The 131,742-nt window shown below is 34.1% G+C and overlaps 5 protein-coding genes across 5 annotated transcripts in view; 3 read left to right on the top strand and 2 right to left on the bottom strand.

Annotated features, from left to right (window-relative positions):
* Positions 1–10,078: 10,078 nt before the first annotated feature.
* On the bottom strand, positions 10,079–49,975 carry LOC111059637. Its single transcript, XM_039439467.1, has 5 exons — positions 49,861–49,975; positions 28,041–28,335; positions 24,933–24,986; positions 23,995–24,187; positions 10,079–10,369 (listed from the first exon to the last, which is right to left on the bottom strand). The coding sequence occupies exons 1-5, from the start codon at positions 49,869–49,871 to the stop codon at positions 10,356–10,358; spliced, it is 567 nt and encodes a 188-aa protein (XP_039295401.1). The 5' UTR covers positions 49,872–49,975; the 3' UTR covers positions 10,079–10,355.
* LOC120353842 lies at positions 45,192–47,756 on the top strand. The gene is made up of 2 exons (XM_039439038.1): positions 45,192–45,373; positions 45,411–47,756. Exon 2 carries the CDS (start codon positions 45,466–45,468, stop codon positions 46,516–46,518), a length of 1,053 nt encoding a protein of 350 aa, XP_039294972.1. The 5' UTR covers positions 45,192–45,373; positions 45,411–45,465; the 3' UTR covers positions 46,519–47,756.
* A 766-nt stretch (positions 49,976–50,741) lies between the features above and the next one.
* Positions 50,742–52,249, bottom strand: LOC111059549 (MICOS complex subunit MIC19). Its single transcript, XM_022347187.2, has 2 exons — positions 51,980–52,249; positions 50,742–51,376 (listed from the first exon to the last, which is right to left on the bottom strand). Exon 2 carries the CDS (start codon positions 51,335–51,337, stop codon positions 50,765–50,767), a length of 573 nt encoding a protein of 190 aa, XP_022202879.2. The 5' UTR covers positions 51,338–51,376; positions 51,980–52,249; the 3' UTR covers positions 50,742–50,764.
* Positions 52,250–66,533: 14,284 nt separating this feature from the next.
* Positions 66,534–95,876, top strand: LOC111049916 (regulator of telomere elongation helicase 1 homolog). The gene is made up of 12 exons (XM_022336101.2): positions 66,534–66,786; positions 67,618–67,816; positions 70,938–71,137; positions 73,021–73,248; positions 75,276–75,931; positions 77,522–77,722; positions 78,423–78,585; positions 81,067–81,330; positions 84,603–84,845; positions 88,434–89,063; positions 89,703–89,850; positions 95,688–95,876. The coding sequence occupies exons 1-12, from the start codon at positions 66,685–66,687 to the stop codon at positions 95,759–95,761; spliced, it is 3,108 nt and encodes a 1,035-aa protein (XP_022191793.1). The 5' UTR covers positions 66,534–66,684; the 3' UTR covers positions 95,762–95,876.
* Positions 95,877–102,054: 6,178 nt separating this feature from the next.
* LOC111049917 (cathepsin O) overlaps positions 102,055–131,742 on the top strand; it is a 37,419-nt gene continuing 7,731 nt past the window's right edge. The window contains exons 1-6 of the mRNA XM_022336102.2: positions 102,055–102,284; positions 113,010–113,251; positions 114,638–114,773; positions 128,719–128,867; positions 130,279–130,320; positions 131,572–131,742. The exon at positions 131,572–131,742 is cut by the window's right edge and continues 98 nt beyond it. Coding sequence (XP_022191794.1) covers positions 102,099–102,284; positions 113,010–113,251; positions 114,638–114,773; positions 128,719–128,867; positions 130,279–130,320; positions 131,572–131,742 — 926 coding nt within the window. The 5' untranslated portion in view covers positions 102,055–102,098. The remainder of the gene's footprint in view (positions 102,285–113,009; positions 113,252–114,637; positions 114,774–128,718; positions 128,868–130,278; positions 130,321–131,571) is intronic.

The following is a 131,742-nucleotide window of genomic DNA, read 5'->3' as shown; positions in this document are numbered from 1 at the left end:
ACTAATAAACAATGGTGTAGCACATTTATTTGATGAAATTAGATATGAACTGGGTGGGGTTGAAGTTGATCGTACACGTAATGTAGAATTACAACCACAATGAAAAATCTTCTATCTCAATCTGCACTCAATGAAAAAGTAATGGAAAATGCTGGATGGAAATTACAAGGATGGAAAAATTTAGAAAAATTCAGTTTTCGTATACCATTAGAAATGTGGTTGGGTATAATGGAAGATTATAAAAAAGTTATATTGAATGTTTGGCAGGAGTTAGTTCTTCTAAGATCATCATCAGATAAAAATAGTATTCAATCAACAACAGCAGGTAAAGTAAAAATTGATATAACAAAGATACAATGGCATGTACCCTATATACATGTTTCAGACTCAATTCGCATTGATTTATTAAATCTATCTCACAATGATAAGGGTATTGTCATACCATTCAGATCATGGCAGCTTCATGAATTTCCATCATTACCTGAAGCCACCACGCAACAATGGACAGTGAAAACAGCATCACAAATGGAAAAGCCTAGATTCATTATTCTTGGATTTCAAAGAGATAAGAAAAATAGTATAGCTGAAAATATGTCAAACTTTGATTTTTGTAAACTCAACAATATTCGCTTGTATTTGAATGCACAATACTTCCCCTATGATAGTATAATGGGTAATAAACACTTGTTGTATCATATGTTTTCGGATTTTCAACATTCATACTATCCTCATAGACAACATGATAGCTATACATCAATAGACTATGATACATTTGATAAATACACACCATTAATTGTTATAGACCGCAGCAGACAAAATGAATTATTAAAATCTGGAGCAATAGATGTGAAATTAACATTTGATTCAACAGAAAATTTCAAACCAAAAACAACTGCCTATTGCCTAATTCTCTATGATAATATCTATGAATACACACCATTGAGTGCCATGGTTAGGAAAGTAATGTAAAGTTAAAATTCTAGATAGAGATTAGAATAAATCTCAATAATAAAATTATCTACTCTTAAAATCATTATAGAATATATTTCAGTATTCCAGATATGTACACAAATACAAACTATACAACTATAATAAATTCATTGATTCTAATTATTAGATTATTCAAGAAAAAAATCATACAATGTTTTTATATATCTTGATATTATAAACAAGCTCAAATTTAATAATATATACAAATTATACAACAATATTCACTGATAAAAATCAAAAGTTGAAGTAAAAAAATCTTATATTCTAAAATAGCAAAGAATCTTAGAGCTAAAAAAAAATTGTATTAATATAGAATCTAGAAAATCATTTTTTTTTCATATATACTTTCTCAATGATCATCATCAACATGTTTCCTCTTCCTACTCTCTATATCTTTATGTCCAAAAGCCAAGGTACTTATCCCATCATTTTCCAAAAATCTTTTATTATCATGTTGTGATAAAGCTAACTTCTCTCTTTTCACAGTAGTTACTGTGTGAAGATTACTTTCAATTGAATAAAACTTTACAACTTTTGTCTTTCCTGAAATAAGCAATCTTTATATAATTTGAAACTTAATTGCTTTTCCTGAGCACTTTTTGTTATACCCTTCGCTACCTTCTTTTCTTCTGTATTATCGGATAATATGAATGAATACATTTTCGGTTTCAAACCTACAAATTCAGATATTATTAGGCCTCCTAGTTCATCTTTAAATTTCCCTATAATTTTATCATTTTTATCACTATAACACATATGATTTCTTTTATAGTTTGATGTGTCAAATATATCTCCATGTATCTTAATCTTTTCATAAATGTCATCACACTCTATTGAATACATGAAACTATCTGTATCTGACATTAAAACTTTAGATTGGTTTGGAAATATTTTTTTAATATAGTTATAATGGAAATCAAACATGACTGCTTTACTTTCCTCTAGAATTACCATTCCAACATAAATTGGTTTATTTAACACTATCTCAACTTTATTTAAGGTTACTCCAACAACATTTTCTCCAAATAAATGCCAGTTTTTGGTTCTTGGTTTTGAAATGAGTTTGTGTAGTCTTTTTTCATTAGTTAAAATTTCAAAATCAGAATGTTTTTTCACATTCATTAAAGTTCGTCCATATATACTATTATTCACTAGTTTATAAAGATTGTGTTCAAAGTCATTGCGTGCATTTCTTCTTAATTGAGTATTTAAGTTTATAAATGGTTCCAACCATTTAGATTGTAGGAATTTAATCCCTCTATGAATTTTCTTGAGCTTCATGCCAAGTCTTAGGTATAGTTTCAAATTATTAATATGTATTATATATTTCTCTTTATCTTCCAAAGTAGTCAACAACTTTTCAGTTTTTCCATTTGGTGGTTTTTCTTTCACCGGTGCTAAAGGATAGTCATTATGACTGTTATGAAGATGTCTTGGGTATTCAAGATCTACTTCCAATACATATCCTACATTACTTTGATCTTGTTCTACATTGAATTCTTGAATTTCTGCTTCTGTCATCCATTCAAAATTTGAATGTGGTAGATTACAAGACATTCCCACAGCATAAAGATTATTACAGTCCCAATAGATAATATATGTTTCTGGCTCATTTATCTTGAAATCATTCATATACCTATTATTGGCTTTTGCATAGCGGTGTGGAATAATACTAATTCCGCCCCTAATTCCTTTTTCAAAGAATAAATACTGATCAGGATCAGAAATTAATTGCAACTCTACTTTTGTGTATTTCAACATAGCAGACCAGGAAAAGTGAGGGAGAGAGTAGCAATGTGCTACATCCATGTTGTATGTATTCATGAACGTTTTCCTAAAGTTTTCAAAAACATCAGCAAGGAGAAGAATATCTATTTTCAAATAAAAATCATGGAATTGTGCAAGATTCTCTATTTTGAAAACTTCCCATACTGTTTTTGCATGCTCATACTCTTCTACAGTTGCATTTTTGTCACCTATAGAACTATAGAACTTATCAATAGTTGGCAATTTAGTTTCAGTGAATTTTTGAAAATTGTTCATATATTCATATGGATACAATTGTTTTTTTCTTAGTAGATCAATTTTATTTGGAGGGTAATGTTGTTGAAGTAGCTTGAACTCAGGATTTATAGCAACTAATTTATCAAGAGAAGAATGTAGAAAATTCAATGAGTCTATAAATCTTAATGTGTTATTCAATGTCATTGTCATTATTTTCTCACTACTTTTTGCAATAGTGCTAATTTTTTTTATATAATTTCCAAGAGATTTCAAAATGAAATGCATATCATATCCAGTTAGATTGTGGAAAATTACTGGTATGAATTTTACTTTTTTTGTATTTAAATTACAAGTATTATGTGCAGCACCAATAAACTTTCCTGTTGAGTGAGAGTGATGTCTGACCCTATCAATGAAATCTATTGGTTTTGTACATAAACAACAAGATTTTTTTTGTAAATATGTCTTTTCATCTTCTGTAGTGAAATTCATATCAATAATAGTTTGCAATTTCTTTTTCAATATAACACTATGTGTTTCTAATTCATCTATGAAATTATCAATCAATTTCTCAGATTCCTCCAAGCTATTGGCCCTAACAATTTTTGGACCATAATATATCTCTCCCTCTTCATCTATTATCAAATAACCATAACCACAAGGTTTGTGAATATTATCAATAATCATACATTCAAAATCTGCATATATAATGTATGGAACTTTGAGAGTGTAACTATAATTCGAGAATTTCAAAATCTCCCCCTCTTGTGGCATTCTAACTCTTTGACATTTATTCAATGAACATAATTCTAGATGTTTTTCTAAATTAGCAAGAGCATTTGTCTTTGTGAATCTATGTAAACAATAGGGACATATCTCAACTTTTCCGCGATGTTCTGTTTGATCAGACAACAATCTTGATAAATTCTTCACTAGAATATAATGTTGTTTTTTTAGGAAAAGAAGAGTTATTGTATGCTTCTTTCCCCTATTCTTAGATGTAAATATGGGATATATAATATCCTTCTCATCCTCATAACTCAACACATTAATACAAATATCTTCATTGAAACTCTCAAATTTTGGAATTTTTTCTATTTTTACAGGGAATTCCAAATTCTCAACATTGACTAGATGTGGATATTTTTGTAGATTTGAAACTTTATTGTACATTGGATTTTCATTAAAGTATGCTAGTAAGAACGATTTCTGATCCTCATTTTTTATATTAATAGTTGATTTCTTATTAGCAAGTTTTTTGGGGGTTGGAATGTACGAACTAGCTGCATTTGCAAGAGTGAGTCTTGAAAGATTCCTTATATAAATGAAATGTTTATCCTGTAGCAAGATTAAATTTATTTTATGCAATCTACTTTGATATTTAGATACATGGATTGGGGAGATAGTGTCACTCTCTTCTACATAATCAAAAACATTTATACAAATATCTACATTGAAACTCTCAAATTTTTGTATGTCTTCTATTTTTACAGGGAATTCCAAATTCTCAACATTGACTAGATGTGAGTATTTTTGTAGATTTGAAACTTTATTGTACATTGGATTTTCATTGAAGAATGATAGTACTGACCATAAGAATGATTTCTGATCCTCATTTTTTATATTAATAGTTGATTTCTTATTAGCAAGTTTTTTGGGGTTGGAATGTACAAACTAGCTGCATTTGCAAGAGTTAGGCTTGAAAGATTCCTTATATAAAGGAAATGTTTATCCTCTAGCAAGATTAAATTCATTTTATGCAATCTACTTTGATATTTAGATACATGGATTGGGGAGATAGTGTCACTCTCTTCTACATAATCATAAATATTTATACAAATATCTTCATTGAAACTCTCAAATTTTTGTATGTCTTCTATTTTTATAGGGAATTCCAAATTCTCAACATTGACTAGATGTGAGTATTTTTGTAGGTCTGTTACTCTATTGTGTTTTTGATCTTCATTGAAGAATGATAGTACTGACCATAAGAATGATTTCTGATCCTCATTTTTTATATTAATAGTTGATTTCTTATTAGCAAGTTTTTTGGGGGTTGGAATGTATGAACTAGCTGCATTTGCAAGAGTGAGTCTTGAAAGATTCCTTATATAAATGAAATGTTTATCCTCTAGCAAGATTAAATTTATTTTATGCAATCTACTTTGATATTTAGATACATGGATTGGGGAGATAGTGTCACACTCTTCTATATAATCATAGACATTTATACAAATATCTACATTCAAACTCTCAAATTTTGGAATGTCTTCTATTTTTAGAGGGAATTCCAAATCCCCAACATTAACTAAATGTGAGTATTTTTGTAGGTCTGTTACTCTATTGTTCTTTTGGTCTTGATTGAAGTAAGCTAGTACTGACCATAAGAAACACCTTTGATCCTCATTTTTTATATTAATAGTTGATCTCTTATTATCAAGCTTTTTGGGAGTTGGCACATATGTTCCTGAATATATTGGTTTATAGCAAACAATATTCAAATCAAAACATTCAATTGAATTAATCACCCAACCACTACCATATTGTATGAATTCATCTATTTTATTCCATATAATACCTTCTGCTTCATCCCATTGAACACTAAACTCATTTATGTTATCTTGAATTTGTAGAATTGTTCGTGCTATCCCATGAAATGTTGGTGTAGTATCCATTTCATGATCTGCAACTAATTTCTTTAGCTTTAATTTGAGAGCAACATACCATTTTATATTATAATTAAATTTTTCAGCTTCTCTTAAACATATATCAAGTACAATTGGTTTCAAGTTTTGAAATATCAATATAGGATCAATAATTTCAAACTTATCCCATCTAAAACGCAAACAGTTTCCATTTATACCTCTCTCTGTAATGGGCCTATACATTTTTGTATGTTTTTTAATATACATAAAAAACTAAACTAAACTTAATATCAATTAGTCTTATTGAAATACCTTTCTACCATGATATGATAATGTATGGAGATGAGTGTGGTATTCCAAGAATTTTTGTCTTGGTGATATCCTGGTAGTAAAGGATTGAACTGACAATCTCCTGGCCTCCTAAAATCAATAAAAAATTCTATGTTCTTTCAAAAGTTTCAATTATGAATGAATAGTAGGAGTGAGTGAGAGGGAGTAGGTAGAAGAGAGCATAATAGTAGGAGTGAGTGAGAGGTAGTAAGTAGAAGAGAGTATGATAGTAGGAGTGAGTGAGAGGGATGCTTTTTGGTTGAGAAACTGAAAGCTGTTTGACTTGTGCACATTCCAGGCACAAGCACCGCCCGCTCGCACCCTCTAACCTCTCAGCTTCAATCTGGAATTCCTCTCTTTATCAAGTTGCACTGTGCATGCCAACCGGTTTCAGGTGTGTGAAAGAGAGCGATAGTAGGAGTGAGTGAGAGGGATGCTTTTTGGTTGAAGGTTGTGTCACTCAACTCTTGTGGCTATGTGTATGATAGAAAGAGAGCAAGAGTATGAACTAAAACTATAGTATCATAAAACTGTAATAGAAAAGTAGTCTACTCACAATTATTATTGAACTCCTCCATTTTCATGTCCTGGTTCAGAATAGCTTCCCATTGGGGTGACTTCTCTCCATTTTGTTTTCTTCAACTACAGATTCCTGAAAAGATGAAAGTGAACTTAATCAATAATCCATCTTCTATACCTAATATTTTAATAATATGTGCTAGAATTCCTTAATTTATTCGAATCAAATCATATTCAAAATTAATAACCTTAGTTGCTTGAAGCAGCCTTGCAGACAATGGAATTAAACTCATAATCAAGTATACATGGTTCCCAGAAAAGATGAAAGTGAACTTAATCAATAATCCATTTTCTATACCTAATATTTTAAGAATATGTGCCAGAGTTCCTCAATTTATTCAGAATCATAATCAAGAATTAATAACCTTAGTTGCTTGAAGCAGCCTTGCAGACAATGAAATTAAACTCATAATGAAGGTTCTAACCTTATTCATAAGCTCAGTAGCATAAAGTCTCATACTACCTAATGAACTTATAATAAAATTAACTCATGATCAAAATTCTACTTATAATATTAATTAAGGTTGAGAGACATTGCCTAATGAACTCACAATGAAATCTCTAAAAAACAATCAAAATTATAACCAATCTTCATTAACTCATCCTACCTTCTGTGACAGAAACAATAAACTTTGAAATGAATCTTGTACAGTACATGTAAATTTGAGTTTGATTTATGCCAATCATAGTAGAGATAGGGAAGAAACAGAGAGAGTGAGTAAGAAGGGGGACTGCTACACTCATAAGAATTATTACCACATTAGAATAGATTATAAACTCAAGAAATTATAATAGATAACACTCACCTCCATGTTTTCCAACTTGGAAGTTAGAATAATATGCACAGATGTTTTCTATATGTACACCTCCAACTGATTCCTTGAATACAGAGTGGATAATTCCAGACTAGAAATCAGCTTTTATAGTCTGGAACTGGAATCTGTTTACTTCACTCTCACCGGAGAAACTGAAAGCTGTTTGACCCACTTTCACTTTACTCTAACCGAAGAAACTGTTCACATGTTGTGGAGGCCAAACAACTTTCTGTCTCAACACAAAAATGTCTAGCCTACAGCAAAAAGTGAAATCATGATCTGATCCTTATTCTTTGTTCAATCTTGACAAATGAGGTGTCAATGGATTCGTTATTAGATTTACTGGAAAAAGTTATTCTTGTATTTTTTTGTAAAATTAACGGTTTCTTAGTTATTCAAGAAATTGGATCTAGTTTTTCCAAAAAAGTGGGAAATCTTCATTTGAGGTTTATTGTGAGATTAGGGGTATGGCTAGCTTAAGTTAGTTCAGATTACATTGGATTAGAACCAAGAATCAGCTTTGGGGGGCAGATTTGGGGGGGCAGCTTTGGGCCCCTCATCTGAATGTGGACTGATCCTTATTTTTTGTTCAATCTTGACAAATGAGGTGTCAATGGATTCGTTATTAGATTTACTGGAAAAAGTTACTCTTGTAGATTTTTTGTAAAATTAACGGTTTCTTAGTTATTCAAGAAATAAAAAAAGCTGGATCTAGTTTTCCCATGAGATCCTTATTTTTTGTTCAATCTTGACAAATGGGGTGTCAATGGATTCGTTATTAGATTTACTAGAAAAAGTTATTCTTGTAGATTTTTTGTAAAATTAACGGTTTCTTAGTTATTCAAGAAATAAAAAAAAGCTGGATCTAGTTTTTTTTTTCAAAAAAGTGGGAAATCTTCATTTGAGGTTTATTGTGAGATTAGGGGTATGGCTAGGTTAGGTTAGATCAGATTACATTGGATTGGGCAAGGTTAGAACCAAGAATCAGATTTGAGCCAGGTTTGAGCCAGCTTTGGGGCAGCTTTTCTCCAGCTTTTCTCCAACTTTTCTTCAGCTTTTCTTCAGAAGTCTCACTTTACCCCTACTTATATATAGATAATACAGTAGTCTGATCGTAGCTTCAAATATGTTACCGCCAATCGTCATTATGTTATTCCCCTAAATTATTCTCGTTTGAGAATGAGGCTTACAGTTCAATGAGCAAGGAAAGTTGTGTGAGTGTACCACACCAGATTTTCTACGAAATTTTCTGTGAAGTGTTCTGTTATTTTTGTAACTTTTTTGTATTGAGAATGGTGTAAATGGATTAATATAAACAAAAGACCATCTTTCAAATAATATATAGGGAGTGCAACTACATCAAAATATATTTCCTCGCAATTGCAAATTGAAACAATTTATTTGAATAAAAGCCCGTCCATGAAATAACATAGGGAGTAAAGCTTCTTCAAAATGTTTCTCTCAAAACAGTAGATTGAAGCAATAATTTATTTTTCAACTTATCAACGGTTTGAGATGAAATGTGGAAGATATCTAATGCGAAAGAATCGTTTTATTTTTCAGAGAAGTATTTTTATTATCTCCGTGATGTGATAAAGACGGGTGTGAGTAGATTTCATTTTCAAGTTAGGATGGAAAAGCCCACATTTCTAAATGATAGTGATGAATAATTGAAGCGATAACAATATATATTAATTTTCTGTTGCTATTTTCGTTTACCTCTATTTCCTCTATCGACTGTCTCGAGTGTGAATGTTGGTATATATTTAGTAATGTGCATTACATTATCAGCTTTTTATTGTTACAAAATCCAATATCATGCTAAAATAGCTTATTCATCCTTTAAATTGCTATGAAATTTTGTTGCTCTTAAGTCACTATATGACAATAGCATGGTCGCACAATGTGACTGTATTTTAAATCTAAGCACTATATTATTATTCTATTCTCTAATTTATAATTCTACATCAGTAGAATTTTCTACATTCTTTCACTTAAATTCAGTTCTTTTTTTCTCTTTCAGTTTTTCGTTGTTGAAATATTATATTAACTCATATTTTTCCCAAACACATTTAAATAACTGTTCTAATTCGCAGATATTCATTCATTATTAAATAGAATCTCTTCTATCCTTATAGTTGATGCAGGAATAACTAAATATCAATAAAAGTAAAAGTAGTTTATCTTGAAAACATAAAATGGTATTGCTTGATGACTTTGGAGGATTATTTGAGGATGGATGCTATGACACAATAGAATATAATGATGTGTTGAATTTTCAGCAATCATTGAAATTGAGCAATGCTTGTAAGGCGTCTATTAACATCTTACATATGAATATACGTAGCATGGATAAAATTTTTGATGAGTTCTCCACTGTCCTTAAACTGTAAAACCACATACCATTTAATAATTCCATCTGAAACATGGATTTCGGAAGATCACGAGTTTTCTTTCAGCCTGAACTAGTGATAAATTCACCTGCTAATAAATTCAATAAATGTGATGGAGTGTGTGTATCAAAGATAATCTAAGTTCTGAAATTCTAAAAACTTATATTGCTTCTGCAAATTCTATTATCCTCGATATTCATGTACCACATATGAGAGAAAACATCACACTTATAGCCGTGTATAGACCTCCATCCTTATCAGCAGAACAATTATTGAAGATATTGGCGTTTGCCTGGAGGAGTTAAAAAATAGAAAAGACATAATTCTCACAGGTGACATAACCATTTATCTCGATCAAAACACAAATATTGTGAATGAGTACTGTGGTCTGTTACATATGAATATGGTTCAAAATCGTTTATAAATGAACCAACAAGAGTACAGAATGACTCAATATCAACCCTTGATCACATATTCCATAAAGATGAAACATCCAATTATGAGGATGTAGTAGGTGTAATTTTCAAGACTAGCATTACAGATCATTTTGCAACTGGTTTATTCTTGGGCACATCAGATCGCAAACAAGTCTCCACAAATTACAGAGACTTCACTGAAAAAATAGATCACAACTAATTACAAACCTACAGACCGAGTCTTGGCAGGATGTATTGAATAGCAATAACAGAGAAAGCATAACACCAAAATTTATCGACAAATTGAATAACCATATCACTAATTCAAAAATAAAAATAAAATTGAATCGCAGTCAAAAACCCTTGAAGAACTGGATTAGTGCAGGCTTAGTTAACTGTATAAGAACTAGAGATAAAATGTATAAACAATTGAAAAAACAACCTCTCAATCTTTACTTGAAATTGACATATTTGGATATAGAAACGTTTTGAGAAACCTGATAAAGCAAGCCAAGCAGGATTATTTCAAAAACAAGATATCACAATGTAAAACAAACAGCAAAAAACTTTGGAACTGTATAGATGAGCTACTGGACAAAAAAAAGAAAGCCACTGATATAAACATCGATCTAAGTGCCTTGAATAAATATTTTGCAGAAGTTGGCAAATCGTATGCCGAAAGAATAGAAAGAATATTGAAAATTGGCCTCACTTTCCAGATACAGTTGTCAATTCACCACATTCATTTTTATGGTTGCCGACAAATGAGTGTGAAGTAATAGAAACAATTTTTACGCTAAAAAATAATTCTTCCCCAGGTATTGATAATATTAGTAATATCTGTTTGAAAAATATATCCAATTACATTGCTAAACCCTTGTCTTTCATAATAAATAAATGTTTTGAGCAGGGATACTTTCCAAAGGAGTTCAGAATTGCTAGTGTTGTCCCACTCCACAAGGGCGGAAATGTAGGTGATCCATCCAACTACAGACCAATAAGCCTGCTCAGTAGCCTTTCCAAGATAATGGAGAAGATAATAAAGACAAGATTTGTGAATTAACTGAATAAATTTTATATTATTCATAAAAATCAATATGGCTTCCAAGCCGGAAAGAGTACCCAGGATGCCATATTGCACCTTGTAGACATAGTGACTGATAATTTTGCTAAAAATAAGAAAACTTTAACTGTCCTACTCAACCTGGCAAAAGCCTTTGACACTATTCCACACATGACACTGCTAAAAAAAACTAGAGAATACAGGGATACGTGGCAAGGCATTGGATTTGGTCAAACATTATCTTAAAGACAGAATGCAAATCATTTCAATAGGAAATAAGTATGATCAAATAAACTTATCAGAATATGGCATACCACAGGGAACTGTATTTTCTCCAGTGTTATTTCTTGTGTACATGAACGATATACTTAAACTCAACACACAAGATAGAAGGATAATTTCATTCGCAGATGATACTATCATGACATTCACAGGCTCTACGTGGGAAGAAGTGAGAGATCTTGCATTAGAAGGGTTGAAGTCTGTTAAGTCATGGTTAGATATGCACAAGCTTACTTTGAATCATAAGAAGAGTTCATTTATTGCTTTTTCCCCAAATCCTGGATCCAGACCAATAAATTTAAGTTTGAAAATTCATAATTTGTCATGTCGTTTGCCTGCGCTGGCCCCTTGCCAGTGCCCTATGTACTTGAGGAGGTGGATCATGCCAGGTATTTAGGTGTTATAATTGATTCCCATCTAAGGTGGAACTACCATATTGATGAAAAATGTAAAAATTGAAGTACCTAATTTTCAGATTTTATAAGATGAATTTATTAAATGACATAGATATAGCTAAATTGATCTATGTGGCATATGCGTCTGTCTTGCAGTATGGGATACTGGCCTGGGGGGGGAGCGGCCAGCTGTCATATGAACAAAATTTTTTTGTGGTGGAGAAACACATAATAAGAGCATCCCTGGGTAAACCTAGACACTATCCAAGTAATGAGCTTTTTAGAGAATTGCGGGGGGTGCTCACTGTTGAAGAATTGTATTTTGAAAATTTAATTCAATATATAAATAAATGTAATTTGAGGCTCAACATGAGAGACACTCCATACAACATAAGAACAATGACCATAAACCAGGTTCTAAATGTATGCAGGCAACAATTCAAATACAAAATTGATAAAGTTATGCTCCTGATTCCAGCGAGGATTGTAGAAATCAGCTGCAAAAAATCTTATTCTAAAGAAATATATCACTGGTTGAGGGAAAATGGTGATATACTGGAATCTTTTTGATGATCTTAAGAAATAGTTGTTTGCCCCAAAACAGAAATAATCATACAAAAAACCATAATAATAATAATAAAAATAGTAATAAAAAATAACAAATTGAAATAGTAATAAATCTAACTAAATGGTAATAATAAAACATAAAAAAACTAATAGTAGTAATCAAAACAGAAAAAATCACACAAAATAAAACATAAATAATAGTGATAAAAATTGCTGTATCAGGAGAAATTTTTCAATAGGTTTCTTTTGTTATTCATGTTTAGTTATATGTCTGTTATAAGTAATTTTTAATAATATTGTATTTTTTTGTTTTTGTTTTTGTTTTTAGAATAGAATTATAATTATATTTCTTTTTAGTTTTATGAAATAGCACAACTCGCATCCGCGCTCAGATTCTTTCTTTGCGGATGAATCACATTTTTCCATAAAATGTAAAAAAAAATCTTTCCATAAAATGTTCTTATAGACCTTTAAATCTTCCTTCAATTTTGTATTGAAAGGTTTCCTTTTTAGTTGTTTGTACATTTTATCTTTTTATTAATGACATTAATTAACCCTGGAGTAATCCATGGTTTTATGGGGGTTTTCTTGTGTGGTATATGTATCTCATTGGAGGAAATATTAATAAATCGATTTAGTGTATCAACAAAGCAAGTTACTATCTGGTTTACGTCAATATTTCCATTCTTGAAGTCGGTGAATAAGTTGTCCTAAGATAGGTAGCAATTCTTTAAGTTTATCGTGGTTTATTTTTTTAGAAGTAATTTTGTGATTTTTGTGTTTGTTTATGTTACCTACATATCCTAGATTGAGTGAAACTGAGAAGTGGTCAGTAATATTAGTTTTATATTCCCTGTCTTATATTTGATGTTTTTATCTGTACTTTTGAGGAAAATGTGATCTAGGCAGGTCTCAAACTTATCAGTTAGGTACTCTAGTGTAGCCAGTTATATAAGGTTTATATCCATTACTATTCATTATATCTAAATATTCATAAGCTATCTTATTATTTATGCATATATTTATATCTCCTGCAAAAAACATCAACATCGTTTGGAATATTGGTTAGCTGAATACTTTTCAACACTTTCTAAAAAGTTGGACACATTTCCATTTGGAGATGTATGAACACCTATGATTTTTAAAAATTTACCGCTGAGAGTTTCAACTTCAATACAAATAGAATTACCCTCCCTTATATCACAATCAACTACATCATAGCTCAGAGATTCATTTATATATATATATATATATATATATATATATATATATATATGTGCATAAGCCATCACACTTATTCATACTAACCTCTCTTATCCACAACTTTATATCCTGGTATATTGTACATAAAGGGTGTGTTTACATTACACCAAGTTTCAGTAAGTAATATTATGTCGTGTTTAGTTTTATAATTTTCAAGAGTGCATAGGAATTCATCGAAATTTTCACTTAAACTACGAATAATGATTTAGTATATATTCAAAAAGTGTACCTCATCATCCTCATCATTCGGTATGTAGTTGATATAATCATCTATCTCATTTGTTTTATTATTTTATTTTTCATACAATGAAAACAGGTCTTCTACTATGTTAGTGATATAAAAAGAAGAGTTTTCAAGTAAATAAAAATTCAGTCTCCTTTGTGACGTTCCTATGCGTTGTGGTCCATGGGTACTGAGTGTTAATTGATTTCCATCCTTTCCCTTCAACTCCAAGTAGTCCAGGTCCGCTTTCGTTGAGATGCGCTCGGGTCTTGTATCTTCATTTCTCCTGATGAAAATTCTTCCGTTTCTGAACCATGTGAACTTGAAGTTGTGCTTTTTAGCGAAATTTTTCGTGTTGTACAAGAGCTCTTTAAAATATGGAGAGAGATTATTTCATTTATATACACTTGACCATCTTTCAAGTTTCTGTTGATATGAGTAGTTTTAAACTGGGTTTGCACAATGCCCTCTGTTTGTACACTTTCTCTATCATTTTTTGCTTTCTCTCTCAAATCCTGTAACGTTCAAAAATCCGAATGGATGAATAAAAATTCCTATTTGAAGAAATTTATAGGTCTAAGTGAAATAATAGGCTAATATTGCCAAAGATGATAACGTTAAAGATTAGATAATATCAGGCATCATGGCCAAATTGTACAACAACCGAATAGGAATGAAAATAATTTTTGCTACCTGTATAATATTATATAAAATATTGAAAATTTGAGGTTAGGCGTAAAACATCTACTGATCGGCGACCTAATGATCAACCGAGTCGCATAACATAGAATCTGACCAAACACCTTGGCAGAAACTTATTGTAGCGAAACAGTATTCAACTTGAGGAACCAAAGGTTACACGTGGCTAATTGTTGTAATATAAGAATCAATCTATAACCTCTATAAAATTACTTTGCATGTAAAAAGCATATTGAAAAACCCAAACAAAAATAATTAAATGTATTAAGGAAGTAGGAGGTTACTAGGCACATGAATACTATAATAATTTGCATGCACCAATCAAATGGTAGCAATTGATTGGCGGCAATAGTGAGCCGATTCAAATATATTTGTATATATTTCTACAAATGATGAGAATTTATGAATTATTATTGTGCAGTTTATGTTTTGGATACGGCCCGAAGGCAAATAAATTATTAAAGATGTAACATAAGTAATAATTAAATAGTTTGGTACGGTCTATTTGAGCCATGAATGGCGGAGGAAAAGATTATTTCAATTTTATGTAAATTTGGAAATCGGAAATGAAAATTGTGAATTAGAAAAGAGAATTTCGACACTTGCCTGCCAACGACCACCATTAGATGTCACCAAAAATTATAGAGCGTAATATCTTACTATACCTTTAATAGCTTAAAGTTAAATCGAATTTCTAAATTTTTCATAAGACTTTGTGATGCTAATGTAAAGCAGAAGTCATTTTTAAATAATTTTTTAACCCCTTGGAAGAGACGACTCCAGCTACAAATAATCCAGGACCACCAGGAGTTTGGATCGACATCAGCAGCTCATAGAAAATTCCAGCATGTGAGTGAAAAATATTCGAAATAGTGATAGGGCGCCCTCAGTGCTTCGAAATGAAATAAGAATCAAAGGTAGCTCGTCGAAAGGGTTCTTTATAAATAGAGAATTTGGTAAAAATACTTGCGCAAGATAGTATAAAAGGTATTTTATTAGATAGTAACGAATCAATCCATATATCAAAAGATCCATCAATCAAAGAATACTAAGTTCTAGGCTGTTAATACAATATTCATATGATCATTAATTTCTGCAATATAATTTGTGATAATATAATGTAGCTCTGATTCACTAGATGAATTGATCTATCTATTCCGTCAGGTGCCGAATCTCGCACCCTGAGATAAAAAATATTTATTATAAAGAAATCTATTGGAAACCATAGAATTTAATATATATATAATGATCTTACTTCGCACATATTACTTGAAATGAATAATTGACGAAAGATTTTCATTTACTTTAGAAAATCGATTTTGATGTCAATTATAATATAAACCTCAATAAATCTTAAACTGTACAAATATGAACATTCAATCATTCTCTCATCAGCTCTGCTATTAGTTTGATAAACAACATTAGTAAATTATTAACAAGTCATATGGTTCATAAGATTAGAAAGAAGAAGCGTGAATGTAGAGCAACCAGCTTCTTACATCTCCCCCCCTTGAACGAGAAACTTCCTCGAAGGTGTCAATTTGCTTGAGTGACAGATGATTGGTTCACTCCCATTGATTCCGCAGGCCACTTCATACATTGAGTTTGATATTCTTCTTATAATGGGGAACGGTCCACTTCTAACTTCATCTAATTTATTTCTATTCAACTTGTTCCCTTTTTCTATATACACTAGTTCTTTTTCCTTGAATCCATATATTCTTCTGTTCTTATCACATCTTAGTTTGTTCCGTTTGTGGTTTAAATTGGAATTTTTTATTGCTTCTTCTCTGTCTATTTGTAAGTTTCGTTTTTTCCTCAGTTGTGATGGTATTATTTCCAAATCCTCTCCCAATAGCAGATATCTTGGTGTAAATTTAGTAGTGCTATGGATTGTCTTGTTGTATTCTGATGTGCAACTTTCCGCTATCTTCGACCACGTCTGCGTTCTTCCTTCTGGACTATTCACTTTGCATCTAATACGATTCACCAATGTCTGGTTTAGCCGCTCATTAAGACCATTTGATTGTGGGCAATCTACCGATGTGAACACCATTGTAACACCTTTTTCGAGTAGGTAATCTCTAAACTTTTTTTGATTTGATAGACGCATATTGATCAGCTAATAGGATCTTGACAGAATGGTTTTGTAAGATAGGATCTAGCAAACGAATGTATTCTTTAGTAGTTTGACCGCTAGAGCTTGAAGTGAATGCATATCTAGAGAAGTGATCGACCAATATGTGTAGGTATCGTTTTGTTGAGTTGTTTCCACCAAACCCTCCAACAGTATCTATCGACATGATCTCATACGGTTCACTAGCTGGACCCAATTGTGAAAGTAATCCTATTGAGCGACCTCTTCTTGTTTTATTCTTCTTACATATATGACACGAATCACAATAGCGCTTGACCATTTCATCCATGTTGGAAAAGTAGTAATGTGGACGTATGTGTAATAGTGTGTGGTGAGTTCCGATATGTCCTAGTTGAAAATGAATTTTCTCAATCAATTCTTTACCCTTTTCTTGAGAAAGGAAGATTCTTTTGTTTCCTTTCATACATTTGTAGAATATTTCCTCTTTATATTCAACATTCCTATTATTCATTATTGCTTCTTTGTTTTTTTCTTGATCGTCTTTTATTTCTTGTATAGATATCAAATTCACAACTGTTAAAATGTCTTCATTTCCTTCAAAGTGCTCTAAAACTGGATTTCTTGATAAAGTATCTGCTTCAACATTTCCTTTTCCTGGGCTATATATCAATGTGAAATCATATTGCGATAGGTAGTATACAAGATCTCCCAATTCTTCATCGGTTCGTGCTTTCACTCTGAGATTCTCCAATGGTTTGTGGTCTGTGATCACTGTAAACTTCCGTCCTATCAACCAATATTGCCAATACATAATTGTCTCTTTTATAGGACTAGAACATAAGTATTTCTTCACGTTTTGGAAAGCTTTATCACATGTCTCTGACCAGATAAAAGGTATGTCCTTCCTCAGTAGATTGTGTAAAGGTTCTAGAACTTTCACTGCATTCTCTATGTATTTATAATAGAAATTTATTTTCCCCAAAAACTGGCGTACATTCTTCTTGGTTTTTGGTTGTGGGAAATTTTCAATTGCTTTGAGATTGTCAGTGAGTGGACTGACTGAGTTATTTTCAATTATGTGTCCCAAATATTTAATTGAACTCCTTGCAAAGTTACATTTTTCCAATTTCAGCTTGAACCCTTCTTTATAAACCGCATCAAGTACGAGGTTTATATGTTTCAAGTGTTCCTCAAATGTCTTTGAAAATATTAAAATATCATCAATGCAGCAAGTACAAAAATCAGTCAACTTATTTTTTTGTAAAGTGTTACCCAATATTCTTTGAAAAATTGCAGGCGCGGTCTTCAAACCAAATGGTATCCGTAACCATTGATAATGGCCTTCGTGGGTCACAAATGCAGTTTTCATTCTGTCTTCTTTTTTATTGGTATTGTCCAGAATGCTGAATTAACATCAAGTACTGTGTACCATTTACAATTACCAGCCTTCACTGTTATATCTTCTATTCTTGGGAATGGTTGTGGCTCTGGTATTACAATTTTGTTCAGTTCCCGGAAGTCAATACATAGCCGTGATTTTTTTTCTTCTCGTTTGAAGGCAAGTGTAACAGGAGATGCAAATGGTGAAGTTGAATATTCAATCAATCCTGCCTCTAAAAGTTTTGAAATTTGTTGTTCTATTTCTTTTTTATCTGGGATACACGTTCTGTATGGCTTCTTAATAATATATCTATCTTCTGAAAGTTTGATTTCTGCCTCTGCATGTTTTACCTCACCTACATCATATTTGTGTTTTGCAAATAGTGATTCATAACCTTCAATCAGCCTTGTTATTGTTTGTCTCTTTTCAGTATCAAGATAATTCAGATTGCTTTCCATATTTACAGAGAAGACAGATGACTCATAATTCAATCTTTCAACATCTGTTTTGTCATCAACCTTCTGTAAAATTTCTAAATTTTCATTCTGTATCAATTTGAACTTTTTTATTGCATCCAATCCAAGAAGTAAGTCATAAGAGAAATTATTGTTCTTCACAACATATACATCTAATATTTCTTCAATTTTATTAATTTTCATTGGAATTTTGGCCCGGCGATTTGTAAAATTCACACCACTAATAGTTCGAAAAAGGTTATGGTCGTTCATAAGTTTTGTCTTCAGCTCATCAACAATTTTATGATTTATTAGAGTGATATTTGAGCCACTGTCATAAACCCCTTTTACAATCTTCTTTTTATCAACTAGTACATCAACTGTAATCAATGGAATGAACTTACACGCCGGCTTATTCAGTTTTTTGAGTTATCAACATCGAGTGTATTTTCCTCACAGGTTGTGAAATTCACTGTTTCATTTTTATTCCTACAGATCTCTGCAGGATGAAAGCGATTTGGTTTTCCCAAGGCTGTACATACAGAACAAGGAGTCTTCTTTCTTCTTATCTCTTCCATCTTGGTTGAGTCTTTTTTCTGGCTATTTATATGACTATGTCCGTTTGAGTTTGTGAATGAATCATATTTTTGAATCTCATTCATCAGATCTTCTGTGGTCTCGATATTTTCCTTATCTAATCTATTCTGAATATGAACTGGTAGTCCCACAACAATATGTGAGATTCTAGATTCATCTGTCATAGTTCTCTCACATTCAAGCAATAATCGTTCCTTCTTCAAAGCATAATCAAGCATAGATCCAAAATTTTCAATGTATTTGAATGAATATGCATATCTCACATTTGACCAGCCTTTATTAGAAAAAGTTTGGAGAAATGTTTTTGACCACAAATTCCAATTTTTCAATCCTAATTTATATTTGTTGGAAGTATACCAATCTTCAGAACTCCCTTCTAAAAATAGTCTTAAACATGTTATTTTTTCTTCATCGTTGTGGATATTGTAACGGATACATTCTTTCTCAAAATCTTCCAGCCAGAATTTTGCATTTTGTCCAATTTTCCCCGAGAATTTTTCCAAAACAAATTTCCTATCAATATCAATTGAAAATTCACTCTTACCTTTTTTCGGCATGTTGAACAAAAAAATCGATTTATAATAATCTTACTTCGCACATATTACTTGAAATGAATAATTGACGAAAGATTTTCATTTACTTTAGAAAATCGATTTTAATGTCAATTATAATATAAACCTCAATAAATCTTGAACTGTACAAATATGAACATTCAATCATTCTCTCATCAGCTCTGCTATTAGTTTGATAAACAACATTAGTAAATTATTAACAAGTCATATGGTTCATATGATTAGAAAGAAGAAGCATGTAGAGCAACCAGCTTCTTACATATATTTGGATTATTATTTGTCAATTTATCATGCTGATTTAAAAAACTAATATACGAAATAGAATCGTCCAAGTTGACAAGTATCAGCAAGTTGATATCGAAGCTACATGAATATAGATGCATATGATCATGAAATGAAAGCACATGGTAACATTTCGTGCTATAGAACCTAAAAAATAGTATTAACCTGTGATATTTTATTGATTTCATTTCTTGTTATATTATATATATTTCTGTCGCTCTATATACTTTTGTTTTGACTTATTTTTTGAGATATTTGTTAATATATGTATCAAATTTTTTATGGTGTACAATTCATTTTATTCCTCAGTACTATAGGATATAAGTTTTATATATATATATTTTTTTTATAAATTATCAGTATTATTGTGGAAGCTCATATCTGGGCCTATAAAGATTTTTATGAGACTATATCCTAGTAAAACCACGATCAATTTTATAATTATTGAAATATTTCTCATGCTCTACCAATTGATGCCAAGCAGGAGGCTAATCGTTAACTATAAAAAAAACGTGACAATCCTTAAGAAAATTTCTGTAGCGTAATAATCATTGGTTTTTTGTGGTTCTGTTTATAGATCTGACAATTATTGGTTGTTCTTTCCCTTTCTTTTGCCGGTAGTCTATGGGCGATATCAATCTCCGCATAATTGTACCCATGATTGTATCTGAAGACTTTTGGCCACATCATGGAGAATCACATTTACATTTTCTTCCTTAGTAACAGGAATTCCATGAGTTTCCAAATTTTTTGATCTTGTGTACTCTTGCAATTCGTACAATTGTGCCTCTGAATCAACTAATTTCTCTTCCATGAAAGCATTTACCTTAGATATTTTCAAATTATCAGCCTTATATTTCTCTATTGATAGATTGTATTCATCTATCTTGGAAGAAAAAAATCCACCGACTCACGAACATACGACTCTAATCAATTCATATCTGAATATAATCGATAAGCTATAGTTTGTGTAAAATAAGTTGAGACTTGGCCCTCCATCCGAAGAAATTACAGGGTTGCCAAATCGTGTAAAATTGCAACTGTCTAAAATTCCAATTCTACGTCAGAATTGGATGTAGAATATCATCCCCGATATCCTAGTAGCACTAGAAAAGCTTCAGAATTGAAGGATTAAAAGGAAATTCAACTTTTATGATAAAATTGGAAACATCGCGAAGATTTATTTTTCTTTTGAATATCACTTCTCTCAGAATCATGGGGCGTCGTAATGCATAATAATTTTATAAGAAATTAACGGGAAGAGCGTGCCCTTTATATCGACCATTTTTATCCGACTTATAGTTATTTTTTAATTAATGATTATTTTCATCAATGTCCAGACATTTTGAGCAGAAAATATGAAATTTTCAACATGCTAGAAACTTTTTTGTTTCAAAAGATAAGTAGGTGGTGTAAGCGAGAAAGTTTCTCAGAAATATTTGAAATTATTTTTTCAATTGTCAAAAGTAGTCGGAAGATCGTACTTTGGTCTCCAAGGAATTTTAAAGTTAGGAGAGCGGCTGCATGGTATGCATTGTGTACCAAATTATATGCTGAAGGCTGGTAATTTACAAGATATTTGACTGAATTATTTTAAACGCAAGCAGTTGATTGCCTCTAGAAAGGCTGTAATGGAACACCGCTTGGATTATTCGAGGCGAGGTTGTCATTTTCACTATTTATCATCATCTGGCTTACAGTTGCTGAATTATTTTCGAATCGTTCTTTATTTTGTTCTTGTTGATCCCAGCTATTGATATAGCATGAGGTAGCACACCATTCAGCCGCTATCCTTGACTTTGAAACTCCTGAGAGGCTAAAATACGTTCTTTGGAGTACGTTTGACATTTGGAAAAATAATTCCAATTATTTCTGAGAAACTTTCTCGCTTTCACTACCTATTCATCGTTTGAAACAAAAAAGTTTCTAGCATGTCGAAAATTTCATATTTTCTGCTCGAAATGTCTTGAAATTGACGAACATGATTGTTAATTAAAAATAACTACCGACTAAGTAATAATTCGGTTACTTAATAACTACTTATTAAGTAATAAGTCGGATAAAAATGATCCAGACACAAATATAAAGGACACATTCTCCCCGTTAATTTTATATAAAATTATTATGCATTACGACGCCCCATGATTCTGAGAGAAGTGATATTCAAAAGAAAAACAAATCTTCGCGATGTTTCCAGTTTTATCATAAAAGTTGAATTTCCTTTTAATCCTTCAACCCTAAAGCTTTTTTAGTACTACTGGGATATCGGGGATGATATTCTACATCCAATTCTGACGTAGAATTGGAAATTTGATAAAGTTGCAATTTTACACGATTTGGCAACCCTGTAATTTCTTCAGATGGAGGGCCAAGTCTTAACTTATTTTACACAAAATATAGCTGTAACATCGGTTTCACAATCAGAGACCTTCGCATTTTTGCATCCAGGACATTTCCACTTCTCTCGACTTGCCTTGGAAAACTTTTTGTAATTTTTCACGGTAAATCCTACACACTCGTAGTAGAAAGATAAGGCGCAGTCATTGCAAGTAATTACATCAATATCTGAATGATTTTTCCGCAATTGCATTTCAACATTGCTTATTTGTATGAATAGCTTTAATGCATCTAATTATTATTCGAAATAGTTTTTGGGCTGAGACTAATGAATTCCGTGAGGATTGGTAAGAAAGGATTAATGAGTTGCCAAGAGAGCTATCGAGCCAGAAAAATAGAACTTATTATTCAGAACAGCTTTTTATGCTGAGGAAAAAAGCTTTCTGAACACAATGATACTAACTTCTAAACACAAAACCTTAAAAAAACCGCTTCAAAATCCGTTTTAAAGTAGATGAAATCGAGAAGTACGTCTTCACTCTACGACTTTCAACTAGCAACTCGACAATATTTCTCTGTTTCACTATACCTTCGATTTTTCATCATGTTTTTAATTTGACAACAAATCATGACAACGAGATTTGACATGGATGAGAGTGCTAAAAATTAATATGCAAGTACTCAAATGATGCAGAACATAGTGGAGTAACTATATGGACTGGTGGCATAGATGGTAGCTGTGAGTGTTGGGATGTGATAGCCCATAGCCCTATATTCATAGACCATAATATGTCTCTGTTCCACTCTACATTCGATTTTCCATCTTATTTTTTATACATTCAACTACTTTCCTACTCTCTCAGGCATGAGCAGCTACGGCAGGAAGGAACTTGGAGACTGTCCTTCCTGTCATACCAGCGATCACTTATCTCTAGCGCTGTCATATTTCACTCAATATTAGTTTAATCTTGAAACGTGAGGTGTCAATCGATTTCCAATTAGGTTCACTAGAAAAAGTTATCCTTGGAATTCCTTTGTAAAATCAATTATTTTTTCGTGATCCAAAAGATAAAATTTTAAATTGCCAAATGTTTTATGAATTTGAAAAATTGTCATAATAATTTTTATAGCTCTGTCCAGTTGTCATATTTTTTTGTAAAAATTTGAACTTATGTATGCTCAGTAATAAATGAGAAAAAATAAATGGTTGCTGTGTGAGTAACTAAGGGCTTTCAGACAGTTTTAAAATAGATAATAATAATAATATCTGTATGGCTTTTATAGGTAGGGAGTTCCTGACGGAAGTTCCACCTCACCTGTATATATCATTTAAGCCGTCAATAAGACTCACAACTGTCATACTTTAGGCAGGACCGACAATTTAGCCTGCTCATCTAATAACACGGGAGTGACTTGTTCAAAAACTTTTGAAGAAGGGCGGGTTTGAACAGGGGATCACTAGGCTACTATGCAAGCACCCTATCCAATACAGTTCATAAACTCTCTGTATAACAATGATTCCCCAATAAAATAAATCATAAAATATTAGATAGATTGATTGATGTGGCTGTTCTTTGCAATAAGAATGAGATAGATGCGAGAGCTTACCCAAAATTCCAAGCCGGAATCTGACGAAGACAAAGAGCATGTAGTTGCAGCAGAAGTACTCAGTCATCTGATAATGGTTCATGGGTATGTCATACATGAATGTGCCAGGGTGCAGAAACACCAACACATCGGCGTAGGTATTAGCTCCAATTATATCCTGCTCCAGTCTGTGTTTGTGCTCTATTTCGAGATCCTGCGAATGAATAAAATCAAAATAATCCTTCAAATGAATCCAGTTGATCATACTAATCCTCACTCGTGGCGAATGAATAGTTTTGTTTGAAACCTGTTTTCTGCCGAACATTGATTTCATTTTTTGCATGTTTCAATGAATAAAATGAGATTTTCACAGTATAGTCTTGGTCTACAATAATTCAGAAACCGTACAGTAGGCTATATCAGAAACCACTAGAATTATTAAAATCTTCTCCTAGTTCCCAATACTGCAAACAAAATACAAAAAGAATAGATCCCCTAACTAAATAAATGCAAAATTTCTTCACTAGCAATACCCTACAAGAGAAATGACATTTTAACGGTTAAACAATAAGGAATTCTGTTCAACCTCGTAATAATGTGAAATACAATAAGAGTCAAGTGTTTGTTAATCTTCAACAGAAGAGTGTTTCCTCTAGATTTCATATTGTTCTGTAAACATTGTTTCAAATTTGCGAGTTCCAGCCCAATATCCTGCATCACAAAATATTATACAAAAAATAAATACTTCATGAGGGTGATTTTCATTTTTCGAACTGAACGTTTGAGAATTCTATTTCCATCAAGCCTTGGCTTCTGCACTTGAGATTTGGGAGCCAGGCTCTCTGTATTATACCTGAATACTATATAAAACTTACCGATATATCGTTATATACGCAGGATATAGGCGCAATCTCTATACTAGATGGTACCTATGTACCTAAAGAAAATAATATACTAACCACAGGCCTGATGATATCCAGATGAAGTGTTAGCATGCATGGAATCACAAAAAACTTCCAGCATTAATTAAATGGGTGGCATTGATAGGCATACTAAATGCGGATCATTTGAAAAGAAGATTGTTAGAGCAGTAACTTAGAAGATTCACTTCAAACAGTCAGCATCAGCATTGAATGTGAAGCATTGAAATCATTTTACAAGGAATGTTAATACAGTTTGAAGTTTTGACATCATTATAGGTTTATTGAAATTTGTTTTTAACAAACACCTCGATGTAGTAGGTGTTATTGACTGAGGAAGTGAGGTCTAAGATTCAAGTTGACCCGGTTTGGCATTTCTCCTAATGTTAAATGTTTAAATGTTTATATGTTTATATGTTTATATGTTTATATGTTTATATGTATATGTTTATATGTTTATATGTTTATATGTTTATATGTTTATATTTTATATGTTTATATGTTTATATGTTTATATGTTTATATGTTTATATGTTTTATGTTATATGTTTATATGTTTATATGTTTATATGTTTATATGTTTATATGTTTATATGTTTATATGTTTATATGTTGCACAGTTATGGTGAAATGCAGTAATAGATTTGCATGAAATTTGACAGGTATGTTCCTTTTTAAATTGCACTTCGATGTATATACAAGGCTTTTGGACATTTTGCATTTCAATAATAATATAGACTCCAGCTGTGTTCATAGTTCAATTTCCGTCTATATCGATGTATCAAACGGTCGACATCAAAACAATCGTTTTCAAACTTTGATGCTTATTAAAATTTGAAGATTTCAAATAAATCAGTTGGTTTGTGGCTTGTGTAGCACTTGGCTTGTTCTTAACCTACAACTCGGTTTTGCGGTTTGCTTTGGTTTACTCAACAATAATGAAACCAAATCCTTTTTCAATTTTGGAATTTTATCTTTGATTTGTCGAACTTTTAGCATAATTTCTTATTTTTTAATACTCATACAATGGATGAGTGTAATGATCTGGTGAAGTATTTGCTTCAAACTCCAATTTCTTCTTTGTCTTTTGAATAAAAAAGTGCTTTGAGAGACAAGCGGTAAGCTTTAGGGCTGGTTTCTGAGCTCGGGATCTATATAAGTTCTGGACTTACAGCAGGCACGGCCCTAGGGACTTTGCCGCCCTGGGCGAAATCGGCAAAAACCCCCTCCCCCAAAGGAATCCCGTCTAATTGTTAACTTAAAAATTTGCCCGAAGGTTACCAGCTGTTTAAGTTAAAAATTACATTTAAACAAAAATATTTTGACAAATATAAATATTGGGGAACAGTAACACAAAATATCTGATTAAACTATTTTTATGTTTGGAACAGATACGGTACACAATTAGAAAACATAATTAAGACGGTAGTTTTAAATCAAGAGACTGCAAGAAAGTATTAGGCCTACTTAACTTGCTGAGTAATTAAAACTCCAATTGCTACAACACGAGTTTGTTTAACACACCTGTTTGATTAAGTTAGAACTCATCTGAACTTTATATAGAAAAATTACATCTCCAATTCTTCAAGATCTAGGGACTGAGTTATTTTATGTTCACTAGACCACTCAGATGTTCCTGGTACATTGTTGATCTTATTTATATGTCTTCATTAGCTTGAATTTGGAAAAGCTTCTTATATAATTCTACTATTCACATCTAATATTTTGAATTTATTATTTGTTTGTATTTTAAAATTTTCCGTTCCTTAAAATTTGCTGCCCCCAACATCTGCCGCCCTGGGCGGCCACCCGGTCCGCCCACCCCTGAGGCCGGGCCTGACTTACAGAGTCCAGGGCTGGAATAAGCTCTCAGGTTTAAATCAACTTTATGAGTCACGGGTTTATGTCCTAAACTCTGGGGTCTATTAAGTTCTCGACTTATTTGAGTCCAGGACTTTAAGGCAGTAAACATGAGGGAAATTCTCAATATTTTGCTGTTGTATTGTTGGCATGAGGCCTGTAGCAAAACAGCTGATAATTCAAATGCTCTCCAAACTGTTTTGTGACAATTATTTTGTGGAAATACGTTTTGATTTCTTTGTATTATGTAGATCTATAAATTCAAAGCAAAACCTAACCTTTTGAAATATGAATAAAAATAAGTATTCCATTTTACATTATGCTATTATTTATCATTGATCCTTGCCATTGATTTCGGAATAAAAAATTTAGTATGTTTTGAAAAAAAAAACTGGAATAATAATTTATTATTGTTATATTATTATGTTGGATATGCCATTGATTAATAATATTCACATTGAGAGATGTGATGATGGCCATTCCAAGGCAATCCTTGTATTATTTCCCTTGAACATTTCTAGGTTATGTCATACAGTTGTAAAATAAGGTTAGTTTTTTACGCATGATATTATGAATAACTTTATACTAAAATAAACTTGCAAACTATAAATTATGAATTTAGATGGACTGATTCAAATAATTTAGGTATTCCATGACATTCATTTGTCCATTCATCTACTCCAAAACAATAACTGAATTGTGTTTGCTCAGTTATTTCTAGAACTCAAATTTAAACCCTACCACAGTCGAGGGTTTAAAATCATGCTGTTCTAAGTTCTGGACTTAATGATTCTTGATAAATCCTCGACTCGGAAAGAGAGGCAAGAATCTAATTCAAGTCCTGGACTTATAAGCCCTTTACTCAGAAAGCAAAACTATGAACTCCAGGGTCTAATGTGATCTCTAAACTCCAGGGTCTATTCGAATCCTTGTCTACGTTAACGCTCTGACTTGGAAAGCCAATTTTCTGACTCCAGAGTTGAAAGCCGGTAAAAGTCTAAAACAGCTAAATCCCGAACTCGAAAACCAGCCCTTAGAGTTCTTAGACTCCCCTTTTGGTTATAGTTAGCTTCGCAACTGGGTGGAACAAAAGCCTGTTGAATTTAACCGTGATGAAAAGCCATGATAACCAACCAGAGAAGTCTTCTTCCCAAAAATGCCTTCTCATATCAGCTGTCGTGACATCTAATCATGATAACAATTCAACAGGTACTTGTGCAACCAAATTCTGTGCAAAATCTTTTAACAGGTACCTATTTTTGCAATAGAAATTATTATTAGGCTTACCTCCCACCGGAGCCAATCTAAAGGTGGTTTAGCATAGGGAACATTGGCGAATGACTGGTAGTATTCGTCGTTTTCGCCTCTGTAGATCTTGCCCAGGTACTTGGCGGTCGGTGCGTGCACATATGTGGAGACTGCATTCACGACTGCTTTGAACTCTTCCTCTTCCTCCAGTGTTCTCTCACGAACCGGTTTACGCTTGCGTGTATAGCTGCACTCCACAAACGCCTGACTCAGCACAATCATCACAAGGCACCACCAAACAAAGCAGCTATGGTGCTGATTCCACATTTTTCTCCTAGGTTACAGCATAAAGGAAAGTTAGCATAAGAAAAAAAGATGCTATAGCACGTTTATCTTGGTATGGGGCGTTCCTGTCTCAAATGTCACTGTTTGTACAAGCAAATTATTGCCAAGCCACAAGATGCATTTTTTCAGGCGTTTACAGAGTCGGCAGGGCAAGAAGCTCTCCGATTGGCTGATTGGATTGGCGCCTGAAAAAACCGCTTCATGTGGCTTGGCCCTTACTGTCGAATGGTGTAGCCTGTATTATTATTGTCTTCGAAGGATGAGAGTGTATGGACAGAACAGTATGAGAGGTTATTAGCATCACATAGCCTCATGAAAAATAACTACTTGGACAGTCGGCTAGAACAAACAGTGATATTTGAAACAGGAAAGCTCCATACCATGCTAACATGCGATATCATGTCTTATTCTCGTCCTATACAAAGGATATCTATCTATTCCTTACATTTACAGTCACCAAACACTGCTAGGAAGTACTTTGCAGTACTGCAGAGGGTGCTGAAAATTACTGGTAAGAACTAGAAAATACTGGGAAAGTACTGGAAAGAATAACAAAATAGGTACTATAAAGGTTATGGAATGAACAAGGAAAGACTACAAAAGTACTGAGAAGTAGTTCTAGTATTAAGGGGTTCTCACCCCAGCAAGATATGGTGGTAGAGGAGGAGGAGGAGGAGAAAGACAAGAAGGCAAAGAAGAGGAAGAAGATTATGATTATGATTGTGAGTAGGGGTAAAGTGAGAGTTCTGAAGAAAATCTGCCCCAAAGCTGTCCCAAAGCTGCCCCCAAACCTGCACCAAAGCTGATTCTTGGTTCAATCAATTCTAGCTTTGTAGGCTCAAACTGTGAGGAGAAGACTTGGATAACAATCCCATATTTAGGCCTTGTATCTGATAAAATAGGTATGGAATTGAAGAGGAATGGATTTCATGTTGCTTTCAAGACCAAACCGATCTCAAATAGTCTATTTAGCTGGAGTAAAGACAAAATTGATATTTGAGATAAAACCGGGGTGTACAAACTTAAATGTGATGATTATAATGCTTGTTATGTGGGTCAGACTGGTAGTAGTTTCAAAAGTAGAATTAAAGAACACATTAGAGATTGGAATAAACAAAATGGAGAATCCAACTTTGCAGAACATTTGATAACAAATAATCACAAGTTTACAGTGAAGGAGAATGTTGAGTTTCTGCATGTTAATAACAAAGGCAGATCTTTGAATATTCTATAGGCTTTAGAAATAACAAGAGTAATTAAGGAAAATTCCCAGTATAGTTTAAATGACCAGATTCATTTCAACCAGTACAACACTACGAATTTAGTTTTATCATAAAATTGTAAGCATACATTAGTCAATAGTTTTTTCCATTTACATATTTGTTTTATTATCTTTCAAACTTGTTTTCTTGGTTCTTATTTTGTACTAAAAGTAAATTTCATTATCATGGCAATTCTGTTGCTTAAGCCGCCATTTTGTCACACCGTTGAGGGGGAGGAGACTGTCTAGCTAGGCCAATGGCAGGCATTCATGCCCTCGACCAATAGCAGTATTCGCCTACTAGTATAAATTCTGCTGTTCTTGTATTTAGTTTTAGTTTATCAGAGATTGACAATGGTGTAATAACTGAAACCGGTCTTTTTAATTATCAATAAATCAGTGGTTTTTTGACAATTTCTTAGTCTTTTTCATTCAATATGAATAATTACCACAATATCAACTTCTCAACTACACAAAAAGTGACCCTCTTCAAGATTCCTTCATCTTCCACAATTGAATTCCATTGTACCCAGAGGGTTTTAACATGTGGTGACAATGGAGATACTTCTTGCCAGCTGGGTCTTCCTTGAGTAGAACGTTTCCAAGACCACAGATGCTTTAGATCAGGATCTTCCTCTTGGTCCTCCAGCATTTCATCTCCTCCCCAGTAATCTGTAGCTACAGTTGTCCTGTAACAGTTGGTTCCCCCCCTCCTGGCATTAGCAGTGCTTGCTGTCCTTGTCACAGGGTCTCCGGGAGAGAGTATCAGCATTTTGATTACTTTTTCCAGCTCAGTGAACAGATTTGAAGTCATATCCTTGGAGGTGTTGAATCCATCTGGCAACTTGTCCTTCAGGAGATTTGAACCATAGAAGCCATGTGAGGGATCAGTTCTTCCAGGGAGTTCCTTTAGAGGAATGTCTATATAGGTACTTATTGAAATGGCTAATTGACTTCACTACTGTCAACAGTTCTCTTCTGGTGACACAGTAGTTGTGCTCTGGTTTTGAAAGCACTTTACTAAAATATGTGATGACTTTTTCTACCCCATCTTGTTCCTGTGAAGGTATTCTACCAATATCTGTGTTACTGGCATTAGTATCTAGAATAAACTTGCCTTAGAATTGAGGATAAACAAGTGGTATAGGTGCATGGCTGAGTGCATCCTCAAGTGTGTCAAAAGCCTGCTGAGAGTCTTCATCCCAGACAAAACTACACTTCTCTGTTGAATTTGGTAATGTCTTAGAAGTCATCACAAATCGCCGGTAATATGCACAAAGGCCAAGGAAACTCCATACTTCTGATTTGTCTTTGGGTACAGGCCAGTTTTCAATAGCTGATTATTTTTCAGGATCCATGGATACTCCTTCATCAGAAACCACATGTCCCAGATAATTAATTCACTTGTCTCTTGAACAGGTTATACTTCTTTGGGTTCAGTTTCAAGTTTGCTTGTCTCAGTCTCTGAAATACTTCCTCCAGATTTTTCATTTAATTTTGGGAAGACTTGCCTAAGACTAATAATGTCATCCAAGTAAACCAAACATGTTTCTCATGATAGTCCCTTTAACACACTCTCCATAAGTCTTTCAAAAGTGGCTGGAGTATTACACGACCCAAAAGGCATCACAGTAAACTGCCAAAGTCCTTCCCCAATTAAAAATGCAGTTTCCTCCTTTGCTTTGTCTTCAAGTCCAACTTGCCAGTACCCACTTTTCAAATCCAGAGTTGAAAACAACTTGCAACCTTCCAGGCTATCCAGTGTGACATCAATCCTAGGAAGAGGGTGCTGTCCTTCTTGGAGATGTCCAGAAGACGGTAGTCCATGCAGAACCGGAGTGTATCATCCTTCTTCCTCACGAGCACCACTGGTGATGTCCAGGGGCTATTTGATGGTTCAATAATTCCTTCACTCTCTATCTCCTTGATGATTTTCTTGGCTTCCTCTCGTTTAGCAAATGGAAGTCTTCTGGGGTTCTGGCGAATGGGTTTGGCATCTCCTGTGTCTATTGTAGGCTGGATGATGTTAGTTCTTCCTCCTGCTCCTTCTCCAATGTCTAAATATCCTGGTAGGAGGTTATTAAATAATAATAATAATAATACTTTCTTTCATTTTTCCTTCGCCCTGGTACCCCCAGAAGAAAAGAGTTTATTATAGAAAATATAACAAACAAAAATGAAAAATACACTTATAAAAAGAAATCTTGCAAACAAAACAAATGAAGAATAATAAAAAAAGCAAGAATGACAAAAGATAAGAAAATTCCTTTTCGGTGGAAAATTTCAAATATTATAAACCAGACAAAATATAAATTCTCCAAAATCTTCTAAAGAAGGTTTGACTGGAGGAGTCAAGTTTTACATTTTATTTAAAAAAAAAAACATAGAAATAGTGCATTGATACAATCATAATCAATCAGTGATCCCAAAATAATAATTATCAATTCAAATCATATCAAAAGAAAAATAGTTGTCAATCTTGAGTAGGAATGAAATTGATTGATACATTGATAATAATTCATTCAATTGTATTGTGTAGCAATATGTAGGCCCTAGCAATAAAATAATAAAACAACGGGATTTCAGTTGTGTAGCAACTGTATGGATTGTATTGTGTAGCAATAAAATAATAAAACAATGGGATTTCAGTTGTTGCTTATCACAAGAAATAATACACAAGAAAAAAAATATAAAGAAAAGAAAGAATTTATGAAGATCATTCAAATTCACTCAAATTATTTAACAGAAAGTGTTTCATCTTATTTTTAACAATTGGAATTCTATCCAGACCAATTGTGATAATAATAATAATAATAATATTATTAATGATAATAATAATACTTTCCTTTCCTTTTTCCTTTGTCCTGGTACCCCCAGAAGAAGGGAGTTCATTACAGAAAATATAACAAACAAAAATTAAAAATACACTTATAAAAAGAAATCTTACAAACAAAACAAATGAAGAATAATAAAAAAAGCAAGAATGACAAAAGATAAGAAGATTCTCTTTCAGTGGGAAGTTTCAAATATTATAAACAAGATGAAATATAAATTCTCCAAAACCTTCTAAAGAATAATAATAATAGTAATAGTTATAATAATAATAATGATGATAATGATAGAATAATGTTAATTTATTTGACCAAAACAAATATTGTACAAACAAATTGAAATAAAATAACATAACTGGTGTAGCAAACACCCACACATGCACAATACATGTTTATCATTATAGTCTAAATGAAGCCCCAAAGGTAATCCTGTGTGGGGCCCTTCTCCGTATATTCAATCACAATAGAAAATGATCAAACAAAAGATAGAAAAAAATGAAAGAAGGAATATAGAGAGTCCTACATTAATAGTATACAAAATCTTAAAAAACTACAAAATTTCAAAAAAGAATCAAGAGAAAAAAATTTAAACTAAAATAATAAATCATATTGCAATTTAAACAGTTCTCCATGCAGGCAGCACATTCCAAATGATAATTATCAATTGTTCAGTCAACAGATGAAGCCATGCGAAATATAAGTGCTATGACACAATATGATTACATAAATAATTCAAATTCCCAACCATACAAAAACTAAATCAAACATGAAAAACAAAATATCAACTTTCAAGCATGATAACGTTCATAAAAACAACTGGGTATCATCAATTGCAACAATGAATTTTTTCAATCTGGCCTTTACTATTTGGCTATATTGACACTCCTGTAAGTCAGGTTGCAAGGCATTGTAAAGCTTACCATCTACATATCTGAAAAATCTTCTGTTATGCTCAAGCCTAGGTCTATGTAATTGAACTCTATTTCTAAAGCAAACATTATAATCCGCCATATGGGTTTGTGTTGTCAATTGACTTTTATTTTTGGAAATATCCAAAACTGCTTTAAACAAAAAGGAATATGTGACTGGTAATACATTAAGGGATCTGAACAGGGGTAGCGAGTGTTCGATCCTTGGCTTGCCACAAATCAATCTTATGAAATGCTTTTGTGCTACAATAATAGGTTTCAAATTTGTTGTATATGCACTTCCATAACATATGAGTCCATAATTAATTCCTGATTCAACCAGAGTATGATACAAATGTACCATACTAGAAAATATCTTGGACACATATTCCTTAAAAAGTAGAAGTTCCTCATGGAATCACTTTTGAACAATTAATTACGACAAAGCATTAATTACAACATAATTTTCTTATGAGAATTGACATTTCTGATTTTATTTCATGTATATGATCATACCATGAAAGTTTATTATCTATTAGCAAACCAAGGTATTTGACACAATCTGTTCTTTTTATCAAATTGCAATGGCAATCAAGCAAGGTATCCTCACAATTGAACTTATGGTATTTTAGTGATGGCAAGGTATTATTCAATTTGTTATTTTTGAGCCTGAAATGAACTAGATTTGACTTATTTGCATTGAAAAGTAATTTATTCCTACAAAACCACCAGTGAATACACTTAATATCTTCTTGCATTTTAGCATGTATTGCTAATTCATTCTGGTCATTGTAGAAAATAGCTGTGTCATCCGCAAAGGATACGATTTCACCCAAAAGCTTTCGATTGCATAGGTCATTCACATAAACTAGGAAAAGAACTGCTGACAAAACCGACCCCTGCGGTATGCCATACTTAACTAACCCCAAGTCGCTCAACTCACTATTTAGCCTTACTTGTTGGAATCTATTTCTAAGGTAGCTCCGAACCATTCATTTGCCTCTCCTCTTATGCCTATTTTCTCTAGCTTCTCCAAAAGCAAATCGTGTTCAATGGAGTCATATGCTTTCGAAATATCCAGGAATATTGCCGAGCAGTTCAAGCCTTCATTGAAACTGTTATTTACCTTGGATAGCAAAGTTTTCATTGCATCCTCAGTACCTCTACCTTGAAGGAATCCAAATTAGTTCTTGCTAAAGAATTTTCTATAATTCAAGTATGGTAGTTCAGAATCCTGTTTTTCATCACCCTCTCAACTATTTTAGCGAATATTGATGAGAGTGTTTTTGGTCTGAAGCTGCGTTTACACCGGAGTTAATAACACACGTTTTTAACATTTTTTTTATCAACTGATGCTAATTACAAAAGTCAATAACATCATGTTGAGTTGCGTTTACACCGGAGTTGATAGCATGAGTTATTAGTAAAAAGTTGTCAACTTGACTGAATTGACAAAAAATTATCTTGAAAAAAATTGATACTGTAACTTGTGTTTTCAACAGAAAATTCCTTGTTAACAAGATTTATGTTATCCATCGAGAGTCGGTAAAGATGAAAGGAAATGTGTTATGTTAATAACAAAAGCCTCTTTTATCGCATTAACTTTTGTTAATAACAGATCTTCCCCGCAACCCCCTTGCCCAGCATCCTTACCCTATAACTACAGCTGTTCCCTAATAACTACAGCTGCAGACAAAACACGTGACAAAGTTATCAACTTTTGTTGATAACAAAACTAGTAGCCAAAAGAAAATGTTATTAACTCATGTTGAAAACTTTTGTTTTAAACTCTGGTGTAAACACATTATAATTTATTTACATTAGATCAGATTAAGATAATTAGGTATGTTTATGATCACACAAATGTTTCAATTCAAATTTGAAGACAATTTTTTGCTTTTTATTCTGGCTGTTATATCATTTATGGATACTCTCATTAAAAGGAATCATATAGAAGTCAATTATATTTATTTATTTATTTGTTGTATAAAATACTATAATCATAATATGGCTATGACATTGGAGGAAAAACTAGGCTGAGCCTGTACTATTTCTCTCCATAAATTTTGATAAAATGTTAATGTTGTCCAAAAGATAAGGTTATATTGATAACAAGATCTTACAAGGATAATAACAAGCAATTTTCTTCTACAAAACATGAGTTATTAACTTCTGTCAAGAGAAATTTTTGATGATTTAGTCAAGTTAATAACTTGTGTTATTAACTCGAGTGTAAACACAGCTCAAAGTTATCAATGTTTATGTTTCTGCTACTTTTGGGAATTGGGATTACAACAGATTTTTTTAATATTTCGGGGAAAACACCTTTTAGTAAGCTCAGATTGCAGAGCTCAACTAAAACGTCCAGGATGTGATCTAGAATTTCTTTAATTGTTTGAGTTGAGATATCATTCACTCCCGGCGCAGTATTCATCTTGAGATGTTTTCACTATAAACTTTTATAAAACTTTAAAGTGAAAAAGCACTCACATTATTTGATGTGGCGACGTCCGTTTCGTGCTGGTATTGCACATTTTCAAGCCAAACAGGAACTGAAGTGTTTAAGGTTATGATGGTGAAATTTGGTGGGGGTGGAGGGGAGTTTTGGTGGTTAATGGAGGAGTATTTAAATGAGTTTGTCAAACAGGGTGTGGGAGGAAAAGTTGATTTGGTCATTTAGAATATTGTTTGGCTGTTGTTTGGTGTGTTTGTATATTTCAAACTGTTCTAGTACATTTAATTTTCTGTTTTTGTGGGAATAGTGGAGTATTTCGAGGTTGTTGTCTATGTCAGGGTGTGTGTGGTCAGTGGAGATAATGTGTTCTGCAAAGGTGGAATGGGAGGACAGATGGGTAATGGCTCTTGTGTGTTCTTTGAATCTTATATTGAAATTTCTAGCTGTTTTACCTATGTAGAATTTGCTGCAATCTCTACAATTTAGCTTATAATTCCTGGTCTATTGTATTGATTTTGAGAGGTGTTGTGTGGGGACAAAAGTTTTTTCAGTGAGTTTTTTGTTCTGTATGCAACCTTGTATTTTATTTTCTTGAATGATGCTGCTATTTTGTAAGTTTTATTGTTGTGGTATGTGAGGGTGACGAATGCTGTATGATTATGTGTTGTATTTGTCAGAGTTTTGCGGATTGTTCTTGTTGTTTTTAATTTTTTGTAGTAGTTTGTCAATCATGAGGGTTTGTATCCATTTTGTTGTGCAATATATTTTATTGTGTGCAGTTCAGTGTTGTAATCTGTGGTTGTCATTGGGATATTTATTAATCTGGATAGCATGTGGTTGTAGGCTGCAAGTTTGTGTTGGATAGGGTGATTTGAAGTGCAATGGATTGTGGTGTCGGTTGTTGTGGGCTTTCTGTATATTTTGAATGTTTTGAATGATTGGTTCTGTTTTGTGATGGTGATATCCAGTAAATTTATGCTGTTGTTGGTTTCTAATTCAAGTGTGAACGTCAAATTTGGGTGTATGCGGTTGAGGTGGGTGTGTAGTGTTTCAAGTTGTCGTTTGTTCCCCCTGTATAGTATTAATATGTCTTTTTTTTAAGATTACTTCCTAAAGACTCCAGTCATGGAGTATAAGACAAGTCATGTTATTACATAATAATTCTAACACTAAGTAGTTCAACCTAGTTTAGGTTTGAAAGGAATTCTTGTACACTATAAAAAGCTCTATCAACTAAATATTTTTTAATTTGTTTTTTGAAAATCTTCAAATCATCATTACTTTTCAAGATTTGAGGTAGCTTGTTATAAAATTTCCTACCAATATAATCTGGTTTTTGTTCAAATAACCTTCTATTGTGACCCATTATATGATAATCTGCTCTGTTTCGCGTATTATACTCATGAACATCTGAATTCTGGATCACACCACTCATTTTCACATGCATTACAACTTCATATACATACAAAGATGGCACAGTTAATAGACCAAGCTTTTTAAATAAAGGCCTACAAGAGTCTAACCTATTCACTTTCTCTATACATCTGAGTGCCTTCTTTTGAATCTTAAACACCCTGTCCATATTTTGTTGAGATGAATTACCCCATACTAAAATAGCATACCTAATATGAGATAATATAAGTCCATGGTAAGCAGTTAACAGTAGTTTTTTTATCATTCAGCCTAGCAAGCTGCCGCAGGACAAATACCCCAGATGATATCTTATTACATATCCTCTCAATGTAAGGATGCCATGTTAATTTCCTGTCCAATAAAATTCCCAAGAATGCTACTTTCTCTTCTTGGTCTAATTCATTTTCCTCTACAAACACATTTATTTCTCTATCCTCTACTGAATTATATTTACTTTTGAATTGTAGGAATTGACATTTCTTACTATTTATTGTTAATTGCCTTTGCTTCAAGAATTGGACAATTGACTGTACTCCAGTAAAAGCATTTATTTCTAGACCATCTAATAAATAATTGTTAAAGATAAGTGATGTGTCATCAGCAAACAACAGAGCTCTGTGATCTTTTAACTCTTTTGGTAATTGGTTCACATACAACAGAAACAGTAAGGGACCCAGAATTGAGCCTTGAGGTACTCCAGCCTGGACCTCCAGTTTTTGAGATTTAATTTTTACTATTTCATTCCCATCCACCTTGGTAAGCTCAACACACTGGTTTCTACCTATGAGATATGATTCAAACCATTTTAGTTCTATACCATTCACACCTACAGTTTTTAGTATTTCCAATAATATTCTATGGTTCACACAATCAAAAGCTTTGGATAAATCAAGGAATATTGCGGCTGCCTTCTCACCTGAATCTATTATATCTATTAGTCTTTCAACAAGGGATACTATTGCAGTCTTAGTAGATTTCCCTTTCTGGAACCCATGCTGTTCATCACATATGAAATTAAATTCTTCCAGGTGCATCAATAGCCTATTTAAAACTACTCTTTCAAAAATTTTACTTATTACATTTAGAATACTAATGGGTCTATAATTTTCAACCCTTTCAGAATCACCGCTCTTGAAAATTGGCAAAATTTTTCCTTGTTTCATATCATCAGAGAAAATACCCTGCTCTAGTGAAGTATTAAGGAGATGCAATAAAGGGTCCAGTAATTCATTTTCACATTCTTTTAAAATTTTGCTTGAGACCCCATCCAATCCTACTGTTTTTTTGTTATTCAAATTTTTTATTATTCTTGACAACTCATCTCTTGATAATGGATGAAATTTAAATACCTTTTCAATTGGCTCAGCATTTAATGTAGTTGTATTATAAGTATTAGTGTTCAGTGACTTTTGGAGATTATATGCAACCTGTTGATAATACTTATTGAAAAAGTTACAAATGTCTATACTATCATCCATATAATTTCCATGTTCATCGATTATCCTAGGGACATTAGTAACTGCATCTTTTTGAGCTGCTCTCGTATTTCTATTAATTACCTCCCAAACAGCAGAGTTAAAATTGGTACTAGTTGTTAATATTTCAGCTGTTTTCTTACACTTAGCTTTCCTCACTTCTTTTGCATAGTTTTTCTTTAGACATTTGTATTTGACTTCACTCGGAACATCCCTCACTAATTTAAATTCCTCATAAGCTTCCCTAACAATATTTCTTTGAGTAAGAATATCTTCAGTTATCCATTCATCTACTTTGTTTAATTTACTTTTTACTTTGACTTTTTTTATTGGACAGCATACACTAATGTGAAATCTTAGAGTATCAATGAATTGCTTATATTTGTAATTTAGGTTACAACTGTTATAAACACTACTCCAATTTTCTTGAAGCAGTTCCTGCTTCAAACAATTTATATTTCCTAGCTCATATTGCTGAATTTCTTTCACAAAAGTTTTTTTTCTGCTTGGATTCTGGCCCTGCAACTTAACATCTAAGATTTGATAGTTATGATCTGATAGATCTGAGCTACCTAACCTGACATTACAACCTTCTATATTTGTGAGGATATTGTCAATAATTGTTTGTGAAGTTCGAGTTACTCTTGTATATTCGTGGACCTTAATTTCTAAATTATTCATATTAATAATATCTCTAATATCCTCTGTCATTTTATCCTGCCTGGCAAAATCGGTATTGAAATCTCCTACTACTATAACATTTGTGAAACGAGCGGTTGTGATTTCCAAAAGTGTATGGAGCAGCTCACAAAATTTTTGCCAGTCTCCATTTGGTGACCTATAGATACCTAACACTGCTACCTCAAATTGATCATCAATTTTTAACCTTAGTCCCATCACCTCTAAATCCATCTCAACAGAAAATCTCTTAACAAAATCCAGTTCATAAGTTTGGGTATGTTTAGCATTGCTAGTGAATATACATACACCACCACTTCTATGAGCTATTCTACAAAATTCTGATCTCAGTGAATAGCCTGGAATCCTAACTTGATTTATTTCCTTTATTTTTAAGCCATGCTCTGTGAAGATAACAATGTCAGGATCCTCCTGTTTAAGAAATACTTCTAATCTGTCAATTTTGTTGTGAAGATACTGAATATTTTGATGATAAATACTAAAAACCTTACCATCTTGTGTTACTCTATCTCTAGCATTTGTAGCTATTTCCCTTTCCCTGTTTTGAGCCAATTTACTAAAAAATCGTTATTTGTTTTTTTGACTGTTTTTAAACCAGAGGATTGCAAACGGCTTTCAATCAGCTCTGCCAATCTATTACAAAAGATTACTTTGCCAGATCGATTTAGATGCAACCCATGATTAGTGAAGTTATGTCTTTTCAGCCTTCCATTTAGAAAACAAATCCCCAGTTGTTTAGAATTCTTATTTTTTAGGCTGTTGATTGTATTATGGATTGATTTGTTTGTCAAATTGATTGCTTCATTTAATTCTGGCCTATCAAATCTATTAGGAATAGTACTTATTATTAAGTTTGTTTTTTGCTGAGTGGCACAATCTCCTTGATTTTTTCTGTTACTTGAGGAAGATGATTCAAGTTAGGTTCATTTATATCATTTGAGCCACCCAGTACAATTAGATAGTCATTTTCATCAAAGTCTTTAGTTTGTTCCCTAGCTGACTCTACAACTGCATTAATTGATGCACTTGGCTTGAAAAAACATTGGACATCAAATTTATTTTTCAATCTTTTATCAAGGAGATCACTGCAATCACGTCCATGACTGGACGTCAGTAGCAGAACTCTCCCTTTCCTATCTTTATTTCCCTCAGCTATATTTTTGGTTGCTGTCTTCAAAACCTCACTGTACGTTTTATTTCGACCATTTTCAGAGCATTTCCCATCATTTAGGTTAGATTCTATTTTTTTGCATTTGGACGGAGGTTCTATCATACATTTAGTATTATCAAATTTAGATTTTAGTTTCTTTATTTCCTCCGACATTAGACTACATTGATTTTTTAGATTTAGTATTTCTTTTTTATGGTCTTCATCTTGTAATTTTATAATCAGTTCCAAAGATTTAATTTCTTCTACCATCCCTAACCTTTCTTCCTCAGACGTTTTTAGAGTTACTTCTAATTGGTTTTTTAAATTAGTTTGGCTACTTTGTAGTTGAGCAACTTTTTCGGCTAAAGTAGTTTGAGGAACTGGGGTTTTTGGTTTTGGCGTTTTTGAATTTTGGTTTTAGGAACGCGTAAGTACTCCCGCTATGTGTACATTTCTATTAATAACCTTCGGTGTTCTACTTATCGATGACTATATGTCATCTACGTATCGGAACCAAGTGAGTATTCTATTGGATTGGATGTGTGATTTGGGATCATGGTTGTGGAGGATGTGTTTTTGTTCTATAGTGTGAATGAAAATCTCTGCTAGAATGCAAGATATGGGTGATCCCATAGGGAGGCCATGGGGTTGGAAATAAAATTTACTATTGAATTCAAAATAGTTTTGTGAGGTTACAAGTTTGGTTAGAGTTATTATTCCTTGCATAATGTCCTGTGGGGTGTTGTTTGATTGTAGCATATCTTCTAGGTATTTTATTGTCTCCTGTATAGGTACATTGGTGTACAGATTGGAGATGTCAAATGAAGCCAATGTTGAATTATGTGGAATCTGGATTTTTTGAAGTTTGTTTGTTAGTTCTATGTTGTTTTTTACAGCAGTGTGTTCATGGAATGTTATATGTTGTCTTATTGTTTTATCTAGATGTTTTGCTAGGTTGTGGGCCGGGGCTTGTGTGTGGTTAATTAGAGGTCGAATGGGTACATCAGGTTTGTGGATCTTGGGTAGGGCGTTCAATTTGGGGGCTGATGGGTTTATGTTTTTGAGGTGTTTTTTGTTGGTATGTGGTATAATATGTTGGGTCTGGTTGATGGCATTCTTTATTTGAGCCTGGTATTTGAGAGTGGGGTCATGTTCTAGTTCAATAATGTTGTTGTTTGTGATGAATTGCTCTACTTTTGAGTTTAGATCATCTTGTTTCATTATCACAGTGATTTGTCCTTTGTCAGCTGTAGTTATGACTAGGTTATGTTATTGGTGTTTTTTGTTGATATTTTTCATGATTTTGTAGTCAGCATTTGAGTGATTTTGTGTTTTGAAAGTGTTCTGGTTTCGGGCTATGTCTTGTCTCAAGTATTCTTGATTCTGGTATTGTGTGTTTTGTATGGCTGTTTCGGTATCAATGACTGTGTGTTTCAAGTGTGTAAATGTATTTTCAGGTATGTTTATGTTATGTTTTAATCCCTTGTTGAGTAGGTTAATCTCTAATTGATTGAAACTAACTTGTGTGGTGTTGATGGTGCGACTATGGAAAGGTTGGGAAGATTCAAGTGTTGGAGTTTGTGTATTGGATAGTTTTTCAAATTTTCGGTTGTGTTTTGTTTTGAGCTTCTGTGACATTTGATATATTAAGTTGTTAGTATGTTCAATTACTTCCTGGAGTTCAATATAATGAAGGCTTGCACTTAATTTCAAGTGTAGTTGATAGGCAACTCGGTTCAGTTTGTCTTTAGTTCTATAGAGATGTTGTACTGTATTTTTGATGAATAACTGTTGTGCTTGCTTTTGAGTTTTTTGTGCTGGTGTGTTCTTGTTTTTTATAGTTATTTTTGCATAAGTAGGAGTTATCTGATTGTGTAAGCATTTAAGGTTGTAGGATATGGCTGAAGATGTTTTCATAACCTTATTTCTTGTAGTTCTGTAGGTGTGGATGAGTTTTGTCCTTTCGGCAAAAATTTGTTGTTGGTTATCCATCTTGTTTCCACTATTATTATCACTATAAACTTTTATAAAACTTTAAAGTGAAAAAGCACTCACATTATTTGATGTGGCGACGTCCGTTTCGTGCTGGTATTGCACATTTTCAAGCCAAACAGGAACTGAAGTGTTTAAGGTTATGATGGTGAAATTTGGTGGGGGTGGAGGGGAGTTTTGGTGGTTAATGGAGGAGTATTTAAATGAGTTTGTCAAACAGGGTGTGGGAGGAAAAGTTGATTTGGTCATTTAGAATATTGTTTGGCTGTTGTTTGGTGTGTTTGTATATTTCAAACTGTTCTAGTACATTTAATTTTCTGTTTTTGTGGGAATAGTGGAGTATTTCGAGGTTGTTGTCTATGTCAGGGTGTGTGTGGTCAGTGGAGATAATGTGTTCTGCAAAGGTGGAATGGGAGGACAGATGGGTAATGGCTCTTGTGTGTTCTTTGAATCTTATATTGAAATTTCTAGCTGTTTTACCTATGTAGAATTTGCTGCAATCTCTACAATTTAGCTTATAAATTCCTGGTCTATTGTATTGATTTTGAGAGGTGTTGTGTGGGGACAAAAGTTTTTTCAGTGAGTTTTTTGTTCTGTATGCAACCTTGTATTTTATTTTCTTGAATGATGCTGCTATTTTGTAAGTTTTATTGTTGTGGTATGTGAGGGTGACGAATGCTGTATGATTATGTGTTGTATTTGTCAGGGTTTTGCGGATTGTTCTTGTTGTTTTTAATTTTTTGTAGTAGTTTGTCAATCATTGAGGGTTTGTATCCATTTTGTTGTGCAATATATTTTATTGTGTGCAGTTCAGTGTTGTAATCTGTGGTTGTCATTGGGATATTTATTAATCTGGATAGCATGTGGTTGTAGGCTGCAAGTTTGTGTTGGATAGGGTGATTTGAAGTGCAATGGATTGTGGTGTCGGTTGTTGTGGGCTTTCTGTATATTTTGAATGTTTTGAATGATTGGTTCTGTTTTGTGATGGTGATATCCAGTAAATTTATGCTGTTGTTGGTTTCTAATTCAAGTGTGAACATCAAATTTGGGTGTATGCGGTTGAGGTGGGTGTGTAGTGTTTCAAGTGATTGTTGGGTGGGTGTGTAGTGTTTGAGATGTTTTATTATGACCTGCATCTTTTCTGCATTCACGGGCTGGAAGAACATAGATCCAGCTTGATATTGTATTGGGAAAACATCAGCCAGTACTTGATCTTGCAAACAGTTTTCTAATTCAGATCTATTATTCTCTACTAAGAAAGTAGGCTACTTATTTATACTAATTTATATCAAATCCTTCACATCCTTTTTCGATCCTGCTTCAGAGCTTCTCAAGATCCCCTTTATTATTCCCTCCATAGACTCATCATGATTATCTTCCACTGATACTGCTTAACACGTACGTGGCCCCTCACCGATTGTGTCACAGCTTCATATTCCAAAGCCTGAGTGAGTGCCTCACTGAGGGTCAGAGAACAAGCGAGTTCAACAGCTCGCTGCATTTCTGCCTCACAAAGACCATCCAGGAATTTCCCAACTGCCAAGCTCTCATAAACTTCATAGTCCACAGATGAGTGAGCATTCCTCACAAGGCAAGCTATGTCGGTTTCAAATTCTTGGAGTGATTCATTTGGCTTCTGAACTCAGTTCTTCAATAGTGGACGATACAGTTGATCCATGTGTTGGAGGCCAAATCTCATTTCCATCAGCCTCAACAGTTGATCATTTTTTTTGTCTGTCAGCCATTGGAATAGTCTGAAGTACTGCCAGTGCATTCGGGTTTTGGTGAGGGGAACCATCAACCAATGACAAGCACATCCTCGAATCTTCTGGAGGTTTCTATGCACTGCGATTGGTCGGACGTTTCCACATCTCTAGATCTTTCAAGATTGTTCTGCCCGCCTTATATTAATGACGTATCTCCGTTGGCAGGGTAGTTGACAGACTACAGTAGTCGTATTGCTCGTTTCTTCTCTTATCGTGACAGACTTGTGATAAAGTGATAACTTAACAGACTTTTGTAGTTGCTTATGCATTCCATATTATTCTTGGTGACAGTTATTTTTTAACAGTTATTTATTTATATGAGTTAACATAAGCTTGTGTTAATTCTGTGTAATTTATTAGGTATAGTCATCAGTTTATAGTTGTTTCTAGTCTAGCTCCGTGTGTTATAGTGATGTAAGTGATAAATCTAATTAGTATGAATCGCCTGAAGTGTTTTATTAGTGCAGAAACCCGTAACTACAGTATATTAATATCACATTGCTTGAATATCGACCAGTTGAACAAGAAATCAATTAAATTTAACTGCCGTAAAATGATGTCATCTGATAGTACTGTTGTAGGTAGGTAGGTAGGGCCTACAGTATAGTAGTGAACACGAATCCAAAAACAATAATTATCAAAGCAATACTTACGATAATAATTAATACAATTCACGATATTTTATGGTTGTTAACTCCAATTTGAGTTTGAAGGTAATGAAAACGTCCAACCAAAGGTGGTTTGAAAAAATATATTTATAAAACTTTTTGAAGAACCTTCGTGGGGAATACTAGCATATAACAATGAAGGACTCCTTTTAAGAAAATTAATCTTCAATCAAAGAAAAATACTAAATCACATGTGTAATATCCAATTTTCATCAATAAAGATATACTATCTATATATAAGTTACGGAAGCCTCAGCTGACGTCTTTCACTATCTCTATGGAGATAGCTAAGATTATGATGTTGATTAAATAAACAATTATTCTTTGTCTGAGTTTGAATGAGACGTTTTATTCCTATCTACTTAACTGGTGCCGAAACCAAAATATTATCTAGTATTTTTAGTTGAAGTTAATAGAATTTTCGGATAGATTTTGAAAATGCCAAGGAGGAAAAAGGAAATTGCATCAAATATTGAAATTACCGGGAAAGAACCACCACTTATGGACGTGAAATGTCTCATGAATTTGATCGGATCAATTCAGGAGTTCCAAGAAGAGGTAAAAGAACTTAGTCTATTCTTGGAGAGAATGGATGCCATCCATTCTCAAATTATTGATAGCAATTTTGATGAATTAACAACTACAAACCTGCATTCGTTTTTCTTGTCTAGAATAAGTACATCAATTATGGTTGATTTGGGAGTATCGTTCAGTTCATCTTGGGAGGATGTTAAAAAAGCCCTTAAAGAACGTTATGCAGGTGCAAGGAAATCAGTCTCTGCAATGGCAATGAGAGTGTTGGAATTGAATCGTGATTTGGGAGAGTCAATTGGTAGTTTTGCCAATCGGTTATCACAATTGGTTAAAGAATTGAAATCGAAAGTTTTAGATTCGTGTAATACTAAAGAGGAAGGGGTATGGAGAAATAAAATCTATGAAGAGTTATCAATGGAAGTTTTGTTAAGAGCAGCTTCGGAGCGAGTATGTACGATTGTGAAAATTGCAAAACCTCAGTCTTTAGAAGAGACTATTCAAATTGTCAAAGATGAGGAGTCTTATTGGAAAGAAGCTAGTCATAGACACTCAAATTGGAGAGTGGTTGAGAATAAGAGAAGATATTCACTTAATAGTAGAACCTCTCCTGTTTATGGTAACAGATCGAACCAGAAATGGAGAACTGATGTAAAGGGATTGGTTACTAATGGGAAAGGAAATAGAAAGGAAAGAGAAGGGAAATTAGCACGAAACGAGTGTTGGGAGTGTAGGGAAGAAGGGCATTTTGCCAGAGAATGTCCTTACATTTATAGAAAGGAAGTTACCCCAAAAAAGAATTTTGGAAGAAGAGAAATCAATGCTTTGAGGAGGAAGGAAAATCGCAAAAAAAATTTGGAAGGTAGTTCTGATGGAGAGAGTTTAACTCACTCCTCAGATAGTGAAAATAGCTGTTACCGTTATGAAAGTCAATATCGAGAGAAAAATGAAAAAGACTGGCCTGAATTGAAGGAAAATAAATCAACCAAATTATCGACAAAGAAAGGTAGGAATAAAGATTGAGGATTTCGGATGAGGAATATAGGTAGCAAGGAACAAAAAGTGGATTGCAAAAAAGGAGAGCTACCTATATTTTATGTGAAGAGTTGGGATGTTTATTGCTTGTATGATACAGGATCGGACAGTACAATAATTTCGGAAGAAGCATTAATAAAAATTGATCATAGTTTGAAAATAGAAGGGTGTTCTTGTGAAATGTTAACTTTGACAGGAAGAAAAGCTTTAAAAGGGGAAGTAGATTTAAATCTGTTTGGATTGATTGGTTTTAAAAAAATTATGAGAGTTCATGTATCAACAGAAATAATGAACAAAAAGTATGATGTGATAATTGGTTGTGATATGATGAGAGATCTTGGAGCTGCTCCTATCAATATAAATGGTCAATGGATAATCAAGTTGGGGGATAGAAATTATAAATCGAAAAATTCAATTGCTAAAGAAAAACATTTACTAATGGGTTCCATTGTGAGAGGAAATTGTAATGAACAATTTATAGACAAGGAACAAGAAAAATTAGCATTCTATATGCTGGAAAAGTATAAGGACACTTTATATAATGAAGGAGAGAGTCTGACAACAACAGGGAGAGTTCAGCACTCAATTCAATTAAAGTCATCAAAACCAATATTTATAAAAGCCAGAAGGTATCCACATGCAATGAAAAAAATCATTAGAGAACACATTAAGGATATGCTAGAACAGGGCATTATAAAAAAGTCTATCTCTCCATTTTTTAATCCATTATGGGTTGTACCAAAAAAGTCTTCCCCTGGAGAACCGCCAAAACATAGGGTGGTTGTAGATTTCAGAGTTTTAAATGATCAAACAGAGTTGGAGAGATATCCCCTTCCAAGGCTAGAGGATATGATTGACAGAATGCACGGAGCTAAAGTTTTCAGCACTCTGGATCTGAAGTCGGGATACCATCAAATAAGAATGAATCCAAGGGACATGGGGAAGACAGCATTTAGCTTTGAGAGAGGACATTATGAATTTACAAGGATGCCTTTTGGGTTGAAAAACGCAGTACCAACGTTTCAAAGGCTGATGGATGAGTTTTTAGAAGACATAAATGAAGAAGCAATACAAATCTACATGGATGATATCATTGTGTTCAGCAAGAATCTCGAAGATCATAAAGCACATCTCACACAGTTATTTGAAAGAATAAGGAAGTTTGGCCTTAAGCTGTCAAAGGAAAAAACTAACTTGTGTCAATCTGAAGTGAAATTCATGGGTCATGTGATTTCGGATGGAGTTCGTCCAGACAGCCAGAAAATTAGTGCAATAAAAGACATTCCAATCCCAAAGAATTTGAAAGAGATAAAAACATTTTTAGGCATGGTCGGCTATTATAGAAAATTCATTCACAAATTTGCACAGATGACTGAACCATTAACAAACTTATTAAAAAGAGGTGTGAAGTTCCACATATCATCAGATGTTATCCAAGCAGTTGAAAAGTGTAAAGAAGCAATTTGTTCAACGCCTATACTTCAGTTTCCAGATCTTCAACAACCCTTTACATTAACAACAGATGCTAGTGGGGGCGTTATAGTACAATTGAAAGGGAATTTCTTGCTATTGTATGGTGTGTTGAGAATTTTAGACCATACCTTTACGGAAATGAATTTGTGCTAAGAACAGATCACATGCCACTTTTATGGATGAATAAGCTGAAAGAAACATCCGCCAGGATAACCAAGTGGGAAGAAAAATTGGCTGTTTACTCATTCAAAATTCAACACATTAAAGGAGTAGATAATGTAGTTGCTGATTGTTTATCTCGGAATATAAATCCTCTACAAGTGAAGCAAATTAATTTGGAAGTGATGGAAAATTGCATCATAAATGATAAACGTAATCAAATAATTCTTGAAAGACAAAACTTTGGAGGTATAACAAAAACTACCCATCGTTATGGCCCAATTCATACTTATACAATTACAATTGGCCCTCAGGCGACAGATGATGAACTGAAACATACAATAAAGCAGTTGATGGTAAGGGGGAAACTTTATTTTATATTTTCCAAGGAAAAAGATTTTATTGATAAAATTAAGAGCTTTCATAAAGATGAATGCTGGGACTCAAAAATACACTTGATAATTTGTGATAGACAAGTTAAAACAGTTGAAGATAGAAGAGAACAACAAGAAGTTGTAGAACAATATCACATTGGAAGGACCAACCATAGAGGGGAAAAGGAAACGTTGCAACACCTGAAACGGCAGTATTATGGGCTGAATATGGCCAAAACAATAAGAAATGTGCTGGGAAAGTGTGCAGCATGCAATATAGCAAAATATGACAGAAAGCCTTACAAGACGCCTCAGATGGTCACACCTACTCCCGCAAGACCAGCAGAAATAATTCAAGTTGACATTTTCTATTACAATAAACTGAAGTATCTTACTACAATCGATTGTTTTACAAGGCTTGCTTCTGCATGGATTTTAAAGAATAAAACAGCCAAGTGCATGGAACAAAATTTACTAGCATTTTTTGGGCTCTTCAATACCCCCAACATGTTGTTAATGGATAAAGGAAAAGAATTCGACAACAATCGGATCAAAAAACTTTTAGAGGAACTTGGTATTGACAGCCACTTCACTACAGTAGGACATCCGCAATCTCATGGAATGATGGAACGTTTACATAGCACGCTAACTGAACATTTGCACTTATTAGAAGTTGATAGAAACATCTGTGGGGAAGAAGCAATGGCAAGAGCTATTCTGGCATATAATAGTAGCATACATTCTTCAACAAATTTTTCACCATTTGAGTTAGTTGAGCATCCAGAGGAGCATAGAGAAGTGGAGAGAAAAATCATGAACGAGAAAGTTCGGAGGACAAAAAAGTATAATTTGGAGGTGGCTGAAGACATGAATAAAAAAAAGTAGGTGACATAATCTTCAAGAAAAATCATCACAAGAGAACGAAATCGGATCATAGATTTGTTGGACCATATGAAGTGATTGATCTACTACATAGGAACCGGAGTGGAGGTAAAAAAGCAACACAACAATGGACGAGGTAGATATGAAATTGTGCATTTGAGTGAGATTAGAAGATCGAAAAGGAACTATAATGAAGATGAGTAAGGAAAGATTTCCAAAATGTTTTTATTATGTTGTTTTCCATGTTTTGTTTTTATGAGTTCTATTTACATCTCTATAATAGAGATAGGTAGTAAAGACTGGAGGGGGGTAGTTACGGAAGCCTCAGCTGACGTCTTTCACTATCTCTATGGAGATAGCTAAGATTATGATGTTGATTAAATAAACAATTTATTATTCTTTGTCTGAGTTTGAATGAGACGTTTTATTCCTATCTACTTAACTTATATCCATCTTAAGCTTCCTCAGGTAACTTTGGAAATTAGACAGTTTCTATTGCTGAACCGTGTATAATATAACACCTTAAAATTCAATATCAGAAATCATTGATAATAAACTCACTATCTAATGTTGAACACAAATCCAGAATTTATCAGTGTAGGTAACCAGGTACCTAACTGATAGAAAACTGATCCAAATTCGATCAAAAATATAAAATTATCACATCGACATTAATCATGTACCTCACGTTCTGGTACAATTGAACTCATAATTCATTGCATATCATAAAATACCGTAATAAATTCATTTTTCCAACGAAAATTGAATTTTCTCCAACAATAAAAAAGAAGAAGATTCTACCTGTAACATGATTAATGATCACCAATACAATAAAAAATATTGTAAAGCAAGCCTCAAGACCAAAATAAATTGAATTTGAAATTAATATCTCAATGTAATTCTTGTTGAGTATTAACTCTCAGCAGCTATACGGTTTTGACAATTTTTCCTTTGTAGTTCTTGGCTATTGAAATCAGAATATCAGGTAGTCAATTTAAATGGCACCTATTCTTACTTTCTTAGTTAAAGATTAATGACTAGTGAAAAACTGATTATTCTTTGGATGAATGTTGAGCGACATCATATAATTCTTGTACGAATCATATTATTTTGAAATATTGAAATGATGCTTAAATCGAGAAGAGCGAAGTAATCAAAATGTTGGTATCACATAATTTCAAAAATAAAAAATTGAATTGGATTTCAATAATGGTCATAATCAAAAGCTACTCAGTGACATGGTCATTTTATGCATACTTCATTTTTATTCAATATTGTATTATAGATATCCACCTTAACAACAATGAAATAATGTATAAATAATTCATTTTTTCGTATAATTGGTTTTATTTCTTCTCCATTACATCACATCTAGCATTATCCAAACATTTCATGTATTCCTGTACAATTTCTGAGCAAACCAGTGTTTCTGTTTTATTTTTCTGATAGCATTTCAAAACCTTCTCCTTGAAATCCTTACAAGGAACCGCGTTTTTTTTCTTTTGTTCCTTAGGGCTGTTATCCTTGACTGCTTTCTGATACTCCTCTATGTAATCACTGTAGATTTTATCGTGTTTTTCTTTCAGATTCTGAATTTTCTTGTCCCAGTTTTCCTTGTTGGTTTTCAGCATTTGCACGTGCTGAAGGTTGAGTTCTTTTTCGGAGAGCTCATTTTTCATTTTGGGTATTTCTTTGGTGGATTTGACATCGCCATCTTTGTATTCATCTTTATCTTCGCTTTCATTCTCAGATACTCCAATATTAGAATTGTCAACCTTCTCCAAACTTATTTCTGGAGTTTGATGATTAGGGTTGTTGATTTTTTTAACTTTTATTGTTTGTGGAAAAGATGAATTCTCTTTTAGATCCTCGTCATTTTCAATTGATATTTTACGAGTTGAGCTTTCAGTTGATCCCATTTTTGAATGAATTATTTTGATGTTGCTCTAAGCTATTATCTGTAATGGAAGCAATTATCTTAATTGTATTTACCGTACTTCACAAATCAATTCTCTAACAATGTGTGAACACTCGTTTGAAAATGTAAATAGCCTAGTATTCCATTTCTGATCAGTAAAAAATTATTTAAGCAGTCCTCCAACTGTCTTGATTTTGTATTATTATTGTTCTACACAAATCTTACACCAAAAATGGGCATCATTACTAAATAAAATAGAGATAGACTCATCCATATATAGATTTATTATTCAAATATTTATATTATTACCAGGGTTTATTTGGAAATATTGTAATTTATTACTCTAAATTGGAAATAGGAATATTTTTCGGGCGTATGTGCTCTACTCTCACACTCAAATGATTTTGGTACTTGCATGCAGGCTTGCTAATATTGATGATTACCTACACCTAATGTAAAAAATACAATAAATAATAATATAATCAAAATTTCAATTACATAGACCCACAGCGTTACTTTTGAACAATGTTGATTATTACAACTATTCCTAATATCGTATTCAAAATAAACAGAAAAATAATGTGATAAAAATTGAATTACAAAGATCCACAGCATTACTATTGTTTTAAATTATTCATCATACCTTCTACAAATTCATGATATCATATCATTAACCTCCAAAATCACTTGTCATAGGATGTTTTGGTAAATTCAATTAATATATAACTCAATATATTCTCATATGAAGCACATTTGAAGTAGTGTTTGTATATTGAAGTAATTATACTTTGCAATTATGAAAAGAGAATTTTAAATATTTTGGGTGATGAAATCCTAAAGTTTATTGTGTGTGCTTGTGATTATGTTTATGTAAAGAGACTTAGAGACTCTTTAGAAGATAATTTAAGCATGTGGGTATTATTTTTAAGAACACGTGATTGAAGTAAAACAGGGGTGCTTATCCAAACCAAGCCCATGGAACTACATAGAACAATACTCCCCTCCTAAATTTGGGGAAAAAATCTGCTTCTAGCTGCCCCCCCCCCTCCCCCAATAATTTCATTGATATCCCAAAACATTTTGCCTGTATTCATTAAAAGATCAGCTAGTCTTTCTGGTACTCCCATGCAAGATAAAATTCAACAATAGATACAACGCATAAACATGATTAAAAAAATATTTATCAACAACTTTTAATAATAATAATTTAATTTCTCATTTTGCCATAATATTTTTATAATTTTGCAATGAGTGTCATAATTTGCATTCTCAAGTATAATGTATACTATACGAGAAATACATAGATTAGTTAATGATTAGAATATTCTTATAATGTAAATTTCTGTGATTATCATAAATAAGAAGTGTTTACATAACCTCATTCAGATAACTTCTATCAAAGTTAGATAGAGAAACAGTTTTGAGTTTATCCAGTTGGTCTTCTCCTAATCATTAATTTGATGTAGTGGTGATTGTAAAAATGAGATAAATAAATTCAATTCAATTCAATTCAATTCAATTTTGTCTTTATTCATTAAATAATGTACAAGTACATATGAATAGTGTCAAAGATTTTACAACTCTAGGGCTAGGCTATCTCTAGACTACAAAGAAATTTATAATTTATTTAAAAATTAGCGTCAAACTCATATAACGAATACAACGATAAGTTCACCAGATATTCCTTCAAGTTCTTTCTAAATATTTGAGAATCTTCTAATACTCTTAAACTAGTTGGTAGCTTCAGAAAATATTTCTCTCCTCTGTAAATTGTTTTTTTCTCAAAGATATGTAATCTGTGTCTTTCTGTAATTCGACCGAAACGCGTATTATAATTGTGTGTATTATTCCTTAAGTTTGTACCAGCAATGTTCTTGAAGAAGATAATAACATCAAAAATGTATTGGCCATAAACTGTCAAGATTCCAAGTTGTGAGAACGCTACTTTTACTGAGTCAATTCTATCGAGGTTGAGCATGATTCTTATAGCTGTTTTCTGCTGTTTGAGGATTTTATCAAGATTATTCTTACTAGTACTGCCATAAATACATAGACCGTAAGCTAGATGCGCATGTATTACGGAGTGGTATATTGATTTCAGTGTCTGTATACTACATAAATTAGACATTCTACGCAAAGCATACAGACCTGGGGATATTTTTTTTATAACTTGGCAAACATGATCATCCCATGAAAGATTGCTATCTATTAACAAGCCTAGAAATTTTGTTCTCTCTTCTGACTCTAGAAGCTCGTTATTCACTGCTATGCTTGGGCATAATTCATTCCTACTCTGCCTAGTCATAAAAGGGACAACTATAGATTTGCTTGAGTTCAATAATAGATTCCGGCTATTCAAATATTCATTAATCGAGGACAGGCCTATAGCAGATGAGAGCTCCACATCTTCAGTCGATTTTCCAGTAAAGATTATATTGGCATCATCCGCATATAGGCATACAGAGGCTTGCGGTGGAACCACATTGGGCATACCCCTGATATAGCACAGGAATAATAGCGGACCCAAAATTGACCCTTGGGGTACTCCATATTTTAAACTTTTCAGGTCAGAGCGATAGCTTCTCTTACATATATGGTTACTGTTCTCTTGAGTATGCTCTATTTCTACAAATTGCTGTCTACCAATTAAATAAGATGAGAACCAAGTAAGCTCCTTTCCATGTACTCCTAAATCCTCTAGCGAATGTAACAGAACAACGTGAAGTACACTGTCAAATGCACGAGTCATGTCCAGAAATGTGCCAACAACTTTCTCTCCTTTATCTATATTATTAATTATTGTATTTATGAAATCCACTCCTGCTGTAATTGTTGATTTTTTTGAACGAAAGCCATGTTGTTCTGTGTCCAATAGATTATTTATTTCTAAGTACTCCATCAATTGAATATAAACCACTCGTTCAATAATTTTTGAAAATACTGACAATAATGCTATCGGCCTATAACAACCAGGATCTGTGATACTACCTTTTTTAAATATTGGGAAGACTCTAGCTATCTTCAGTTTGTTAGGAAAATGGCCTGATATTAGGGAGGAATTTACAATATGTGCTAGTGGTTTGATTATTGCTGGTAAAACTTTTTTGACAACTGTCATTGGAATGTCATCCGGACCAGAAGAGTGTTTGTTTTCAAATGACATTACTATTTTTATTAATTGACTCTCGCTAATAGGATTGAATCTAAATCTTAAGGAAGTTTGACAACCTTGTAAAACTGGTACATATACAGGTATCGAACTTTTAGGAATATTCGGAATTACAAAATTGTCAACTGCTGTAACGAAAAAATCATTAAAAATATTGCTAACACAATGAGGGTCCGTTGAAAGTGCACCATTACTTATTACACCTAAATTAGAATTATTCTTTTTACTCTTACCCACCTCAGCATTAATAATTTTCCAAGCTATTTTGTTCTTGTTTTTGGAATCCATTATTTTTTTATCAAAGTATTTCTGTTTATTTTTTTGTATCATAAGTTTGAGAGCTTTTCTATTATTTTTTATTTGAATCTTTAAATTTTCTCTTTTAGTTCGTCTATGTAAATTTTCCAACTCTAATAATTCATTTTTTTTATCAATCACCTCAGTACTCATCCTAATCTTGCTGTTATTATCCTTTTTATATCTTAGTATCTTTGGGAAATGAATGTTGAAGTAATGTGAAAATACTGAGATGAAGACATCATATTTTTCATCAACTGGTGATTGATAAATCTCCATCCAATTCAGATTTGCTAATTCTCTATAAAATACTTCCAAATGACTTTCATCAAATCTACGATAAAATTTCCTAGTTGGTTTATCAAGAACGCCACTCACACCCCGGATCTCAAGCAGTTGCGCATCATGATCCGATATGTGAGTGATGATGCTCGATGCATTTAAACTATCGTCAACAATGTTCGTAATAAAGTTATCTATTGCTGTTTCGGATGTGGTTGTTATTCTTGTTGGAAAATCAATCATGTAAATCATATTATGCATTTTGAGAACATTCATTAACTTATTATAAGTATTATTTTTCTCTAAAACATTGATATTTATGTCTCCTGCTAAAATAACTTTCTTATATTTTTTACATAAAATTTCAAGTAGAATTTCTAGCTTCTCCAAGAATGGATCCAAAAAACAATGCTGAGGAGTTCTGTATAAGCAAGCCATTACAAAATTTAAACCATCAAGAGTGAATTCAGTAACACAGCATTCAAACTCTTTTTCAGTTGTTATTGACAAAATAGCTGGTAACTTTACAGATTTACACTTGGAAAATATTTTATTATGTACTAGGATCATGACCCCACCTCCAGTACTCTCTAGTCTAGAAAAGCTTGAGCTTATCTGATATTTCGGAACATTGAGTATTTCTATTTCAGAATTTGACATTTTGTGTTCTGAAATCGCTACTATGTCAGGCTCTAACTCATCTAAATTGATATTTAACATTTCCAAGCGTGATGGTAGGTGTTGTACATTTTGATGTAATATGGAGACCTTATCAACATTTGTTCTATTTTTATTCATTGGAATTTGACGAGGAAAAGTAGATATCTTACCATAACAAATATCTTTGGATTCATATGTGGGAATGATTGGGTTAAAATCTGGATGTAGATTGTCAAGAGGAGAGTCACTGTCAAAAACTAGATTTGAGCGAGAAGTATTGTAAATTTCAGTTACCTCGGTATCACTTATGTCAATTAAACTAAAAAAGAACTATAGAGAGGAATAGCTGGAGTCGATTTTCTATACAGGAAGTTATTACGCACGCATCCAATTATACTATCACAGATCATTTTCTTACCTAATTTATTGAGATGCAGACCATGAGATGTGTGGAATCTCCTACCCAGATGACTCATATCAATAAATAGATATGAATGATAAATTAAATAAATAAAATGAATGAATAGATATCAGAAAAGTGAACTGATGGTAAGATTCACGTCATTGTTGTAAAATTACCGTTTTTACCACCTTCTATAATATTACCTCACTGTGGTTATTCAAGTTATCCAGGTACCTATATCATTCTGATAGTATTAGTTTGATTCTTATGATAATAATAAATCACTCAAGGTAAATGAATAAATTAATCAATAAAATAATAAATTACTTATTGTATCTTGAAAAATATTACATCTTCACAATTTTTATAATGAATATAACTCCTTCATAATAATTATAGTGTCCAAACAATAAATTTAACATTGTTTTGGAGTTGGAAAAGGATGAAGACATCAGCTTTGTCCGACGACAGATAAGGATAGCCAACCAATGTTGATAATGTTGATTTCACTCTAGTCATCTTTAATAATTTTTTTCTAGTAAATTAAATATCTCAGTTTGTGTTTTTCCTAAAATTTTAGAATATAACTTTATATTATGTATGGTAGTTAAAGAACTACAGTCTATATAGGTAACTGCTATATAGTTACTGTAGTTAGTAGTGCAACACTTACTAGAACATAGCCTATACTCAAGTGCAACATTTTATTCCAAGGGAAAAATGAGAAGTAAATAAATCCTTACTACAGTAGCTCTACAACCTTCAATCTCAATATCTGAAAATTTATTTTTAGACCATCGAAAAAAACATTCTCGAGAATGAAATGGGCTATACTTAATGATTATTTTCAATAAGAATGCAGTTTACATCAGACAGTTATTTATTTTTTTATTCGCAAATTTACAATAGAAGCAATAAGAGGTAAAAATAACCCAAATATGCTCCCTTTGACATAGTACTAGACAAATACCGTACAATGTACAGTTCACATTCAAAACAAAAATTGATAGTCAACTAACGTTTTAAAAAGAACTACAATATTTTGGAAAAAAAAATTCAATTGATATTGAAAAATGAGGATAAGTGAAAAAGAAGGTGAGTGGGAATGGACATGAAGTGTTGATAACAGCAAGCATGAAAGAGATGAGGATGATGCGGTGTTGATGATGATGATGATAAATAACGCCAATGAACAACTATGACAATGAAATAAAAATTAGGAGGCTATGACACAAAGTATCGGTACAGTAAGTATCTATGACACAATAAGAGGACAGTAAATTGAATTGTATTTAAATGAAACAGACGGAAAACTATAAATTGTAATGCTATTGATGGTGACTGGAAAATTAATGTGCAAAAATTTTGTCGGTGCATTTGTATTTTCAGTTATCCTAATTTCGTCTCAGAAGCAGTGTTGTGTGCCTTAAACTTGATGGGCAATTTGAAAACACATCCATTCCACCACCATGTCCATTCAACAATCTTAGCACGTGATTGAGGGGGGAAATAATTATGCACCAACTGTTCTACACCTTTAAACTAGAAACGGTAGCCTATAGGCTACTGGTATCAACTATATCCTATTCTATGAAGAGCATTGAATCGGCAACGCTGTTCTTCTATCATTCCCTAATACCATTATAAGGCTAGTTTCACACTCATTCGGTTCGTTTCGTTTTCGGCAAATTCCGATAAGTGTGAAACGATGATTCGGTACCGAATAGCAACCGCATAGCACCAAACGCCCCCTCGACACAAATAGGTTTCATCATATTCTAATTCGTTACTAGGGAAACAGGGAAAAACAAAGTCTTTTACAAACGCTTGCCTTTTTACTTTCCTTACCCATGGTAATAGGGCAATTACGTATTACCATGGGTAAGGTAAGTATTGCTTTCCGAAAAAAATTAAGGTACCCCAATTCACAAATTTCTATAAGTTTCAAGGTCTCCTGAGTCCAAAAAAGTGGTTTTTGGGTATTGGTCTGTATGTGTGTGTGTATGAGGAGTGTATGACTGTATGTGTGTCTGTGCAGGCCTACAGGTACACGATATCTCATCTCCCAATCAACGGAATGACTTGAAATTTGGAACCTGAGGTCCTTACACTATAAGGATCCGACACGAACAATTTCAATCGAATGCAATTCAAGATGGCGGCTAAAATGGTGAAAATGTTGTCAAAAAATAGGGTATTTCGCGATTTTATCGAAAACGACTCCAACGATTTCAATTAAATTTATAGCGAAAAAAGCCATTGATAAGCTCTATCAACTGCCACAAGTCCCATATCTGTAAAAATTCCAGGAGCTGCCCAATCTATGCAAAGTACGATTTTGGATTTCCAATTATCAGGCTTCAAATACAATTCAAACAAAAAAATTCAAGTGGATAAGATTGAGCATGAAAATCTCTACAACTAATGTTCAGTAACATTTTCACCTATAATTGAAAATAAGCTCGAAATTCGAGGAAATGTGATTATTCAATTGCAAACTGTTGATTCTATTAAATCATTCACTATGAAGTGATAGCAGACTATAGTGTGTCTCCAGCGCGTTATTGTCCTGTCACCAGCTGGCTCAGATCTTTGAATAGTAGACTTGTTATGCGCGGTAACACTAGCGACAGGTGATCAATTTTCATAACGGCAAGGAAAGTTGTGTGAGTGCGTCACACCAGATTTTTTGTTTTTATTTTAACCTAATATCGTGATTGAGTTATCTGTTTCAAAATTTTCCAAGTCAAAATAATATGGTCAATTCATTTATGTTAGTTCACAGGAACATTTTTTTCTCAATGAATAGTTTGCTAAAAAAAATCTGTTGTGGCACACTCACACAACTTTCCTTGCCGTTATGAAAATTGATCACCTGACGCTAGTGTTCCCGCACATCTCAAGTCTACTATTCAAAGATTTGAGCCAGCTGGTGACAGGGCAATAACGCTGGAGACACACGAGGTCTGCTATCTCTTCATAGTGAATCATTTAATAGAATCAACTGCTGCTAACAGTTTGCAATTGGTTAGTCACATTTTCTCGAATTTCGAGCTTATTTTTTAATTTTAGGTGAAAATGTTGCTGAACATTAATTGTAGAGATTCTCATGCTCAATCTTTTCCATTCGGAATTTTTTGTTTAAATTGAATCTGAAGCCTTGATAATTGAGAATCTAAAATCAAACTTTGCACAGATGGGGCGGAGCTCCTGAAATTTTTACAGATATGGGACTTGTAGAAGTTGATAGAGCTTATCAATGACTATTTTATGTATAACTTTAATAAAAATCGTTGGAGCCGTTTTCGAGAAAATCGCGAAATACTCTTTTTTTGACAACATTCTCGCCATTTTTGCCGCCATCTTGAATCGCATTTTATGGAAATTGTTCGTGTCGGATCCTTATATTGTAAGGACCTTATCACGTTTCAAATTTCAAGTCATTCTGTTGATTGGGAGATGAGATATCGTGTACACAGACGCACATACACTCATACAGTACACACACACACACACACACACACACACACACACACACACCACACACACACACACCACACACCACACACACACACACACACACACACACACACACACACACACACACACACCACACACACACACACACACACACACACACACACACACACACCACACACACACACATACAGACCAATACCCAAAAACCACTTTTTTGGACTCAGGGGACCTTGAAACGTATAGTAGAAATTAAGAAATTGGGGTACCTTAATTTTTTTCGGAAAGCAATACTTTCCTTACCTATGATTATAGGGCAAGGAAAGTAATATGAAATATAAATTAAAACTCAGGGAGAATTTTTATTTTTATATATTTTTTTATTTTTCCACAAGTATTAGGCCTACATGATTTCATCAATGGAGAGAAGAGATGAAGTTTATATAGGACTATGTGTCAAAACAAGGAACAAATTTTCAAATGTAATATTACAATTGTTAACTTTTTGAGAGCAAAAATAATGAAATAGGTTGAATATTAATAAAGAAAAGAATTTTTTTATTTGTGACTGCAGTAGTTTTAGTATTGTCAACTTTTCACAAGCATGGGAATAACTTTGGGCCAGATTTAAGAGAAGTGTATTATTTATTTATTTTCATTTATTTAACAAGGACAAATATAAACTGTCATGAAATGATTGGGAATGAAAAAACAGGCTCATAGTCCAATCTCATATTTTTCACAATAAAAGTAGATAAATAAAATAAATTATGATGATTCAATAACACAGGATTAATAAATTATGTAATGATAGCAATATACTAGGTATTCTGATAACATTTCAAATCAGTGTGGGAGTTTCAGAAATGATGCAAAGAAATCTATGAAGAAACATTATATCAATTGTATTATAATTATGATCATATGATAAGCAAACAGTAAAATATGCTAAATAATAATTATTTTATAATTATAAATTATATAAACAATAATACACATATAATTATACACATAAAATTATTTTATAATTGTAAATTGAACGATTATTAAATTTATTTGAAATGGGAAGATTTCAAAAATTAATTACAATTCAGCTGATAGCAATATCATATTTTTCAAAATAAAAGTAGGTACCTAAAATAAATTATGTCATCTCATGATGATAACACAGAATTATTAATCATTATTGTAAAGCTATGTTTACACAAAATTCATTAAATGTTTATTTTTTCGTACTTATAGATTCTATTAGATTATAGTATTATACTATTAGATTCTATTAGTATTATATGCTGCTACTTACACTAAATTTATATTATACATTATACATAAAATGTATGATACGCCTACCTACATAATATACAGTATACAAATTATGATAAATATACTATATTTATTATATGCTGATGCTTAACAGTTAGTTTAGAGTTCACTGGCTATAACCCAAGAATAGTGTATGGTACAGAATAGTATAGCTATAGTGAGGTCCACCTTATAATGGCAGTCGATAAAGATAGAAGAATAGCTATGCCGATTCTCTGCATTAAATTATTATATTTCTACACTGTCAAAAACATAATTGGCATCGTTGTAGACCTAGAAAAGGATAGTACCACCGGCTTTGTCAAATGATAGACAAGGATAGCAAAACCAAAGTTGATCAAATACTGTCATTATAACGTGGACCTCACTATATACACTATCCTTGGCTATTAATAACCCTGGTGTGTAGATGGTTCGCCGGAGTTCCGCCTGCACTGAAAGCCACCACTCACAAAAAAATGGTCAGTTTTTACGGACGCCCCCTAAGTGGAACAGTGAAAGACAAACTGGGTCCATTCCTATTTTACATCTATCATTTTTTGGCAGCAATGAACCTGTATTCCTCCACAGAGAAGATTCCTCCTACTCTGTGATTCCTCTTAGTTTGTAGTAACATGAAAAAGGCTGAAAAGTAAATAGGCCTATTAAAAGTGTTCATTATAGGAGTTATCACTAGTTTTAGTAATATTCTTATATTGGGGAATTCCATCATATTCAGGGAATCAAATTTATGAAAACATAATGTTGATATAATTTTTCTCTTAAATCTTCTTCTAGTATCTAACTATATTGGAAACAAAACTGAGATATTTATAGGCTCAGATATAATATGCTCAGATCAGAGAAGGTGGTCAATTTGCGTTACGGTATCTATTTTATAGGTTAGTGATTCTAATATTATTCATGTTCATCATCCTGGCTCTACTCAACAAAAAAATCTATTGACTGAACTGTTGACTGCTTGACCAGATACTCAAAATTGATAATTGATAAATGATGAATAAAATGGAATACTATTCATTACTTATACAAACGTTAATATTATTTTGAAATAAAATTATTATTCATATTATCTGCCATACTGGTACATTATAAATAAGAAACTAGGTACCCCACTGTATAGGGACTCCTTATGTATGAATGCATGATTAAAATGATGTAGCATGTTAAATTATTTGACTTACGAGTGATTTCTATCCTTCTATTGCATAGGCAGGAGCTGTATATAGTACCTTTTCCAGGAATAGTGATGATAGAAGAATAAAAATTTTATCACTACGAAATTCTTGTTCAATTTTTTGTGCATTTTATTGGAAGTTCAAGGTATCCTTGAGGTCAAGAAAATCTAATGCATTTAGATTCAAAGCAGTTTGCTGGACCCTGCAAGTTACATTTTGATTTTGTGTAATTGAACTTGGCGGTTAAACTGGAAAGCAGTTTGTACCAGCAGAAGTACTGTATCAGAAACCAAAAATATTCACATTCAGCTATAACAGTCTGATGGCTTTAAAGCTATTGCTATTCAACTAAAACCCTAAAATTGAATAAATGAATAGAACCCAACAATGGATTTCAACTGGTACAGTAAATATAAGTTATATTCAATTCAATTCAATTTATTTTTTCCTTCTGAATACAATTCAAGCAGTTACATACAATCTAGAGCAATAAAGTTTATACAATTCAAGAAATGATATAATATACATACAAAAAACAAACAACAAAATATAGAACTATACTAAACAATAGAACTCTTGAGCTATCACAATAATTTTATTCTTGTATAAAATTCTTGTATCAGATAGGAAAGAGCTTACATAGGCAACAAAGGCCTGTGCATAAGCTTGAGTTATTGTAACAATATGTGTTATATCTATAATTATAAAGAGAGATCTCAATTTTTATTAGAGATCTAAACTACATTAAAATAATTTTCAATTATGAAACTATAATCCCCGTGCATTAAGAAGGGATAAAAAAAGTGGAAAACTGAATTATAAATAACTTTAATTTAGAAATAAAAGATGATGAAAACCAAGGAATAACGAGGAAGGCTACAATTTAAATAACAAATCCAAGTCAGGAAAACAGATCAGACAAGCATGACAGAACTGAAAAAAAAATCTCTCTGAAGGCGCCCAAATTGAATCAAACACGTGCACCCCCAGTAACAATGAGTGAGACGGCATTATCCTCACTGATATCAAACAGCCAGTTCTTCAAGTGCCACTTGAACGCAGAGTTCGAAACTACATCCAACAATCTATTCTGGTTGGAACGGAGAAGGAAATTTCGGAATAAAATATGAGGAATGTAAAAGCAATTTGTCATTGAAAACGATCTTGTTTGTTGTATTGTGTTTATACCTACTGCTGATGCATATCTTGTATTGTATGAATGTTCTGTAGGAGTAGATATTGAATGGGAATTATTATAGATGTAGATCAACAGATCTTTTATGGAAAGTTTTCTCAGTGACAAAACTCTGGACTCACTAAAAAGTAACACAGAGGAATATCTTCTATTCTTTTTTAAACCTGCCTTAAGAATTGATTTCTGAACAGTCTCCAATCTGCTAATGTGCACCTGGTAGGCAGCACCCCAGGCCAGTATACCATATGATAGCAATGACTGGACGAAGGCATGATATATCTGTCTAATTTCCCTGGCATTTAAAACATCACTGAGACACCTGAATGCATATATATATATTTTCTTAATTTAGTCAATAAGAAGTTGGTATGTTCTGCCCATCTCACTCTCGAATCAAACACCACCCCCAGATACTTATAAGAAGAAACTCTCTGTATCACTTCACAAGAACAAGCATTCCTCTCATCAACTCCACATTTGTGAATTTTCAATGGATGTCAATTGGAATCTGAGTTATTACTTAGACTAATGGGCATAAACTTGGTTTTTGCAATATTAAGAGAGAGGGTATTCTGATCCAACCATTTCTTGATAGATCTTAGGTCAGACTCAGCTCTATCACGAGCCTCCTCCCAAGTTCTCCCTTCAACAAAAATTAAAGTGTCATCTGCAAAAAGAAATAGCCTCCCATGTAAATTTAATCTGGAAATGTTATTGATATATATGAGAAATAGTAAGGGCCCAAGAGTGCTTCCCTGTACCACCCCAAAGTCGACAGGTAGCTCATTACCATTTACTCCATTAATTGAAACTCACTGCCTCCTTCCAGATAAATAACTAGTAAACCATGCAAGCGCATTCCCAGTGACACCCAAGGCTGACAATTTTCTGATAAGGTTCCTCCGATCAATACTATCAAAAGCTTTTTTGAGGTCAAGGAAGATTAAGATTGGATGCATATTATTAGGTAGAGAAAAATGAAGCTGCTTGTTTACATCAAACAATATATCCGAAACATTTTTGTCACCTCTAAAACCGTATTGGCATTCTGCCAGAATGCCGTTATTTGCAAGATAACTAACAAGTTGTTCTTTTACAATTCTTTCAAGAACCTTCGAAAAAACACTTAAAAGAGAAATAGGCTGAAAGTTGTTTTTGTCAGTAAAAATACCAGACTTATGCAAGGGAAACACTTTGGCAATTTTAAAAATATCAGGAAAAACTCCAGTCTCCAAGCTAGGATCAATAAGGTGAAGAAATGGTTTAATGAAAATAAATAGGTTTTCTTTCAATAAGGAGGCCGAAAAACCATCAATACCCGGGGCAGACCTGCCTCGCAAGGCATTGACGTGCCCAATAACTTCAAGTTCTGAAACCGTGTGGAGGGTAAACCTAGTGTCCAACCCAAAGTCCCAGTCATCAACCAACAAAGCACCGCCCGAGTCAATTGAGCCGGCCAAATTCTGTCCGACAAATGAAAAAAAAAAATTGAAATTGTCTGCTACATCTCTGCAAACAGTAGGAGTTATAGTAGTTACAGATGGTAAAAATGTATTTATGGGAAAATTTTGTTTAACATTATTCCTGCCTGCCAGTTCGTTAATAGTTCGCCAAAACATTTTTGGATTTCTCTGATATTGATCTAGCTTTCCTCTAAAATATGATCGTTTTGTTGCTTTTAGAATGTTTGTTACATGTTGTCTGAAATTACGATAATATATCTTTAGCTCCTCATTCAAGGGATGCTTTTTGATTCTCTTGCTGATTTTATCTCTTTCACGGATCAATTTAATGAGGTCCAGGGTGATCCATGGCTTGAGTTTTTTCATTCTTGTCAATGACTGCCTAAAGGGTTTTTTTGAATTATTCAACGCCTCTGAAAAATTTTGACAAAAATTGGTTGAACTAGTTTCAACACCCTGATTATTATTTATAATGCTGTCCCAGTCAGCCTGACACAGATTTTGGTACAGCAAAGCACAATCGATGAATTCTCCTGCGGGATGGTTCAATGTAGTTATTGGCCTGTCAGTTGAGAAGGATATTGTTGAACCAATGCTGTAATGATCCGTTATATTCAACTGTAGTGTAGCCGACTTTACATCATATATGTTCTGGTACCGAAGAAAAAAGTGATCTAAACAAGTACTCGAGTCATTTGCTACTCTGGTCGGTTTGTCTATGCATTGGGTGATGATGATCTACATTATTATATATATGATGATATGATTATTATATACCTAATAATTATGTCGTGTCTTCGAAAAATAACAAACATTATTTATAAATTTCCTTTTTGTGGGATCAGAATATTCAATGATTCTTAATAATATTGTCCTTCATAATATTCAATCAACAATATGAATCTGAACTTATTGACAAAATAATCATCTACAGCTCTGTAGAAAGATGCCACTTTCGACGAGTTGGGAAACGCTACCTACGTTTGGTCAATGGAATTTTAAGGCCGTGGGTGGAGGATTTCCGCGAGTAAACCAAGCTTGTCGTGTGCGTGAAGGGACAAGCTCAAGCGAAAAAAATACCTAGTTTGTCGTCGTTCCAATTTGACACTTTTTTTGGTTGTGGTGGTTTTAAGGGCAGGCGATTCTCTGCGACCCCATGTAAATACTATAACGATTCATTTCAATTACATCGTTATTTTACAACTACTAAGACTTATAATTTAAACATTTGCGCAGGCGCGGCTACCGCTATTTACATGTGCATTGTGGTGTTGATGGTTTTTGGTGACATGGTTATGATAACCTATCGTTTCAATGAAGTTAGTTAGAAATAAGTTAGTTAATAATGAAGTTAGTTAGTTACTTAGAAATCATAACCATGTGACCAAAAACCACAAGCACCACAATGCACATGTAAATAGCGGTAGCCGCGCATGCTCAAATGTTTACCGGAACTCGATAAGAGCTACGGTTATGTAGCTCTTACGGTTATTTACCGTAACTGTAGCCACAGCGAATTTAAAAATCACTTTGTTGAATAGTCTGTAAAATCACTTTATTGAATAGTCTGTAAAAAGTCACCAAAACTGGACATCTCAAAAATAATAGAAAGTAGGCGTCAATCATTCTATAGAAAATTCATCCATTAGTTTTTCTTTTGTCCGCAAATTAATTTTTATAATTTTGTTAATATGAGTAAAGTTCTCCCACTTGATAAAGAAGGCAGTTACCAACAAACAGCTGACATAACCTCAAATAACATTTTGCGCGCGGATTCTTCTGTGGCCTGTGCAAAGATGCTGTGTTCTTGCTATGTTACACATCGTAATAAAAATGAACTTTTTTAATCACATTTGACAACATATTTTCAATTAATCGTCAGGTTGAAGCATAAATTCAATATGCCTGAAGTTATTTTGAACGATATACCCGTCAATTTTCCTTTTGAACCCTATGAGGTTCAAAAGGATTACATGCGTAAGGTGCTTGAGTGCTTGCAAAAGGTAATGTGCATACAATCATTCTTGTATTGTATTTATTTTCATTCTCAAGATACTTGAATTCCTAGTTGGCTTGTAGAATATAAATAAAAATGTTTATGAACGATTGAGTTTATGATTGACTACATAAAAGATATGAACTTGTGTTTATAAACGATTGGGTTAAATTTCTAGTGTTATCACATTTTCTTTAAACATAGGTACATAAACATAGGTTTATTCATTTGAAGAAACAACAAACCATACAGTAATCAAGATGAATCAAAAGACTTAGCACACAATTTTTTCTTTCTCGTATTTACGTTTGTAATAGGAATGAGAGTAAACACGACATAAGTATTTAATACCTTAAGAAAGGTTTTTAATAACTTGAACTATACAGGTTTCGAATTGGAATGAGTTTGTTTGGAGACTTACAGTAATAACAAATTCAAAACATATGTTGTTATACTACAACCTCACTACCGTAATATAAAAAAATATATAATTTTTACTGCATACACATGAACTCGTAAGCCTTGTTAATTTCCTTAATTAGTTTTACATTGTAGTCTTTTCTAGGTACTATGACTACAATCTTCTCAATTTATGACTACCATTGTTCAATATTAGTAAGCCAAATGTTTGTAACGTTAACTAGAAACAAATGTTGTTTTTATGAGAAAATACTCCTTTAAGTTTCATCACACATGTATTCCAAGTATCAACTAAAAGATTTTAATGATTAGGTCAAATAAAATCACCTTTGGTTTCTTAAATAATGCTCGTAGACTTTATAATTTTATACTTATACACATTCATCTCCATAAGTCAATAATTCTCTTTTTATTCCAGGGGGTGAATGGTGTACTAGAAAGTCCAACTGGCACAGGTAAAACGCTCAGTCTTTTATGCTCATCACTGGCATGGCTAGAAATCAAGAAGGCCCAAATCCAGGCCACTCTCCGTATGTCTGGCAATCAAGGACCAAACAGTATGATGCAAGCACTCAATCAAGCTTCTGGTGTAACACAGGCCGAGAGCCAGTCATGGGGTGGGTTGAGTTCAATCTAAGTAGGCCTATCTCACTACCCATTTTTATACTGTGCTGCAACTTTTTAATACACTGATCCAGAAAGCCTACCTTCCTGTTACTATTCATCCACTTTTATATTTATATCTTTCAAATAGGCCTATTATCACTTCTTTATCCCTTTCCACACAAATAATATCCATTAGTATACTGTTCTATTTACTTCCTAAACCTAGAAATGTGGCATCATGTCCACATTTAATCTAATGTTGCTTCATGTGGGCATCATCCGCAAAAAGCCCCTCTCCAACAAATATCAATGAGTCTAGACCGTTCATATGGAGCAAGTATCTTCAATCCCTTCATTTTCCCCCTTAACTAATATTTTTCCACGAACATATTTTTTTCATGAATCATTCACAGCAAATGAAAGAGACGATTCTATCCTACAATTGAAGATCAAGTAATTTTTTTATAATAACGGGTTACCGAGATATACAGTTTTGAATATAGAAATTGGTCATCTTGGAAACTCTAAGGATGTTCAGAATTATAGATCACTGTTATCCATTGTTGCAATTCTGTTCGAATAGTTAATAAAGGTTCGAATGATGTGCTTTTTGAATTCATTTGATTTACTCTCAGAAGCCAGTTTGGTTTCAGAGAGGGCTTGGGCACTGAGCTGGCTCTGAGAAAATTAATTTCAGAGATTTCAAACAACATCAACAGAAAGGATATGAGAAGAGTTGCTGGAATGTTCTTGGACATCCGGAAGGCATTCGATACTGTGGATTATGAGATTCTGCTGCGAAAAAAACTGGAGCTGGCTGGCGTGCGTGGCTTGCCCTTGGCGTGGTTCCATTCGTATCTACATGGACGTTCTCAAGCTGTGAAGGTGGGCTCCAAAATAAGCTCTTTTCAGGAAATGACCTGTGGAGTTCCCCAGGGATCAGTTTTGGGCCGATTTTGTTTTTGATTTGCATATCAATGACCTCTACTTAGGCCCCTTCAAGGGGAAATTCACAGTATTTGCAGATGGCACAGCCCTATCCTATAGAGCTGGATCAGATGGTGAGCTATATGGAGACATGTCCCATGATTTAAAACTATTTTCTCTATGGTTCAGCTTCAACAAATTAAGTTTCAATATCGAGAAGACTTCATATCTAAACTTTGGAATATCTTGTTCTTTCAGATTTCTCAGCCCCCTGAAATTCCACAGTGTTGGATGTGCTGATTATCATTGTGGATGTAGGGTAATAAAGCAATCTCATGTAGTCAAATATCTTGGCCTATCGGTTGATGATAATATGATGTGGAAGAGTCATATTGATTCTATTAAGAAATGTTCTCGATGCCTACTACACAGATTGCATCATTTGAAAAGATTGTGTCCAAGGTTTGTTTTAAGGAATATCTATTTTGCATTGTCTCAATCTCGTCTCTCTTATGGACTGGTGTGCTGGGGCAGCACATATATGACTCACCTGAAATCACTCTTCAGAAGTCTATGATCTGCCTCATTGATGGAGGATGTAGACGTGGGGACTTGTTGAATGCTTGTCAATCATTGGATGTCATGCCTCTAAGATACTTGTATGTCTTCAAAGTAATCATTCAGTTGTTGAGTGGCACTGAAGATGGCGCGGCGCGTTCATCCAAGCTGAAAGGCATTATAGTACAAGAGTAATGGAGAGGCTATGCACTCCAAGGCCGTTTTTGACATTTTTCCAAGAATCTTTCTTATTTTTGCAAGGCAGATTTTACAGCAGGTTGCCTCGAGACATCATTGATTCAGCATTCCTAAGGCATCGTTTCAAAATCAATCTTAGGAGGTTTTTGCTTACTCATTGTATTGATGAGATTGAGGGTTGGCATCGGGTGGTTGATTGATTTTTTTCTGGATAATGATGAGTAACTATTAATCAAAAACTAAAATCCATCAAAATTGACTTTTTTGAAATGCTACTCATTTTCGAAAAATTGTAACTCAATACTTTAAAGATTTGAAGTTCCGTATGATCTCATTTTGTTGAGTATAGAAAAAGTGCGGGAGCGAATTTTTCTCTACGAGCACTGGATTTGGCGGAAATAACTGAAAACTAGAAAACTCCATTTACAGTGAAAGTAATTGCTACAATTGAAAATATGATTTCCATAAGATATAATGGTAGCCTATTATTCATACTTGCTAGACCGGCCTGAGTGGGAATAGTCCAATTAGAACTTGTGGAATTATATTTCCACTGTGTTGGTCACAGTGTGGGAATTCAGCTTTAAGGTGTTATCATATTAAATGCGTATACAATATGTGCAAGTGCAAGCTTGGTTATTCAGATCATGAGCTTTAGTTTGTTGTTATCTGAATTCGTTCTATTGAAATTAATGCATAATGAATGAATGTAGTCTTCTGTATTATAATCCATGTATGTGACATGACCCACTTTACTATTTCAAGTAATTATCAGCTAATAAATATTTCTATTCTATTCAAGTGTGCAGATGTAAAATAAAATCTGTAAAGAGCAATAGGAGCACTCACACTGAACGCTTGCAATTGCGTTCAATGCGAGCAGCTACATGCAAGTCATAACATGTTTCAATTGCACTCTTCAATATTTTTTTTGGCTCATGCATAATTCGACGTGCACCACTACCTCCGTAAACATAAACATGTTTATGGAGGTAGTGCATGCACTCGCACATGTAAGCATTCAATGTGATCACACCCTGATTCACTTAGGGTCATATATGTGCTTAAGACTACGTTCTACGCTAAACCATGTTTACTTGTAGATATGGTTGCATTTTTTATCATAATGTGTTTCATACGGGAACAGCTGGCATTTTTTCGTTTAAACCTGGTATCTGCATACGGGCCTCTGAATTAGTTAAAACCTCCATAATCTATTATACGGTAATTTGTTTTCTTATTCATTAATTTGAATCAATGATTGACTGAAGGCAGTGTTAAGGAAATAGTCCAATTAGAACCTAAGGGAATTATATTTGCACTGTGCCGGTCCCTGGTGTGTGGCAATCTAGCTTTACTCTGCTTCACTTAGAATTGCGTCGTTATTTCCTTCATAATTTATTAGTATTTGGTTTCTATCTATTAATTTGAATGAATTATTGGTTGTAGGCAGCATTGTGTGCATGCCGAAGATCATCTACGCGTCTCGCACGCACTCGCAGCTGGCTCAAGCCGTCAGTGAGCTGAAGCGCACTCACTACAACCACGTGAAGGTGGCTGTGATGGGGTCACGTGACCAACTCTGTCTGCATCCCGATGTCTCCAAGGAGACCAACCCCGGCCTCAAGATCAGCATGTGTCGCACCAAGGTTAGTACAGCATGTTTCAAAAAGGAGCTACTTAGCCTATTCCTAAAGTTTCATGTCGATCGATCTAGTAGTTTTTGAATGCATTGGAAATACACAACCACACATTGATATTATCTATACAGGATTGTTAAAAATTGTGGAAATAGCTTGATATTTCTTTTACAAGGTGAATTTGACGATAGGTCTCATTGGGGATCTTATTCGAATTTGAAAAAAATATATATTTCTGTCGCTTAAAAACTTTTGTTCGCCATATCCAATCGTAACCCAACTCCAATTTTTTTCAAATGGGAAGTTGGTCATAATATATGATTTCGATACAGAATTTCAAGAGAAAATGAATGGCGGAAACCGCACATCGATATCTCAAACTGTTTCAACGATATTCACATTTTAAAATATTAATAAATCAAACAAAATGTAATAAATGAGCTCATTGAAAATGTAAATGATAAAACTATCAAATTCCACTTTGAGTGCTAGTAAACACTCATAGTAACATTCACTCACATATTTAACACTTTCAACAAAGAAAATTAGGTGTCATTTTTTAATTTTATCATTAATTTCATTTTTGTATGATTCATTAGTATATTTAAATGTGAATATCTTCAATACGGTTAGAGATATCGATTTCGGTTTCCGCCATTTATTTTCTCTGGAGATTCTGTATCGAACTCATGTATCATATGACCATCTTCCCATTTTAAAAAATGAAGTTGGATCCAATATGGCGGACACAAACTTTGAAGCGACAGAAAGGTAGTTTTTATTTCTAATAGGAACCCCAATGAAACCTACTGCGAAATTATCATTGTAAAAGAAATATTAAGCTGTTTCCTAATTTTCACCAATCCTGTATAGATGTGAATATAATCTACAATGAGATCAGAAAAGAATATAATGACTTTTATTTGATGACAGGGTAAACTTTGGACAATAATGTCCATTTTACCACTTAATCATGTCGTTAGCAAAAAATACAATACAAAAGATTCAGAGTTGATAAAGAGTGTGTTCTATATTTCCAACGTAGGCTTATTCGAAAACTACCTGACTGATCGTCATGAAATTTTGGAAATATGTGATAAATATCTGAACATAAATGAAGGTTTAAACTGAAAAATTCAAGGATATTCAAAATTTAATAAATATAGTTTCTAAGAGTTTTAAGTTGTGTTTCAAGGAGGATTAATGCCGATTGGTAACTAATTACTCTTATCGCCGTATATTTCAATAGGTTGAGTGAAAACCCTACGTTTAATCTAAAAGTATGGATAAATAATATTGAGAACCCTCAATACAACATAATAGGACACATTTTGAATCAGAATCCTTAATTCTTGAAATAGTGTGTTTTCAACTGGATGGGAATGGAAGATAATTGTGAATTTTCAAGTGCTTACCAAGACCAAATAACTACTGTATTTTTTAATTTAATACTTTGTGGTTATTAGATCTGATAAAACAAAACAACGGAGCGTACTGTAAAGTTGAAGAAGCATACTGTAATTTAACATAAAATGAATTGAAAATTTAAAAACTGTATTATTTTGTTCAATCCATGAGGATAGTGTAGCCTATACTCAGTTGTGACAGAAGTTGTAGCTGTATATTCTGAATATGATATTTCGTTATTTCTGCTTATCAATTATTGTTTACTCAGCCAGAAGGCATTCGTTTTTGTAGCGAAGCACGGGTGGCCATGAAAAAAAATTAATGTGGTAGTTCTTTTTCAATATTTCCTTTTGGGATTGACTAAGCTATAAATAAGTTTTCAATGCCCCCAAATTAATTGATAGTGACATATTCATTTCATCCCAGTGGGCTCGTTGGCATTTTCACGTCAATGAATTATTAATGAAGTTTATTTATGATTGTAGGTATCAACGAAAACATGCCACTTCTACAATAACGTGGAAAAGACCAAAAGTGACACATCGTTTTCGGCCATAATGGACATTGAGGATCTGGTGTCGAAAGGCAGGAAAGCGCTCTGCTGTCCCTACTACTTGTCCAGGGAGATGCACAAGAATGCTGACATTGTTTTTGTGCCCTACAACTACCTACTCGATGCTAGGATTCGTGACTTGCAGGATATTCAGCTTGCGGTGAGTTTTTCACTTTTTCCTCTGATGAATTTTCTAATTTCTCTATGGACATCAAGAATTTCTTAATAAGTTTTTTATTTTTCAGGCTTTATTTTTTATGTCTCATGAAATGAATACTATATATAGCTATCAGTGATATTTTTGTTCCTTTGTTCATTTTTCACTGACATTTGAATGGTTTTTCAACATCTAGGGACAAAATACAACTACTTCTCAAGGGAATTTTTTTACCGTGATCTAACATAAAAAACAGTTTTTCTCGGCCTACATTTAAAAAAAAGAAATGGTTTGTAACTATTTATTCTAAAAATACAGTAATACAACTACTCTCATCGTGATCATTTTCTTCACTTCAACCCCCTATGGGTTGGAATGATGAGCTGCTCAGACCACTGCTCAAAGAAGGACGGCCATTCAGGCAAAACTTCTTGGGAGAGGTGAGGCCATTAACCCTGCAAAGTTTCCGATGGGCAAAGGAATAAACCCAAGTGTCCAGAGCTGGGTGAAACTCCAGGCACAAATGTGGGTCAAGAGGCTGAGTCGAGGGTGACCATGTGCCCTAGAGGCAATTCGGCGACCCCTCCCTCAGCGGAAGGACCTACAAAAAATACCAGGATTGGAACTCACGTCGGTCACGAGTTTGTGTGTGGAGAGACCAAACATTACCACTGCTCAAAGAAGGGCGGCCATTCAGGCAAAACTTCTTGGGAGAGGTGAGGCTTTTTCGACCCTGCAAAGTTTCGGATGGGCAAAAGAAAAAACCCAAGAGACCAGTAACTCCAGGCACATATGTGGGTCAAGAGGCTGAGTCAAGGGTAGCCAGGCGCCCTAGAGGCAACTTTGCGACCCCTTCCTCAGCGGAAGGACTTTCAAAGAAGGCCAGGAGTAGAACTTACGTAGGTCACGAGGACCAATCAGTCTTAAGAGACTGCCAAGCATATCACACTGGATTGCGACAAGCAACCAGGTGATGAATGGGATGTTAGTATAGGGAAAAAACTCCTGGTTCTTGTAAAGGACACAGGTATTGGTTTGCCTAACTAACATTCTACTTGTGAACACTATAAGCTTCGGTTGACAGGTTCTTTGAACCTCTGGATCCTTGAATCCGTCCCTTCAAAATAATAATAATGATAATTCTTCACTTTACTCACAGATAATAGAACAGTCTATTTAAAAAACAAATATTTTTTAACTATCCTCATCATGATAATTCACTTCAAATATTTTGCTCAAACATAAATTCCCAATTACAGTTTATAGAACAGTCTATTATTATTTAACAACTCTAGTGCCCGGTTCCACCAAGCTCGGTCAAGACATTATTGGACATGGTCAAGTCGGGTACGATTTACAAGTGGAATTATCGATAGTAACTTTTGCCATAGGATCATAATGTTCCAGTGCACTCCTTGTATAGCGTACTTGATTTGACAGAAGAATATAGTATAAAAACACATAATTTTGAGTTTAAAAATATCACTTTCAAACACTCATACATAAAATGCCAACTATGCTACTTGAATGGAGCTATTACTAGTCCCTAGGATGTTCACTTTCAGTAGTCACGTTAATTTACTTTAGTAGACTGTTCCAAATAGTGAAATTCGACTTTAGGGCTCAAATTGTGAATAAAGATAAAAAAATTTTGTCAACGACTATTTAATTCTCAACTTTTTAAACACAAAAGAAATGTTTTCAACGACTATTTTTTAAAATCAAGTAAAGTTAGAGTAATATTGTCACTAAAGTTACAAGTGGAATAGTGGTTGACATCATCTTGTGATGCTAGTCTATGGCCCGGTTGCACAAAAGCTTGTTCAATTTTAAGCATGTTCAAATTTTGCGAGAACCAATCAGAGAAGGTTTTTCTGAGAAGAAAGCTTCTCTGATTGGCTCCTGTGGAATTTAATCGGGATTGAAAGTTTACAGACTTTTGTGCAACCGGCAGTTTGTGTTTATGCATTGTAAGAAATACCACAACATCGCAATAAAACTTTAAAATCAATTTCTGTTTAATTTCTCAGAACAACATAATAATCCTGGACGAAGCACACAACGTGGAGAAAGTGTGCGAAGAGTCGGCCTCGTTCACGCTTTCCAGCACCGACATAGCAGTCTGCATCACAGAGGTGACCCACGTCATGAAGGACTTCCACGAGCAGATGGAGTCCCGAACATTCGGCTTCGACGACCAGTCAGTCGCCAAGGACTTCAGTGCCGAGGACCTCTGTCTGCTCAAGACCCTGTTCACAGAACTCGAAGACGTGATTGACGCGGTGGACATCCAGACGGAACGCGTCGACGACAACTCGGGTGCCGCATTCCCGGGCTCCTACATCCTCGACATCCTCGCCAGGGTGGAGATCACGCCCGAGAGACTGTTTCCCGTGATCGAGACCATCTACAATGTATCCCAGTACCTGTCGGTGACCTCCGAGTCGTCCTACCAGCATCGCGGCGCCGGCTTGCAGAAGTTTCACGATTTCCTGAAAGTAGTGGCGAGGAGTGTGGGGGGGCCTCTAGGCGATCGCAGCCTTGTTGACAAGTATTATAAACTGTATGTGGAGCCTGAAGTGATGAAAAAGGGACGTTACGACCCATGGCAATCTAAGATAACGTCTAGTAAGAACAACCCCAAATTGTTGAACTTCTGGTGCTTCAGTGCTGGGTTTGGAATGAGGTATTTATATTCATTCATAGAGTCAAGGCTATCCATTAATATCAATTTATTTATTATTTATCATTTACAATTAACTTAATATAAATATAGTACTATTATACATCAAATTACCTTTTTTCTTTAGGGCTACTCTTGAATATAAATAAAAAATAAGAATCTGAGTACCCTTTTTTAAAAATTGTTCATTTACGACATGTTTCGGCCATGATGCCATTATCAATTAATCGAATAAAATAGGTTGTGGTATTTTATTCGATAATGATATTTTATTTGATACTTGATAATGGCATCATGGCCGAGACATGACGTAGATTAACAATTGAAAAAAATGGTACTTATATTTTCAGTTTTCATTTCTATAATTATACAGTATGCAATAAAGTTATAGTTAATACTGTATAGCTATAATATTAGTGATTAATACATACATACATACATATCCGTGTTCCGTTGCAGCTATTGCAGGGTCTGAGTATGAACAATGCCTCTCCATCTTCCTCGGTCTCCATCTTCCCACCATTTGCTCGACCTCAACCTGTCGCCATCTGTATCCTCTCTTCTCCACTTCGTTGGCCACTGTGTCTTTCCATCGTCCTGTTGGTCTTCTTCCTTCAATCATCCAAATAGTTATTAATATTCTTCATTTATTTAAATAGGACTACTTGAAAGTTTGATTAGATTGAATTACTAATAGCCTACCATTTCTAATTCTATTTGAGACACTTGATGTTTGACATCTTGTAAATATTTTGACACTTTATAATGGAAAGAAACCAGAAACTAATATTTTCTCAAAGAAAATGATAAATAGTGCTAGTAAAAAAATCTAATGAAATAGTTATATATTCATTCAAAATAAAATCAAATTTATTCTCAATCTATCACAAACCTTATTTATTCATTCATATTGCTGTGCCAGCAATAAAGGTATAATGCTACTAACTATGAGTAGAAGGTAACACAATTCAATGAAATTTGACAATATTCAAAACATCGGCTCGGTTTACAGGGCACTTATTTATTAAATCTAATTGACCAATTAACCTATAGATTTGATGGAGATATGTTGGGCAATGAGATCAAAAATGTGTTCTAGAATCCGGCCATTAGTGTCTGCGCATAATATTAATTCACTTAACTTATTTATCCACTAATTCATGTTATCATACATTTGTACGTACATATATTAAATCGTGATTAACCTCTGATTTAAGACTTTATCCGCTCCTCTCATTCGTTCTTGTAGCCTTTAACCGCCATTTAATCACGGTTACATCTAATAGACGTACGTACAGGAGGAATAAGTTTTATTAATTCGACTTTTAAATATTTTTCACAATTTCTATTTAAATAACACTTTATATTACTTGACGCTTGTTAATAACTCATTGTTAACACTCAATCGTCAACAAGTTGAAAAAGCTTGGCAATTTTTTCCAGTCAAATATTGGATTTTCAGGAAGACAGGCGTTATATTTCCGTGCTAGAGAATGTTCAAGTGTAACCTTTAATTTATGGTTATATTGGTTCAAATTGTATTTTGTTTGTGCTGAATAACTTATAATTATGAATCTTTTCTATTATTAATAGGTCGTTAATTGAACTCGGTGTAAGGTCGATAATTCTGACAAGTGGAACTTTATCACCACTTGAGGCGACCATATATGAGCTTGGCATTCCGATTGAAGTGAAGCTTGAGAATCCGCACATTGTGAAGGGAAACCAGGTGTGTGTGTCAGTGCTCAAGGTGGGACCCAACGGCAAGGAGCTCAAGTCAACTTACGAGAACAGGTGAGTTCATTTCTCATCTTCTAAGTTACAGGTTTTGAACTCTTAGTCCAGTCAATTTAGACATAAAAAGGGGATGTGCTCGCAATTAATATTGTAGTTCTGATTTTTTAATATATTGTTTGGGTGCATAAGAGAAGTCCATAACCAATTTCTTCATGTAAAATTTCCTTGTGCTAGATAAAGAGTGGCCCAAAAACCTCGTATTTTCGGCTCATTTTCCAGTTTTCAGATATTTCTGCCAAATCTCGTAATCGGACAGAAAAATTTGCTCAAGCCTTTTTTTAGATTATAAAATTCTGAATATCTGAAATTATGAGTTTTGACCAATCTTCCGATTGTTACCATTTAGATGTATAATTCAAAATCCCTCTAGGCGTATTTTTGTGCTCTACAATCTGAGATCAGGTAGAGCGCTCTATCTCATATAGATTTTCCAGGTACACCTGACAACAATGCTCCTTGTATTGTGAAAAACACCTAATTTTCAGCTTCAACCATCATCACCAACTACATTGTCCTCACATTGATATTTCGCACAATGACATAAGTTAATGAGATTATGTTCTATGAGAATCACCCGTTAGATGAAATGTTAATATAATCTAAGAAATAGGCTACTATCCTTGTTTATTAGATTGTATGTTATTTGATGTATTGCTTCTGAAATATAATTATTAAAATTTTTCTTGTGTAATTATAGGAGCAGCGGAACCTACTTGAGCGAGCTTGCATCCACATTGCAAAACTTTTCACGAGTAGTACCTCACGGCTTACTCGTTTTCTTTCCGTCCTATTCCACCATGGAGAAAACAGTTAGCTACTGGCAAGAGAACGGACTTTGGTCGAAAATACAAAATAGCAAGGTAAGTTGAATAATATGATGTACAAAAAAACTTGTCGATGGCCTCATCTAACAGCCAACAATCAATGATTTTATCCAATATTTAGAAGTTCCACAGATTGTACATCGTCACAGCTGGAGGTCCACTTATTTCTTATAATTCATCCATTCAACAATGACAAAAACACATAATCATGAAATGATTGGAAATGGAAAAATAATTAACTAACGATAATAATAATTAATCTAGTGACGTGGCTGTCTCAGGTCTGATGTTAGAGTTTTCAGGTCCTCTCATTTTTTTTCAAATCAAATCATTTATTTCGCCATTTAAAAAAACAATCACAAATAAATAGCACATCAAATATGATGAACAATAAATTTGAACAAAATACAAGTGTTAACTTAAAAATAAGAAAGTGTTTAATATTTCCCACGCACAAGATTAGACTCATGTGGACATCAGTGGCGAGTCGTGGAATATTCCACCGGTCATCGCAGGGCCCCCCCCCCCACCACTCAAGTGGGTTCAAGTGCCCTCTTCAAGAAAATGTTAGAAATGCTAGCAAATTGTTGACTTTTGAAGCTTTTGGAGTACCTGAAAGTTTCCTCTGAAATCACATACAAAAGGCAGAGAACTGAAAATTCTCTCTATTTCACTTCTTGTATAATTTTCAGTGTATCCTCACTACCAACTTTCCATTACTTACCAATTCTCACTATAGCCTAACAGGAATTTCTTTCAAATTAATAATACTGTTTTCATCTTCCACTTCCTCCATGTTTCACACTTCACATTTGCTAATTCATGCACATGAAACACTGTAAAAACTATTACTAACTCACACGAATAAGAATAACCTCACTTTTAAAACAATAATACAGTATTTCAAATGCGAAAATTTCTGTTAAAGCTGTGTGTGTATAGACTGTGGGACGTGGGGATGAGGAGAACGCAGTTACCGAAAACTCCCGACACAAGCCGAGAACGCGCGAAGCCTAAATACATCGCAGCCGCAGCTGATGTATCGCCGCAGCCGCATCGTTGCGATGTATTTCGAGCATTATTTAAATGGTCTGAAACCTGTTGGCTGGGGGCTCTAGCCAAGGACTGGAGGGGGACTGGAGTGATCCGCAAGCCTTCTGTGCTTCATATTCATATTGAGCGTCATACTCATCATATTCTTATTAGTTTTTTTTTAATTTTGGAGTTTTTGAACATAATTTCGGGTTTTGAAGCCTACAAATGTACATTTAAGAGTTAAGATTATTTTAATATTTTTAGTCCAATTCCTCTACTCATCGCCGCATCAAACGATGACCGGACGCATCGCCACTGGTGGACATCATCCTCAGCAAAAGAAAACGATTAAAACATGATACAGTATAATTCCATTATATGATACAGTATCATTAGAATATATGATACTTTAACCAACCTCTGAACTTACTGAGAGGACCATGGCCTGAAAACTGGACGACCGATCTTGTCTACCCGGGCTGATTATTTATCCACTCAAAACTTGACTGCAATTATTGTCACCCAGCAAATGCATAAAATTCAAGATTGTGATTAAACGAATAGTTTTTAATGACTGTATTTGAGAAACCACTTGTTACAATTTAATATCTCGCGATAGATTACCGTTCGCTATGTGCGCGCGCTAGCTAGGAACTGACTACTAAATACACAGTTACTTTCCATTACAGTTATACTGCATGAATGAGGACTGCTGAAATAGTTGATAATTTGCTATATAACTGAGATGAATGCTTTCAACCAGCCAATTTTCGTAGAACCACACTAGAATGGCAGTGCCTCAGAACTGTGAGTTTCATTTGGTCTAGTGTATGAACTTAACCTAAAAGGTTCTGTTCAATTAGATTTTAAAGGTAAAAGTCAAGTTTAGAGAGTTTAGTCTTTGGCTTTTAAAAGGCAGTAGTATTATTTCAAATGTGTTGATGATTTTATATGATAACACAAATAACAAAAAGTTGAAAACTTTTCTCACACTTTTGAGATATCGCACTTATGAATAACACCCCACTAGAAATACGCTCTGAGCAAGGCGATGAAGCATTACTATAAGGAGGTCTAAATGTAATGTATTTACAAATGTATCTATTTATTCAATTTAGAGCTATATTGTTGAATGAATAAATGAATGCTTTGTTTGTAATCAGCCAATCTTTGTGGAGCCTCAAAAGAAAGATGCGCTGAGCGAGGTGATGAAGCATTGATTGTTATTCTACTATGAGGAAATTCCACTGTGATAAATCGATACACTTTTGTATTTTTCATTTATTCTTTTTTGTATTTTTTGCTTGTACTGTTTTTATTATTTGATATACAAATATTGTATATTGTTTATACTTTTTATGCGTATCTGTTTTTCTAATGTTTTTTTTTGTGAAATTGGTGCTTTACCGTTGGAAGTTGAATAAATAAATAAGTGAATAAACTTTCATTTTATTCAATCATTGAATGTCTTTTTTTGAACAGCCAATCTTCGTGGAGCCGCATCAGAAAGACGCTCTGAGCGAGGTGATGAAGCAGTATTACGAGGCGGTGGACAGCGAGCAATCAACTAAGGGTGCCATTTTGTTAGCCGTGTGCAGGGGCAAAGTGTCCGAGGGCCTCGACTTCGCCAACCAAAGGGGTAGGGCTGTCGTCATCACGGGCTTGCCCTTTCCACCCTTCAAGGACCCCAAGGTCATGCTCAAGAGACAATACATCGACCAGAACAGGAGCACCGAGAAGAGTCTGGTGAGCACACAAGTTAATCAAATATAATCATGACAGATAGAAATTAACATTACACACCAGAATTTAAAATTAACACATTCTGATAATACATAATGATCAAAAGTTGCGCACATCAATATGCACATCATGAGATAAGGGAGTAGTAAAATGTATTTTCATAAACTATATTTATTATTATTATTATTACATGTACACAAATTACTTACATTTCCACAACAAATACTCAAAATGGCTGCCTTTTTTAGTAATGCATGCATCAACTCGTTTTATCATATTTTTTTGATGGCACTTTTCTCAGTAAGTTTCAATCAATTAATCAATTTTTATTCCAATCAACACAATACAATATACACAAAAGAAATCAAAACACAAAAAATCACAATCAATGATAAATTTCCAATGAAATACAAAAACAGGCTTCATGGCGGGGTGTGCTGAAAAGAAAGAAAGGAGGAAAAACACCTAGCCAACTGTGGTTTCCCATGTAATATGCAGGTAGAGGGTATAAAAGTAAGGAAAGAAGGGTGAAAAGGAGAAGAAAAGGGAAGTATTGGAGAAGAAAGTAGGAAAAACGAGAAAAAATGTGCAAAAATTGTAAGCGAGTCCACTTACAACAAATGTATGTATTGTAATGTATCTAATGTAATGTTTACATTGATGTTGTTGATTTCTGTAGATAATTAGCAGTTTATCTAGTGTGTGTCGCCTGTTTTTATAAACTCTTCTTTTAAAGTGAACTCACAGTGTTATCGGATGGGCACGTTATTTTGTCGGGCCCGGCTGAAGTATAACAGTACTAAGGCCCATTGACGGCTTGAATAATATATTCAGGCGAGGTGGAACTTCCGTCAGGGACTCCCCACCAATTAAAGTCATACGAATATTATTATTCTACCCACAGTAAGTGGGTTTATTCACCCCACTTTGCCCTGCTACCCCACTTCCAGGTAAAACTGGTTGCTCTTGAGAAAACCACTTGCTTACAAAGCAGTAAGCTCAGTAACACCACAGACTTGATGTGGCTAGTATCCAGTTCAATGATCTCTAGATTTGTTGCAGTTTGTAGACAAAGTCACAAGGTCTATGAATATAGGTCATGACACAATCCCGTAATGCATTGCAAAATCGCCATTTTGTGGAGTTCTAGTTCACCAATTTCCAAATTTATTTTTAGCTCTTATCATTGTAGATTGAACATAATATGATGTGTTATTAGTAATTCGAATTGTAAAAATAAATAAATGAATAGTTATTGAAATTACTTACTTACTTACTTATGCCGGCGCTACAGTCCATGAAGAACCTTCGCCTCCTCCACAACTTGCCTCCAATCGTCTCTTGTCTGGGCTAACACTCTCCACTGCATCACTCCCATCACACGCAGGTCGTTCTCTACTTCTCTCAGCCAGCTCCTTCTCGGCCTTCCTCTTCTTCTTGCACTGTAGAAGACCTCTCGCATGAGCTTCTGCTGGGCTCTCTCCTGTGGCATCCTCTCTACATGCCCAAGCCAGCTTATTCTTCTTGACTTCACGAATCTGACAATATTCTGCCTCTTGAGTAGGATTTCGATCTCTTCATTATATCTGATCCTCCAAATCCCTCCTTCATTTCTAGGGCCATAGATTCTTCTTATCACCTTCCTTTCAAATACTCTCAATGCATGAGTGTCCGCTGCATTTAGAGTCCAAGTTTCGCAGCCATATGTCACGACAGGTCGTATCAAGGTTTTGTACATTTTCATTTTCGTTTCTCTGGAAATAGCTCTCGATCTTATTAATTACATATTGGCAAAAAATGCTTTGTTGCCAAGCATTATTCTTCTTTTTATTTCTGGGGATATTCTATTCCCTTGGTTGACCTCTGCGCCAAGGTAATTAAACCTTTCAACCTCTTCAAAGGAATACTCGCCAATATCCAACTTTCCCAGATGTCGTCTCTCTACAGCTGTCTTTTTCATCTTCATGTACTTTGTTTTTCCTTCATTTACTCTCAGACCAACCTGTCGTCCTTCTCCCTCAATCACCAGAAAGGTTTCTTTCAATGCCCGATCATTCCTAGCAACTATAACTATGTCACTTATTGAAATTCCATTATCAAAAAATTGAAAACCTGAACTCACATATTATCTGAACTAGAATATTGTTTTCAAAATGCATAATGCATGAAAATTGAATTAGATTGGATTTTCAAATGTACCGCCATAAAAACCGCACAAAATGGCCGCTTCATAAGGAACACGCAAAAACCTTAAAGAGATATAGACCCACAATGCCTATGCCTTCCAATTGAAGGCCGCCATTGAGGTATTATATATATTTATATATATATGCATTGGTGGCATTGGTATGTAATAATCTTATGGGTTGCCCCCTCAATGGCGGATTTCAATTCCAAGTACGACACTAGCGCTGCATGTGAGTCTATGCATCTTTAAGGTCTTTGGGAACACGAGTGTCATGACCTGTATTTTATAGACCTTGTGTTGTAGATACTAAATGTGGTGCTATCTTGCAGAAGCCAGAATAACTAATTCATGGAAACTCATGGAAATTCATGGAAATTCACATGTGCGCGAATTTTTGATCTCTCTTTATAATGATATGAATGTTGCATCCCTCTCTAAGTATATTATTATAACTATTTCATATCTATTTATTTATAATAAATTCTGCATACATCATTATTATGCTATAGTTTGATGAGTAGGCCTACAGAGAGATGAAAAAATTCGCGCACATGTGAATGAACCTTCTCCCTGTGGATAGTAGTTTCCACGAATTGGTTATGCTGGCTTTTGCAGGATAGCAAAATGTACCTACAACATTACAAATCTAGACATCATTGGACTGGATACTAGCCATATTAAGTGTGCAATGCTACTGAGTTTACTGCTTATAAACATGCAGTTTTCTCAAGAGAAACGAGTTTTACCTTGAAGTGAAGTAAAAGCAGAGTAAATAAACCCACTTACTTTGTGGTTACCTTGAAGGGAAATTTTATAAAAACAGGTCACATTCACTGGATGAACTTAACAGAAATCTACATCATCAATTTAAAGGTTCTGAAAAAAGTGTAATCAACATGATAGAACGAGTTCTTGCATGTATTACTGTTAAAGGAAGCCATTTTGAGCATGTGTTGTAAAAATATATGTATACATGTACTAAGAGTAAAGTTTGAAAGATACATTAAACTACTTTCTTATCTTATGATGTGCGCTACTTACCAATCACTCTGTATAAATTCTAATTGAAAAGCATGTTTGCTTGCAGTCATCTCACTCGGGCGCGGAATGGTACCGACTGGAGGCGACCCGCGCCGTGAACCAAGCGGTGGGTCGCGTAATCCGGCACGCGTCAGACTACGGCGCCATCCTGCTGTGTGACAATAGGTTCGCATTCCACACCAACACAAGGGCGCTGTCAAAGTGGCTGCAGCCGCATGTCAACGTTTGCGATAAGTTCGGACCTGCCTTCTCGCTGCTAGTCAAGTTTTTCAGGGCCATTGGACCACCGGTGAGTCAATAGGGAGGGGGTGAAATTTTCATTGCTGCAAGAATTGATCGTTTGACGATGACAGTTGAAGGGGGTGTCAGTGAAACAATTTTTGACTCTGCAGCTTAATTTGGACTAGTTAGTAGGTGAACTTACCAAAAGTGCGCATCTTTATCCCCTCTTTTGAAGGTGTGCAACCGCTGAGTTGACACTTGTTGAAGCAATGAAAATTTCACCCCCTACATTGAAGCTGCTATAACAATGAGAGGAAAATTTGGAATAGTGAAATAATACATAATTTCAAAGAGAATTCAATGCTCTACAAACCTACGATAAGCATGAATTTTTACGATGCATTGTTGGAGAGTTATAAGCCCTGAAAGAGCAAAACATTGAATAAAAACCTGTCATTTTGACAACTACACACCTTCAAGAGCGAATATCTCGGGAACTGTTGGGAATATCTCAAAATTCCACTGAACAAAAAGTGTAGAAAATTTATTAAGCTTCATTTTTGAATAGTTAGTTATTTCGTTTGAACGTATTGTTTTCAAGATATGAGCGTGGGAGCAAAACACTGAAAAATGCAACATTTAAACCACCCTCATCCCCTTAGCACATTAGTTAGGAATGAGGACTTTTGATATGTTCTTCTCCTAACTAGTCTTAACAAAGCTGCAAAGTCAAAAATTGTGTTTAAAACATTACCTCCAAATTCCTTTGTCAATTGGTCTATTGTTGCAAAAATGGAGATTTCACAATCAACACTAAAGCTGCTGCAAAAAGTGTAGGGAAATTCGTAAAAGTGTGAAATTATACATCAAATTGAAGAGAATTCAATGCTCTATAAGTTCATAATCAGCATAGATTTTTCCATAGATTTTGAAAAAGTTGTAAGAGAAAACATTGAAAAAATATCGGAGGCAAATGTGTTTTCTCGAAAATTTCACACTTCAAGAGCGGATATCTCGAAAACTAGGGAAGATATAGAAAAAGTTGTGAGACAAATATTGTAGGAAATTATGCAAGCTTCAATTTTTTATATAACAGTTATGTCCGTCCGTAAGATACATAGTTTTCGAGTTACATGCGGGAAACCAAAAAATGGTACCTTTGAACCACCCCCACCCCCTTAGCACAGGGGTAGGGGTGGGGACTTTTGATATGTTCACCTCCTTACTACCCTAAACAAAACTGCGGGGTCAAACATTGTCTTCCAAACATTTCCCTCTATAACCTTTCTTTGACTGGACTAATAGTTATAAAAGTTGGTTGAAAATTTCTAGCAAAAAAAGAGTTTCATAAGTTTCGAACCGGCAACCTTTGATTCATGAACCGCGCTCTCTACCAACTATGTTACGGAGTCACTTGGAGAACGCCCTGTTTAATTGGGTTTTCATAGTTACGTAAACTTTGAATCACACATTGAATTAGAATAAAATGGAGTAATAACAATGAAAGTAAGCCCATGACCATCCTCGGTAAAATCAGAATCTTTATGCCAAAGCTAAAGTTAATCAGTTCAGTAGTTCAGACGTGATGAATCGTCATTCCTTTATGTCCTATCCCATACATGTATAAGATTACTCTTTCCTTTATTATTAAAGGGTGGCCACCTACTGGGAAAACCGGGAGAACCTTGGATTCCTCATGATTTTACTAACCGGGAAAAATACCGTGAATTCCTCATGAATTTCTCCAATTAATCGTGAATTTTTCATAAATTTCAAATAGTTTAGTAAAGAAGGGTTTTCCGTAACATATTCAATTATTAAACTTCCTATAATTTGAGGTTAGTCTATGCTTTTTTTAATGCTTCTTGATATACTGATCACAGTTCCTCTGGTGGAATCATAAAGTTTTTATGGTCCACGGGTGTAACTGAAGACTGTTGGCCTAGTAGATTTCACATTAATTTCTGGTTTCAATCGATTTGTTAGCTTATTTTGATTATAGAACAGTGAAAAGATTTGGCGCTCGCTTATCGTTTATTTTAAAATATAATTTCTTATCATATTTTTAGACATGATTTAAATCAATTACATTGCAAAATGAAATATTTTGATGGCTTCATTCTCTTTGGAATGAGACTTTCTTCAAGGTTTGAAGAGTTACCAACAGCCGGAATCGGCTATGGTACTGTACATACATATATATGGCTTCATTAGTAAAAGTATGACTCAGAATACATAATAAATGTTCCAATGTATTGATAACTTTGACATAACTTTCTCCTAGTTATTCCTTACTGGTTTTCTGATTAATTATTTACTATATTGTTTCGGTTAATTATTGTTATTAAGTTTCCTACATTGTATCTTGTTGAGTGATATTGTCATATATATATATAATTTGAATGTTATATTGTTTCCAAATGCTGATACATGAATAGCAACTCTATTTGTATGAAATATGTTCGATAACTAATAAAAATGTTGATTGATTGATAACTTTGACATTGTAGTCTATTTTTGAGAGGAATTTTTCGGTTTTAACTACTCACTGAGTATTGAAAATGGACCCTTTCTGAAAGCACTCCACCCACATGAGTAGTTAAAAGAACTTACTAATCCCTCACAAAAATAGGCTGTAGTGTAAAAAATTATCAATGTATTTGGAAATTTAAATATGCTATTTGCAGTTCGTCATGGAAGATCAAACTGAAGATATATCTCATGATGAATTCTTTGTGAATCTTGTTCCTCAAGTACTGGAACTCTACGTGGAAAATTTGAAATTTTACTCTGGAAAACCAGGAAGGAATTACTCATGATTTTTTCATTTTAAAATAGGTTGCCACTCTGTATTATCGATGATTCGTTTTATGCTATTAAATATATTTTATTGAATGTGTTGTTGAATATGTTGTATCTCTTATATCTATTCAAGAGAGAGTAGGGTTGTGTTTGTTCGTTTGTTCGCATCAAAACATGTCAACTTGTGGATTGCATACCGGAAAAACGGGGATGATTTAGATCTCCAAATTTTGCACATAGATTCTAAAAATATTAATCTCGTGCACCTCGATGCCCAAATTTCTAATTTCCTTCTTGATTTTCCAGAATGTTCAAATTTCATTCATGGGACATGAATATAATTATAATTGAAATGTACATACCATATGTTAATATAGAACAATAATCTAGAGAGACTACCTCTTCGAAACAGAGGTTACAATTGGTAACTAAATTAATAAACCAGTCCAATTTTGTTAGGTTGGCATTAAGTTGAGGAAGGTTTCTAAACATGATTTGAGTTATATTATTTTAGCACCAAGTTGAAGAACATATCTATACTATAATGAAGGATGTCATTGTATAGGGCATGGCCCTTATGACCAATAAAGATTTCTATTCTATTCTATAATGAAGGAAAGAACTGGCTCACACACTTACGGGATAGGAAAATTATGTTTGACGCAACAACACCTCTAAACTACTGGACTGAAATTCTGCATATAGATTCTCAATTAACCGAGGATGGTTCTAGGCCTACTTCAAACTCTTCAAGATTCCACTCGGTGAAGTTTTCAGTTTGTCAAGTATTAAAATAGACCCTTGCGGAGCATGGGTTACCTGCTAGTATAATATAAAATACATTATGTTGCAGAGAACAATCCGTAGTGATCAATCAGCAACGGGAGCCAGCTTCATCTACAACGGCGAACTGAAAGAAAGAGAAGAATCAGCGGAAGAGGTGTCCAAGAAAGAAGAACAAAGGAAGAAGAAAATCCAGCAGATAGTCGAGGAGAAGAAAGCAATGATGCGCAAAGTGTTAGCCAACACCATGCAGGCTGACAAACCTGACAAACCGCAGCCGAAAAACCTGTTGGCAGCGCTGGATTGTGCCGAGGAGGAGATTCTGACTAACGTCGTCGATAGTTCCAGCGCTAAGAGAACGGCCGACACTTCGTTCAGTCAGAACAGTGAGGATGTCCAAGATGCCGGCATAAGTAGTAGTGGACGTGGGCAGCTGGAAAACTCGACGAAAAAGCGGAGGATAAGGATTGTGAGGGGGAATGAAACTTCGTCACCTACTCCTTCTATCACTTCTTCTTCTTCTTCGGTGTCTTCTTCTGCTGCTACAGCTGGTAGTAGCGAGGGAGGGCGAACCGCCAATGATCTGGTGTCTCAATTCACTTTCGAAAGTGCCAGAGCTATCGTTGAAAAGTATGCACTGTCTATTGCGAGTATAGGCAAGCAAGATATAAAGGAGGTTGTACATGCGTATTGGTGGCTGGTGAGTTAAATTTTTCATTTTCTAATATATTCTCATTCATTTCTATAATATCACGTTTTCATTCTGACGATTTATTTTATCAGACTGGAAACAAACAATACATCAGATGAATACAATGTATGATTAATAAATAATAGATAAGTAAAAATACACACTAAGACTCCAATCAACACATGAATTCTTGAACTTGAAATAACACGATGTATGTAATATAACTCATGTATATACGATGTGTATGAGGCTACAAATATATATTTTTATAAATAATTATCAATAAATTCATTTCAATTCATCAACAAAATATAAGAATACAATGAGAAAAAACAATTTCAATAATAATTTCCAAGACCCACTGTATTGTATAGGGTAAGTCAATTATTATCCGCATTATAAGAAAGCAAAGTATACATCATCAAAGCATAAGAACAGTACTGTCAACATGAAAAATTCAATAATTATTACACGAAAATCCATTTACACAAAAATATCCATCATAGCAGATACAGTAAATTCGCATACCCTCGTACATGCATTCCTACTGTGTTACTCTTGTAAAAGTGAATTATACACTTATTTGTGGCAATTAACATTCTTACAAATATAGAGGAATAATAACAGACACCCATTTATCTTTTATAGGTGAAGCAGACGTCAAGTGAGGAAAAATTCAAGGCTTTCAAACTGGTCGTTACTAATTACAGATGGAACAGAAAAGTGAAGGATGTTATTGAAAGTCTGAGGACCCTTTTCCCTCCTCATAGTCCAGACACACTACTTCTGCTCAAAGGTAATACTAGTCATAGATGTTTTAATACAATTTATCTTTTTCAGAGAATTTATTTCATCACTATGCCTTTTTCATTCCTAATTTTTAGTCGAAAATATATCAGTCAACTCATTAAAAAATGAATTTAGTACTGTAAGTCAATTCATAGAGGAACGCAATATGTATTGGTGTATATTATAAAATCAAAATCACTTGACTAGCATGGGCTACTTTTAAAAAATATTCAAAAACACAATATAAGAGCAGAAACTACCCTTTATTTAAAATATTTTAGTTTAGTTTCGGTTATAGCCATTTCCAAGTTCAAAAAATTTTTTTGAATTATTTGTTTTTTCAAATATTAATGAAGGGTACTTTATGTTTTTTCAATTATTATGGATTTTATATTTGAGCGTTTGGCCGTTTTCACACTTACCGATTTTTCGGCAGACATTTTTATCACGACACCCAGAATGCCTTCTGATTGGACGAGAATCAGCTGTTGGTGAGAATTAGCCAATTTGAGAACATTCTGGGTGTCGTTATGATAAATTACGAGAACTGGTCTGGGCGTTGTAAACTCTGATTTTTTGTTGATAGTGGTTTACATCTTTGTTATATTATTATATTCCAAATTGCCTTGCTTTAGTTATTGGATTCAGTAATTATCTTGGACAATATATTTCTCTCTTAAGCTGCGTTTACACCAAAGTAATTAACAAAATGTTAATAACTTGATCCTTAAGGTGCGTACAGACTTTCGCTCTGCTCCGCAATCGAACGTCACTCGAGCAGATCGATTGATGATCGACCGGGGAGCAAGAGTGGAACGCGAGAAGAGCTAACATCTTCCGTAACGTTCATGATCGGTGCGAGGGCGGAACGAGGGCGGAGCGTGCGCGGGAGAGTTGGAGGCGCGTATATCTGTACGCACCTTAATAGACTCTATTAGATTGAACGGAACTTGACAAACACTTATGTTTATCATGTGCATGATAAATTATGTTCAATCTAATAGAGGGATTAAGTTATTAACGGAACTTGACAAACACATGTTCATCATGTGTATGATAAGTTATGTTCAATCTACTAGAATCTATAAGGATTAAGTTATTAACATCTTGTTTATAACTTTAGTGTGAACGCATCTTTAGAGTCACTAACATTACTCTAAATTCTTTCTTCTATAAAGTAACGTAATACCTTCATCCCCAGTATTAAGTCGGAAATCATACTGTAGATCACAGATACTCTTTATATTTATTAGTTCAACACTATTTTACTTGACTTGAAGCTATTGTCTTCAACTCACCTTCCTTGACTTGAATGCCGAATATTCTTCAGTGTACTAAAAAGATTAAGTTTTCAGTTCTAGAGATTTTTCTCTCTATACAGTCCTGTCCACTCAAATCCTGTAACATTTTTTGTGAAAATATTATCAGCATTAATGTGAAGAATAGCCCTGGTTTCCGTATTTTTTGTTCCCGATTTTCTTAAACTAAGTGTGCTTTTCATAACGAGTGCCCAATGATCTGACAACCATGTCTTTACAACCTCACATTGAAATAAATTTCCACTTATTGTAGTGATAATATTATTTGTACAGGTTCCCCGTTAGATAAATTTGGCATAATTATGTTATTGAATACGATAAAATTGAATAAAAGGTCCTCCAACTTATTAATAGTATTATCATTGCTCATAAAATCATAATTAAAATCACCACTTGAGAATAGGCTATCGGTGTACTTTAAGGCATGCTCCAATATACTAGTCTATCAAGGAATAGGTCTATGTCAAAATTATTATCATTATCAGAGTATGGTCTATATAAAGCTAAAGCTATTGTATTTGAGTTCAATAACTAAATAGCTGTTACCTTCAACACAATCTCTATTGAAATCTGATCTATACTCTTCATCTTCTCAATTTTATCTTTCCTTACATATTTCAACAACCCCATGTTTCCTGGTGGATCTACAGTGAGCATTCCCAATTAAAAAGCCATCATTGCTATCTCCTCTGACTCCACTCCAATGTTGATGATATTCAACACAATCTAGCTTATTTCAAATACATTCGACATTCCAATGGAAAATTGTTTTTTTCTGACTCTCATTACAATAATCTGATTCCGGGAGAATAATAGGAAAACTCCTTTCCGTTTTGTTAATTACAGCAATCATCTGTCAGTTCTGAATATAACATAATCTGAACATGGATTTGTGCTTTGTATCTTTTAAAAATCTGGTGTGGTACACTCACACAACTTTCCTTGCTCATTGAACTGTAAGCCTCATTCTTAAACGAGAATAATTTAGGGGAATAACATAATGACGATTGGCGGCAACATATTTGAAACTACGATCTACAAAGTCCATTTCTCAAGGATGGGGTGGACCCCATTAGTTTCCCAGGAAATAGACTCATGCCAGTTGATAGAGCTGATAAATAACTATACAGGGTATGAATTTGAAATAAATCGATCAAGTCATTTTTGAGAAAATCGTGAAAAACATAGTTTTTTAGTAACTATCCGCCATTTTTCTCAAGAATATTACGGAGCTCCTGCAATTTTCAAAGAAATGAAACTCATGTCAGTTAATAGGGCTTATAAATAGCTACCCATGGTATAAATTTGAAGAAAATCTTTAGAGCCGTTTTCGAGAAAACCGTGAAAAACATGTTTTTTTAGTAATTATCCGCCATTTTTTCCGCCATCTTGAATTGAATTTTATTGAATTTCTTATTGTCGGGTCCTCATGGTATAAGGACTTTAAGTTTAAAATTTCAATTGAAAAAGTCAATCGGTTGATTAGGAATGGAGTTATCGTGTTCACATACACACACAGACCAACACCCAAAAATCATATTTTTGGAGTCAGGGGACCTTGAAACGTATAGAAAACTTGAAATTGGGGTACCTTAATTTTTTTTTGAAAGCAATACTTTCCTTACCTATGGTAGTAGGGCAAGGAAAGTAAAAATGACCTGGGTTTGGTAATAACTGCTATTACACACACCCCACCACTGATCAAACTAGATATGTTAATACAATCTTCAACGTTAACAAAGGAATCCATCTCTGCCATTAATATCAGTAGAAAGAGCATAATTAATGGACGATACGGAGGTTGAGCCCAAGGATTGTACTGGGCCCGGCATAAAAACCTGACGATTTTTTAGGGATAATAACTAAAGTGTGTTTCGAACAATCAAATCATATAATTTATCATATTAAAAATCAAATTTTGCAATTTATAGTGAATTACATAGATTACTCACAAAGTTTTTTTATTTGTAGATTATGTCAGCCAAATGATTTCCGTTACTTTTCATGCATTCACTTAACCTAATTCTAAGATTTGCCATTGCTCGCTCAATCATCACTTGTGGAATTGCTTCAATTTCTCGTTGGATGGCCTCCTTTAGTTCTGTGGATTATTGGCTGCTCAATAACGGTAATTTTGTTTATTCGCAAATCACGAAAAATGTAAATGTTCCTCGTCACTTGAAAGAAAAACGGCATCCTCGTGGACATTTTCGAGAATGATCTCGCAAGTGGCTTTGCAATGTGCCCAACAATATGCATTAAGTTGTTGCGCTAACATTATCTTATAAGGATGGAATTTTAGGTCGTAATGAAGAATTCGTCGTACACTTCGACCAGAAATGGCTAGCGCAACAGCATGTTTTGCTGCTGAACGTCGTGGAGACCGTGTAACAGCTACTCGGGCGTTTTTCAGGCGTTCTCACGGTTCGTTTTTGTCCTGTTGGTTTCGTTTTTGAAGCGGACAACGTGTTCCTGAATTTCTTTACCCACAAGAAGATTCATATTCCTACTGGGAACAGGCGCGTGTGGATTTAAATTATTGAAATGTCTGTGACGTAAACGCTGTTTTGAAATAACCGAGTCATTATTTTAAAAATTCAATCACAATCTCTTGATTTTCACTTGACCACGACATACTGGCTACTGAAATGGCAAGAATAGACCTGTCATGTACAACATTCAGTGGTTCAAACATAACAATTACTACAAAATCGTCAGATTAATATGCCGGTCTCTGTATATAGCTATTCTATATGCTATTCTTGGGCTGAGTCTCCATCAATAATTTCAATAGCTCACCCGCAATTTGTTTTTTCCCATGCCTATTGAGATGGAAGCTGAAGCCCATGCCTAGTGTGAAATCTAGCCTGGTAAATTCATATGTTGAGCATGCCTAAAGAAAACTCTTGGGAAATTTATTGAACGGCAGCACCATTGAAGGACTCTATGCATTTGTTTACATGCAAACCTACCTCAAGATCATACCGATATGGAATTGTAGAGAGAATCGACCTTATTCCATCCTTCAGAATATAGACTTTTTACTATCGACTATATAGATTAGGATATTTATTTAAGTATTAATTTATTGTATAAAACACTGTACTCATAATAAATGTTATAACATTGGAGGAAAAACTAGGCTGAGCATGTACTATTTCTCTCCAAAAAAATTTAATAAAATGTTAATGTTCATAGGTTAAGGTTATGAATCCACACACTGCTTCGTCGCTTGATTTTCGGTCCAGGAATAATGATTTTAAAATTTTGAAGGTTGATGTAATACTTGAAATGAATCACAGAATGTATCACAATAATTTAAAAACTTGAGAACTATTTCACTTATTTGAAAAAATTGGATACAAAATCACAAACCTACTCACTATTATACAGGGTGATCTGAAAAAAGGTGCCCATCGGTTAGGGTGTGATTCCTCACATCAAAAGAAGAAAAAATGCTCTAATTAACATAGGAACGAAAAATGCTTAGTTACAAACTTAAACAGGGCGGAAATTTCGTCTAAATTAAAGTTCCCCTGCTGAAACGAAGCCCTACTGGTATTTGTTGGCTGTTAATTAAGATTTACTATTTAGCGTACTTTATGTAAAACTAACTGAAAAATTGAATAAAACCGTTTCCAGACCTGTAGCTACAGCAATTTTTTAAGATATGTGACGAAATAAGCGAAACTTGGTCCTGAAAAACAAGTTTCTTTAGATTTACTATGTTAAATGTACAATAAACACAACATATTTTTTACAGAACTTGTAAAAAATTTAATTTTGAAGAGGAAGGTGTAAAATACGTCTATTATAGACAAACGGAACCCTTGAAAAAATAACCCTTAATTACATACAAAACGCATGAAAAATAGACAAAATCTGTTAAGCTCTTTTTTCATAGTGTTTATTGTACATTTTACATAGTAAATCTGCTTCAAACCTTAAAGGAACTTGTTTGTCGGGACCAAGTTTCGCTAATTTCGTTACATATCTTGAAAATTACTGTAGCTACAGGTCTGGAAACGGTTTTTTCAATTTTCAGTTCATTTTATATAAAGTACGCTAAATTATACATCTCAATTAACAGCCAACAAATACCCGTAGGGCTTCGTTTCAGTAGGGGAACTGAAATTCAGACGAAATCTTTCACCCTGTATAACTTGGTAACCAAGCATTTTCGGACCTATGCTAATTAGTTTTTTTTCTTCTTTTGATGTGAGGAATCACGCCCTGTCTTATGGGCATATTTTTCAGAACACCGTGTATACAATTTATGTAGAAAGTTAAGTCAAGGGAAAATCTTGTTCCCTGCAATTTAAATCAATACTGCAATTTTAAACAATTATTTAAACAAATCTGGTTCCCTGCAATTTAAACTTCTTCTGCGACTAATGAGCTACAACATTGGTACGATTGATATTCGTAACAATCTAATGTAGTGTGAGCAGAGTTTCAGAGTTTTGTAATATTGTAGATGTATCAATTGATATTGTTGAATCAATCGATTTGTTTTTTGTTACAGGGTTCTCCATCATGCTTCTTCCCGCAGATAAGATTGAATTAAAAAATTTCTGTGATGCCAACAACATAAAATGAAACTACCTGTACTGAATTTGTGATAACGTTAACTATAAGTAATATTTCGAACTATTACCATGTAAAAATTATGTTCATAAATCAATTTATATTTTATTAAACTCTTATAAAATGATTACGCTATTCTATTCAAGTTTCCTCTCACTTGTTTTAATATGTTCATGTATTACGTTGGAATATTTTTCATTTATTACCATACTAGAATAGGCTATTTAATTTAAATGATAATTGAATTTTTTGTTCCCTCTTCCTCAATCCTAGATTCCATATTCCAATCGATATAAAGCAGCCTGCACACAGGGACAATAGTAGCTTCCACTAGCTGACACGTGTACGCGGAATTGGAAATGTAAGGAACTCAAAAATGTAGCCTACATGACATTTCCATGAATTTTCGATTCTGTGTTCCTGCAACAGCTAGTGTGCAGTGTGCTTAAAAGTGATTGATTTTGTTCTTACCAGAGAAAACAGATACTTAGATTGTTTATTCTAAGGTTCTAGTTAGAGATTCATTCTATCAACTTCCCTCGTTAATAGGTCCAGAGCACAGAAAAACAATCAAGTAATAATTAGCAAATCAATCAATCCTGTATTGTATAGGTTTTCTCTTGCCAAAGCTTCTTATTCAAGCAATGATGAAAGTTTGAAGTGAATCTCACTATAGTATGTAGATGTAGACCTTGAAAAATTGCTCCACACGAGACCTTGTGATAACGGTACCTTGTTAACATAAAGGTTAGTCTTAAGGAAAACCTCTATAACAAGTTGATGGGAAAATCTCTACATAATCTAGATACTCTACTCTACATAATCACTCCATAAACTTTGAGATTTTACTTGAGGTTTGCCTTCGGATTTACAGTTGTGTGTTGGAGCCGTCTATATGAACAACTTCATAAACCAAATATTCATTACATGATACCAGAGACAAAATAATCATGGTACCTATATTTTGAAAATGGTATCTTTACTATACATATATAATCATGATAATACTTACTGAAAACGACGGAATAATGGTGTATATTAGGTCAAATAATTTAGTTGTCACCAAGTGCAATCACGTGCGGATCCAGAAAACGGACTTTTGGGGGGAGGGGGGTGACCTTCGACTTCCCCCACTCGGAAATTGTTAAAGTTTTTATCGAAAAAGCATTTTATTATTTTTACAATAGGGCAAGGGAAGTATTGCTTCCCGAAAAATGAAGGTAGCCCAATTTCTATACGTTTCAAGGTCCCCTGAGTCCAAAAAAGTGGTTTTTGTGTCCAAAAGTGGTCTGTGTACACGATATACCTCATCTGCCAATTAACGGATTGACTCGGAACTTAAGGTCCTTACAGTATAAGAATCCGACACGAACAATTTCGATCAAATGCAAGCCGCTAAAATGGCGAAAATGATGTCAAAAACTGGGTCTTTTCCGATTTTCTCAAAAACGGCTCCAACGATTTTGATCAAATTTTTACCTACAATAGTCATTGATAAGCTCTTCTATCAACTGACGCAAGTCCCATATCTGAAAATTTCAGGAGCTCCGCCCCATTTATGCAAAGTTTGATTTTAGATGAAGTGAGACAAAGTTACTCCAAACCCTGGTTGACATTATTTCTTATTTTCAAAAAGATATAGGCCTATCTTTATTAAGATGAAGAAAAATATTTTCTTTTCATATCAAAAAATACTCATTGAACATTGCAGAATACAATAAAAAATATTCAAAATCAAAGTTTTCTCATCAAAAACAATTACAATACAAATTTCAATACTATAACATTTAATACAAATAATAAAACAAAGAAGTTTCATGCATTGAATGATTTCTTAATAGGCATAGATAATTCAATGAATAAATATACACCCCACTATAAATGGTATGATACTTACTTGTTACTTGATGTCTTCGTCCTTGACTGGTGCTTCTGGAGGTACCAGACAGACTGTGTCAAAGGATTTTAAAATAGTGGCTCCTCAGCCGGCTCAGTCAATGAATAATAAATTGGTTTGTTCATCAATGCCTGTTCGATGAGAGAGCAGAATCTTGTGCGAGGTTCATTTGTCACTTCAATTGGGAGTCTGTTATAAAATCTCATTGCAGCTGATGGAAAACTTCTCTGCGTGCTGGCCAACCAGCTGCGAGGAACTTCCACATTGGTAGCATGGCGAGTGTTGTGACTGTGAATTTCGTTTCTTCTCACCGACTTATGCTGATTGTCCCTGACATAGATCAAGGAGGACAGGACATACTGACTGTATATGGTGAGAATTTTCAGTTCCTTGAAAAGTGGCCTACAATGATCTCTATATCCTGCAAAAGAGATGATTCTGATTGCCTTCTTTTGTAGTAGTAGCACATCGTGACAAGAAGGTGCGTGTCCACACAGCAGTAGTCCATATTCGATGTGACTGTGAAACAGGGAATGGTAAGCTGATAACAGGTAGTCTCTGCAGACAATATATTGTCTCAGCTTCCTCAGCAGGTATATCACCCTGGACAATCTCTTGCAGACCTCTGTCACATGGTAGCTCCATCGCAGCCTGCTGTCTATCCAGAAGCCCAGGAACTTCACAGGCTCTGCTTCCACTGTTGTCCTAATTAGGGAACAGACCAGAAAGTTTGTTTTCTCGTCATTTAGCATCAGTTTGTTTGCTGCAAACCAGGTCCTGGCGACATTTAGTTGGAGAACTGATCTTTCCGCCGCTTCTTCCACAGTTTTACCTCTAGCAGTCAATGTGGTATCATCTGCAAAGAGTATAGAGCTCTCGTTGTTTGGAAAGTCATTCATAATGAAAAGCAGGAGACCCAACACTGAGCCCTGTGACACACCATGATCCACATTTCTAATGGCTGATGAGGCTCCCTCAAGTGAGACCACTTGCCTTCTATTTTCTAGGTAGCTTCTCAGTGTGTTCAGTACTGTTCCCTGTACACTATACTTCTCCAGCTTCTTGACAAGTATACTATGAGGCACACAGTCGAACGCCTTGCTCAGGTCGCAAAGCGTGATTGAAAGCGAATCTCCATACTCGAAAGCTGACTGTATTTTCTCTGTCAGGGCCATAAGTGCACTAGCAGTTGAACGACCACTTCTAAAACCATGTTGGGCCTGGTTGAGGAGGTTGTTTCTTACAAAGAAGTTTGTGATTTGCTGCTTCATCTCGGTTTCAATAACTTTGGACAATGTAGGTAGGTACTATGGAAATAGGTCTGAAGTTTGATGGAAGTTCTGTATTTCCCTTTTTATAAATTGGCAGAGTCCTTGCTAGTTTCAATGTGTCAGGGAAAACTCCCAACCTGAAGCAATGATTAACTGCTCTAGCCATTCACTCTGCAATGGGATCAATGGTGTATTTCAATACAAATGTTGATAGGCCAAATATGTCCTGAGTTTTTGAAATTTTCAGGCCCCTGACAATACATTTGACTTTATCAGTGGTTATTTCCTCCCATACATCCATCATGTGTACCGTGTGACAACATTCTCCACTGGGTCAGTGTCTGCCCCAGCCATATTAGTCCATACTTCGTCGATAGAACTCACAAAAAATTTATTGAAATTGTCTGGACTAATATTAGATCTTACTCTTAGCTTTTTTGGACGATGCCTGTTAATGACCTCCCAGGAAGCTCTACAACTATTTGAAGCATTTTCAATGGTGCATGTATTATACAATCTTTGCCTGTCTCACCATTTGCCTGTACAGTTTGTTTTGTCTCAAATATTGTCCATATTTTTCCACTTTCTCCTCCGGGATCACTGCTGACTTGTAACAATGGTGTAGTAGTGTCACCAAGTTTTTTTGTTCAGCTAGATCTTCAGTAAACCATGATTTATCTCTTGGATAAGAATGAGAACTACTTGTACATCTGGGGTTTTTTCTTTTTGTTTTTGGAAAAACTAAGTTGAAGACACTCATGTAACCAACAATCAACATGTCAAAAGCAAATTAAGGTCCTGTCAGATTCAGAACTTCTTCCCAGTCTATGCTGTTTAGTTTGCTGCATAAAAGAGGTATGAGTTCGTCTCTTACTGGCCTGCTGCTGAAGCTGTAATTTGAGTGCCATGTTGGTGGGGGCTCACTCCTCATACTCTGTTTCAATGACAGAACCACTGCGGAGTGATCTGATAGCATGGGATCAATGACTTCAACCGTGCACTCCCAGGAATCAAAGTTTGTGACAACAGTGTCCAAGCATGCAGATCCTCTTGTTGGGAGCTGATTCACAATTAAAAGCCCATGTCCTCAAAGAAGGTTTGTGAAGTCATTTCTCTCCCTGGATGGGGCCTCCAGATGAATATTGAAATCTCCTCCTATTATCAACCTTGAATCCTGCTTTTCTGTGAGTGAAATCAGGAGATCCTCCAGAAGCTCTATGAATTGCTCGAAATCACCATCCGGAGAGCGGTAAATGGAGACCACAGTGATGGAATGTTCAATTAGTTTGATTGCCACAAGCTCCATTGAAAGCTCCACACAGTGACTCCGAACATCCAGTTCCACATACTTGATGCCTCTCTTCAAAAAAATTGCTGCTCCACCACCTCTGTGGATGCGCCTTGAATAGACATTGGGCATTCAAAAATATGAAATTCCGTTTCATGTCCAGTTTCCTAAGAACTTTTTCCTGATTTTCTAAGTCTACTTCAGTACCCCCCCCCCCCACTGAAACCTTTTGAATAAAAAACGTCTCAAGGTGATAAATCTGTGATCTGTGGTGATATGTGTTGGGGTATGAAGTTATTAGTTGCTCAAATTTAATATCAAATAATTTTATATTTAATATTTGAAGCACATATTTTATTGCACGTGAAATATTAAAAAATATATATTATTTAGAATGTTAGAGGTAGACCAAATACATTCTGACATATAGACTCTACAGTGGGTTGCTGCACGAAAGTTTATGGAGAATAATCCAAGTATTCAAGAACTTTTTCCATATTTTAAATGTTATAGACAGAGAAAAAAATTAATTGCTAGTAGTCCAGGCAATGAATGCTCAAAAAAGGGTGTAGAGGCAAAAGTTGGGAAGACAATTTTTGTCCCCGCAGTTCTGTTTAGGGTAGTAAGGAGGTAAACATATCAAGAGTTGTGCTAAGGAGGTAGGGGTAGTTTAAAGGTACCATTTCTTGGTTTCTCGCCAAAAACTCAGAAACTATGTTTCCTAAGGACTTGACTGTCATAAATAACAAATTGAAGCTTACATAATTTCCTACAATATTTATTTTACAACTTTTTCCATATCTTCTCTAGTTTTCGAGATATCCGCTCTTGAAAATTTGACATTTTGAAAAAAACAAGTTTGCCACCAATTTTTTTTCTATATTTGCTTTTTTAACGTTTTAAAAAACGACGGAAAGAGTGCATGCTGATTATCAGCTTATAGAGAATTAAATTCTCTTAAATTTGACATACATAATTTCACACTTTTACGAATTTCCCTACACCTTTTGCAGCAGCTTTAGTGTTGAGTGTGATATTTCCATTTTTGCAACAATAGGCCAATTGACAAAGGAATTTGAAGGGAAAGTTTTTAACAAAATTTTTGACTTTGCAGCTTTGTTGATACTAGTTGGAAGGTGAACATATCAAAAGTCCCCATTCCTAACTCATGTTAGGGGATGAGGGTGGTTTTAAAGTTGCATTTTCAGCGTTTTGCTTCCACGCTCATATCTTGAGGACAATGCGTTCAACTGACATAACTAACCATTCAAAAATGAAGCTTGATAAAATTCTCTATTGGGACAAAGTAACTCTGGTTTACCGTATTTTATTTATTGGAATGAGAAAGAGGACTATCTCCCGCTTACAAAACGACGATTAAATTCAACCTTGATTAAAATGATAATATTTAATGCCACGATAAACGAATTATTAGAGAAGCGAATGATGTATTTAATCTAAAATGCAGCAGTATGTACCTAAACTGAAACTGGACATAATATTATCCATATATCCATGGATATTATCCATAAAATAGGTAGGCCTATTCTTGAATAAAACCAACTGGATTTCTTATTAGAAGGCTCTAAAATGATATTATTGAAAGAGAATTTCATTATTAAAGATTCAACAAAAACTGATTAACTATATTAATTCTCATGAATATACATCAATTTTTAAAAAATATTATTAAATTCATATATTAATTCTCATGAATATACATCAATTTTTAAAAAATACTATTAAATTCATACTTTCAAGCAACAGCGTCTTTTTGAATGCTGTGAATTTATGGCGGGTGGTCATCAAGAAAAACAGCTGACTTTTCTACGCAAGTACGCATATTTCTGAAAAGAGGTTATGTAACAGTTTAGAAGTTCAGCATAGTTTACAATGGCGTGGGGAGAGTTTGTAAAGAAATTAGCTATTTTTGGGTTATTATGTTTAGTTATACCTGTAAACATTGATAAAACCAATACAAAAGAGGAGCGTCTTTTATTTGAAGCGTACATTAAGAAATACAACAAGCATTACAAGAATAATACCGAAGAATACCACACTCGACTCAGACATTTTCGGGTAAGAGGTTATATGTTATGTAATCATGTAAATAATCAATTTAAATTAGATTTTTTTGGTCATCTCAATTAAGAAACATTCAATTTATAAACAGTAAATAAATTAGTCTCAGCATATTGTTTAATTTTATTGCTTCAGGACATCATTTGTTATAAATGCTTATTTTCTCAGAAAACTTTAATGTACTGTATTCTATTACTCCATTTTAAGTTTAAAGAAATAAAATGTCATGCATAGCCTATACAAGGTTTGCACTTATGCAACGATTTTGAAAGGATGAGGATTAGAAATAACTTTATTGACCCTAAGTTACACCTTGAATGGGTTCCGAAATCCAAACTACATGGTAGCTCATAGATAAAGGAATATAAAAATTTTCTCATCACCTGTTTCCTGTTTCTAATATTTTCTTACTATTGAATTGTTTTCTCTATCCAATAAATAAATAGCGGTAAATAGTTTCTTAATTTATTAGTTAGATCTTGAATCTAAACACTCCCAAATTAGGTATTATAATAATCCTGAATCAGGCTATCCAATACAAAGTTACCAACATTGAAAGTTGAAGCAATTAGCAGTAGAGGCTACCTGTATTTTTGTAGCTCATTTTTTTAAGCAATCCTCATTGTTCACGTTTAGTAGGTTATTGAAATATTACTTAGGCTATAAATGTAACAATAAAATATTTAATATATGTTATGTAAAAAAAATCTTCCGCTCCTAACTTGTGGGTGTGTGCTACTAGTCTGGCATTGACTTATAAGTTACCATATAAGACGGTTAAATTACTGAACTCAACTCAATAGACTTTAATGAATTTCCACCGATTGACCGCTACACATCTCAATTCACATTCATTAGTTAAGTAAACGGAATACGTGACATCCTTTTTAAAAAGATTTATTGTTGAAAAAAAGAGGCATAGTGACTGCCCAAAATACACAAATGAGACAGAGAATCTTAATTACTAGAGCTTATATACTATTCCAAGTGCTGCTATAATCAGCTACTATACAATAACAATGGGTATAACTTTTCCCTCCCCAAGTTTGGAGCTGTGTTCAGCGACCAAAAACTGATAAGACCCAAAATACAAAAAATGGTTAAAACAATGTAACATAATACTCAACTAAGTTATCAATACATACTAATACAAAAGTTTAAGAACATTTTTTCAAGTAGGAGTTTCGGTTGGGAGGTACGGTCCGCCTAAGTTACAAGCTATTTGTTTCTCATCAGAAATATTTCGATTACAAAATTTCAATGAGATTTTACATTTGTAATAAATAACTACAATTATTATCGACAGCACAAAAATTCCAATTGGAATAAGAATATAATGAAGTAGGTAATTGCTTTCAGCTGTAAAATCCTCTATAATTTCTAGTGGTTCTATATTTAGATTAGCTTCATGGATCAAGTCAAAAGATAGATTTGTATGCATAGTGTTTTGGCAGGTTGTTTTGAGGGTAAGGATACAATACTTTCCCAATAAATGTAGGCTATGGTTTCAAAAAATTAAACAGCTTTTCTGATTCTTCAAGGTTCAATAATTGAGTCTTCCTTGGATAAATTGTAATGTTTTGATTTTGTTTACTTATAGTGCAAGTGGTAATATTGAACATTAAATATTTATTTATGACTTGAATGTATCTTATAAAAGGTTGAGCCTCACTTATAACTAAAGATTTACAATCATGAAGGTCCTTATCGTCTAAAAGTTGACTTATGCACTTATTAACTATGCTAGACATATTCTTACAATAATAATTATTTCTTATTAGTAAACAATCTCCTGCAAACAATGAGTTATCTTTTCGAATTATGAATGACGGATGTTCAACGATTGTTTGCAATTCATTTCCTTTTACGACTGGATAAGATAGGAGAAAAATATCTCATAGGCATGAGAATACAAAGGCAATTGTATAAAATACGTAATGAAATCATCTTTCACATGACAATGTGCAGACCCTAGCTGCCACAAAATTTCGGGTTCATCAGAAATGAGAGACAATTTAGCCGAATGAATTAATAAAGACAATTAGTTTCCAGACAGAATACTTGAATGGGTTATGTTTAGTCGACAAAATTTTAAGCTCACCATAATATCGTCTATTTCATTTTTTATGAGTGTCCATGTGTTGAATAAGAAAGAATGTTGTTGAGTTAGCTCTATTGAAGTGAATTGAGTGGTAATTGAATTAAAATAATTTTTCAGCTTGACATTGTTGGCATTAATGACATCAATCCCATTGTTAAATTTGTGTATCAAATTTCTATTGATTGACAATTGATTTTTGACATTAAGATCTAAGTGATATTCGTTTGCTTGCACTTTCTCTAAAATTTTGTCATATTTCGCTTTGTCGTCAGCGTCCATATTTTCTGTAATCCAGCTTATTGCGGAACCAAGTCCGTTTATGAGACCTCTCTTAATTCTAAGATTATTCATATGAATATGATCAAATTTTAACTTGATATCATCTAAATTATACAAACGTAAAATATTACAACTATTCTTATCACTATCCTTAGCTCTTAAAAGGTTCACATCGTCTTCAATATGTGTTAGTTGAACGTCTTGTAGTCGTGTAATGTTTATGTTGTGCATGTATGTGCATGTGCCATTTATAATGAAGGAGTTGTGTACTCGAACTGGTGTAATGCCACATGATTTGGTCTCAAGTTGTCGGTTACTTTATAGTTGACAGTAGCAGCAGAATGAGGAGCATCTTGTTCTCAAACTAATTTATTATTGTTCTTGTTAACTATTTTCCGTGGTCGTTTCATTCTATTAGGATGCATTTTGAATGCTCGTTTTTGAATTGCTCTCGGATTTGTAGCAACATTTTGTTGTTTATCATATTATGTTAATGTTATGTTATGTTATGTTAAATGTGGCTTCGGGGATTTCGACGTCTGTTTCCCTATTCTTATTCAATGATTCTGTCCTAGTTTGCTCTTCCATCTCTACCTTATCTTTTACCAATCTATGTATAAGTTGTAACCTATCGTGATACTCTTTGGTACGCTCTTCAGTGATAATCTGTTCTGTAGTGTAATTCAGAAAAGAATTCTCAGTGATGCCGAATGTTATTTCCATTGGTGTCATTTTTAAGGTGGAATTGAGTGTGTTATTGAACGCAATCACGGCCGTTTTCATGTTGGTTTCAGTGCTATTATTTCTATTTTGAAGTTGGATAGAATTTAAAAGTTCAATTAGAGTGGAGTGAGTTCGTTCAATTAACCCTTGCGAGTCTGGATGACCAGGGGTAACATAATAAGGTTCGACTTCATAAAGTTTTAGAAAATCACGTAAACCAGCGTTGTCAAATTCTCTGCCGTTGTCCATCTGTACGATCTTGGGGGTTGGATAGAGAGAAAAATAGTCGAAGAGATGGTCTTTTACCTCAATTTGATTAAGATTTGTGAGGGGGTAGACTACGAGTCGTTTGGAGAAACAGTCGATGATTGATAAAAATTTACGTTTGTCATACTGGAAGGCATCAAGTTGCAGTTTTTCAAAGGGCTTTATAGGAGTAGGGGATACTTTGTATTCTGCACGAATGGGGCGACGTTCGTATTTAGTCTTCAAACATATTGGGCATTTGTTTATGAAGTTAGTAATATCACGCATCATTGAAGGCCAATAGTACCATCGTCGAATGTGTGAGTAACTCTCTGAAATTTCTCTGTAATAGGTTTTTCCAGTTTGATAATTGGAAACTACTTATTTTTGTTCGTCGGGATCAGTAATGTTGACTTTTTTATACCGCTTAATCTTAACTGAGGTGAAACTTTCCTTTATGACTTTAGCAAAGTTGTTAAACATTGATTCGTACTGATTACTCAATAAACCATCTTTTGAACAATATATACCATACGTGGTATTCGGTTTCAGGTATTCTAAACAAAATTTGTTTATGTGTTCGAAATCTAAGGGGTCTTGAAAACAGAGGAGTCTGTTCTTATCAAAAATTTTCTGAAGGGTAGGTGTTTTGTTTCCGCGTTCAATAAGTATCTGATTATGTTCAACGTTCAAAATTTATTGTTGTCTACTATCTGAATTTGTTAATTTGAACTGTCTGTTGAATGAATTGTCACAAGGCTGTCAGTGTCATTATGAATTGGTAAAGCATTGTCGTCAATTTCTTTAGTTGGTTGATGAGTATCGGTATGATCGGCAGTGTCTTCACGAAGAAGAATATAGTCATTCATATCGAAAACAGAGCTACCAGTACCACGATCATTATTTTCCATATCATGGGGCTCAGAAGTATTAGCATTAGCATCATCGTGATTATTGAATCGAGTTAAAGCATTCGCAATGTCATCAAGATAACCATAAGGATCATCTATCGGTGGTGGGTCATCGTTACTATTCAACTGAATCAAATCGTCTATGTTTACTTTGTCAAAGCCATGAAAGGGTGGTTCTTCGTTGCCGAAGCCTAAAGAGTCATTATCATCGTTGTCCATTAAATTGATGGGCTGCGAGGGTATGCGGGACAGTGCATCTGCCACGTGATTGGGTTTTCCCTGCACGTAATTAATCTAAAAGTCAGATTCATCTAAAAGTAACTTCCATCTGAGTAGTTTTGAATTAGGTTCTTTTATGTTTCTAAGCCATTGTAAAGGTTTGTGGTCTGTTTGAATAAAAAATATTCGTCGGTATAGATATGGTCTGAAATGTTTGCATACCCCTACAATAACAAGTAGCTCTTTTTCTATAGTCGATAAGTTAACCTCGCTCTTATTAAGTGTTCGTGATGCATAGGCTATTGGGAGGTCATTACCATCAAACTTCTGGGACAATACACCTCCGATGGCAAAGTTGCTCGCGTCTGTGGTGACAAGAAACTGTTTCGAGAAGTCAGGTAATTGTAGGAAGGGGCTGTTTTGTAACATTAGTTTCAAATGTTCAAAAGCCTCCCTGTAATCCTTGCTATTGGGATTGATCTTTACATCTTTTCTCAAAGCAGCAGTGAGTGGTTTAGCTATTTTAGCATAGTTTCGAATCATTTTGCGATAGTAACCGGTCAGTCCAAGAAATTGTTTGATTTCTTTGGCGGTCTTAGGGATTGGAAAGTTTTTTATGGCTTCAACTTTAGAGGGGTTAGGCATCACACCTTTTTCTGAAATGATGTGCCCTAAATACAACAACTCACGCTTGAAAAACTCAGTTTTATCAAGTTGAATTTTCAAATTGTATTCTTTTAGTTTCGTAAATGCCGATTTCAAATGCTTTAAATGTTCCTCAAGGCTATCGGAGAAAATTATTATATCATCCATGTAGACCAGTACATTGGTCATTCTTGAAAAAAATTATGTTTATGGCCCTCTGAAACGTATGGGGTGCATCCTTTAACCCAAACAGCATACGTAAAAACTCGTAATGTCCGTGCTCTGTTGAGAAAGCTGTGTTAGGTACGGATTGTGGGTCCATTTGGATTTGATGAAAACCGGAGGCCAGATCAATGGCTGAAAAGTATGTAGCCCTGCCTATTTTGCCAAACAGATCTTCAATGTTGGGTAGGGGGAATTTATCATCAATAGTTTTATCATTCAATTTACGGTAATCTAGAACCATACGGATTTTCCGCTTGCCTGACACGTCAGGTTTTTTGGGAACCACCCAAATAGGGCTGTTGTATGGCGAATTGGAGTGTTGGATAATTTTGTTTTTTAGTAGTTTGTCGATTTCAAGTTCAATGTCTTCCGTTTAAATCTGTGGGTATCTGTAGTTTTGTGTATGCTGATAGGGTTTAAAAATTATATGCGGGGTATTTGTAATTTCGTTAAATTGGGAGAAATGCAGGTTATTAGTTTAAAATATGAAGGAGAAAATTGTTTGTATATAGTGCCATGTTATTTCATTAGTAGCGCTTTGTGGGAAAATAATTATGCATATATGTGGGAATTTTTAGAAACTTGTGATGGAGAAAAGGAGTTGATGCTAATAGGGGATTTTAATGGGAGGATTGGGGAGGGACAGGTTATCCACGAGGAGGTTTTGGAAAGTGATTGGGAAATCAAAGCAGTTAGAAGCTCGAAAGATAAAGTTGTAAATACAAGAGGGCGAATGATTTTGAATATGTGTGACACGTTTGGTTTGACGGTGATATATGGAAGACTGAGAGGTGACTGTATGGGAGAATATACTTTTGTTGGAGCTATGGGATCTTCCGTTATTGATCTCTGTTTAATGTCATTGAATATATTAGGGCTAGTGCGCGAATTTAGTGTTGGTAACCATATTTTTTCCGATCATATGCCTATTATTGTACAACTTGATTTGAAGGTAGAAGAGAGTCAGTCTTTGCGGACGCTTAAGTCAGTACCAAAATTAAAATTGGTGAAACAAAATTATGAAAATTATAAAAATAGTTTAGAAATAAGATGTAGAGATTTTACTTGGGAAGAGTACTTGGGTTGAGCGAAAGTGGACAGATATTTTAAAAATGATTTATGAAGCAGCAGGGAACTTTTTTTATCAAAAAGTTATTTTCCCTACCTAGATGTACACCCAACTACATTTTGTATTTAGAAACAGGGAAAAATCTTCTGGGTTTTTCATAGTTTTAGATTGCACTATAAATACATTCTTAAAGTATTGAAGTTGCCAACATCTCGTTGCCTCGATTTTTAGCCGATGTCATGATAGAAAAAAATATGGGTTGGTTCAAGGAATGGAAGAATTTAGGCAACAAATATCAATGCGAAGTAGGCGTGAGCCGAACAAGTATTGTCAATCAGGAAGCACAACAAGAACTACTTATGGACTGCATGATGAAGGAATTTCGTGAAAAGTGTAGCGAGAGGGCAAGAAGGGCAAGGTATCATGACATTTATGCAAAATTAAAACAGGATTTAGGTGGCAGGGACTATATAAATGCGAAGTTTAATAGAGCAGAAACAGCCATGATACTGAAGTCAAGAGCAGCTTTGTGGCCTCTCAATTATAGAATAGATAGAGACGGAGACCAAGCACTTTGTTCAATGTGTAATGACAGATTGAAGGAGGACACATATCATTTCTTAGGAAGATGTTCTATTTTATCAGAAATTAGATGGGAGGTTTGGGGTAAACGTGAATTGACCGAGCAGCAAGTAATAGAGCAGTTAAATGGTGAGAGCTGGGAGAAATTAATAAAATATGTGAGGATTGCATGGAGATATCGCTCACAACTCATTGAGGAATTTAACACATGAAATAGAGATAAGATAGGAATTTAGAAATAAGAAGAACACAATGATTGATTAATTATAAAATATATCTATTATTTTGTAATTTCTTTTTCAGGTTTGCAGATAAAATGTAAATAAAATGTATGTATGATTTAAAAAATAAAGAAAAATTGTATTACTTAAAAGCCAACTCCTGGCAGACGGCCGTGTGGCCATTGCTGTAAAACATGTATTCTTTTCAAAGATGAATTATGTAAGAAAGTGAAATAAAGATTTTTTAATTATTAATATTATTTGGTTTGGCCAGAGCAATCGAATTGTAGCGCCAAATCCCTGACTACAGTTCTGCCAATAGCAGGTTTGTTGGCACCAGTGCCGACTGTCCAGCTGTTTGGCTTGTCGAGAGAAAAAGCCCAGTCATTCTAGTTCAGTCGTTCAGTTTGTCTTGTATTGTCAGCCCGTCGTCTTGTGCAAGATCAAGTTTGTATTTTTTGTCATGTAATTTCGTTCGGAAATTTCTTGTAATTGATTGTTTGAGTGTAGTGTGTGTGAATTGAGTATAACAGCGTAAATAGTGTTAAATTGAATTAATTTGAATCGGATTTGAATTTATAAAGAATCAGTTTGAGCTTTGTTCAAACACAGTACAGAGCCTGCAATTTGAACGTGAAAAGGCTGCCCGGAAGCAAACCTGTCTTTTTCCCAGATTTCTTCCCACCTGAATCTGACCAAAACACCTAATAAAGGCTTCGAAGGGCAAGTAGACAAAATTGGATTAAATCAGGTGAGTTTTTGCTCTTTTTTATTGTTCATTAATGCAGAGTTTAACTGTACCAATAACCTGGCTCAAATTGAAGATTAAAATTTGCTCCTTGTTTGTATTTGATAATTTAAATAGTAAATTACAGTCCTCTAGTAGCTCTAGCCTGAGCTTTGTTCAGAACATTATTACTCGTATTATTTGTGTAGATGGGAAGATTGTCTTTCGTATTGATTGTATGTTTCAGCAAATTTTTAATACTCAAGGGATCATTTTCTCGTTTCATTATTTCAGGGAACTGCTGAACTAGGCTAATTATTTTAAGTTTTTCTTCCTCGTTCATGTGACTTGTTCGTAATAGAGTTGGTATATCTTGAATTATATCTGCCAAGTCTTCAGGACAATTGGTCGTGAATTGTTTTGGCTCTATAATTTCTTCTACATCTTCTACATCCATGAGCTCCGGATAGATAGTCAGAAGCTCATTTGAAAAAAAACAACACATTTACATTTATTATAAATGATTTATACAATACCTTCTTCAACAGTATATACATCTGTATTCACTTCTTTAATTAATCCTGTTGTTACATTTGGGGCTGACTTAACCGGGATTGAGATCTCGTTGTAGCCTGGTTGTAATGTAATACTCTTATTATCTAGCAAAAACAACAATTCTTTCATTCCATCCTTATATTCAAGTTTATCATTAGCAAAGTTTACATTCATCTTAAACGCACGTAAAGTTTCATTTCCAAGAAGTATGTCATACTTAGTGGGGAAATCAAATATATACATCTTTATTCTATGGGGTGAAAATACATTTTCAGTGTTGAAAAAAATATATTCGTTTCCTTTACTTTCTCCATTAGGAGTTTTTACAATAAAGTCCTCCTTGTATCGAGTGATCTCAGGAGAGACCAATGATGGATGCATATAGTTTTCAGCAGATCCTGCGTCTACTAGCCATTTTCTTTTCTTTTGATCGAGAAAGTAAGGAAGAGATTTGCTTAAGATGTTCAAGTCGAGTCGCTTGGGGGTCCTCCGAAAACTGGGGGCCTGACCCTAAAAAATGGTTGGTGAGTTTGTTTAGTGATTCAGTCAAAGTGTTTATTTGACATTGCGTAGCTTCAATCGGGTTCTGATTGTAGCTATCTTCTGGTTCTTGCTCTAAGTAGTTTACTTGTTATGGTGTATTAGTTCTTGATATTTGTATGAAATATGTTCGATAACAAATAAAAATTTTGATTGATTGATTGATATCAAACAAAACTTACCACACTACTTGATATGGTGATGTGTAAGTTGTCAATTGTTGTGTTAGGTGCGAAATTACTGTTTTGCTGTTGAAAGCTTTGTTGTGAAAAACGTTTTTGTTGAAAGTTTGGACGATAGTTTTGTTTTTGGAAGCTTTGATTTGAAAAATTTTGTTGAAAGTTTTGGGGGAAGTTAGTTTGTTGAACATTGTGTGGTGAAAATTGTTGTCTACTTTGGAAGGGTCTGTGTGTTTGTTCGAAAGAATTGTCGTGTGACCATTGTTTTTGAAAGTTTTGTTCGTAATTAGGATTTCTAAATGTTGTTGTGTTGTTGGAAAGTTTCCTACTATCTACCCTGTTCATTGTTTCAATAGTGGTTTTGTAGCGTAATTGCTGTAATACAATACTACAATCGTTTATTAACTTATTCCTAGCATCATCTAGGTCTTGTACTTGTAGTACTTGCAAATGTGACCCTAATGTTGGGTGAATTCCATGCACAAAAGTATTTACAAGTGTAGCATTCAGTTGACAAATCAAATTTTCTAATAATAAATCTGTAACACCATCTAGCTTATACTTGGTGATTACATTTGTACGTTTTTCATGAAGTCTGTTCAAAAACTCAATAGGATGTTCCCTTTGATAGGATTTCATCACAGTCAACTCAGCAATGAGTTCAGGTTCAGATCTGTTATCAGCAAAATTTTGTTTCAGTGATTTTATCAAGTCTTTTATTGAAGAACAACTGTTGTTGAATGCTACTGCTTCGGCTGGTCCTTCAAGTTTGCACATAGCAGTTTTGAAAAAAATCCAGTGATTAGCTTCTTTTTCTTGAATGTTTTCAGCACAGTAGCCGATAGAAAGGTTTCGCAAGTAGATATGAATTGATGTAACTTGTGAGAAGTACCATCGTAATGAGGTATGTATCTCGAAAGTTCATGTGGAATAGGTTTAGTGATTGTTGCCATTTTTGAAATATCTGAAGTTGAAGATAAGACTGGATGCAATTTTGAGGGTTTGATGAAGTTCTTTTGTTTGGTAATCACAACTGGTTTGGAGAGCGTACTTGGATCGTCCTGGTCCTCGTCCGTGGATGAATCCGTGTCGCTTGGTTCTCTGTTGGTCAGGGGCCGCTATGTGTTGTTTCTCTCTGCCAGGATGGAAGGCTGTGCACTTGGTTCCAGAGTGATGAGGGTAGGCCGCAGATGAGGAGTTACACTCGCGTTTTGGATTCGAGACAGTTGGTCGCGAAAAGAAGTTAATTGAACTTTACCGAAACGTCTGCGGTCCTGTTTGTTCGGGCGCCAGTTAAGTAAACGGAACACGTGACATCCTTTTTAAAAAGATTTATTGTTGAAACAAACCGGCATAGTGACTGCCCAAAATACACAAATGAGACAACGAATCTTAATTACTAGAGCTTATATACTATTCCAAGTGCTGTATCAGCTACTACACAATAACAATGGGTATAACTATTGACAAGAATTTCTATGATGCAAAATTCACTTTCAGAATGCTCTGGAAAACATCGACAAACTGAACTCACAGCATGGAAAAGGTGACCACGCAATGTACGGATTGAATGAATTTTCCGACCTTTCTCCGGAAGAGTTCTCCAAACGTCATCTCAGAAAAGTGTCAGCGGAAAAGATACGAAGTCATTCACACACTCGAAGAAAACCGTCCGCTGATGAAACCACTTCAAAACCGTTGCTCAAGCTTCCCGCCGGTATACTGCCTGACAAAGTAGATTGGTGAGACTTTATTTTCCTTCAAAATTAATTAATAGTGACATCAGTGAGCCTGATTGATGAAATGCTACTCGATATCAAATTGAACTTCATTAAAATATTTTCAGTTGACCTTGTAAGAGAATGCACTTCTTTCTGTTACGCTAATCATACATTTAAACGAATGCCATTGAAAAATCAATATAAAAATTTTGAGCATTTTATCAACAACGTCTATAATATAATAAAGGAAAGAATCAGCTTATACATGTACGGGATAGGAAATAAACGAATAACGCATCATCATGCCTCAACTACTGAACTGATTAACATCAAATTTTGCATATTATATATTCATAAATTACCGAGGATAGTTATAGACCTTTTTTCAGTTCTTAAAGGTTTCAGTACGTCAAGTTTTCAGTTTGACTAAATTAATCTATTTGTGCTTTGAACAGATCCTTGCGGAGCACGGGTTACCTGCTAGTTTCTAATAAATAAATCACCAGTTGAATGGAGCTTGAAAAGCATATAAAATTGTATCTATTAAATAATACAAACTAATTGATAAACTAAACTGTAAAGTTTAAACGTATTATCCACCCATTCTTGGAAAAGGATGGCATAGGTATTTTTTATTTTACTGCAAAGAGAATAAACATATCTTCATTAAATCTATCAAACAAGAGATGGTCAAGGATTGATAAATATGAATCACTGAATTATCTAACATACTTCTTGAACTCATAAATAAAATCCCTTGTCAATTCATCACCAATAAGTTGAGTAAAAAGCTGGTAAGAGGTATAAATGAGTGGTTAGCTTCGAATGCCATAATAATTTAAATAGTGGCTGCAAAAACCAAGCAAATTTTCTCGTATTCTCTCCAATTAATATTCATCTAGAGAAACAAAACTTAATTCTATTAGGTCTCCCTCTGCCTTCTCCCCTATCCTTTCTTACTCCCCTTTTCCTTCTTACTTTTCCTCCTTGGTTTTCAGTTTCCTTTTAACTTTAGTAAGTTTCTTTTCAAATTCAGTAATTTTTCTTCAAGTTTTCTATTGTTTCCTTTCACTGAATTAATTTATTTTATCTTTTTTCCTGAAATTTTGGAATATCTAGATTTTTTAAACACCCGGCCTCTGCGCACAGGTATTTTAACCTTGCGGGGACCTTCCTTATTTATATTTTATTATTTAGTTTGATACTGTGTATTATTATTGTAATGTAATTCTAATTTCTAAGTTTTTATCTTTTGTTATTATTATTAAGGATAAATAAACGATTTTGATTTGTAATACTTGTGATATTGAGGAAATTACTGAATAATCTGAAATACCCCTAGAAAGAATTATTGTTAGGATAAGAGGAAACATGTTTCATTTCTTGCAAAATGTCTGCGTTTTTCAGGCGAACTAAGGGAGTAGTGACACCAGTCCGTAATCAGAAGTTATGTGGTGCTTGTTGGGCTTTTTGTACAATTGAAACTATGGAATCCATGCTGGCAATTAAGAATGGAACTCTTCTCAGTCTCAGCGTTCAAGAGGTGATCATTTATCATTCATTTATCTACTATATTCAATGATACACAAAACATAAATACTGTATTATAATATTTATTAACAACTAGTATATTAAGTGGTTAATATGGGATACTAACTTAGTAAATTTAAGTTACACTGTTTAACTAGTTGATATTAGTAGTTCAAGTACAAAAAATGAATATTTTTCTGGTTTTGCTGTTCCATTTTATTATTTTCATTGTAATATGTAGAGTATTAAAATAATATAAGAAAAATTCAGTTCCCTTTCTTATTTTATCAGTGTAGAATATTATAAGTTTATTATTAGTGTATAATCTTATTTCCTTAGTGTAATTTGTCGTTTAGAATATTATATATAATAATAAATTATGGAAAACTGTAGTTTAGTCACTGTTTATCAGGGTTGACTACCGTTCTCCTTGATGTAGTGGCATCCTCTCCTCTGGCATTCACTCCTAGTGAATAGGGAGTTACTGTCCACTGTTAAATCACTTTTTTTTTCTACAGTTACCTTGAAAAGTGACCATTCCTGCTCTGATAACAGAACGCAGCAGCATATTTCAGGTTAATGAGCAGCAGTGGCGAATAAGAAAAAATGAGGAAATAGAAGCATTAATAAAAGGAGAAAATATAGTACCCTTCATTAAAGCCCAAAGAATAAGGTGGTTGGGGCATGTGATGAGGATGAGTGAGGCTAGAATGCCGAAAATAGTTTTTAATAGCAAGTTGCACAGCAGAAGAAAGAAAGGTAGGCCAAGGAACAGGTGGGTGGACCAAGTGATGGATGACCTGAGAAAGATGGGGGTAAGAGGATGGAAGGAAAGAGCCATGAACAGGGAAGAATGGAGGTGTGCTGTGAAGGAGGCCAGAGCTCACCTAGGGCTGTAGCGCCGGATAAAGAAAGAAAGAAAAATAAGTGCAAAGTACACAGGAAGGCATGGAGAAGGACACACTTCGCCGGGCCGGCTAAAAACCGGACCCGGCGAGAAAATCAGCCGGCGGAACAGCCGGCTATTCTCTACTTCGCCGGGCCGGCTGTTTTGCCGGCTATCCGGCTGTTTCGCCGGCCATCAGGTTGGAGGGCATTGTACATGGAGATGAACACACGGTTCGGCAAAACCCTATATCTACCACTTGTAGTTAAATTACATTAGCCTATCTTATTTATTCATTGTAAGATCTCAAAAATTGGGTGTTACAATTATTATATGTTCATTATACAGGGTGTTTACAAACTCCCTACCAATATTCTTGAACATTATTCCTGGGTAAGAAACATGTCTAAATATCATATTTAAATTGTCCAGAAGTCTTTAGTTTGTTTTATGAATTTGAAAAATTATCATAATTTTTTGTCCAGTTGTTATAAATGATTGTGCATAGTTTCAATTTCGTATGTTCAACCATTATTTAGAAAAAAATAATAAGTGAAAAAGCAAAAATATCGCTGTATGAGTAACTGAAGACTTCCAGACAATTTAAATATGATATTTAGATATGTTTCTCACCCAGGAACAATGCCCCTAGAGTAGGGTAGGGAGTTTGTAAACACTCTGTACGATCTGTAACATTCAACATATCATTGCATTTTATTGTGAAATGTATTTGTTTTGTGAAATTTGACTTCTCAAGTTTCTAAATAGCCGCCATTTTGAAAATTCATTTAAAATATCCGCCAAGGTTTAATAATTTACTCTTTCTCCTGTGGTGGAGCAAACATAGCACACCAATTTCTGAGCTCTTGACAGATTGCATAAATGCGACTGAGAACGTCTAAGTACATTAGAAATATTCTGTTATTATTGCTGCCGTGTCCGGCGACCGTCGAACGGCAGTTGCAGTGTGTTCTGGTATTCAACTGGCGCCGGATCCGGTGAAACAGCCGGCCCGGCAGTTTTGCCGTGTCGTGTGTCCCTGGCCTTAGTTGGCAACACTGACTGTGGTAATCATTTCGATGCTTACATCAGATAAAACCCCCATCAAGCATTCTATCACCAGAGTACTCAGAGGCGCAGTTGGGAGCGTATTGGTAAACGACATGTTGATGTGGTTGGGGGTTCGATTCTATCCATTCCAGTCTGTTTTTTGTTGAGAATTTCCAACTTCAATGAAGATTAACTATGTAATTTTGACAAAATGAATATTTAAAATTATTTAATAAAAGGATGATATTAAAAATAAAAATAAATCAATTAGTTTGATCAGTATTGCGTTAGAACTCGTAGAGAACGGACGTATAGTGGAGTAGTTAGTAATAGTGTAGTGTAGAAGTAGTGAGTCAGCAGTTTGTTCGCCATCAAAATTGGAACAAAAATATTGCATCGAATATCGGTCGTCGACCGCGGAATTCATGCAAGCAAAGCGACCTGCTTTTCGCGGCCGTTCTAAAGCTCGCGTTCGCGTTTCCGTGTGCGTGAGTGTTGATACGAGGGCTGTTTGAAAGGTATGTTTTCAAAATATGTCTAATTTAGTGAAGCCACCTAGTATTCCTACAGAAGAGCAAAGAGAACAGGGAGCCACTAATGACAGTATGGACACCAACACCATGCTAAATACATCAGAAATCCAGTGTTCACCGGATAAATATATCAAATTAAATAAACTCGAAACTTCAACCGAGCAGGTACTTTTCATCTCCTGGAAAGAGACCGATGAGAAGAGGAAGGAATTGGAGAAGAGCAACTTAGAACTGTTAAAAAAAGTGCAGGATTTGGAAGCAAGATTTCTGAATATTGAGAAGAAGATTCACAGCTCACAGCCTACCAGCTCAGCAGCCGAGAATTATTCAACAAATGAGGAAGAATTGGCCAAAGAAACAGAATGGATCAGGACTCGTACTAAGCGGGCTACCAAGAAGAGGAAGCTTAGTACTCCATCGCCAGAAGTCAAAAATGTGTCTGCGAAAAGAATTCAACAGAACTTAAATTCTAAAACCACTGACGTGGAGAAGAGAGAGAAGAAAGAAATGCCACCACCCCCAATCATAGTGGATGGTATCAAGAATCTAGATGGACTCCTTAAGAGTTTGAAAAAAGTGTCGCCAGCTGACAAATTTAGAATAAAACTCTTGAGTAGAGAAACGTTCAAAAGAAATGCTGTCGACTCCGAAACCTATCGGAATGTTACCAGAGAACTCATTAATGACGGATTTAACTGGCATTCCTATGAAGATAAGCAGTCGAGACCAATAAGAGTAATGATTAAAAAACTTCATCACTCTTGTAGTACAGACATGATACTGGAAGATTTGAAGACACGAGGATTGAAAGTTCTAGAAGTTGTAAATAAGCTAAAGTGGAAGACAAGAGAGCCATTAGATATGTTCATAGTCTCATTCAGCGCGGAAGAAAATATAAAAAAAAGTTTTTGAACTTAAACATATACTTGGTTGCAAAGTGGAAGTGGAAGCACTGAAGAAGGCCAACCTGATACCGCAATGCAAACGATGCCAAGCATACGGTCACACACAAAAATACTGTAACAAGGAGCCTAGGTGTGTAAAGTGTGCAGGTAAACATCAAACAAAAGACTGTACAAAACCCAGTGATGCTTTACCAAAATGTATTCATTGCGGAGAAGCACATCCAGCCAGCTATCGAGGCTGCACTGTCGCAATCGAATTGCAAAAGATTAGAAACTCAAATAAAACAAAAAATATTCCAGATTTACGGAAGAACACAGTGAAAAATATTCCACCAAAAATCACAGAAAATACACAAACCCACAAACCAAACAATGAAAGCGCGGTCAAGAAATTAACTTTCGCCCAGATTGTCTCAAAAGAAAATAGACCCAAATTGGGAGAGCCAAAAAGTGAAGTAGGAGATAACAATAATATTTTGCAGCTCATCTTGGTAAAACTGGATAGACAAGAACAAATAATCACCTCACTGCAGTCTAAATTCCAGAAGTTAGAACAAAGTAAACTACTGCAATTCAAATGATTCATTCACTAAAAATAATAGAATGGAACGCAAATGGATTGTTACAACGGCAACAGGAGTTGGAAGCAGTTCTAAACATAGAAAAAATAGATATATGTCTTATATCTGAGACTCATTTTACAAAGCAGTCGTTTATAAAATTCAAAGGCTATAGGATCTATCATGCTTTACATCCCAGCAATGTCGCAAGGGGTGGGAGTGCCATCATCATCAGAGACAATCTACAACATCATGAACAAGTGAAACTCGAAAGTGATAGAATACAATTGACAGGTGTAGCAGTGAAAGCAGTCAATTATCATTTTGTTGTTGCAGCTATTTACTGTCCTCCCAGATATTCCATCAGAAAAGATGAATATTTATCATTGCTTGATATGTTAGGAGACAAATTCATTCTTGGTGGAGATTTCAATGCAAAGCACGTGCATTGGGGATCGCGCTTAACAACACACAAGGGAAGACAGCTCTATGAAGCAATGAGAGAGATGAGGTGCGAAGCTCTTTCAACTGGTAAACCAACCTACTGGCCCACCGATACGAGGAAAATCCCAGATCTTATAGATTTTTTTCTGACAAAGAATATATCAGTAAATTATTTGCATTTAGAGGATAGTTTCGATCTAAATTCGGACCACTCACCCATCATTTTGACTCTCAGTGATTCAATTCTACAGAAGGAAAATGCTTGTCCTGCGCTAGTCAACAGCCACACGGATTGGGATGGTTTCCAAAAGATGCTGGATGAAAGAATAGAGTTGAACTCGCCATTAAGAAACGAAGAACAGATTGATCGGGAGTTAGAGAAGTTTGTTACTGATATCCAACAGGCAGCATGGTGTAATACTCCACAATTCAGAAGAAGAACCACTGGAAATAATTACCCTGCGGAAATCAGAGAAATGATTGTGGAAAAACCAAGAGCAAGAAGGAGATGGCAGCAATCACGTTCCCCTCAAGACAAAAGAGTTTTAAACAATCTAACTCAAGAACTAAGGAGAGAGATTCAATGTATCAAGAATGAATCAATCAATAATTACTTGATAAACTTAACAGCAGAACGCAGTACAGACTACTCACTCTGGAAGGCAGCTAAAAAAATAAAAAAACCCATTCATCAATCTCCTCCTCTTAGGAAGCAGAACAGACAATGGGCAAGGAGTAGTGATGAAAAGGCACAGACCTTTGCAGATCATCTTGTGAACGTTTTTAAACCAAACAACACAACTGAAGAAGACACTTTAGAAGCAGAGGAGAACATCTTACAGCCAAATCAAGAAATAATGTGTGTCACAGTAGAAGAGGTGAAAAGAGAAATAAGAAATCTGAATAACAAAAAGATCCCTGGATTCGAAATGATAACTGGCTTAGTCCTCAAGCACCTACCAAGAAAAGCAATAGTAAAATTAACACACATTTTGAATGCCTCTTTCAGACTCAAATTTGTACCAGGAATATGGAAAGTAGCAGAAGTTATAATGCTACTCAAGCCAGGTAAAGAGCCACATGAAGTATCATCATATAGGCCAATATCATTGCTACCTGTGCTTGCCAAGTTGTTTGAAAGGATTTTACTGAGTAGGCTAACACCAATAATTGAGAGACAGCACATAATTCCAAATCACCAATTTGGCTTCAGAATGAAACACTCAACAATAGACCAAGTGCATAGAATTGTGAATGTAATAGAGAAGAGCCTTGAAGAGAAAAAAGTTTGTTCAGCAGCAGGGGTGCCCACAAGGGGGGGGGCATGGCGCAATTTGCGCCATCAACATTTTTGGGGGGGGCATGATTTTTTTATATTTGATGTAAACATTTTGAATCATGGCTAAAAAATCAAGCTATTAAATAGAAATATTATCCTAATGTAGTTAATTTTAATACTTTTTCCCACCTTTACAATGTTATATTTTACCAAGTGTAACTCAATATACAGCATAAAAAATACAATTGATAATATTTTGTAAGCAGGAATTTTAGTAATTCTAAGCCTATGAGTTTGAAGGTAAATCTTTGACAAAAATAAATTATAACTTCAACATCCACTATTATTCTGATTTCCTTTGCTTAATCAATTTTCAATGGTCCTTTGAGTTTCCTTGCTGTTGCAACTTAATTTTCTTAAAAGCACAATGATAAGTTAAATTGTAATGTACATCTCAATCTAATAATTATTTTAATCTCGAAGGCGTTTCATGATGATATTAATGTCTCTGAAATGGGAATGCAATTATAAACAACATCGCAAACTCTAGTGAATTTGACAGGAGAAAAAACTTCTCTTGTCAAAAATTTGTGAAAAATATCAAATGAAGCAAATTTCAATCTTTCAAATTTACACCCTATTTACCACACAGTAATCAAGTAATTAGTGTAATGCTTTATTACTTTTTTCTGTTTTGTATAATAGTCCAGTCAAATAGTTGTTTTTCAGGAAACAGCCTGAAAGAATTTTTCGCGACGGTTCTATATGTATTTTGAGGCCCTGAATTCTAATCTGAAATTTGCTGACACGCCAGAGGGCGGCTTCACCCCTAAAATTTTGGACTTTTTTAAGTTTTCCATTTAATCTCGAGAACCTTGAATTTTTCGGGAAAAAGCATTCTCTATATAACATTAAAGATAAATTTATATTTAAAATATAAAACATAATAAAATTTTCAATAAATTGAGTGGTCGCGCAGGATTCCACGATTTTTGATTCCAGAGCTAAGAGTTTTCAAAAAAAGGGGTATTTTTTTAAGGGGTTTCCAAAATTATGCAAACCTACCACTTCTACCCTATACAACTAGGATCTTTTTCTAGTAATGATAAAAATCCACACATCACGTGAATTAACAATATTAATTCTGAACAGAATTCCTTAGGTATTTTTGAATTTAGTAGTGGTGGGAGGGGGAATACACCCAAAAATAAAAAATCATGTCCTACAGCCAAAATTCAAATTTTCATTATAATACCTTTTCATGGCCTTCCTAACAAAAAAGAATCACATTTCGGCTGAAATCACCTTACGAGGGTTATGTTCTATGAGAATCACTCGTAAGATTTCAGTATTTCCTAGTGGGGGGCACACATAAGGATACGTCCAGGATCAAAACTTTAATCACTTATGACTTTTGACTGAATGATCACATCTCCTCGTACTACAGCTCGTTCATATCAGCACGTCAAGGCGGTTAAAAATCATGTATCATGTCACTAAAATTTGTTAAAAGAATAGGAAATTCCTACTTTAGTGTATTTCAGCTCATATTTCAATGCATAGAAAAATGACCGATTTCTATATTCAAAACTGTCGGTAACTCAAAATGATACTTGGTCTTGATTTGAAGAAAATAATCTCCTCTTTTATGGGAGGTGAATGATTTTTGTAAAAATATAATCGTGAAGTAAGATACGTTTGTTTCAAAAATCAAGAAATTTGCGATATTTTTCTTATTTTCACAGTCTTGACAGTTTTTCGATATAAACAATAATTCAAGATCAATTTAAGGCAACTCAGCTTATAGAGCATGAAATTTTCTCTCATTTAAGACCAATCGCAAGTTTCTATCATGTATTGTACTCATTTTAGAGACTCTTTAATGACAGTAAAATCGCAAGAAAAATTAGAAAATAAAGATACCTAATCATTCAATTGGCTGTAACTTTTTAACGGTATTGGAAACAGAAGTATAATTTATGGGAGTGAAAAGAGGAGAAAATTAATCACAACATCGACTACTTTTTGGATTTTTTATCTGATGTGTTCCACAAGATACGCACCGTTGCATATGCGAGACTGTGAAAATGGGGGAAATATCACAAATTTCTCGCACATTTAAAGTTGCGTATCTTTTGGAACACTTCAGATAAAAAATCCAAGAAGTAGTCCTGCGCTACCACTCAATTCATTGGAAATTTAATTATCTTTAATGTTATATAGAGAATGCTTTTTCTCGAAAAATTCAAGGTTCTCGAGATTAAATGGAAAACTTAAAAAAGTCCAAAATTTTGGGGGTGAAGTCGCCCTCTTGCGTGTCAGCAAATTTCAGATTAGAATTCAGTGCCCCAAAATACATATAGAACCACAGAAAAAAATTCTTTCAGGGCTGGTTCCTGAAAAACGACCATTTGACTGGACTATAAGTTGTTATCCTATTATATTAAGCGAGCAATTTCTATATATCTGTTTATATTTTTCTATTTTTATATCTGGCTATCTGGTTATATGGTTATTCATGTTCAACGGATCTCGGAAACGGCTCTAACGATTTTCACGAAATTCAGAATATAGTAGGTTTATGATATCAAAATTCGATTGCACTAGGTCTCATCCCTGAGATAACTCCCTGAAGGACATGAAAAGGATAATTCATCCTTGGAAAAATAGATGATGATTTCGTCGTCTGTCGATAACAGAAGATGCGTGTGCCTGTGTGGGAGATCAGCTGTGTAATCAATTAGCTTATCGTATCTCGCGAGAAATCTAGAAATTTTAATTGACTCGATCAAAATACAGTAATCTGATTTGTTGAAATGAGATGGTATATATCTTAATATTCAAAGTTAATCATTATTTTACAGTTCTAAGTGATTAGTGAGTGTTATTTTGTTATTCTATTTGGTATGTAAACAATCCAAATTAGAAGTTTTATGTTTTCAAATATTTGGACTAAAAATTTCACTTGAATTCAAGTGTATCCTACTTTTTGGAATATAAAATATTCCAACTATAAATTTTATAGTGTATAAATCAAAATTCGGGGAAGAAACAGTTTTGGGCTGTGCCTGTTAGTCCTTCCCCAATCATTTAAAGAATTGAGTTCTGTTTATCAATGAATAAATAACGAGCAAAGCTCGGTGCCCCGATATTTGGTATTAATAAATAGAATTTACAAAATGTACTTGTTCAGATGATATCTTTATTCCAAAAATCAAACCATTTAAAGATTTCGACTTGTGTTATTTACTCCTGTAATGTTAAAAAGTAAATACTATCAACAACACAACATCAGTGACAACCTGTTCCAATTTATGATAAATATCGGGGCACCGAGCTCCGCTCTGGAGTACCTACAAAAGCATATACAAATTATTACGAAAGAAGAAATTATAATAAATATTCATAGTTCATACAGAAAGGTTCTATCTAATCACAGTGGATTGAGATTGATTCCTAGAGGAATGCAAAAATTTCTCTCACAAAAGCATGTTAAATTAATCCTGATTAATTTCACGAAACAAATCACAGAAGACCATCTCAAGAAGATAGCTTATGTGATTGGTTCTACTGGAATTAATCAGGATTGAAATTGATAAATTTTTTCAATGTCCTTCAGCGAGTTTCCCCAGGGATGAAACCTAGTGCAATCGAATTATTATATTATAAACCTACTATGTTCTAAATTTCGTGAGAATCGTTAGAGCCGTTTTCGAGATCCGGTGAAATACAAACATAAACATCTAAACATTTAAACATTTAAACATCAAAACATCTCAACAGAAATCGCTCGTTTTATATTATAGGATTTAGAATACCTAAGCTTGCCGACATTATATATTGTATGAATAAAATCGTTCCAAATTAGTATGAATGTTTAGGTACCAAAATTGCTATGCAATATTCTTTTGCAATAAAGAATTATCAATTATATTATTATTCAACTTTTTATAAGTAACCTTAACATTCAAAAAGCAAAGCCACCCCTACTTATCTTTCAATATCCTATTAAAATATTTGTCATGTAGTTTTTCCTGATGTAATTTAGTACTTTCTAGTCCTCCCGAACAAGAACGGGTGCACTGCTAGTCTCAAAAATGATATCAAAAAGATACTTTATTTCTATTTTAAAAGAGATAAGGAACGATGGTATATATTTTTACAATATTATGAAAACAGAAAGAACTCCTCACAAGACCAAAGGTAAATAATGTCATTTAGAAGATTAGAATGTAAGATGTGAATTTTATTGTCATACACTGACTAATGTTGAAAACTAAAGGGTTGGGAATTGGGGTACTTTGGGGGGGGGGCATTACACTTGAATTGGGGGGGCTTGCGTCATTGCCCTTGGGGAGGCTGGGCACCCCTGTTCAGCAGCTTTCCTTGATATAGGGCAAGCTTTTGATAAAGTGTGGCATGAAGGTCTTCTTTTCAAACTGAAAAAAGTGCTACCAAAGCAATTTACAGATATATTAAAATCCTATCTGACTGACAGATACTTTAGAGTCAGGCATGAAAATTCATATTCTGATTTGAAGGAAATAAAAGCAGGAGTTCCTCAAGGAAGTGTTCTAGGACCATTTCTCTACCTACTCTATACCAGCGATATTCCCAGCCTTGATGAGAATACTACAGCAACATTTGCAGACGATACAGCCATATTATCAGTAGACAGTAATATTCATATTGCAACAGAAAAACTACAGAGATCCATCAACAAAATTCAAGATTGGACTAGAAAGTGGAGGATGAAACTAAATGAAGCAAAGTCGATTCACATCAACTTCACCAATAAGAAGGACCTGCCAATACCAATAACAATTAACAACCAAGTTGTGCCATATGCCAATGATGCCAAGTATCTAGGTATGACCTTGGACGCAAAGCTTCGCTGGAAGGCCCATGTCAAGAAGAAGAGAGAGGAACTTGGAATCAAATATAAGAAGCTGTATTGGCTGATCGGTAAAAACTCCAACTTACAAATCCAAAACAAAGTACTTCTGTACAAACAGATACTAAAGCCATTATGGACATATGGTATACAACTTTGGGGGTGTACCAAAGACAGCAACATCAATGTAATACAACGGTTCCAGAACAAGGTGCTGAGGAACATTGTGGATGCTCCTTGGTATGTCAGGAACAGCGATCTTCATAGAGACCTGCACGTCGACCTGGTGTCCACCGAGATCCAGAGGCATGCGGAGAGGCACGAGGGGCGACTGCACCAACACGACAACGTTGAGGTGATCCAGCTGCTAGACAATGGAGGGTTGGTGCGGAGGCTCAAAAGGAGGAAACCGTATGAGCTAGTGTAGTGCTTGTTCAATTAGTGTCCAGTGAAAGAGCAGAGCAGTGATTGAGTGAATCTAGCTTCTATAGTACAGTCATAAGTGTACATATTAATTAAACAATCAATATCAGTAAGAATATCTAATGAGATATTCGCTATTAACATTTTAAAGTAGTATGTTAGGATAGAAAAAATTAGCTCATTAGTCTCTAGACTAGATAGCTATAGTATTGACAATAAAAAAAAAAAATTAGTTCGATTATTAATTTATTAATTATCTATTAATAAATACTCATATTATATTTAATATATTATAATTTATAAATATATTCAATTATATTATATTTAAAAAATACTAGTAGTTCTGTGAACAGTAGACCTCGCGCAGCTATAAACCGCAGCCTCCTCTTATACTGTCCATCCTGTCTGTATGTCGTGTCGGCGAGATATCGGTGTGAAAACGGTTATAGCTGTTGGGGTTGGTGTATCAAAAATGCTAACATCAAAAGCTAATCTCCTTCAAGACATACTGGCAACAGGGCAGCCCAAGTTCAAAGCAGAGAAAGTTCGAGAGAAAATACTATGTTATTTTAGTTATTAATTGCATGCGTTATTGCACGCAATCAATAGTTCATTTATTTATTTCTTTATTCACAATGGAGACAACGGGTTCTCCCAAATATGTCTCCTTAACAATAAAAATTGTACAGATACAAATGAAAAAAAAATTATTATAAAAATAATACTAACTTATGCATTAATAAATAATACAAACAACAAAAGTATCACCTAATTCAAAAATGAAAAATACAAAGATTTTAAATACTTATGAAAAAAGTAAAAATAAAACAAATTGAGAATTCAAAATTCCAAAACTTATAAAAATTAAAGAATATATCAACAAATAATAAACAAAAATTTTATCAATAGAATAAATAACATTTATAACTGAACGACGTCTCAAACCATATTATGCACATCCACACTGATACACCAACTATTTAATTTATTGATCAGATCATGCTTACACAAGATTTAATTCTCATAATAACGCTTTCCGGAATTTAGCGCGAGAAAACCAGAAGACATCTAGGCGCCCAGACAAGCTGTTATAAATTCTTTGCATCCTATTTGATAGTGCATAAAAATTGCATTCAATGAGGCATGCAATTTATAGTCTAAACAGCTGCTGATTTTTTACCAAGTTACTTTGAGATATTGAATATTGCATGCGTCATAGCATGCTATTTATAATCCACTCGACAGCTGATTTATGATGAATAATTCTATAGTCTGATTTTTACTCTAATATTGGCGTATGAAGGAGGCTCCTTTTTCCTTTGATATTATCCTTGAAATGTAAAAGTTCCAAAATCCTTGTATATACGTCGACGCGCAATTTAAGAAGGAACATTAAGCTAAAGCTTAAACCAAATCTGGATTTTTTGGTTTAAACTAAAATTTCGTTTGCACAGTATCAGTTTAAACTCTGTATTGAGTTTAAACTCTGGGAAAGTTTAAACCTCCAAAGCAGGTAGTTTGAACCAAATATTTTGGATTAACTTAAAATCTGTGAAGATTTGATGGGAAAACAGCTAATAGTAAATTATTTTTCGATGGTTGTTTTTATTGCTCATGTAGACAATAATAAATAATTATTTCGGTTATAGCATAGAGAAACGATAGCATAATTACGCTATTGTTTCTCTATGGTTATAGTGAATCATTATTTGAATGTAAAAATAATTATAATGGAGGAATTGATAGAAGTTTTCAATGCGATTGATAAAGATGACTGCAAAGAAATTTTGAAACTGAGAAAAATTGGGCAAAAAATAAATAGTTTAAACTTCTGGTATGATAGAGAATTTTTTCAACTGTTTTGCTTGAGTAAAGCAACTGCCAATTTAGTATTTGATTTAATAAACCACTTGATAGAAATAAAGACAATTTTCAACAGTGGTCTTTGATTAGAAAACATATTTTTAATAACACATAACTGAGATATTTTGCTTTCGAGAGATTTCTAATAAACGAGAAAGACCGTAGTAGATTCAAGCGTAACAAAATAACTTTTTTATTTTACATTCGAAAATATATTTTTTGGTGCCAACTAAACATAAGTTTTTAATGAATTTCTTAATTTTATTTTTTTTCTTATTACCGTACAGCTTACAGCTCTGTGGATTTTGAACAAGAAAATAGTAGCTACATAACCTCAATTTACTGATGGTTTGTAAACAAATAACAAATTTCCTGTAAAAATCAGCCTTCCTGATATTATAAACAATGACATTCTATTACCAACTTAACGCTAAACTAGTTTAACTTAAACTGGATAAGTAAATGCACTGAGAAAACCGATTCAAGTTTAAACTGTCAGATTAACTTAAAATCGATTAACTTAATCGAGTTTAGCAATCTATACTGTGCAAACGGCCCTTAAACATTTAAACATTTAAACATTCAAACATTTAAACATTAAAACATTAAGAGAAATGCCAAACCGTCAACTTGAATCTTAGACCTCACTTCGCTCGGTCAATTAAATATTCATTATTTTAATGAATAATCATTCTAATTAAGAAATCAATTAATTGTTTATAAAATTATTTAGAAATTAAAACAATATCAGCTTTTTAAATAATTTGTATTAATTAGGAAATAAATTGAAATTATTAATGGAATATAAATTTTCAATTGATTTAGCCATTCTAAAATCAATAAATTTGTTATATTTAATTACTACACAATTACAAACAAACATTTGATGAATTCAGGACATTTTCATCCCCAACTACTCACTTTTCATATTTAATGCTAACTATAGGAGAAATTTAATGTGTAATACGTGCGTAAGGTTCCTTTACTACACTTTTCTTTTGGTGCAGCAAAGTGTCATTTTGCGCACTAGTTGCGCAAATAACTATTTCCCTTTCCTCTTTTCTTATACATTTTTTCTTGACTTTCTTTGTTTTCTATTAATGAGTATGTTGTGTTATGAGGTGATCGACTGCGCTGGATATGGAAACCAGGGATGTAATGGAGGAGACATCTGCAGTCTGGCCCAATGGCTGAAAGACAATAAGATCAAAGTGACCAAGGAGAAGATCTATCCACTAACATTGCAGGATGGAACTTGTAAAATACAAAAGTGAGCATTTTTAGTTTACTCGAGTATTGTGTGTCAATAATTCTATTATTTATCTTATTGTTCATCAATTACAAATAATAATATGATTATTAGAATACAAAAGTGAGCATTTCTTAGCTCACTCAAATATCTTGTACCGGTATCTATAATACTATCATACTTTTATAAATAAAAATACAAATCTAAGTACCCTTTTTAGAATTGTTTATTCACAAAAAAAATCAATTCTTGATAATGGCATCATATAGCCGAAGCCCTAAAGAAAAAAGACAATTTGATATCATACTTTTATTTGTTTCTTCATCAATTATCACAAATCATAATATTACTTTGATGAGAAATGAATAATTGGCTTAGTCCAAAGCGGTACTCTCTAAAATTTCCATGAATCGGTAGTAACAAGTTCCTAAAAATAGTTGAAGTCTTCACTTCTAGTCCAATTTTCCGTCCAAAAATGCAGATATTTTCAATTAATTGTCAGCTTTATTTCCAGTTTTTGCTGAGGATGATGCACATGAGCCACATGTTGTATGTATTTCAAATGACAAAAATACATTTTCATTCGATGGTAATGGAAAGGATGATAATGAGAGATGAATTAACCCAAATTTTAAGGTAGTTTCCGAACCACCGGGAAGAGATTTCAAAGTATATGAACATCATGACATCTAAGACTTTCATTTATTCCTTTTTGAATGTTACAGTGAGTTTAATTTTGAACTGTCAACATCTTCATTTTTCTATTGTAAATTATTACAGATATTGTTGAAACTTTGAATGAAAGTGTTGACAATACTTTCAATGTCAGGATGGAATTATGAAACTAAATTCAATATATTTGTGCTTTAAACTGGCCCTTGCGGAGCACGGGTTACCTGCTAGTTTACAAATAAATGTCCTCCATTCAACCAATGCTGACAGTTGGAGGTAGATGTCTCTGTAGTTGTCATTGTAAATATTGGTATTCATACTTCCGTTCATCAAAATTCAACTATTTGACAAGAAAAAGTAGATATCGTACAAAGTACGATAGAAAGTAATATTGTAGATATTGTACAATGTTTGCTTTTCAATAAGCAAACATTCCTTGAATATAGGCCTAATTAGTTTTCAGTAGAAATAATCTCATTGTAAATTTCACCTTCAAGACGTGTTGTGATTGTAGATTGGAAATATTTAATCAATTAGATAAGTTGACTGTTCAATAAATTGTATATTATTCTGTCACAATTATATAACAATATTTTGTCATAACAACTGTGTTCCTATAGAACTAAGAATGATGTATTTGAGAGAATCGAAGATTTTCACTCTAAATTGATAAACTATGTATCTTGTAACTTGTTTTCATTATACTTATTATCATTTCAAAACTGTTCAAAGATAATAAATCAAATAATTATTTTTTCAGGGCTGTCTCTGGTGTACAAGTGTCAGACTATTCATGCTCATCGTAAGTATACTTCCATGTTTTGATTCAAAAGTTAAATCTTTTAACCTTCATCCCAAAATGTGTATTAATACCAGACGTTCTACTTACTGATCCGTAGTTGGAATCTAGAGAAGTTCACATTTTTTGCAAATGTTATGTAGAATATATGGTCTTCGGCTGTTACAATTTTCGTGCGACACTCTCTATAATCTACTATTAAAACGACTATTAAAAAATTGAAAAAAAGGATACAAACATTATTTAACAATTAGATTTATTGAAAATAAAAGTCAAATGAATCAAAAATAGATACTAAAAATACGCTACAAGAATGAGAAGGAAGAACACGAAGAAACAAAATCTAATTAAATTTTATTGCCAGATTATACAAGGAGTTATCTACGGTACTAAGAAACTTACTGAACATTTTTTTGCAAATTTCATGTAGAATTTATGGTTTTCAGTTGTTACACCTTTCGTTGGACACTGTATGTAGGAGACAAGAATTTTGATATTGATTAATATTCATATTCTACTATACTCTGATGGGCAATATGAATAGGGCAATTGAATAAATGCTAGCAATTGCTAGTTCTGCGTAATTTCTAGCGAATGATATGATTCGATTCAGCTGTACAATCTTATTTGTATAGCTACAGTCCGTGTCCTGTAATTTTACCCATCGGCGGTGGGCCACTAGACTATACAACATGGAACATTTTTGAAAATGTATCTTACCATTAGCAAATGATGCTCTTTCGTATCTTCTCAAAAGTAACGTGTTGCATCCGAAAAGATACACAAGAAGCTTTAATGTATTTTTCCAAAGCAACAGATGCTCTTTTGTATCTTCTCAAAAGCAACGTGTTGATCCGAAAACATGCACAGTAAAGCTATACAATTTCGTGTGCGCTTGTTAACCAACTAAAGACTGCCAACTGATCTGTTACATCTGTACAGCATCTTATCAGATTTCAACATGAAGTATACTATCTCTGTGTGTATGGAGCTTCCTTGAAGGAAGCTCTGTAGGGAGCTTTCTCCATCTAGGGATCTAGGTACTCTGGAGCGAATATCACCCCGCGAACCATACCTTGCCTATATGCCGTTACAATGTAACTGAGGTAAAGCTACGGGACGCGTATTGTAACTGATAGTCACTAGATTCTAGTTTTCATTCAATCAACCCAATTTATTAATTGTATTATTTTGACGAATGTATTGTTTTTGAAGAACTCGAAAGTCGTTGAAGTAGAATGATCTACTTTGCAGACTGGTCAGGAATGAGGACGAGATGCGTCGTCTGCTGGCGTTTCACGGGCCGCTGGCGGTGGCAGTGAACGCGCTGACTTGGCAGTTCTACGTGGGCGGTGTTGTGCAGTTCCACTGCAGCGGCGACCCCTTCGAGCTGAACCACGCTGTGCAGATTGTGGGATACGACAT

This window comes from Nilaparvata lugens, chromosome 12 (genome assembly GCF_014356525.2).
Source record: "Nilaparvata lugens isolate BPH chromosome 12, ASM1435652v1, whole genome shotgun sequence".
Classification (NCBI taxonomy): Eukaryota; Metazoa; Arthropoda; class Insecta; order Hemiptera; family Delphacidae; genus Nilaparvata; species Nilaparvata lugens.
This window is presented reverse-complemented; position numbering and strand designations above follow the sequence as displayed.

Bases quoted from the DNA above. Each gene is read 5' to 3' on its own strand.
- LOC120353842 (XM_039439038.1), top strand. From the start codon at position 45,466: ATGGACGTGAAATGTCTCATGAATTTGATCGGATCAATTCAGGAGTTC.
- LOC111059637 (XM_039439467.1), bottom strand. The intron at 24,987-28,040 runs GTAAGCCTAATA...TAATGCTGGAAG, and splicing joins TAGATTGGCTCCGGTGGGAG to TTTTTTGTGATTCCATGCAT. The intron at 24,188-24,932 runs GTTAGTATATTA...ATTCATTCGCAG, and splicing joins TGGATATCATCAGGCCTGTG to GATCTCGAAATAGAGCACAA.
- LOC111059549 (XM_022347187.2), bottom strand. From the start codon at position 51,337: ATGGGATCAACTGAAAGCTCAACTCGTAAAATATCAATTGAAAATGAC.
- LOC111049916 (XM_022336101.2), top strand. From the start codon at position 66,685: ATGCCTGAAGTTATTTTGAACGATATACCCGTCAATTTTCCTTTTGAA. The intron at 71,138-73,020 runs GTTAGTACAGCA...TTATGATTGTAG, and splicing joins TCAGCATGTGTCGCACCAAG to GTATCAACGAAAACATGCCA. The intron at 73,249-75,275 runs GTGAGTTTTTCA...TTAATTTCTCAG, and splicing joins TGCAGGATATTCAGCTTGCG to AACAACATAATAATCCTGGA.